The sequence below is a fragment of the Podarcis cretensis genome (assembly GCF_951804945.1).
Source record: "Podarcis cretensis genome assembly, chromosome: 10".
Classification (NCBI taxonomy): domain Eukaryota; kingdom Metazoa; phylum Chordata; class Lepidosauria; order Squamata; family Lacertidae; genus Podarcis; species Podarcis cretensis.
This window is the reverse complement of record NC_137179.1, coordinates 10325947-10470125: the sequence shown is the minus strand read 5'-3', so window position 1 is coordinate 10470125 and position 144179 is coordinate 10325947. Positions and strand designations below refer to the sequence as shown.

General features: G+C 45.0%; 2 long non-coding RNA genes across 2 annotated transcripts; one reads left to right on the top strand and one right to left on the bottom strand.

Moving 5' to 3' along the window:
• Nucleotides 1-66146: 66146 nt before the first annotated feature.
• Nucleotides 66147-77430, bottom strand: LOC307225361. Its single transcript, XR_013842931.1, has 4 exons — nt 77314-77430; nt 71309-71711; nt 67783-67917; nt 66147-66277 (listed from the first exon to the last, which is right to left on the bottom strand). It is a non-coding gene; the product is annotated as an uncharacterized lncRNA (long non-coding RNA).
• A 7381-nt stretch (nt 77431-84811) lies between these two features.
• LOC307225423 lies at nt 84812-131465 on the top strand. The gene is made up of 3 exons (XR_013842996.1): nt 84812-85013; nt 129678-130150; nt 130979-131465. It is a non-coding gene; the product is annotated as an uncharacterized lncRNA (long non-coding RNA).
• The last annotated feature ends 12714 nt before the right edge of the window (nt 131466-144179 follow it).

Sequence of the window (144179 nt, the reverse complement as noted above, 5' to 3'; positions counted from 1 at the left end):
ATAATATGCAAAGCAATAGCCTGGAAATGCTTTAGACATATTATTTGAATTCTCAGAAGTAGCTCCCCACCACCACCCCATTTAAAGTAAACTTTGGCATGCAAGCCTAACAGCCTATGTAATCCAGTCTTCAAGTGTATCTTCATTTGTTATGGGGATTTGCTTGGGGAAAAGGGAGGGGGGAATTGAAAAGAGGTTCGGGAGAACAGTAGTTTCTGCAACACTGCAAACATTATACAAGGTTAAGTCAGTGACACTGCCTCGAGTCGCATGCACTAGGAGACGGCTAACTAAGGGCTGATTTAATTGCTTTGCCGCTTGGCATTCCCTCAGCGGGCCAACCTGGCGTTCTCTGGCCCTCCAATTAAAACTGAGAGGGAAACGGGTGAAAAGAAAGGAGAGGAGGATCTCCAGCAAAACTCATTGCACTCCCTGTCTCTAAAAATGGAGAAGTGTTTTCTTGGATGTTTTCTGAGAGCTGGTGTGGTGTCGTGGTTAGAGTGTCTGACTCAGACCTGGAATATAATAATAATAATAATAATAATAATAATAATAATAATAATAATAATTTATTATTTGTACCCCAACATCCATCTGGCTGAGTTTCCCCAGCCACTCTGGGTGGCTTCCAACAAAGACCAAAAAGACACTAAAATGTCACACATTAAAAACTTCCCTGAACAGGGCTGCCTTCAGATGTCTTCTGAATGTTACGTAGTTTTTTATCTCTTTGACATCTGGTGGGAGGGCGTTCCGCAGGGCGGGTGCCACTACTGAGAAGGCCCTCTGCCTGGTTTCCTGGAACTTCGCTTCTCACAGTGAGGGAACTGCCAGAAGGCCCTCAGCACTGGACGTCAGCATCTGGGCAAAACAATGGGGGTGGAAGACCAGGGTTCAAATCCCCATGTGGCCAAGAAGGTCCCTCAGTCTAATCTACTTTACAGGATTGTTGTGGGCAGTGCTGGATTTATGTATAAGCTAAACAAGCTATAGCTTAGGGTCCCACTCTCTTGCCCTCCCCAAAAATATACTTCTTAATTGCATTTCACTATTAATATACTTCTTCTTATTTGCATTTCAGTTCAACAATTACTTTGATAAAATACATATTTTGTTATGTGAAAATGGATTTAGTAACCTGTTAGGTCCATAAATTACCATACAGCATATATGCAACACAAAAAACAGCGGCAATTTGGCAATTTGTTGTTGACAAAGGAGAGCTAGACATACAACGATGAGTTGAGGTAGGATAAGGCTATCAATGACTGCTAGCTTTGCCTTCACAGTCAAAGGCATAGAATCATAAAATTCAAGAGATGGAAGGGACCTCAAGAGTCATCAAGTCCAAACCCCTGCAATGCAGGAATCGTTTACCCAACATGGGGCTCAAACCCATAAACCTGAGATAGCTCAGGTTCTGAGCTATCAGGGGTTGCTGTAATCCTTCTGAACACCAGTTGCTGGAAGCCTCAGGAAGCAGGGATGCCAACTTGAATAAAATAGGAGGGGGGGAGGTAAGCCCCACACCATATAATCCATCACAAGACATGGTGCATGAACACCATTTGAATGCCAAAGCCCAGTGCCGGATCTACGTATAAGCTAAACAGCTTAGGGCCCCACTCTCTTGGGGCCCCCAAAAAAATTTAAGGAAAAAAACCTGGATGTACATTTCCAAAATATAAGATAAAAAAACAAGTAAAATAAAACCTACATACAGCAACAGTGTTTTGTGTTGTGTAGGCTCCTATGATGTAAGTAATGGGCCCTGCCTGTATTTCACCATTAACATGATACTTCTTAATTATATTTCAGTTCAACAATTACTTTGATAAAATACATATTTTGTTATGTGCAAATGGCTTTAGATACCTATTAGGTCCATAAATGACCATATAGCATATATTCAACACAAAAAACAGCAGCAATTTGTTGTTGACAAAGGACAGCTGGACATATCAAGGGCCCCATTACCTTCAGTAGCTTAGGGCCTCATCAAACCTAAATCTATAGGGACGCAGGTGGCGCTGTGGGTAAAAGCCTCAGCGCCTAGGGCTTGCCGATCGAAAGGTCGGCGGTTCGAATCCCTGCGGCGGGGTGCGCTCCCGCTGCTCGGTCCCAGCGCCTGCCAACCTAGCAGTTCGAAAGCACCTCCGGGTGCAAGTAGATAAATAGGGACCGCTTACCAGCGGGAAGGTAAACGGCGTTTCCGTGTGCGGCTCTGGCTCGCCAGAGCAGCGATGTCACGCTGGCCACGTGACCCGGAAGTGTCTCCGGACAGCGCTGGCCCCTGGCCTCTTAAGTGAGATGGGCGCACAACCCCAGAGTCTGTCAAGACTGGCCCGTACGGGCAGGGGTACCTTTACCTTTACCTTAAACCTAAATCCAGCCCTGGCTGTAGGATTAAATGAGGAGCTCCACTGAGCTCTTGGGAGAGAGAAGTGAAATATAGATGCAAAAAATAAATGCTTTTTTAAAAAAAGAAAAGCTTGATTTTATTTTGTACTTAACATTAAATGCTGGCTTTGTTCCCTCCACCTTTTGTAATCTCCATTATTTGGGGCTGACCTCCTTCTTTCTCTTTTTCTGCTCAGTTCCTTGAATTGAGGGGTGTTCAGATGAATTCCTGTCACACATCATGTCGGTTCGATCCTAAAACACTCCCACCCAAAAAAATAGGGGAGGCAGGGGAGAGTTAGAATGGAGCACAGTGCCTCTTGATCCTGGAAAGGAGTATTATGGATGGCTGGTGCCCATTGGCTGAGAGGCCAACAGTAGTAGAATGGAAGGGTTGAGTTGCCACCCTATTTTCTGGCAAGGCTCCTGTGCCTTCCAATGGCAGGAGTTCCACAGGTGTGTTAAGGTTCAAAAGGCAGAAAGGGGCATAAATAACAAGACGTTCAAAATATACAAGAGGAGAAACACCAGACAATAATTTGGCTTCGTCCCTGAATAATGGTGGAGAGACTTTGCTCTGGGATTTAGAAATATCCAGTTGAAGTGACGCATGATTAGGGTTGCCTAGTTAGTATTTGTCAGTCAGGATCAAGCACACGCCATTCTACGCTTGGTGCAGATTTTAATCTTTCTGGTGGATTGAACCGAGCCCCAACCCAGAGAGACGTGTCTTATAGGAATCTTAAACAAGGAGCTGACTGCTTATTTTCACCAGCTGTAATGAAGATTATGTCACAGTGGCGGCTTTCTGCTGAAGTGGGTCACTCTGCTTTTATGAGCAGAGAGCTTTTGCCAAGGAAGAAGGCGAGTGAAGGAGAATCACGGTGTCTCACTCTCTACAACCAGGGCCAGAGTTTACAAAGTTAGCCCCACACACAAAAAAAATGACAAAATAAACTATCTCAACGCAGGTTATTCATGTGTGAAGCCCCTGTGAATATGCTTTCTTATGTCAATGGGTGAATGACCACTGAGAACCCATCTGTCTTTCTGGATTTCAGACGGTCTCAATTGCCACTGTTATATATCCTTATATTTGCAAGTGTTATGGCTCAAGAAGTCTTTGTGCATATGTACTTAGATCACAGTCATGCTCAATCACAGGACTTTGAGTCTTCAAAATCAATGTACATGAAGCCTTTAGGACTACAAAATCCATGATGCAGTATGATTGAAGTCCTCTTGTGACGTTCAGGCTCTCTTTACCATGTTGCATTGCACACTCGTGCACCCGGCCTTTTCAAAACCATTTTGGCCAGGGAATCAAGCCACAACAATGCCAATTAATTTAAGGATATGTGCAGTTGCAGAACATTGTTCTCTGGTGCTGAATATCCCAGATTTCAGTTCATATGAGTTGAGATTCAATTTCAAGTCAGATGAAATAAATAAATATCTAAGCCAGCGCATGGAATTAAACATTTTTGATGTACAAGCCTTTAAACTGAGACATACGGATCTTTTGATCTGCAAACTCAGTATAGTGCATCATCGTTCAAGACTGCCAGCTTGGGTATCTGTGAATGCTTTCCCCTTGTTAGGTGCATGAGCATTTAAAATAATGCATGGCAACCTGTAATTCAACAGGTCAGGTTTCCTCCCTTATTGTCTTGCTATGACAGCATCTTAAAAAGCAGAGACATCACCTTGCCAACAAAGGTCCGTATAATTAAATCTATGGTTTTCCCAGTAGTGATGTATAGAAGTGAGAGCTGGACCATAAAGAAGGCTGGTGCTTTCGAATTATGGTGCTGGAGGAGAATCTTGAGAGTCCCATGGTCTGCAAGAAGATCAAACCTATCCATTCTGAAGGAAACCAGCCCTGGGTGCTCACTGGAAGAACAGATTGTGAAGCTGAGGCTCCAATACTTTGGCCCCCTCATGAGAAGAGAAGACTCCCTGGAAAAGACCCTGATGTTGACAAAGATGGAGGGCACAAGGAGAAGGGGACGAGAGAGGACGAGATGGTTGGACAGTGTTCTTGAAGCTACTAAATGAGTTTGACAAAGCTGCGGCAGTAGAAGACAGGAGTGTCTGGCGTGCTCTGGTCCAGGGGGTCACGAAAAGGCGGACACAACTAAACGACTAAACAACAACAACATCAAATGACAAAAGGTGCTATGTTTCTGTATGTCATGCAGAGAAGGATATAAAAACTCCCCCCTAAAAAACAAAACAAAAATGTATACCACTTCCTCTCTCAGTGTTGCTTTTTCCAGATTCTCCAAAAGTGGCCTATTTTGGTAACATCATAGCAGTGTGGTTTGGATCTGGTGTAACATCATGTCAGCTTAATTTACACCAGTTTACTTTATACCAACTCCTCATGCTCCCATAGACTTGGTGGTTTTTTGTTTGTAGAAGAAGAAGAAGAAGAAGAAGAAGAAGAAGAAGAAGAAGAAGAAGAAGAAGAAGAAGAGTTTGGATTTGATATCCCGCCTTTCACTCCCTTTTTTAAGGAGTCTCAAAGCGGCTAACATTCTCCTTTCCCTTCCTCCCCCACAACAAACACTCTGTGAGGTGAGTGGGGCTGAGAGACTTCAAAGAAGTGTGACTGGCCCAAGGTCACCCAGCAGCTGCAGGTGGAGGAGCGGAGACGCGAACCCGGTTCCCCAGATTACGAGACTACCGCTCTTAACCACTACACCACATTGGCTTGTAAGTGACTAGTTGTCTGCAGATGAACCATCAAAATCAAGCATTTAGTCTTCATTGTCTGGGCCTGTTAACTGCAGAAGTCCCTTGTACATTGATGGGACACTTGTAGACAACATTTCATAAAGGCTGTGTTCCAACAGGTTTTTAGTGATATCACACCAAACAGGTTGGAACAAATAGGTGTCATGTTTGCATATTTCACATCACGGTGTTTTCTGCACGCTCAAATGCGGATGCTATCCTTCAGTTATCACGGAGACTGTTTGCCTAGAATCCTGTGTTTACACTGTAAAAGCTTGGCGGGCATGTGCTGAGGAAATATTAAAGTTATGTTGCTTGTTTTAGTACTGTTGGCGTAAAGAAAATCTAGAAGCTATAAAAGGAGAAATCCCTGGATACCTGAATCCAGGTTTGGGGCAAGTACACTTTGGTGAGAGAACCGCAGCAGAGATTTAAAATCACAAAATATGCAGCAAGGTAAAGCATGGGAATATAGGTGGTTAGACCTTTAAAATATGCGCTTCCAAGTTCCTTCCAAAGTTTTGCTCTTCCCCTAACATAGAAAAAGACCACTCATTGCCAAGTTATAACATGGTTTACTTACCAACACTCCAAAGGTCAGATTCATGGGCTTTTGCATACAGCATTCAGAAAAAGTTGCACAGGCAGTAAAACTTGGCTTAGTTACAAAGTGGTGAAAGTTCCTAGATTATTGAGAGGCTTGTTAGAGCCATGTGCCTGGAGGGAGCAGCTCAGAGCTCCCTACACACCAAAGTTTACATGTAGACTAGGAGGGAACAAAGGCTTGATTGTCTAGTTCCTCCCAAGGTGAGAGGGAATGAACTTAGCTAAGCCTGGCAAGACAGCTTACTCCATGGTATTAACCCCTTAATGCATTAATTAGACCTATGCATGCTGGTTATATAAAGAAAAATGTGTGCATTAGGGAAAAACATGTATACCAATGCATATAATAGTGAGAATAGCATACACAGTGTACATGATTTTAGGGGGAAATGACATTGCAAAAATATGTATATTAGGCAAAATTGCATCCCAAAATGCAATTTTGATTCACATAAACATGCTGCTAAATTTTCTTGAACACTTGCTTTTAAAAAATAAATAAATCACCAACTGATGTGGAAATGTGAATAACTGTGCTTAGGAGTAGAAGAATGAGGAAGGGTGGGAAACTGAAATTGACAGATTTGCCTATTCCTCCTTGGCTGTCTATCTGAGTGCACGCAGGCTTGGGTTTAGCATTGAATTCAGCCTAAAAGAGAATGGCCTCATGAAATTTGAGGGAACAGTTTTCCAAAGCCATTTGTGGGGCACAGGTGCATTGCTTTTTTCAAAACCTGCCATCGCTGTTGTGTTGTGGGTCTTTGCTAGGTCCAGGGCCTGGCTCCAATGAGTCAGTCAATCATTTTATTAGTATCCCGCCTTTCTCAAGGCAGCTTGCAGCATATTTTAAAAATTACATAACAAGCTTGCAGCATATTTTAAAAATTACATAACAAAAGAAGTCGTTAACAACAAGCACAACAACACAAAGTATACAATGAAATTTAACAATTTCCACATAAATCATAAGATCCAAAATAAAGATACAAAAAATAACAGCAGCACAGCAACAACCTCGCCCCCTAACAACCCTGGCCCACAAAACCCCACCCAAGATTCTGCTCAGCAGCCTCAGCTTTTGCAGCTAAGTCAGTCAGGGCCCCTGACTGCTAATATGTTGCAATGCAAATGTGATTAGCCAAAGCCCCAGAGGGCATATGCCTTTCTCACAGACACCTCTTCATTCTGGATCATGAGCGCTGCTTTCAAGATGGATTTTTCTTCAGGTTGTTTTTGTGCATTCCTGTGGAGCAGGCTGGTGTTTTCGTAGTGGGATGAGAAATCTCACCAGGCTGCAATTGCGTAAAACAATGAAATGTCAGGAGCTATTAGGGCAAGAACTGGAACAAGGCAGGTGTTTATTAGAGGAGGAAGATCCCATAGCAGTAGTGGAGATTCACAGATCGCCCAAGATTGGAACCCAGGAAGATGCTCGACTTGGGACCTTGGCTGTGGATTTGAAAGACCTCTTCAGACTCTCTAAAAGCACCTCCACAGCAGAGTCAAAATAGGTCAAGTGGGGGCACAGACTAGACAGTACAGTCATACCTCGGCTCCTGAATGCCTTGGGAGTCGAACATTTCAGCTCCTGAATGCCGCAAACCTGGAAGTGCATATTCCAGTTTTTGAACGTTCTTTCGGAAGCCGAATGTCCAGCGGGGCTTCTGCAGCTTCGGATCGGCTGCAGGAGCTTCCTGCAGCCAATCAGAAGCCATGCTTTGGAAGTCGAACATTTTGGAAGTCTGTTCGACTTCTGAGGTACGACTGTACAGTGCTTCTGCATCAGCAGGAAGCTTTCTTTTCCAGAGCCCTATTTGAAATAAAGAAGTCAGAGCGCAGACATACTCTAGATCTGGGCCGCATTTATGCTTGGAGCAGAAAGCCATCAATGGCCATCAGCCAAGAAGGTTATGTTTTGCCATGACCATTGGAGAGAGTAGGCCTCTGAACACCAGTTGCTGGGAATCACAAGAGGCAAGGACTACTTACATCAGGGTCTTTCCCAGGGAGTCTTCTCATGAGGTGGCCAAAGTATTGGAGCCTCAGCTTTAGGATCTGTCCTTCCAGTGAGCACTCAGGGCTGATTTCCTTCAGAATGGAGAGGTTTGATCTCCTTGCAGTCCATGTCTTGCAGTCTCAAGAGTCTCCTCCAGCACCAGAATTCAAAAGCATCAATTCTTCGTTGATCAGCCTTCTTTATGGTCCAGCTCTCACTTCCATACATCACTACTGGGAAAACCATAGCTTTAACTATATGGACCTTTGTTGGCAAGGTGATGTCTCTGCTTTTGCTGCTAGCAAAAAAATTTAAAAAATGCTAACATTTCCACACCCTTGATTTTTATTTTATTTTTTGTTAAGAACCTCGTTCCTAGCAGCCATACCCCCCAACCGAAAGCAATCTTGCTGTCAGTTCTGCACGACATTCCATGATCCAAGCTTTAATTGGTTATGCATTGTTCCCAGAAGGTGAGATGAGATTGCACAGAGCCATACATTAGTCAGAATAATTATTCCACACTTGGCCCACTCAAAGTTTCCTTCCTAGTTAGTCAAACAAAATGGAGCGATCTTGATTAACTAATCTTCCCACATCAGCGTTTTAGGGTGTGTCTTTTCTTCTTCTTCTTCTTCTTCTTCTTTCCACTGAGTACTTCACAAATTCTTCTTTTAAAGAAAATCACTACAATTAAAAAAGCAATTAAAAAGGATTATCAGAATCAAAGTTGATCTTTAATTGCTATGCATATCTAGATCTTTCTTCCACGATACGCCAGATAAAATGCTCTTAAAAACTGCTTTCTTAATAGCTTTAATTATGGAGAACATAAGAAATGTCATCCTTTTGAGGTGCATCCCATTTCCAGTTGAGCCCATTTAGGGGCTGTCATCGAAAAAGTTTGTTTTACTCTATCTTTTCAGGCTGCAGCTGAGCAAGCAGTTTTATTATCCTCTCCGAGCACTGGAAATGGGACACCTTAGGATCATTCTGATTAGCTTGGATAAACCTGAAAGAATGCCTGAGCTAGAGAAAGATTACAGCTTTAAAAGGGATATTCTAAAGTAGTAAATGGTGGGGGGGGCTTTGCAGGATAACGGCTGCAGATATTGCTTCACAGGAAGAACACCGGCCATATTCCCAGAGTCTTTCTAGGAATCAAATTAGTGTGACCTGTCCTGTAAACACTAGCCAGCGTCTCGACTCCTCTCTGCTTATCCACACAGAGAATGGGCAGGGAAGGGCTATAGATCAGTGTTCGAAGATCTGCCTTGTGTGCAGAAGTTCCCAGGTCTCCTTCTCAAGATCTCTAGGTAGGGCTGGGAAAGACTCCTATTGGAAAACCTAGAGTTCTGCTAACAGACACCGTTGACAAACCTTTTCAGACACAGGACCTACTTTTTAGCCAAATGTGCACCTGGAGACCCGTTTCCTTGTTTTCTTTTTTAACATACATTTGAATGGCAGTAGTGGTGTTGGTGACCCACCTTAAACCAGACCCACAACCCAGCTGTGTGGTCCTAACTGTGTAGACAATACTGTTCTAGACTGTTTAGATGGTACTGTTCTAGACAAACCAAAAGCCAGCGGCCGAGCTAGCTGCTTGGGAACCCAGAGCGGCACACATGCCGTGCACTGGGGGGGTGAGCCGCCCAGAGGGGCAGGGTGATTGGCGCCCATTGAGGGCGATTGGCGGGTCAATGGCACCCAGGGGAGCCAGCGTGGTATAGTGGTTAAGAGCAGTGGACTCGTAATCTGGTGAACCAGGTTCGCTTCCCCGCTCCTCCACATGCAACTGCTGGGTGACCTTGGGCCAGTCACACTTCTTTGAAGTCTCTCAGCCCCACTCACCTCACAGAGTGTTTGTTGTGGGGGAGGAAGGGAAAGGAGAATGTTAGCCGCTTTGAGACTCCTTCAGGTAGTGATAAAGCGGGATATCAAATCCAAACTCTTCTTCTTCAGGGGGCGATTGGCGCGGCAATCCGCCCAGAGAGGATTTTGTCACCCCTCAGGGATGACACCCGGGGCAAGCTGTCCCCCCTGCCCCCCTTCCTATACCCCTGCCAATATCCCCTTTCCGTATATAAGGCACTTTCCTACTTTCCTGTGCCAGCGGCAATCCAATCTGCACATTTGGAGTGTTGTGCCGTCCCAAAAACCTGCCCTCCAATTCTCTTTCTCTGTGAAAGAGGCTTCCATTCTTATTTTTTTCTGCCATCCCTTCAGGGCATTTGAGAATTTCTTCCAAGTTTCTTTAAAATGTTGGTGGATGTGGGTTTTTAGTTTACCTACAATGTGGCCAAAGGTGGGACATGCAGTTTCTCTTCCCTGTCTCTCCAGAACCCTGCAACATAAGAACGTAATAAGAAGAGACTCCTGGATCAGGGCTAATGGTCTATCTAGTCCTCCATCTTGTTCTCAAAGTAGCCATCCAGATGCCTCCCTGGCTGGTTTTGAAAAAAGCCCCACAAGAGGGGTTCCCTTGTGATGTCTTCCCCTGGGCTTTCTTTGAAGCCAGGGCACCCAGGAAGGCTGCAGAGTGAAGGTGTCTGGTGAGATGAATCACAGAACAAAACAAAGGACACCTGTAAACACCCCCTGGCTTCCTCAATCCAATTACATTATTATCATCATTATTAGGTTTTGATTTGATTTCTTATATTTCTGCGCCACTTTTCATTCACACGAATCACAAAGTGGCTTACAAACAATAAACAACAGTCACATGGTGGAACATCACAAATACAACAGAAGTCACATGGAATAATTCACAAATCATCAGTAAATCAATTACGAAGCATCAATAAAACAGTTACAATCTATGAAACGCTTATTAACAAAACAACGGGAAGAAAGTAAGTTGAACAGCACAATGACAACAAAAGTTATGTTATAGGATTCACAAAGTACCACAGCATTATATACTTATTTATAGCCAATATTTTTCCCCTGACAGGGACTCAGATCAAATAGGAACAACTAAAAACATAGGGGAAACAATCATTAAAAACAATTAAACATTTGTAGAATTTAAAACTATACCTAAATATAAAAGATCTATTAAGAACATACAGATAATTACAATGGAACCACCAGCCCTTTCATTAAAGGTAGTCAGTTCCCTAAAGCCTGTTGTAACAAGAAGGTACAGTGGTGCCTCGCAAGACGAAATTAATCCGTTCCGTGAGGCTCTTCGTATAGCGGTTTTTTCGTCTTGCGAAGCAAGCCCATTGACAGCTTAGCGGATTAGCGCTATTAGCGGTTTAGCAGCTTTTAGCGATCAGCTGTTAAGTGGCTTATCAGCGGATCAGCTGATAAGCGGCTTAGGAAAAGGGGGGGGAGGGAAAAAAACCTGCAGGAACTCGCAAGACATTTTCGTCTTGCGAAGCAAGCCCATAGGGAAATTCGTTTTGCGAAGCACCTCCAAAACGGAAAACCCTTTCGTCTAGCGGGTTTTCCGTCTTGCGAGGCATTCGTCTTGCGGGGCACCACTGTATTTATTTACCTGCCAGAAAGGGGACCTCAAGCAGAGAGCCAGCCTAGCTTTTCCATGGACTGAGTTCCAAGGTCTGGGAGCAGCCACCAAGAAGGTGGTGGGCTTGCATCCCCAGCAAGCATGCTTTTGAGGGTGGTTGGGCCAAGAGAAGGGTCTCCCTCAAATCTCTCAGAACCTGGGCAGGTTCGTATGAGGGAATACAGCTTTTCCAATAGCTTGGACCAAACTTCTCCCCTCCTCCAAACCCAGTAAGCAGCAGTGCCCCACTGGCCAGGATGTTAGCATGGTGTTTCTGCCCCTAAGGACTCAAAGTAGGTACAGTGGTACCTCAGGTTAAGTACTTAATTCGTTCCGGAGGTCCGTACTTAACCTGAAACTGTTCTTAACCTGAAGACCATTTCAGCTAATGAGGCCTCCTGCTGCCACCACACTGCTGGAGCACGATTTCTGTTCTTATCCTGAAGCAAAGTTCTTAACCTGAAGCACTATTTCTGGGTTAGTGGAGTCTGTAACCTGAAGCGTATGTAACCTGAAGCGTATGTAACCTGAGGTACCACTGTAATCAGCTTTTGTGCTATTCAGTCAAAATAGTCTTGTTTTATTATTATTACATGAGAATCAACATTATGGGGTGAGCTTAAGAGAGAAAGTCTGAGCACGATCATTCCCCCAGAGTGGCCTGTTGATTTGGTTTCCCAGTGGCTGTTACATTTGCATGATTATGCCTCTATGAGCCTCCTCTCCATAACTGGAAAGAATGATGTTTTAAAAAGAAAAAAAAGCCAAGAATTTCCCAATACCCGGACTTCCCCTGACTAGATACGAATCAGATTAGGATAATCCTCTACTATGACACACAGTGACAGGTACTTGAGAGTTGGCATCACCAAGTAAAGGTAAACTGATGTCAACAGCGCCGATGGGAGATGGGAGCATCCGACAAGTGATGCTCAGTTAGTTATGCTGCTAATAAGCATAAGAATGTAAGGAGGGTCCTGATGAATCGAGACAAAGGCCCGTCTCGTCCAGCATCCTGTTCCCACAGTGCATGCCCTAGTTATCGCCCGCCTGGACTACTGCAATGCGCTCTACGTGGGGCTACCTTTGAAGGTGACTCGGAAACTGCAATTAATCCAGAATGTGGCAGCCAGACTGGTGACTGGGAGTGGCCGCTGAGACCATATAACACTGGTTCTGAAAGATCTTTATTGGCTCCCAGTAGGTTTCTGAGCACAATTCAAAGTGTTGATGCTGACCTTTAAAGCCCAAAATGGCCTGGGTCCAGTATACCCGAAGGAGTGTCTCCACCCCCATCGTTCATCTCGGACACTGAGGTCCAGTGCCAAGGGCCTTCTGGCGGTTCCCTCGCAGTGAGAAGTGAGGTTACAGGGAACCAGGCAGAGGGCCTTCTTGGTGATGTTGCCTGCCCTGTGGAACGCCCTCCCAGCAGAGGTCAAAGCAATAGCAACTTTTTTACTTTTAAAAGACAACTGAAAGCGGCCCTGTTTAGGGAAGTCTTTAATGTTTGGTGCTGTATTGTTTTTAATATTCAGTTGGAAGCCACCTGGAGTGGCTGAGGAAACCCAGCCAGATGGGCGGGGTATAAATAAATTATTATTATTATTATTATTATTATTATTATTATTATTATTATTATTCCCAGTCAGAAAGAATTATAGAATCGTAGAGCTGGAAGGGACCTGAGGGTCATCTAACTCACTCTCCCTACTTGTGATTCCCAGCAAGTTATTTTCAGAGGAACACTGCACCCAACAGCAGGGCTATCAATGGCCACTAGCCAAGATGTTGCAGGGTATTGTAGAGTTGGGAAAGGGCAACCCAAATGATCTGTGGGGGTGGCGCAACTGAGGAAAGGTTACATGCAGCATTTGGATCTTTGTAGCTTGGACAAAAGTTTGAAATGATGCATGGAGCAAAGGAAGGGACTAGGGAATTTTCCCCCTTCTCTCAAAACGCTGGAACCCGAGGACATTCAATGAAGATTCAGGACAGAAAAAGAGAAGGACTTCTTCATAAAGTGAAAAGCTAAGCCAAATTCATGGAGAAGAGGGCTATGAGTCATGACTAACCATGAACAGTACCAGAATTACATATAAGCTAAACAAGCTATAGCTTAGGGTCCCACTCTCTTAGGGCCCCCCCAAAAAAATTAAAGGGAGAAAAACTAGATGTACATTTCCAGAATATAAAATAAAAAACAAATAAAATAAAACCTGTGTTTGCATTATTAAGTTTGTTATGAATAAAAATCACTTTAAGTTAGAGCTTAATCATTATTTCACTATTAATGTACTTCTTCTTAATTGGATTTTACTATTAATATACTTCTTAATTGTATTTCAGTTCAACAATTACTTTGATAAAATACATATTTTTGTTATGTGCAAATGGCTTTAGCTACCTATTTGGTCCATAAATTACTATATATCATATATTCAACCCACCGACATCTCCCAAGATGCAGAAACTGAGGTCTGAGAGAAGGAGAGACCTGAGTACTCGCAGGAGGAGTGCTCGCCTTCGGGCAAAACAGGGAGGTGAGTCGCCAGGGGATCAAGACCAGCCGTTACCCCGACAGAGATAAAAGGCTGTCGGACCCCACCCCAGGTTGCGGGAGCAACGTTGCTGTTTGCTAGAACCTGCCTGAGACCCTGTGCCTGGTTTCCTGCCTCGTGTCCTGCCTTGGCCCTGTCGGACTGGCTCCTTGTGGAACCCTTTGGTTCAGGACCGGACCTGGACCGTGTTGCTTGGGTTAACCCCGGGCCCACCACACACTGTCATTTTACCCCACCTTTGATCTCTCACATTCTGCCACTGCCATGAACTCGGGATTCTCCAGCCAGCCGTCTCCATCACACAACTTCCCTTATGTTTCAATCATTAAAAGCTTGTTTCCCTCCCTGCTCCTCTTCCCCCATCCCCAGCCAAACCCTACTGATCGTTCTATCGTCATGGCAACCGTCTCCCGCTGGCAATGATCAAGGAAGAAAACCTGATTTGGGGTTTTAATTAATTGCTTGGAAATGGAAATGTAACAGTGACTGGCAGTTCAACTAAGCCTGTTTCACAAAGTGAATAAAACTGGAGTTGCTGAAACAAATTGTTTCATTGGCTTGAGCTCACATTTTTCTTTTCTTTGTCAGGGGGCTACCTTAATTTATACCACCACCACCCAAAAGAAAACCCCCCACACATTTGTGCCCATCTAAAATTATTTGGACAAATATTGTAAATATTTCTTAGCATAATGCATGTTCTCTTCTCACCAGACAACCAAAGCTAATATAAACCAATGGCTTTCAAACTTTCTTACTTCTGAAGACCCACTACGGAAGGAACTCCTAACTGGTTGAGATGCTGCAGGAAGATCAGTCGTCCAATGAAACTGATTGGCAGGGGGGATCTGGGCAGGCCAAAGGAAAGATTGCGTCACAAAATGCACAATTAATCGGTGGAGCTTACCACTGCAGGCTGAGAAGATGGCCAACAGCTTAGATGGCTTTAAAAGGGGATTAGACAAATTTGCGAAGGACAAGACTCAGCGGCTGCTGGTCATGATAGCTGTCACAACATATGACATGAGGACATTGCAGGATGTGGTTGAGGATTCAGGTGAAAGGAAGTATCAGGCTACTTCCTCAAGGGGAGAACCATCAGTACCTCATTCAGGGGGCTCCTGGTTAGAGAATGCAGCCCTGGCACCATTGAAGGTGACTTGGAAACTGCAATTAATCCAGAATGCGGCAGCTAGACTGGTGACTGGGACTAGCCGACAAGACCACATAACACCAGTCTTGAAAGACCTACATTGACTCCCAGTACGTTTCCGAGCACAATTCAAAGTGTTGGTGCTGACTGTTAAAGCCCTAAACGGCCTTGGTCCTGTATACCTGAAGGAGCGTCTCCACCTCCATCGTCCAGCCCAGACACTGAGGTCCAGTGCCAAGGGCCTTCTGGCGGTTCCGTCGCTGCGAGAAGTGAGGTTACAGGGAACCAGGCAGAGGGCCTTCTTGGTGGTGGTGCCTGCCCTGTGGAACACCCTCCCAGCAGATGTCAAATAAGCAACTATTTTATTTTTAAAAGTCAACTGAAGGCGGCCCTATTTAGGGAGGTTTTTAATGTCTGACGCTGTATTGTTTTTAATATTCTTTTGGAAGCTTCCCAGAGTGGCTGGGGAAGCCCAGCCAGATGGGTGGGGTGTAAATAATAATAATAATAATAATAATAATAATAATAATAATAATAATAATAATTTATTATTTATACCCCGCCCATCTGGCTGGGCTTCCCCAGCCACTCTGGGCAGCTTCCAAAAGAATATTAAAATACCGTAATACATGCCTTCAGATGTCCTCTAAAAGTCTGGTAGTTGTTCTCTTTGACATCTGGTGGGAGGATGTTCCACAGGGAGGGCGCCACTACCGAGAAGGCCCTCTGCCTGGTTCCCTGTAACTTGGCTATTATTATTATTATTATTATTATTATTATTATTAGACTCAGTCCTCTTCAGTACCACTGTTTCAGCCTTGCAGAAGCCACAAGACTACGAAATGAGACAAGGTCCCTTTAAACCAGCCAGGCATGCATCTCCTCTAGAGAGATGGAGCCTACCACATTCTGTGTACAATCTCAGTTGGTTTTACCTCCTTGCAGAGACAACATCTCCTAAAGATGCTTTAGCATGGCCTCTTGGAACTTCCTGAGGTGTTGTATTCTCTCTGCTTGGCTGAGACTTTATATAAATCCATAAATTTATACACAGGGCATGTCAGCAGCTGCCTGAGGGTGCTGGGTCCTGATTCCTCCCCCTGAGCCAATCTAGGGGACCACCTAAGTTGAATAGGAGGGGCCTTAGCTCTGTGATAGGTTTAGGAAAGTCTCCCTGCCAGAAACCTTGGAGAACCTTTGCCAGTCTGGTAGCCTATAGTGAGCTAGATAGACTAGTGGCCTGACTCAATAGAAGGCAGCTTCCTATGTCCCTAAGAACATCTGGTCATTCCTAGATTTGGCTCGTAGTTTGAGAAATGAAGTTCTAAAGAACGTCTCCCATGCCTCCCAGTCACAATGACATGATTTATTACGGAGAAAAACAACAAGTGTTTCTTTGTCTCAGGTAATTTTTTTTTTTAAAGAGGGAAAGTATTGAGGCAATCTCACCTGATTGGTGCAGCTGGGTTGCAGTGACTCAGTTTGTGAAATTGCTTAATTGACTTGGCTGCCTTCCGTTCAGGTGAATGACACTTTTTTTTCAGAGACAAAAATAATAAGCACTGGGAGTTTCTCCATCTTTGTAGAAAGGAGCTCCTGTGATGCTTGGTTGCCAGGTTTCCAGGTTCAACCTCAGCTAGGGATGGGAGAATCTGACCATTTTAGTTTCTCTCCGTTTCTGAGTATTCTAGTCTCAATTCAATTCTCCACTATTTTGCAACAATTTGCAATTAAAAAATATATTCATGAAAATCCATTGGAATTTTAGTGCAAAATTCTTCCAACATCCGCATGAAATTTTGCCTAATATACACTTTTGTTGCAGAGCAATTTTCCTAATATAATGCATTTTTGTATGATATTTATGCATTTTGTGTTAGTTTTTGTATTTGGTTGAAAGGAAATAAATGGTAGGTAAAATAAAAAGGAGAATTCCCTGGATGCCTAGATCCAGGTTTGGGGCAAGTGCTGGTTAAAAATGGTTTACTTGCAAACTCTTCAAAGGTCAGGTTCATGTGCTTTTCCATACAGCAGGAAGAAAAGGTAGGCAGCATAACTTTGGTCCTAAATGTGGGAAATGTTTCTGAATTATTTGTACAGGAGCACAAAGATGGCTTGTTTAAACCATGTGGTCTAAGCCTGGAAAATCCATCTTAGACCTCCTTACTGGTAGAGTTCACAAGTTGGAAGAGATTAGAAGAAAGAGTTTGGTAACCCTTCCTCCCAAGCTGAGGGTGTATGACCTTGCTAAGCCTGGCACGACAGCTTACTCTATGGTCTTAAACCCTTCATTAATTAATTAGAGTTAAGCATATTGGTTATATGAGGCTGATTTATCCAATGTTTCTTTACCCCACTACAGTGGAATCTCGGGTTACATATGCTTCAGGTTACATACGCTTCAGGTTACACACTCCGCTAACCAAGAAATAATACCTCAGGTTAAGAACTTTGCTTCAGGATAAGAACAGAAATCGTGCTCCGGCGGCGCGCCGCCAGCAGGAGGCCCCATTAACTAAAGTAGTGCTTTAGGTTAAGAACAGTTTCAGGTTAAGAACGGACCTCCAGAACGAATTAAGTACTTAACCAGAGGCACCACTGTATATGCATATTTCTAAACATTATTTAGTTGCTGAACTAAATTGCAAAATTCAGAGAAATGTGAATTTTGTAAGATGGCTGTTCTTTGGTTCTCATATTCCAAATGCAGATTTTGCTTAAAATGTGAACTGAATTGAATTTATCTCTCATCGCTAGCCTGGATTCTCCAGCAAGTAACCTTCTTGTCCGATTTCAGACATTGTTTTTCCTCACGAACATGCCATGTCTAGGAACTGTACAAACAAAGATCCGTATAGTAAAAGCTATGGTTTTCCCAGAAGTGATGTATGGAAGTGAGGGCTGGACCATAAAGAAGGCTGATCGCCGAAGAATTGAGGCTTTTGAATTATGATGCTGGAAGAGACTCTTGAGAGTCCCATGGACTACAAGAAGATAAAACCTCTCCATTCTGAAGGAAATCAGCCCTGAGTGCTCACTGGAAGGACAGATCCTGAAGCTGAGGCTCCAATACTTTGGCCACCTCATGAGAAGAGAAGACTCCCTGGGAAAGATCCTGACGTTAACTAATAACTCTCTTCATAGTCTTCATTGCAATATTTCGCACAGTCCTCCTTACAAAACTTCTTGCAGTCCTACTAGCGGAATCTGTTTATTACAATTGCTTTTCAAATACAGTGGTACCTCTGGTTGCGAACGGGATCCGTTCCAGTGGCCCGTTCGCAACATGAAAAGAGCCCAACCCACAGCGGTGCGTCTGCGTACACGCAGGTTGCAATTTGCCACTTCTGCACATGCGCGTAACGTCATTTTGCGCTTATGCGCATGTGCGAACAGCGAAACCTGGAAGTAACCTTTTCCAGTACTTCCGGGTCACCGTGGGATGTAACCTGAAAGAACGTAACATGAAGCGGACGTAACATGAGGTATGACTGTAGTTCAAATATTTACTCCAGTCCTCTAAGAATCTCTGGTCCTGCAGGTTTTGAATCCTTCCTGTCATCTTGTCTAATTCTGCATAGTCCATGAGTGTAAGGCAACATCTTGTGTTCCTGTGTGGAAAACAAACCGCCAAGCACTGGCAGGGATTGTCTCTGTTATGTACTGAAGTTCTCCCCCTGGGCCAGCAGGAGGATACTGTAGATCAGTGTTTCCCAAACTTGAGTCTCCAGCTATTTTCGGACTACAATTCCCATCATCCCTGACCACTGCTCATGCTAGCTAGGGATGATGGGAGTTGTAGTCCAAAAAGAGCTAGAGATCCAAGTTTGGGAAACACTGCTGTAGATAGTTTTTACTCAGGTCCCACATATGCAAATAAGGGATTGAAAGTGATGTTCAGTGATTGGATAGTTACAGAAAGATGTTACAGTTGCGTTGTAGTGGAGCTCTATATAAGCAGGCTGGCTGAACCCTTCAGTTCAGTTCTGCTCTGGCCTGTGAATAAACAAGAGCTGTTTGAAGAATCGCTGTGTCGTCTGCTATGTTCACCCACATCTTAACAGTCTCAAATGAAGGAGGCCTGTATGTTGTCTCTCAGCAACCTACATAGCATCACCTGAGCTTGCAGTCCAGCCTTCTCCTTCAGATCTTCCCACACGCTGGGAACACAGGGGGAAGGCAATGGCCTCTTGGATACGAGCGGCGCTTCTGACAGTGGTGACGCCTGCCAAGGAAAACATTGTGCAGCAGGGAAAGAAAACACATTTCAAATGTAGGTGGAAGAATCGTGTCCTCCAGCACCTGGGGAAGGTGTCTCTACAAAGCTCTTCCCTCTGACAAATGTGTTGCATTGCGCAGGACTCATTGCCTCACCTCTGCAGTTTTTTGTTTTAGGTTATCTTTATTGAATTTTTAGTTACATACTATACATACACATACATTATCTTCTAGGACTCAAACAAGGAACCTTCTAGGACTCAAACAAAACTTGGGAAACTAGCTGACACTGCTGTCCTAATATGCACGTCTACTCAGAAGTAAGCCCTGCTCAGGTCTATTATTATTAATATTATTATTATTATTTTACTTAAATTCTGTATCTCCCCCCCCAAAAAAAAACTGGGTCTCAAGGAGGCTTGCGTATACTAAAACAGCACAGATAAAATTCAAAAAGGTAAAAACATGCAATCATTAAAATGTAGTTAAACTCAAAACAATATAAAAATCAATGTGTTTAAAATACTGATGGGAGTTCAATTACTTACTTACTTACTAACTGAAACCCTCTCCTTTCCACCTTACTGGGACTCAGGGCAGTTTAGGAATATTAAAACGGCAGAGATAAAATGCAAAAAGCTAAAAACATCCTAAAGACAATCATTAAAAAGCAATTAAACTCAAATAAAACCATATTAAAAAGCAAGGCTTTTTAAACAGGACCCCAGTAATAAGGGCCTATAGTGGCATCTCTTAAGTGTATTTTAATTATTGTTTTGTGTCTGTGTTTCGGCTCACACCTGAATATCATCGCAATTGCCCAAACCCCATTGCGGTAAAAGGAGGCTGGGCTGCCAGAGCTGCTTTAGGATTTCAGCCAATGTGTAGGAACCAAATTTGCACAGCTGAGCCCCAGCAACCAAGTTTATTTGGAAATAAACAGCAGCACCGAGCCAATTTCTATAGGTATCTGTTTATCCTGGGAGCCATTTTACACAAGTTCTGATTCATAAGTGGCACAAAATGTCTCCACAGGGCTTGCATGGAAACCAAAGGTGGATAGCCAGTGGTAGGGACATCTTTATTCAGGGTAGATTCCGACTGTCAAAAAATAAATTAACAAATGGAGCCTGGTAACACAGTTAAATAATCTTACCTTCATTTTCTAATTATTATTATTATTATTATTATTAGATCAGGTCTGTAGTCCTCATGAACATGAGAGGAATATTGAAAGGAGTGCCTGCCAAAACAGGAAACCGCCAACTTACTTGGCACCAATTATTATGCTGAAATATACTTGTTGCTGTTGGATTCGTTATAGATGGGATAGATTACTGTTAACATCTGCATGTTTGATTGTGATTTTTTTTGCAACTGCTTACTGATATTGTGATATACTCACCTGTATTCTAGACATCCAACAGCAACAGGACATTAATAAATTTTCAAACCAACACTTCTCCCTTCTTTTTAAAAACAATCTATATGTTTTTAAATCTATATAGTAGTATTTTTTTTTCACACACAAAAAAAAGGTATCTTCCTTTCCTTCTTGTGACAATGGCATTGCAGGCAAGAATTCACCTGGTGAAGCTTTCTTTACTATTGTAATGAAATTTGCCACAGTTTTTACACAGTCTTTTAGTCATTCATTCATTATTTTAAAAAACATGCATCATTTCCATATTGTTAAGGATTTATTTCACAGTTTTGATATTTTCGCTCCATCTCGCTAACCCTCCAAAGCCAACCTTTCCCCATAACTGGGAATGCTGCTTAAAATGAGCGAATGAGGGAACTATTTCTTGCACTTAAAAGCTGGCCTGATTTTTATTGCTTGTGGTGAAGTACAAACCATTTTTAATAAATTATTTTATAAAAATATTTTAATTGGAAAATGGAAAACTATATTTTGCTCGTTACACCACAGAGGGCATCAGGCCCTTGGCCTAATCCTATCCAACCTTTGACGTACTTTAAAATATTCTATGCAAGTGATCTGTCCTTTTCCTAATAGCCTATTAGGGAGAGAGGAAGCGGTAGCTCCACCTATTTTTGACCTACCCAATAGGGAGCTTCATCCCTAGAGTTGCAGAAACAGGAAGCAAACTGCCTCAGGACCCCACATGGCTGGGGAGTGTCAAATTATTGAAGTCCTTATCTGTGTTCCCTCGCCAAGGGAGATGTAAAGGCTGGCAACATGAGAAAGGGCCTTTTCAGTGGTGGCACCGCACTTATGGAATGCTCTCTCCAGGCAGGCATGCCTGGTGCCACCTCAACAACTTTCAGCCACAAGCCAATCATGTTTCTTTCGAGCCAGATTTTTAGCCTTTACCTTGGAGAGTTTTAGATTTGGGGTCTATGCGGCAGGATGTGTTAGATCGCTTGGAAAACTTTGAAAGTTTTTAGCATTTGTTTTGTTTAGAAGAAGAAGAAGAAGAAGAAGAAGAAGAAGAAGAAGAAGAAGAAGAAGAAGAAGAAGAAGAAGAGTAGTAGTAGTAGTAGTAGTAGTTTGGACTTGATATCCCGCTTTATCACTACCCTAAGGTGTCTCAATCTCCTTTCCCTTCCTCCCCCACAAGAAACACTCTGTGTGGCGAGTGAGGCTGAGAGACTTCAGAGAAGTGTGACTGGTCCAAGGTCACCCAGCAGCTGCATGTGGAAGAGCGGGGAAGCGAACCCGGTTCACCAGATTACGAGTCCACCACTCTTAACCACTACACCACGCTGGTTCTCTGTTTGTTTTAATTTTGGATTCGCGTTGTAAGTTGCTTTGAGTTTACTTTTCGAGAAAAGCAATTAATAAATGCAATAATAATACATAATAAGAAAATAATAATAATAATAATAATAATAATAATAATAATAATAATAGCTATATATTGCCCTGCTCCTACAGCAGCGGAGCTGGGAATTGTGCTTGTGCAACTCATTCTATTTCGTCACCCTCTCCTCACATTTCCCCTTGAAAAGAAGCTTGCTTGCCAAATTCTCTCTTGATGATTTAATTGATAAGTTCTCCAAAATCAAGGAAAGGAAGAATACATTCAAGTAGGAAGAATTCATTCAAGTCGACCACCTGCTTAAAGATTAAACACTTCATTATTATAATAAAGGACTTTTCGTTTGACTAATGTTTGAAGATTTCAGATCTTAATTTCAGTAATTGTAAATAACGTTTAGAGAAACTGATGATGGTGTAATTTTCTGATGTTGCAAGATATTCCTTTTGCATTTCGTTAAAGTCAGTTTGCCTATCTAATGAACTGGCATTCATGGTTATTAATGAACGTTATCATCATCAAATACAAGTTACTAAACTTTATAATGCCTGGATTGTGATCACACTGCTCAGTATTCATGTTTTAATGTTTTGCTTAACATTTCCTTGGGTTCTTTTAATTGCACTTTGATATTGTGTATTTTATCTTTTCTTCCAATTTTTGGATGGTCATTTCTGTGAACCACTTAGATGTTGTGTTATATTAAGTGGTATATGAGCTCTAAAAAATATTTACTCTATTTCAGCAGGGAGGGCATTCCACAATATCATACCCTCCAACATTTCTCTGACGAAAATAGGAACGTCCCATTCCATAATGATAATTTTACTATTTATAACCCACACATCTGACTTGGTCCCCCCAGCCACTCTTGACGGCTTCCAGCGTATATAAAAACATAATAAAATATTAAACTTTTTTTAAAAAAAACTTCCCTATACAGGATTGCCTTCAGATGGCTTGGGGGATCGGATCCTAAGGAAAAGCGGGACATTCGCGAGTCAAATCAGAAACCAGGATGGCTTCTCTAAATCAGGGACGTCCCTGGAAAATAGGGACACTTGAGGGGTCTGCTATGTGAATGCCACCAGTGAAAACCCCATCTCCATGCAAGCATGTTGTTGTTGTTTAGTCATTTAGTCGTGTCTGACTCTTCGTGACCCCATGGACCAGAGCACGCCAGGCACCCCTGTCTTCCACTGCCTCCCGCAGCTTGGTCAGACTCATGTTTGTCGCTTCAAGAACACTGTCCAACCATCTCGTCCTCTGTTATCCCCTTCTCCTTGTGCCCTCCATCTTTCCCAACATCAGGGTCTTTTCCAGGGAGTCTTCTCTTCTCATGAGGTGGCCAAAGTATTGGAGCTTCAGCTTCAGGATCTGTCCTTCCAGTGAGCACTCAGGGCTGATTTCCTTCAGAATGGATCTTCTTGCAGTCCATGGAACTCTCAAGAGTCTCCTCCAGCACCATAATTCAAAAGCATCCATTCTTTGGCGATCAGCCTTCTTTATGTTCCAGCTCTCACTTCCATACATCACTACTGGGAAAACCATAGCTTTTACTATACGGACCTTTGTTGGCAAGGTGATGTCTCTGCTTTTTAAGATGCTGTCTAGGTTTGTCATTGCTTTTCTCCCAAGAAGCAGGAGTCCTTTAATTTCGTGGCTGCTGTTACCATCTGCAGTGATCATGGAGCCCAAGGAAGTAAAATCTCTCACTGCCTTGGGCTCCATGATCACTGCAGATGGTAAGCATAAGCCATTAATAATCATGTTATCTTTTGTCCTGCATCTTTTGAGAAATCGTTTGTTGTGATAAGTCAAGAGGAACATCTAGTTCAGAGATGGAGAACATGCAGCTCTCCAAATGTTGTTAGAGTGTGACTTCCATCTTCCCTGAGCATTGACTATGCTGGCTGGTGCAGATGGAAATCCAACAAAATCTAGAGGGGCACCGGTTCCTCATTCCTAATCTTGTATCTGTCTCATATAACACTAGGCTATTTTATTTAAAAGGCATTTTTCTGTACAAAGCTGCTCACAACGTTGAATACACGGTGCTTTGTGGATATCCGCCACAGTGACTTACACCTTAGTTACACCCCATTCAGATTATTATAATATGCTCTACAAAGGGTGGCTCTAAAAAGTGCTCAGAAACTTCAGCCAGCTCAAAGAGCTGCAGCCAGATCGTTGACCAGGGCAGGTTATAGGGAGCAGAGCTTTGCCACAACAGCTCCACTGGCTAACAGTCTGTTTCCAGGCACAATTTAAAGAGTTGGTTATCACCTATAAAGCCCGACATGGCTTAGGCCAAAGCTAACTGAACACCGTATGCCCTCATATGAACCTGCCTAGGTTCTGAGATGAGGCCCTTCTTTTGTTCCTGCCATCCTCAAAAGCAAGCTTCCTGAGGATGCAGGACGGGGCCTTCTGGGTGGCTGCTCCAAGACTCCCTCCCTAGGGAAGCTAGCCTGGATCCCTCCTTGTCATCCTTCTGCCAGCTGGTGAAGTCTTTCTTGTTCCAACAAGAAAGGGAACTGACTGCTTTAAAGGAAAGGGCTGGTGCCGTGCTGTTTTTATTGTAATTGTCTGTATGCATTTAATAGTTTATTACATGGGTAGAAGCAAACTAAGGCCTGGGGGCCAGATCCAGCCCAATCGCCTTCTAAATCCGGCCCATGGATGGTCCGAGAATTAGCGTGTTTTTACATGAGTAGAATGTGTCCTTTTATTTAAAATGCATCTTTGGGTTATTTATGGGGCCTGCCCAGTGGCATAGCGTGGGGGTGCAGGGGGGGGGCCCGCCGCACCGGGCGCAACATCTGTGGGTTAGGGTTAGGGGGCGCAAATCCACGGTTTAGGGGGCGCAAATCCATGGGTTAGGGGGCACAAATTACTTGCCTTGCCCCGGGTGCTGACAACCCACGCTATGCCACTGGGCCTGCCTGGTGTTTTTACATGAGTAGAATGTGTGCTTTTATTTCAAATGCATCTCAGGGTTATTTGTGGGGCATAGGAATTTGTTCATTTTTTCTCTCTTCAACATATAGTCTGGCCCCCCACAAGGTCTGAGGGACAGTGAACTGGCTCTCTGCTGAAAAAGTTTGCTGACCCCTGGTTTATTATATACAGGAGAGAGAGAGAGAGAGAGAGAGAGAGAGAGAGAGAGAGTTAATTCTATCAGTGTTAAATTGTTCTTTTCAGTGGAAAAGATAGGGTATAAAATTGTTGTTGTTGTTGTTGTTGTTGTTGTTGTTGTTGTTGTTGTCAGCCATGCATCTGAACCATTGTCTTCAGGCTGACTTTGGACCACTGCAAATTACTTCCTAACTTATTAGGTTCCTTCAGGATTTCCAGGGGAAGGAGCCCACTGGAAGACACAAGATCTACCCACCTTGGAAGAATGGCAGATGCAAGTAATGGACTACATGGAAATGGCGGAAATGACTGGCAGAATCCGAGATCAAGGAGAAGAGCAGGTGGAAGAAGAAGTTTAAAAATTATCTACAAAAACATTGTAAAATTTCTGAATTTTGAGGACATTGAAATGAAACGAAGAGGTTCTAGTAACTAAGATAAATAAGAGTATGAAAGAAGGGATAAATATTGGATGAAAATCTGAATAATATAAATTAATATTTGAAGGAATTTTAAAGGATAAAATTAATAAAAATGAACTTGTTGAATTAAATTTGAAGTGGAATACAAGAAAGGAGGGCGGGTGGAAGTCAGGAAAATAAGGTTATGAAGGATATTAATTTGAAAAGAGTTCTTTTTTATTCTTTTTATGTTAAACTTTTTGTTTAATTTTTTTTAGGTGTGTAATATTTTTCTTTTTTTTCCTTTTCTGATTATGTTTTGATTGTTTGTTTTTGTTGTTTGAATGTTGATATTTGTTGATGTTTTGATGTTTATTGTCTTCTTTTTCTTTTGTAAAATTAATAAAATATTATTAAAAAGAAAAGAAAAGAAAAGGACTTTTGCCATTCACTCTGTCCCCATGACCAGCAAGTCCTAGGAATCACCAAGCACAGCCAGGCTCTACCCCCTGACCCGCCCCAGATGCCACTAGACCCCGCCCCTTATCTTCTGCATGTCAGTCTCTGCATGTCAGTCTACCTATCAGTGGGTGGGCTGCTGCAACTCAGGTGAGAAAAACGGTCCATTGTGGAGGGTATACCTGAAGTAGGTTTTCTTCTCCACCTCTCCCCCCATTTTCTGTGTCTTCTCCCCCCCCCTCCCCGCCCCAGGGCTGTGTTCTTTTGGCGGGCATTACCTGTTGATCATACCTCTTTGCTGTAATTATCCCAGACAGCTTTTTGGCTCCAGTTGTGGTTTCATTGGTTACATAAATCTTGCAAATTATTACCGCAGTGCTAAACTATAATTACTCACAAACTCCAACATGCCAAGAGGTGTATTAATTTGATAATTTAATAAACACTTTGGAGCATATAGCTATAATTATTGCTTCCAAGTTGACACATATTCCATCTTGGGGTGTGTGTGTGTGTGTGTGTGTGTGTGTGATGGTAAGATAATATTTTGATGGAATTGGCATGTCAAATTAAGATCTGCTCAAGAGAATAAGGATTATTATCCTACTGGGATTAGATCAAACTCCCAATGTTGATAGGCTGTTCAGACAGATAAGGATATAACTCTTCGTCAGGTCGAAGAAAAGGTTACTTATTCTTAGCTTTGTAGTCAGCGAGATTGGTATAATAATTAGATATTTTACTCAAATATTAATATTTGAGACCTAGTACGGTGGGTACTGACACACACACACACACACACCAAATTCAAATTGCACTTCAATCTGCCACTCACCGACTGACACCTGCAATATAGGAATAATATTGCCTTATGATATTGTTGTATGGATTATTCAGGTGATGACTGTACAGCATTTGAAACACTTGTAAGTGCTATAGAATTCTATTCTTGTTGGCTATATAATGATGTGTGTACAGTGGTACCTCGGGTTAAGAACTTAATTCGTTCTGGAGGTCCGTTCTTAACCTGAAACTGCTCTTAACCTGAAGCACCACTTTAGCTACTGGGGCCTCCCGCTGCTGCTGCGCCGCTACTGCACGATTTCTGTTCTCATCCTAAAGCAAAGTTCCTAACCCGAGGTACTATTTCTGGGTTAGCAGAGTCTGTAACCCGAAGCATCTGTAACCTGAGGTACCACTGTGTGTGTGTGTGTGTGTGTGTGTGTGTGTGTACACACACACACAAATATAATCTGTGAGGGTAATCTTAATCAACAACAAATTTTGCAGCATAAATTCACATGTACTGATTAGTTTTTAAGAAAAAATCATAATGGAAGTGAATGAAAATTCAAAGGTCTGGGGCAATTTAAATAATAATATTTTTAATAATAATTTTATTATTTGTACCCCGCCCATCTGGCTGGGCTTCCCCAGCTACTCTCTTGTGGGTTTCCCCAGCCAGGTCTTTTTGCCTGGCCCAAGAATGACAGTAATCGAGGTGTGATCCTCCTTGCAGAGAATGTTCCGGGTTGGGCCACGACAGCTGTAAAAAAACCTTTTCTGTAGTAATCTCCCATGACATGTGGAAAGAGCAGGGTGGAAACAATACAAAAAGTATACCTGAATAGAAATATTATGCACAACTTCAGGCTGACTGGCATGCCCCAAGACGCCTGCCAACAGCGTCAATATTTTCCCACTCACTTCCCTTTCCTTCCCCTGTTCACCAGCATTTTTGTAGCTGCCCTGGCTCCATACACTATCCACTGCCCCTGGAATCATCTCTCCAGAGTCAAACAGCCTTTGAGTCTGCTAGGAGAGGGGAAATCTTAATACAGTAGACCCTCTCGATATGAATGTAATTTGTTCCAGAGGTCCATACGTACCCCGAAAAATCTGCAAGTAGAGGCGCCACTTCTGTGCACGCACGCGGCGAAACCCAGAAGAATACACTTCCGGGTTTGTTGCATACGCAACCCAAAAGTTACATTACCCGAAGGCAACGTAACCCAAGGGTCCACTGTACTTTGAATATAGGTAAAGGTAAAGGGACCCCTGACCATTAGGTCCAGTTGTGGCCGACTCTGGGGTTGCGGCGCTCATCTCGCTTTATTGGCCGAGGGAGCCGGCATACAGCTTCTGGGTCATGTGACCAGCATGACTAAGCCGCTTCTGGCGAACCAGAACAGTGCACGGAAACGCCGTTTACCTTCCCGCCGAAGTAGTACCTATTTATCTACTTGCACTTTGTCGAGCTTTCAAACTGCTAGGTTGGCAGGAGCAGGGACCGAGCAACGGGAGCTCACCCCGTCGTGGGGATTTGAACTGCCGACCTTCTGGTCAGCAAGTCCTAAGCTGTGTGGTTTAACCCACAGCGCCACCCATGTCCACTTTGAATATAATGCATGTTATTTATTTATTTATTTATTTATTTATTTATTTATTTATTTTAAATGCATATCAAAATTGGAATGTCAGAATTCAAAATGTCAGTGTTAAAATATTTTAGTTTTGAATTTGGAGTGAAGCTTTCAAAACGTACAGCATAATAGATGTTTAGGATTGCAGCCTTAGGGGATGAATTGCTTGTTTTGAGCTTATCGATGGTCAGATCTTGACAACAAGACAGCAAAAAGAAACGCTGCTCTTTTTGCTACTCACATTTCAGATGTGTTTGCTTTCCAGAACCAAATATTTTCAGGAAAAATATTTGCATAGTGCCACAGAATACAAACCCTGTTTTGAATGCATGTTTGTTTTTGTTTTTTTAAGTGATTATATACCAGGGGAGTGCATTGGCTCAGTGTGGGGGGGGGATGCCCAACAAGGCAAAATACTGTGGGTCTTTCCTTGCCCCTGAAATGAAGGGCAGTACCAGGAAACCCCCTACATTGAATCACTGGAGGCACAAAGTCTCACATTGCCCTGTCATGCTGCTTCTGTCCTTTTCTATCCCATTTAGCAGCTCTATGTTTTTCTGGGTCCATAGGCTTTGCAAGAAGTCAAGCTGTCCAAAGTACTGCTTGTGCAATAACTGAAGAGCTTTGGGCTGTTTTGCTACTGCTGCTGCTTCTGTTAATGCACAGCAACTGACTTCTTAAAAAAACTAAAATGCAAGCTTTGTTGTTGTTGCTTAGTCGTTTAGTCATGTCCGACTCTTCGTGACCCCATGGACCAGAGCACGCCAGGCACTCCTGTCTTCCACTGCCTCCTGCAGTTTGGTCAAACTCATGTTGGTAGCTTCGAGAACACTGTCCAACCATCTCGTCCTCTGTCGTCCCCTTCTCCTTGTGCCCTCCATCTTTCCCAACATCAGGGTCTTTTCCAGGGAGTCTTATCTTCTCATGAGGTGGCCAAAGTATTGGAGCCTCAGCTTCACGATCTGTCCTTCCAGTGAGCACTCAGGGCTGATTTCCTTAACTTTAATTGTTCACATTACTTAATTATTTTAAGAAAGGGCTGCGGGAACCTGTGGTGCCTTTCCCCCGATGTTGTTGAACTACGACTCCCATCACCCCCAGCTAGCAAAGCGAATGGCCAGGAATGATGGAAGTTGTAGTCCCAGCAATATCTGAAGGGCCGCACACCCTATTTTAATGTTAGCAAAAAAACAAACCCCTGCCCCCCCCCCCAATAATGGGTTATGAAGGACATTTAACCCCCTTTTCACATAGGCTGAGTTCATGTGCGATCCAATAATAACTGAGGATTTTTGGATACCCTAAATTCACGTGGCCCGAAACTATTAGTCATATGCTTCGGTGGGGCGGGGCTGCCCCACTCATCTGACCTCCTCCCCACTGAGTCACTGCAGCATTTCAGGAAGGAGAGGCAGAGACGCCCAGTGGCGGCAAGGCTGGCACGATGCAAACACGCCAGTAGAGCCAATCCATTGCCCCGGCAGTGTGTTTGCACCGCTCCAAACTCACTGCCTATGTGTCCCTCCCTCTCTCTCCGTCCCAACATGCTTCAGTGCAGAGGTCAGGTGAGTAGGACAGCCACACCACCCTGTCTACTGCTGACAATGTAAAACTGATACCTCGGGACTTAAGTGGTGCCCAGGACCTGTTCTTGAACCAATTGCGAACAGCGACCATAATGCGATCAGGTTCAATATATCTGTAAATGGACAATTGCCATGAATCAAGCATAGTCACATTGGGTTTCATAAGAGGAAACCCTCAGCAATCCTTTTGTTTGCTTGTTTAGTATCCTAAAAACACAAATACCTATATGAGCAAAGAATGAAGAATATATTGCACATCATTTGTCCTATCGCATAAGAGAAATCATGTTTGGGGTTTTTTTGGTTTTTTAAAAAGCCTATTCAATGTAAAAAAGGATTCTAGTATATAATTTCTGCAACAATGTGTACAACCCAAACGTATATCAGATGAAAGAATACATATTGCTGAATATTATCTTGAGATTGCATATTCCAGTGATTTATAAATACATGCTATTTTTCAATAAAGCTACTCAACGGAAACCTCTCCTCCAATATATCTTTTATTGTTTGCGTGACTTTCTGCCAAAATGGTTGTAGCTGAGGATTGGATCAGATTGACATAATAAATCTGCTCCTGAGGCTTGATACATCCAGTATCCTATTAGTAACATGCTTCCAATATCCCCCAAAATCAGTTCTGCTATATCAGGAAACGCAGAGTCTTGGTATCTGCTTAAGAGAAGGGTAAACAATCTGGTTCCCGCCAAATATTTTGGACTCCCAACAGTCCCTGCCAGCATGGCCAATTGTCAGGGCTAATGGGAGTTGTAGTCCATCAGCATCTGGGAGACTCTCATCCAGTCCATTGCCAAGGCAAGACAACAGTCCAGCACCTTCACTGCCACACCTGCAGATGTAAAGGAGAAGTAGAGCTGTGCATCATCAGCATATTGCTGACAGCATACTCCAAAACTCTGGATAACTTATCTCAGCAGTTTCATGTCGATAATAAACAGCAAAGGGGGTGAACTTGAACCCTAAGGAACTCTACATGGAAGGTTCCATAGGGCCAAAGAGCATTCCCTCTGGAAACAAGCATCCAAGTAGGACTAGAACCACCTTCAGGTGTGCGTGCAGGAGTCAGGCCCTGTGACCAATAGGACTTTGCAGGACTGGGGCCTTCCTAAGTTTGTTCTGAAGAGGCAAGGCGCGGTCTCACAGGTGAGGCCGATTGGTAACTCACAGCACCTGGTGGCAAGAGTTGGGAAGGGATATAAGGTCAGCATTTCCCTTCGGCTCTTTGCCACAGCAACATGCGTCCTGCCTTGCTGCGTTTGGCTTCTTGCTTCCTGATTCTTGCACCTTGGCTTCTTGACTCCTTGCTTCTTGATCCATGGACCCCTGACTTTGTGACTCTTTGCTTCCTGACCCTCGGACCCTTGACTTCGTGACTCCTGGCTTTTGGACTCCCGTTCCTGCTCCCACCCTGCCATCTTGCCCCGGTCCTGACGTCCCCTGCTGGGACTTCGATCACCCGTGAACCGGACCATGACACCACCACAAAACCATGTCACCCATCCCAACTCAAACAGCTGCTCCAAAAGGATACCATGGTCAATGGTCCTGAACACCACTGAGGGGTCAAGGTGCATTAATAATTTCCCGTCTCTCCAAACAGAGGTGATCCCACAGGTTGACCAAAATGGTTTCTGTGCCAAAACTGAGCCTAAACCCCAATTGAAATGGGTCTAGAAAATCAGTTTCTTTCAAGAGCACCTGGATCTGTCTTCAGTCTTTAGCTCCTAGAAACAAAATACAGTGGTACCTCAGGTTAAGTACTTAATTCGTTCCGGAGTTCCGAACTTAACCTGAAACTGTTCTTAACCTGAGGCACCACTTTAGTTAATGAGGCCTCTTGCTGCTACCTCACTGCCGGAGCCCGATTTCTGTTCTCATCCTGAAGCAAAGTTCTTAACCTGAAGAACTATTTCTGAGTTAGCGGAGTCTTTAACCTGAAGCGTATGTAACCTGAAGCGTATGTAACCTGAGGTACCACTGTAGTTAACTGTGCCACTTGACATTACATGTTTGCTCTCATAAAATTTCGATATAGCCAATTCTGTGGTTCTGCTGCTGTTTCATATAGGGCACGGTTCTGAAAGAAAGAGACAGAATTGCAATGATTTCTCTTCTCCTGGTGAGATTCCTCTGGTGGCAGGCGGGGGTTGGGGTGGGGAGGTGTGCATAACATCATCCTAAACTAAGAGTTTAGGCAAAGAGCTGAAGACTGGAAACATCATACCTACAAATCTCCAATACACCCACTGCTTAAGGCATCAATTGTTCCCCATTGGACACTTCTGCCAAACAGGCTAAGGGAAGCTGCTGCTATATAAGCATTTAAATCCACCAATGTCAAGGTAATTACTCACATATTTAAAGTTAACTATCTGCCTGTGTACTTTGCAAACCAAGGGATTAACTTTATCTGATGGATGTTGCCTATTCAAACAGTTTCCCCGAGTGGATAGTCATCTTCTGCAATATATTTAAGAGGTCTCAATCTAAAGAGTTGCTTTAGGCACAAATACGTCTTCCGAATTTCCTTTCCTCTGAGCAACAGACATCCATCCATGCTCAGTCCTCGGCTGCTTGTGAAAACCCCCACTCATTTTCAAAGCTTGCCTTTTTCTTGGGATGCACAATGCCAAATTCTCTTTGGGGCATAGCCAGAGGGGAGAAACGGTGTAGTTGTCTAGATTGCAAGAGGTAAGAACAGAGGTTGCTCCTTGTATCACCTCAGATCGACCCCCAGTGCCTGGAGTGATTTCATACGTTGAGGTGTGCCACTCATTCAGGACCAGTTGTGACGAGAGTCACCCCTAAAAATACAACACTGAATACATGGAGGGAAGTGTGATGGAAGCTGCTTCTTCTTTGGTGAACACTCATAGCCGAGTAAGATTGTCTTACTTACATGAACACGGTTTTAACAGTGAGTCCGTAAGTGACTGTGGAGGCCAATTCTGGATCCACACATCTTTCCACATAGGTTTCCGGGCAGGAGTTGATCATGGTGAGGGTTTGCCAAGCATGCCTTCCTCTTAGCACGTTTCTCCCTTTCTCCCTTTCGTCCTGAGTTTGAGTGTCTTCAAAGCCCATGACACCTTTGGTAAAGGCTGTTCTCCAACTGGAGCGCTCGCAGGCCAGCGTTTCCCAGTTGTCGGTGTTTATACAGTGGTACCTCTGATTGCAAACAGGATCCGTTCCGGAAGCCCGTTCTCAACATGAAAAGAGCGCAACCTGAAGCGCCGTATCTGCGCAGGTGTGCAGAGCAATTTGGAGCTTGTGCGCATGCGTGAAGCGCGATTTAGCTCTTCTGCGCATGCGCGAGTGGCGAAACCCAGAAGTAACCCTTTCCGGTACTTCCGGGTTGCTGCGGGAAGTAACCTGAAAGAACGTAACATGAAGCAAACGTAACATGAGGTATGACTGTACTACATTTTTAAAGATATGCCTTGAGAGGGTCTTTAAGCCTTTTTTGTTGACCACCAGCATTACGCTTTCCATTTATAAGCTCATAGTAGAGTAGTTGCTTTGGAAGACCATAATCAGGCATCTGAACAACACTAGCGCCTCTTAGCCTATGTACAGTAGAAGATCGCTGTGTGATGGAGCCAGGATGCATCTGAATACTGGTGGCTAAGAATCACTGGTGAATAGAGCAGTCTGGCACTCTAGGCTCTGCTTGCAGGCTTCCCAATGGCTTCTGGGGATAACAGCAAGAGGGGGTTTCTTTTACAGCCTGCCTGTGGACTTCCTGGAGGTATCTGATTGGCCACTGTGAGAACAGGATGTTGCACGAGATCAGTGTTTCCCAAAGTAGGCAATACCACCCCCTGGGGGTGCTGGAACAACCCTGGGGGCAGTAGGAGCTTTGGGTGCAATTGGGGGGGGGGCATAAGGGATCATATAGAAAGAAAAGAAGAGAAGAATATATTGAAAAACCACCAGATGTTATATAGATGGCATCACCCCCCCCCCGAAACTAGCAAAAATTTATAAAGGAGGGTCACCGATTTGTTGGAGATGTAAAACAGACGTGGGATGATACTACCACATGTGGTGGACTTGCGCAATTATTGGGGAATTCTGGGGCATCATCTATAATGAACCTAAGAGTTTTTCCTTCTAGGCATTTTACCATTAGAAATCAAAAAAGACATAAGACCACAGTTCATGTATGCCACCATAGCAGCAAGAATCCTTGTGGCAAGGAAGTGGAAAAATGAAAAAATACCGACAATTACAGACTGGCAGATACTAATGTTAGAATACTTACAATTAGCAAAACTGATGGGAAGAGTTTGAGTAGTGAATCAGAAAATATTTAGAGAATGGAGAATATTTAAAGAGTGTATAAGATCATATTGTACCAACCATACCATATCAGCAGAACTAGAGTGACACCTGTAAATAAAACACATAACAAATACCGTTTTTGGAGTAAATGGGAACAATATTAAAGAATATAAAACTGTGCAACAAAAAGGACAGTATAAACAGTATAATGAGAATGATTGGAAGACTTGTTTTGTCATAAGTATTTTTTATTTAAGTGTCTATTAAAATGTCAATAGGAAGATTATGCTGTTTTATGTATGTAAATTTGTTTCTTTTCTCTCTTCTTTTTCTGTATTTTCTTCTTTCTTTTCTTTCTTAATTGTTTTTCTCTCTTTAACATTTCTTTTTGTAATATGAGATTATAAATCCTTTGTAAATTTTCTGTATATGTGTGTAATTTAAATTAATAAATATTATTATATATATATAATAACCACCAGTTCGGGTGCCATTTCAGGACAGCAATAACACGTCCCTTGGATCCAGTGGTTATGATGGAGGGAAGAGGGTTTCCTGGTCCCAGGAAGTGGATTGCAGCATGCCTGCCTATTTGGCCAGTGGCAGGCATGCTGCAGTGCCAGTCTCACTCACCCCAGGGTAAGTCAAACTGAGCCAGCAAGCTTCGCTCCTGTCCAGCCTGTGGGTTTTTAATCCCTTTACTATGGGGGGACTTCCGGTTGGCGCCGGCGCTAATGGCGGCTCGCTCTCCGTTCTCCGGAGAGAGAGCTGCTCCGCGAGTTTGGGTCTGACCGCTACGGCGAAGCGGGGACCCCTAAAATCACAGGCGCGGAAGCCTGTGAACAAGGAGACTCGGTGGGCATCGTTTGCGCCCCCTTTTACTGCGAAAGAGCCTTTTTAAAGGCTCCGGAGGAGCATCGGGGGAGCGCTGAGCTGAGAGTCGCTACCCAGCTCGCGGAGTGAAGCCGCATCGCCATTAGCGGAGAGCGCTGACTTCTTCCTGTTATTTGGACTGAAAGAGATTCCCGTGAGTAGGATTGGCAACCCTTTCGGGACTTTAAATTCAACTTCTTTTAAAATTCGGCCGAAAGTGGGGACGGTAAACAAAGGAAGTCTGCCTTCCCCAGATTGCATGACTGCTAAAGCAACGGACTTGGTAAGCTGCAATTGATATCTTTTAAGGGAATTTTTTAAAAAAAAGGATTAACCCCAGCATTGATCTAAGTCCTCCCCCCTAGGGAGCAGGAACGGGGGGGGGGTGAAAAAGAAAGGAAACCTGCAGGGAAACTTTTTAAAGGGACAATCTACCGCAGACTCCATCCTTGGGAACGGACTGCCTGAGTGATACACTTTGACAGGGAGCTGTCAAAGACATTGCAAAGAGGAGACTTTACTTGCTACAATTTATTGAGACTTTGTAAAAATTATATGGTTGCAACTAAAAGGCTGAGAGAAGTTTTTAGTAACTTTTCCCTCTGAGGGCTTTTGGACTCATTGTTTCTCTGCTGTTTTGAAGGTCCCAGCTCCCTCTAGAGGGCTGGAAGTAACAGTTGCAACACGATTGTTAGTCACTGGCTTTTTCCATTCAAACCTGTTCCTGTGAGAACGACCTTGGGACATGAGCGGCCCTGTAGATGAGATAGCAACAAGATCCAAGGCTAAGGCAGCACAAAAGAAAAGGGGCTCTTTATCAGGACTATTGCCAACAGGCCCAGGTGGACAGGAAAAGGGAATAAGTGCATTCATGGAGTCAGTGACGCAGGCATTATTGAAGATAAATGAATCCTTAGAAAGACTGAATAAACAGAGTACAGAAAATACCAAGCAATTGGCAGATCTAACGGCAAAATTGGAATTAAACACGAAGAGCGTAACGTCTAATACACAGATTATACAACAGTTGGTAGAGGAGAACGCCACAATAAGGAAAATTGCAGAAGAGGCTAAATCTACTGCGGAATCTACACAGGAAAATTTAGTTCCTGTTTGTAGGAGGCTTGACCAGCATGAGGCGACCCTTTCTTTATGGGACATGCAGCGTAAGGAGAAGAACTTAAGACTTAGGTTGGTTCCTGAGAGTGAGGGGGACAACCTAGTGGACTTTCTCACAAAAGAAATTTCAGACTTTTGGCAGGAAAATCTAGAGGGAACAGAATTTGAGATTACAACCGCCTTCAGATTGGGTAGAAGGCAAGGCAGGAAGATTCCAAGAGACTGCCTGATCACATTGAGGTCGAAAGAGGAGAGAGACAAGATACTTAATTTGCATTACCAGAAAACACTTCAGATTCAAAACGTCTCTGTGCAAATCTACAGGGATATTCCAAAATACATTTTGGAGGTGAGAACTCAGTTCAAGACTCTGGTGGACCTGCTGAAAAAGAACAACGTACCCTTCAGGTGGGAATTTCCACAGGGTTTGTCTTTCAACTTCCAAGGAAAGAAAGTCAAGATAAAAACTATACAAGATAAAGAACAGTTCCTACATAAATACGGAGAAGACCTGGTGAAAGGGGTCCTCAATTCAACTGCAGATACAGACCTGGGGAACTTGACATTTGGACTCAAATCACCAACGGACGAAGAACAGCTGCAGGGTGCAGTTGGAGGTAACTAATTAACAATGTCTCTGAAAATCTTAACTTGGAATTGTAATGGACTGAACCTTCCCAGGAAAAGGCGTGAGGTTTTTCATATTTTGAAGAAAGAACAATTGGATCTGATTTGTTTACAAGAAACCCACGTGACAAGAGCACACAGAAGACTTCTTATAAATAAAAGATTGGGACAAGAATTTATTTCATCAGATAAAGTTAAGAAAAGAGGAGTGGTGATATACGCAAAAGAGAAATTGGCTCCAAGACAGATTTTTAAAGATGAACAGGGCAGAATCTTGGCAATTGAGATACAGATCCAAGGAGAAAAAAATTTGATATTTGGAATCTATGCACCAAATGAAGGGAAGGCAGAATTTTATAAGAAATTACATGAGACATTAACAAATTATCTGGACTACAAGGTGATTTTATTAGGCGATATGAACGGGGTTGTCTCTACAAACATGGACAAAGCGCAAAGACAGGTGATCTCCAAGGACGGGAGACTACCTAAGACTTTTTTTGAAATGACTGACAACTTGGACTTGATCGACATTTGGAGAATAAGAAATCCTCTCGAGAGGGAGGGAACATTCTTTTCAGAATCACAGATGACCTGGACAAGAATAGATCAAATATGGATTACTAGTGGGATGGCTCCTAAGATAAAGAAAGTGGAAATCTGCCCAAAGACATGCTCCGACCACAATGCAGTAAAGATGGAAATGAGAACAACAACAGCTGGCTCTTTTAGATGGAGAATGAATGACACCCTATTTAAAGATCCAGAGGTGTACCAAAAGGCCCAAAAGACTTTGAAGGACTATTTTGAGATAAATCTAAGGACAGAAGTCGAGAAACGAGTGATCTGGGACGCAAGCAAGGCCGTGATGAGGGGTTTCTTGATACAGCAGAACTCCTTGAAAAGGAGGAAACAACAGGAGAAGAAAGATAAAATTTTGGAAAGGATAAAAGACAGTGAAAAGAAACTGAGATCCAACCCAAAGTCACATGAGATCTTGAGACAAATCAAACTGTATCAGAAGCAATATATGGAATTGATGAACCAGGAGATTGAATGGAAAATTAAACGAATGAGACAAAAGACATTTGAATCGGCAGATAAATGTGGGAAACTCCTGTCATGGCAATTGAAGAAGAGATTGAAATTGAACACAGTTACAAGTTTGGAGGTAGATGGAAAGAATATTTCGAAACCAAATGAGATTAGCAACTGTTTTCAGAGCTATTTCAGAAGACTGTATGCACAAGGGCCGGAAAACGAAAGAGATATTGAAGAATTTCTTAAGAAATATGGATTACAAAAAATTTCGCAACAAAGTACAGCGTTTTTAAATGAGAAAATAACTGAACAAGAAATCGAGGGTGCCATTCAAAACATGCAATTGGGGAAATCTCCAGGGCCAGATGGACTAACCTCCAGATATTACAAAGCTTTGAAAGACTGGATAATTCAGCCACTTAAGGAGGTTTGCAACGAGATACTAGAGGGGAAAAGGGCACCTGAGACGTGGAAAGAAGCTTTCATCACACTTATACCAAAGACTGAGGTTGATAAAAAACAGATCAAGAACTACCGCCCTATATCATTACTTAATGTGGATTATAAAATTTTTGCAGACATTTTGGCAAGAAGACTAAAGAAGGTGTTGGTGGAGGAGATTCATAAAGATCAGGCAGGCTTTCTCCCGGGTAGGCATATATCTACCAATGTAAGGAATATAATTGACATTATAGAAATGCTGTCAGTGAACATTAATACAAAAGCAGTTTTAATTTTTGTGGACGCGGAGAAAGCCTTTGACAATATATCTTGGAAATTTATGAAAAAGAATCTCCATGGGATGGGGGTAGGCCAAAGGTTTGAAAATGGTATAAGTGCAATCTATTCTGAGCAAAAGGCGAAGTTAATTGTAAATAATGTGGTTATGGATGAATTACCTATAGAAAAAGGGACACGTCAGGGGTGCCCAATATCCCCATTACTTTTTATATCGGTCCTGGAGGTCCTGTTAAATATGATTAGGGGAGATCAGCTGGTAAAAGGGATTCAGGTCGGAGCCAGACATTACAAATTAAAGGCTTTTGCAGATGACTTAGTATTGACTTTGCAAGAGCCAGACACTAGTACCAAAAGAGCTTTGGAATTAATTCAAATATTTGGCCAGGTCGTAGGATTTAAGTTGAATAAACAAAAAACCAAGGTACTGGAAAAGAATTTAACAAATGTTGAAAGGGAAAGATTCCAAGAAGAAACTGGGCTAGTGGTGGCAAAGAGTGTAAAATACCTGGGGATTAACATGACATCTAAGAATGTGAACTTATTTAAGGACAACTATGACAAGTGCTGGACTGAGATAAAGAAAGATTTAGAAATATGGTCAAACCTGAAGCTTTCCTTGTTAGGTCGAATTGCTGTGATTAAAATGAATGTATTGCCTAGAATGTTATTTTTATTTCAGACATTACAAATTGTTGATAAATTGGACTGTTTCAAGAAGTGGCAGAAAGACATATCTAAATTTGTCTGGCAGGGCAAAAAGCCCAGAATCAAGTTTAAGATACTTACTGACTCTAAAGAAAGAGGGGGGTTTGCCCTGCCGGACCTAAGACTTTACTATGAATCGGCAGCTTTCTGCTGGTTAAAAGATTGGCTACTTCTTGAAAATGCAGACATTTTAGATTTGGAAGGATTTGATAACAATTTTGGGTGGCATGCATATATCTGGTATGACAAGGTTAAAGTGTATAAGGGTTTTAAAAATCACATTGTCAGGAAAGCACTATATAATGTATGGATACGGTATAAAGATTTATTGGAAAATAGAACTCCCAGGTGGCTTTCACCTATGGAGGCTAAGGAGGTAAAGAAACTTAATATGACAACCAATTGGCCAAAATATTCTGAGATTTTAGAACAAGAAGGTGGTGAATTCAAACTACAAAGCTATGAGAAAATAAAGTCCAAGGTACGAGATTGGCTCCATTATTTTCAAATAATGGAGGCTTTTAAACAAGACAGGAAAATTGGTTTCCAGGTGGAGAAATCGAAATTAGAGACAGAATTGTTAGAACCCAATACTAAGAACTTATCAAGAATGTACAACTTGCTGTTGAAGTGGAATACAATAGATGAGACAGTGAAGTCTGCTATGGTTAAATGGGCACAGGACATAGGTCATGACATTATGTTTGCTGACTGGGAGCAGTTATGGACCACAGGTATTAAATTTACGGCATGCAATGCCTTACGAGAAAACATAATGAAAATGATTTATAGGTGGTACATGACCCCAGTCAAGCTTGCGAAGATTTATCATTTGCCCAATAACAAATGTTGGAAATGTAAAGAGACTGAGGGTACCTTTTTCCACCTTTGGTGGACCTGCCCAAAGATTAAGGCCTTCTGGGAAATGATTTATAATGAAATTAAGAAAGTGCTTAAGTGCACCTTTAACAAGAAACCAGAGGCATTTCTCTTGGGTATGGTCGGCCAGTTGGTGCCGAAGAAGGATAAGAATTTCTTTTTGTACGCTACTACGGCAGCAAGGATTCTTCTAGCAAAGTATTGGAAGACACAAGAGCTACCCACGCTGGAGGAATGGCAGGCGAAAGTGATTGACTTTATGGGACTGGCAGAAATGACCGGCAGAATCCGCGACCAAGAGAAAGAGACTGTGGAAGAAGATTGGAAGAAATTTAAGATGTATCTTAAGAATTATTATAAAACTGAGGAGTGTTAAAATGCTGAGGGAAAAGAAGACGTAGAATTGCAGCGATAATTGGGTTTAAAATTTAGGGTGGAATAGAGAAAGAGGACGAATTTATATTTAATTGGGCAAGATAGGTTGCTGAATAATGGTACTAAACTAAGGATGCAAAAAGGGAAAGGTATGGGGAAGTCCGGGAAAAGAGGGTTATGAAAATAAGGTTATGAAAATATGAGTTTTTTGTTTGTCTGTTTATTGTTGTTTTTTTGTTTCTGTTAAAAAATTGGAAATTAATAAAAATATTTTTAAAAAAAATAATAATCCCTTTACTATGTTGTAGAACGTAGGTAGAAATATAGATACATAAAAGAATGCACATTTGTCGCTGCATACCGTATTGGCCCAAATATAAGGGAAAAAATACAATACCCAAATGTAAGCTGCTCCCTTAAAATTCCGCAGGCACTCACACCCGTAAATGGCAAATGTAGAAGACAATCCTACAAGTGCTAGAGAGACTCACAAGTGAAAGCAATGAATGACATTAGAACTAACTGCACAACGGTCTCAAGCTTGCAAATTGGCCAGAAAACCTTTTTTGTTGTTGTTGTTGTTCCGTTTTACCATATGTGTGTTTCAGCAGCGATGTCGCAAAAGCCAATTTTTGTAAGGTCGCAAATTTAAGCCGCGCTTTAACTTTTCACGATCGGAATTTGGAAAAAAAAAAGTGTGGCTTATATTCAGGCCAATACAGTACTGTTGTTTGTTATTGAAGGTAGATTTCCATGGGGCACTGAGTATTTTTTTCTTCCTGAAAATGGGGCGGTAGGCCAAATAATTTTGGGAACATCTGTACAAGATGCACCTCTGGCTTGATGCAGCGGATGTAGCTGTTTCCCACTCAGCCAGTATGTTGTCCTTGCCTGTACACACCGCCACGGATCGTTGGATTATCTCCTATGTAACTACTTCTGGCTCTTCTTGTGTTCTTAAAGAATCCTCCCCAAGGATCTTACAAAACACACAGGCATTATTTGAAAGCTGTCACCGCAGTATGAGACCTACATGGAAGAAGCACCTGGTCACATAACATGAATGCTTCCTTTTCTCATTTTTTTTTCTCCCACTCTAGGTTGAAGGGAGGGAAAGTAATTTAAAGGTGTGTGAGAGTTACCTATATCCTCCCTTTTAATAATGGAGTAGAAAGTTAATGGTGATGATGTGTCTCATTAGCTGCCTATAATGTTAATTACTGATTACTAGCTGGCAATCCGCGATATGATTCACCCAGCGCTATTGTTAAGCAAATCTGCAAATCTGTTTGATTTAGGTAAAACGAGAATATGAGTGGTTTTGCAAAATGAGGAGAAATAGTGCGGGCGGCGGAAATAGAGGGGAAGGAACAAGAAAAAGGAAAGAAATTGCACTGGCATGATTTGGAGCTCTGCTATTGAAGGAAAACGGAGGTTTACGGCAAGCCGCTTGGTGGATACAGTTTCAGAGAGTGAGGATTCTGCAGCGAGATTAGATCAGCTACAAATTGCTAAATCTGATGAGTTAGATAAAAACTTCACCAGAGGCTTTAAAAGAGGCAGAACGTGTTTGCTATTGCCCCATACCTGGTAAAACATGGGAGGGAATGATTTGGAGTGTCAAGCTACCTGCACTGAATTTTCAGAGTTCTGCACCCCAGTGCCCACCCCCTGTTACATGCCAAGAAAAAGAATGAAGTCTGCAGCTTGTGTGAAACATGCATACATCAAAACTGATCAAAACGCACACATGGTGGGGACTATACAAGGCACAATATTAACTCACTTGAGCACTGGAATGGCTTCTTGCTTTGCTTTGTATTTATGTGCTTAAGCCTATATTCTTTTTGAGATACTGAATTTATTCTGTGTGAAATTGTTGATGTTCGCCATTTTCTAATTTGCTGACATGCTCTGTATATTTGTATCTCGGTGTTTTGAATGTTTGTTATAAGCTGCTTTGCAAACAGCTCATTGTGGGAAAACGGCATATAAGTAAACTCAATTAATCAATCAACGGCTTTTCCAACTCTCTCTGCACCCAGCTTTCTGAAGTTGGACCCAGTCTTTCCTGCATGCTTTCAAGTTTATCTTCAAAGCATAGGGACTGGTGACTTGTTTTCCTGCATAATGAAACTGATGTTCTGAATTTAGAGAACCCTCCACCAAGGATTTATGTGTGCACTAAGGATGACTTTGCCAACAAAGGTCCATATAGTTAAAGCTATGGTTTTCTCAGTAGTGATGTATAGAAGTGAGAGCTGGACCATAAAGAAGGCTGATCGCCTAAGAATTAGTGCTTTTGAATTGTGGTGCTGGAGGAGACTCTTGAGAGTCCCATGGACTGCAAGAAGATCCATTCTGAAGGAAATCAGCCCTGAGTGCTCACTGGAAGGACAGATCCTGAAGCTGAGGCTCCAATACTTTGGCCAATACTTTGAGAAGAGAAGACTCCCTGGAAAAGACCCTGATGTTGGGAAAGATGGAGGGCACAAGGAGAAGGGGATGACAGAGGACGAGATGGTTGGACAGTGTTCTTGAAGCTACCAACATGAGTTTGACCAAACTGCAGGAGGCAGTAGAAGACAGGAGTGCCTGGCATGCTCTGGTCCATGAGGTCACGAAGAGTCAGACATGACTAAACGACTAAACAACAACAAAGGATGAACAGAACCATTTGGTTGCACTCTGAAAAGAAGTGTGGATGGGAAGTGGAGCAATCCTATCCCAAGCTTCAGAGTAGATGCCACCCATCCAGACTGGGCATGTAAAAATGGAAAGCTTTAGCATGCCTAATTCCTTCTAAGCAGGTCCTTCCGTCTGAGGTGCAAAGTTCACACACAGAGACACTGAAGGTCTCAGACATGCAAGAATGTGCCCCAGCATAGTTGATAGGCAGGTTCAAGTGGAAAGAGCTGATCTTTTAAGCCTCCTGGTGCTGAGCCATTTGATGGTTATGGAGCTCCAACTTTGATGGCTACATGATGCCAAACTCATTTCTGGGGCCAAACAACAAGGGATCCTTTTCTGTCCTGCTTGTGGGCTTCCTTCAGAAATCTATCCCCCTACCATTGGAATAGGGTACTGGACTAGACAGATTTTTGATCTGATCCAGCAAAGCACTTTTTTATGCTCTCACCCCTTGACAGAGCATGGCCATTGCTAAACTTAATCCCGTTCCTAATCGTAACATGGAGTGCATGTGCTCAAGCATTAACGATGTGCTCAAGCATTAACGATCCGAGTTAATTGTAGGCTTTGAAGATACAGAGATGGATGAGATTAGATAAAGGAGGACACTGTTTTCCCCCTGGCATCAGTTCCTACCCCTGCAACACTGCGGTGGGGGAGGCTGCATATAGCAACACCTTGCTTGTGCAAAGGTGTTGCGAGAATTAAGTGAAAAAAACAAAATGTACCACACTAAACAGCTTTGAAGTATTATACTTCTCAGATCTCTGAGAGCTGATCAGAAGGCAGTTATGAGGCTGAGAGGATGTTATTAAACAAAGCATATTGAACTGCCATGTGGTTGCATGTTCGTCAGTTGTTATGTCAGTATCACTCTTTCTTCTGCCATGATGGGCAGCTGTTGGCCTGTTGCCCAGATCCACAGACGTGTACCAAGCGTGAAATGGGGAAGAGAAGAAGAATGTGCCACATTGTGAAACCTCCATATATTCTGTATATTCTGTATATACAGAACCCAGTTGAGATCAGAAAGTGCTTCCAGAGGTACTTTAAACAACTATACACACAGGAGAAGCAGAAAGAAATGGACATTGATCGATTTCTGAAAATAAATGGACTACAGAAAATCTCTCAGGGAAATAAGTTAATGTTGAATTATAAAATAACGGATCAGGAAGTGGAAGGGGCCATACAGAACATGCAATTGGGTAAATCTCCAGGACAGGATGGTTTGACTTCAAGATACTACAGATCCTTGAAAGAATGGTTAATACAACCATTGAAGGAAGTCTGTAATGAAATATTGGAAGGGAAAAAGGCACCAGAGTCGTGGAAGGAAGCTTATATTACACTTATACTGAAAACAGAGTCTGAGAAGACGCAGCTTAAGAATTACCGCCCCATATCTTTGCTTAATGTGGATTATAAAATCTTTGCAGATATTTTGGCTAAAAGACTAAAAAAGGTGTTAGTAGGAGAAATTCATAAAGATCAAGCGGGCTTTCTCCCGGGCAGACATTTGTCTGACAATACAAGGAACATAATTAATATCTTAGAGAAATTACAAGTGAATATTAATACTAAAGCAGTTCTGATATTTGTGGACACGGAGAAAGCCTTCGACAATATTTCTTGGAGTTTCATGAAGAAAAACTTACAAGGGATGGGAGTTGGTCAAGGGTTTGGAAATGGTATAGGTGCAATTTATTCAGAACAAAAGGCTAAATTAATTGTGAATAATGTAGTGATGGAAGAATTTAAGATAGAGAAAGGAACACGACAAGGTTGCCCAATCTCTCCATTACTTTTTATATCCGTCCTGGAGGTTCTTTTAAACATGATTAGAAGGGACCAATTGGTTAAAGGTATACAAGTCGGAGCTAAACAGTACAAATTGAAAGCATTTGCTGATGATTTGGTATTGACATTACAGGAGCCAGAGTCTAGTACTAAAAGAGTACTGGAACTAATTCAAGAATTTGGTCAGGTAGCGGGTTTTAAGCTGAACAAAATGAAAACTAAGGTGTTAGAGAAAAACCTAACTGTGATTGAGAGAGAGAGGTTTCAGAAGGAGACAGGATTAACACTGGTTAAGAAAGTGAAATACCTAGGGGTTAATATGACTGCCAAGAATGCGAACTTATTTAAGGATAACTATGAAAAATGTTGAATGGAAGTGAAAAAGGACTTAGAAATATGGTCCAATCTGAAGCTATCATTGCTAGGCCGAATTGCTGCTATAAAAATGAATGTATTGCCTAGGATGCTGTTTTTGTTTCAAACATTGCAAATTTTGGATAAAATGGATTGTTTCAAGAAGTGGCAGAGAGATATTTCTAGATTTGTCTGGCAGGGCAAGAAACCACGAATAAAATTTAAGATACTAACTGATGCTAAAGAAGGAGGTTGATTTGCCCTGCCAGACCTTAAACTTTATTATGAATCAGCCACTTTTTGCTGGCTGAGAGAATGGCTGCTTCTTGAAAACACTGATGTGTTGGATCTAGAAGGTTTTAACAACGTATTTGGCTGGCATGCATATTTGTGGTATGATAAGGTCAAAGCACATAAAGCGTTTAAAAACCATATTGTTAGAAAAGCACTGTTTAATGTTTGGATGAGATACAAGGATCTGTTAGAAAGTAAAACCCCAAGATGGTTGTCACCAATGGAAGCGAAGGCTCAGAAAAAGCTCAATATAGAGGCCAAATGGCCAAAATATTGGGAAATTTTGGAACAAGATGGAGACAGAATAAAATTGCAGAGTTTTGAAAAATTAAAAAATAGAGTGCGAGATTGGCTCCATTACTACCAAATAATGGAGGTATATAACACAGATAAAAAACTGGGCTTCCAGGTGGAAAAATCAAAATTGGAAACAGAATTGTTAGATCCCAAAACTAAGAACTTGTCAAGAATGTATAATTTGCTGTTCAAATGGAACACTCAGGATGAAATGGTGAAATCTGCTATGATTAAATGGGCACAAGATGTTGGACATAACATTATGATGGCTGACTGGGAACAGTTATGGACCACAGGTATGAAATTTACGGCATGTAATTCCCTAAGAGAGAATTTAATGAAAATGATTTACAGGTGGTACATGACACCAGTCAAGCTTGCAAAAATTTACCATTTGCCCGATAATAAATGTTGGAAATGTAAAACCGAAGGCACATTCTTTCATCTTTGGTGGACATGCCCAAGGATTAAGACTTTCTGGGAAATGATTTATAATGAAATGAAAAAGGTATTTAAATATACTTTTTTGAAGAAACCAGAGGGCTTTCTCCTGGGCATGGTCGGCCAATTGGTGCCAAAGAAGGATAGAACTTTCTTTATGTATGCTACATCAGCAGCAAGAATACTTATTGCAAAGTACTGGAAGACACAAGATCTACCCACTCGGGAAGAATGGCAGATGAAGTTGATGGACTACATGGAATTGGCGGAAATGACTGGCAGAATCCAAGACCAGGGAGAAGAGATGGTGGAAGAAGATTGGAAGAAATTTAAAGATTATCTACAGAAATATTGTAAAATTAAGGAATGTTAGAAAGATGTTGGAATGAAGACACATGGCTTTAGCAGAAATGTTATAAAGAATTAAGTATAATAGATTGTAATTGGATTAAAGGAAAAAATAATGTTAGAATTTGCCAAGTTAAATGATAGGACAGAAGTTTGAGGAAGATGGAAAGGATTTGCTGAAACAATTAATCGAAGTGGAATACAAAAAAAGGGAGGTGCAAGGAGGTCGCTGAAACAAGTAAAAGAAAGTTAATAACATTGAAAGTATTGGATGTGTTTCTTTTTTCTTTTTTTAATTGTTTTTGTTTTATTTTTGTTATGTATATGTAATATTTTAGTTTTTGTATTGTATTGTATGGTTTTGTTATGATTAATTCTTTTTCTTTTTCCTTTCTGTAACTTTCAAAATTTTAATAGATATTATTAAAAAAGAAAAAAGAAACCTCCATCTGAGTTGCTGAGGTCAGTGAAAGTCTGGTTTACTGAAGTTGGCTTCAAACTCTGGGTACATGGGATTTGCAGCTTCCTGTGGCTCCCGACTTAGAGAACTCTGAGCTCCCCCAACCCCATGGTTCCCAATTCTTCTCCATCAGGAAGGCCAGAGATCAGCTTCTGAAAAGCACACACCCATCAAAATGTAGGGACATGGGATGCTGTCTTACACCATTGGTCCAGTCCTCTCCAGAGTGTCAGAGAGTCAATCTCTCCCAGCCCTACCTAGAGATTGAACCTGGAACCTTCTGTGTGCAAAGCAGATGTTCTGCCACTGAGCTACAGACCTTGTCCCATAGGCCAAACATATTGCCCCTCTCTGCACCATGCCTACCAAAATCTTTTGACTGGCGCCACCACTGAGGGGAAAAGCCACAGCTCAGTGTCAGAGTATCTGCTTTGCAAGTACTTATAGAAGGACCAGTAAGGTCCTGAAAAATATCTCGGAGCCCAATGGTCCTGAATAATAATAATAATAATAATAATAATATACACATATGCGCTCTTGCACTGCTAAAAATCAAGTAGTGCAAGGGCTGTTACGCAGTGGTATAGCATCTGCCTTGCACACAGAAGCTCCTGGGGTCGACATCCCTGGCATCTCTAGACAGAGTGGGGAGACAGCCCTGTCTGAAACCCTATACAGCCACTTCCAGAGAGTATAATCAATAGTGAGCTTGATGGAACATTTAACTCTTTATAAGACAGCTTCCTATGTCTCTAGTTGCAGCTTACCCCTTAGTCCCCTGGGAATTTAGGATCTTTATGTAATAATCTCTCACTCCTGGCCATCCATACAAATCTGCCCAATCCTTGAGATCATCTGCTGAGGTCCTGCTCCATGTCCCCCAGTGCCTGAAATAAAACTGGGATGCATAAGAGGCAGGGTCTTTTTGGTGGTGGCAAAATGACAGTAGAGCTCCCTGTTGAAAGAAGTTCACTTAGAGAGGGTGGATAAACCTACAACGACAGCAAGGAAGAGGAGAAGCAGGCTCAAAAGACTCCAGGAGCTGGTGGTGAGTCCCTTACTAGGGTGTGGTCTTGGCAGGTGCACAATACTGCCAACCTGTTTAGACTATTGGAGTGCGCTCCATGTGGGGCTACCCTTGAAAACTGTTCCATGGCTGAACAGAAGGAAAGTCCTGCTAGATTAAGCCCATCTAGTCCAGCATCCTGTTCTCACAGTGGTCAACTGGATGACCACGGGAAGCCACCAAACAGTGCCCTGAGCCCAATAACCCCATTTGTGAGTCACAGAAACTGGTAGTCAGAGGCACTGGTAGTCAGAGTGGAGGTGCAACTTAGCCACTTTGGCTTGTTGCAGGTACTGCAAAGTGCATTGTGGTTGCTGCTGGTGAATAACGCAGCTTCCAGGGTCTTGAACAGTGGCCATGGAACATGGAACTTCAAAGATCTTCACTGGCTGTCTATCTGCAACCAGGCAAATTCATGTCTTTGGTCTTGACACATGAAGTCCTTATTGGCTAGGGAACAAGTTCCCTGAGGCAGCGGCTTCTACCACACTGCCCCCTCCCGAAATTGAGATCTGCTGGGATTTTTCCAGTGAGAACAATCACTGGGTGGGCTTCTCAACCGTGGTGCCCCAGTTGGGTGTTTAACTGGCGCCAGTGTTGTCTAACTTACAGTGCTAATGAAGACTTGCCTTTGTTTTATCTAGGCCCTTTAACAATGGGAAACTTTCTTTCACATTAGAAAACAGGCAGCTTTCTGACATATTACTGTGTTTTATTATTTATCGTTAAATGTATTTATTGTTGTGACACCGCCAGATATAAGCTGCATAGAAGCCATATTGACATGAAGAAGAAGAAGAAGAAGAAGAAGAAGAAGAAGAAGAAGAAGAAGAAGAAGAAGAAGAAGAAGAAGAAGAAATAGCCCCTAATGGGAGATCTAAATTGAATGGACCAAACTGAAAACCTCAGCACAATTCTCCCTCCTCCAATTTTCAAATCATTTCAGACATTTTATAGCATGAAACAGAATCCAGAAAGCCCAGGTTAAATCGGTTATGATAAAGTGGGCACAGGACATTGGGCATAACATTATGTTTGAGGACTGGGAAAGGTTGTGGACCATTGGGTTGAACTTCACTGCATGTAATGCTTTGAAGGAAAATGTAATGAAAATGATATATAGATGGTACATGACCCCAGTTAAACTTGCCAAAATATACCATTTGTCTGATAATAAATGTTGGAAATGTAAAGAAAATGAAGGAACATTCTTTCACCTCTGGTGGACTTGCCCTAGAGTGAAGGCTTTCTGGGAAATGATATATAATGAGCTGAAAAAGGTATTTAAGTATACCTTCACCAAGAAACCAGAGGCCTTCCTTCTGGGTATTGTCGGCCAGAAGGTGTTAAGGAAGGACCAAACATTTTTTATGTATGCAACAACAGCAGCAAGGATACTTATTGCTAAGCATTGGAAAACCCAAGATCTACCCACACTGGAAGAATGGCAGATGCAGCTGATCGACTATATGGAATTAGCCGAGATGACTGGCAGAATCCGAGACCTGGGAGAAGAGAAGGTTGAAGCAGACTGGAAGAAATTTAAGATTTATTTAAAAAAGCACTGTAATTTGGCTGAATGTTAAGAAGGATGCTAGATCATAAATAATTGACCACCATTAAATTAGATGGAATTAGGATGATAAGCAGATCGAGGAAAATATAAACCTTTTAGAGAACGATTAGATTATGTTTAAAAGAATGGGACCTAGGAATACAAATAAGATGATAATTTGCTGGTTAAAATTTAAGAAGATGTAAGTGGGAGCGGGAGATGTGAGGGAGTCCAAAGAGGTTTTGAAAATTTGTCATGATACCTATATTGTTGATTATTTTTGCATTTGTATTCAAAATTTTTTTAATAAATATTAAAAAAAAAAAAAAAACCAGAAAGCCCAGTATGCAGAGCACACTGGAGGAATGATAACGACACCCAACAGGGGAATTCCCCTTATCTCTAAAACGGGGTCGTTCCAATTCATCTTGGCACACATGCAACAATATTATAAGATTGGCTATGTATTTAATTCACATAAATTTAGAGGGTATGGCCACAAAAGAAAAGAAGGAAGAGATTGACACTACTCCAAATTATATGAGACAAAAATCTTTAGGCAGCGCCTCTCCTCATTTATCTCTTGTAACTTAGCACGTTGTCAACACTTAATAAATAATGTTGAAAGACATGCTTGTTTTCACAAGTCCCTTTTGCAGTGCCGGCCAGGACTTGGAAGATGGTGGATCCTTTCCAAATGAAAGCAGAATGACGAATGCCAAGTCAACTCAACCGTGTTGCAGATCATGCAAGGCAGCCAACTTGAGTAACACCATGCAGGTGAGTTTCATAACTCGTAAGGTATCTGAAATAAGGCTTAGCTGTGGCATTTTCCACCGAGCACTATTGTTTGAACTTTGCTGGATAGAAAATGCCAAGAGTATCTCTGAACCCATGTCCACATACTAAACTGCAGGGATCAGGCTGTCCCTGCCCAGGAATGGCCACAGCTGGCAAAACAGATAGATTGATAGAATCCTAGAACTGTAGAGTTGGAAGGGACCCAAGGGTCATCTAGCCCAACCCCTGCAATGCAGGAATCTCAGCTAAAGCATCCATGACAGATGGACATCCAACCTCTGCTTATTTTATTTTTTTATTTTAAAAAAATATTAGTTTTTTAACATACCATTTTCAAATAATTAAACATACTTTTAGATCTCATACAATTATTTTTGGACTTCCATCAATCACATCTGAAAATTTTCCAATCTAATCACTTAGTATACATTTCTTACTCTCATTATAACCTTTAAATCTCATAACTAATCTCTCTTCTTTCTCTATTTTGCAATATTTCATATATTTCTCCTTACAAAAATTCTTGTAGTACTACTAGCGTAATTTGTTGATTACAGTCGCTCTTCAAATAGTTCATATATTTCTTCCAACCTTCTGTAAATCTCTGGTCCCACTGGTTTCGAATCCTTCAAGTCATTTTGTCTAATTCTACGTAGTCCATTAATTTTATCTGCCATTCTTCTTTCGTCAGCATTTCTTCTTGCTTCCATTTCTGGGTTAACAATACTCTTGCCGCTGTTGTTGCATATAGAAACAATTTAACATATTGTCACCTATAGTACTAAGTAAAAGTGCTTCTGGTTTCTTTAAGAATGTGTATTTCAACATCTTTTTCATCTCCTTATATATCATTTCCCATTTCCTGCTCCCACCCCGCCATCTTGCCCCCGGTCCCAACGTCCTCCACCAGGACTTTGACCGCCCATAAACCGGACTGTGACAGCCTCCTTCCTGTTACTCCCAAGAGCTCCCCCTCCCCCTGACAGCTCAGGGTATGCTTGGGAGTCGCGGGCAGGCGGCGTGCTGAATGTCACCCCCCTCAGGGATGACACCCGGGGTAGATCACCCCCACTGCACCCCCTTCACTCCACCCCTGGTCAGAATCTACTTTCTTGTAATGGGATCGCTTCTCCTGGTATGCCCCATGGAGGTCCTTAAGGTCCATAAATAGCAACACTCTAGAGGTCCCGGGCCCTAAGGAAGTCAGATTAGCCTCAACCAGAGCCAGGGCCTTTTCAACACTGGCTCCAGCCTGGTGGAACGCTCTGTCTCATGAGACCAGGGCCCTGCAGGATCTGATTTCTTTCACAGGGCCTGTAAGACAGAGTGGTTCCGCCTGGCCTTTGGCTTGGAATCAGCCTGATCCCCCCCCCCCTCTTTCCTTTTCCTTCTGTGATAGAACCCCTATTTGGGGACTTCCCTGGCTTTTTTCTGGCCCATGTGGGACCAATCTGGATAGTTGGCCTTGTTGAAGATTTGACATTTTATCTCCCCAACAATTTTTGATCTTGGCTTCCACTGAAATGAGCCTGCATTTTAATCCTGTTTTTAAGTTGTATTTTAATCAATTGTTTTTATACTTGATGTTAGCTGCACTGAGCCCAGTCTTGGCTGGGGAGGATGGGGTAAATAAATAAATAAGCCATTGGTTCGAGTCCTACCCTCCAGAGCAAGCTAAAACAAGCTTTTTCCCTCTTCCATGTGACAGCCCTTGAGATATTAGAAGAGGGCTATCACATCTCCTCTCCCTCTCCTCACTTCCAGGCTAAACATACCCAGCTCCTTCAACCATTCCTCATAAAGGTTGCTTTCCAGACTCGTGATCATCTTGGTTGCCCTCCTTTGCACACATCCCAGCTTGCCAACCAGATGAAGCTGGTAAAATGCAATTGTGGCCATGGAGGACTTTTGTGCCTTCTTAGTAGTGGTGCCTAAGGGATGCAGGTGGCGCTGTGGGTTAAAGCCTCAGCGCCTAGGGCTTGCCGATCGAAAGGTCGGCGGTTCGAATCCATGCGGCGGGGTGCGCTCCCGCTGCTCGGTCCCAGCGCCTGCCAACCTAGCAGTTCGAAAGCACCTCCGGGTGCAAGTAGATAAATAGGGACCGCTTACCAGCGGGAAGGTAAACGGCGTTTCCGTGTGCGGCTCTGGCTCGCCAGAGCAGCGATGTCACGCTGGCCACGTGACCCGGAAGTGTCTCCGGACAGCGCTGGCCCCTGGCCTCTTAAGTGAGATGGGCGCACAACCCCAGAGTCTGTCAAGACTGGCCCGTACGGGCAGGGGTACCTTTACCTTTACCTAGTAGTGGTGCCTGGCCTGTGGAATGCCCTCCCACCAGATGTAAAGGAAATAAACAACTACCTGACTTTTAGAAGATATCTGAAGGCAGCCCTCTTTAGGGAAGTTTTAAGTGTTTGATGTTTTATTGTGTTTCAACTATCCTGTTGGAAGCCACGCAGAGTGGCTGGGGAGGTCCATCCAGATGGGAGGGGTATAAGTAATAAATTATTATTATTATTATTATTATTATTATTATTATTATTATTATTATTTATTGATGATGATGTCTCCTCCTTCAGAAGTACAGAACAGGTAACTTGCCTATTTCCCAAGCATGGAAACCATCTACTCAATGAGCCTTCATCTTTCCAGGATTCAAGAAGTTTATTGGGCCTCATCCCATCCACCACTACATTCAGACATTGGTCCAGAGCTTTCACAGCCTCTCCTGATTCAGATGTTGTGGAGAAGGAGAGCTTCTCTTTTACTCGAGTATTTTTGAAAACACAACATGAATGGAGAACTGCCTTGCAAAATTCAAACAGTATGGATTGGGTAGGCATGCCTTCAAATGAGAACTAGATTTAAATTCTTCCCCCATCCATACTCACCAAGAGGGTGTTGCCTATAATTGAGATGCTTTTTAAATGAAAATTAAGAACAATTTAAGTTACCTCATCTCAACTGTAAAGGGCTCCTCCTCTGTTCCATTGTGAGAAAGACGGCAGAACCTGCGGGCATTTAATAAGGCATTCTAAAGAAAAATAATAATAATCTAAGAAAATACAGTAGCACTTGACATTTCAAAAGCATAGTACAAAGATTAACTAATTAATCCTCACAATATCTATTTGAGGTAGACAATTAAGTACTAGAGATGGAGAAAATGAGATAAAAGGAAAAGCTACAGGCAAATGTTCAGAAGCAGTCTCTCATTTGGGGTGGCTGAGTTGGTGGCTGAATGATGTAGATGGAAGAAACGCTTAATCTGGCAAAAAGGAACAAAAAGAGGGGAAAAATATTCTCAGGGAAAACTGAATTTTGGCTCTGAGTGACTTCAGGGAATCTCAGCTTAAGAACATTGCTGCCTTGAAACAACCTGAGGGAAGGGTGGGCAAGAAGTAGCTGTGCATCTCCTGGAAGATCTCTGCATGATTTGCAGAAGAACGCCAAGAAATTTCTGACTCCTGATTAACAACAGCGAGAAAATAACTTTCCCGCTGCCCTAAACTATGCTGCTGAAATGAAGGGAGGAAGAAAACTTAGGCTAAGCAGGAGTGGATATTTGCATACAAACGCTGTGAACTTGGTTCAGCTCTGGTACTTGAAATTCCTGGGCTCAGAAAACTTCAATTCAAGTCTTTCTCTTTTGCACCAGGCTGTGGCTGTTGGATTTCAGGGGCCTAGTATTTTTTTAAACAGCCAAAGTAGATTTGAAGTCTGTCCCCCATTGCCCTGGCTTTAGGAATTCACAGCAAGCTTCCAGTCTGACCTGCTGGCTTGTGTATCTTGTGTGTCCAGCGAGTGTTTATACTGAGTGATATAGTGCATGTCACTCAGTCACTCAGTATAAACTCTTGCTGGACACACAATAGTGCGTGTCGGACCCGGGTGGCGCTGTGGGTTAAACCACAGAGCCTAGGACTTGCCGATCAGAAGGTCGGTGATTCGAATCCCCGCGACGGGCTGAGCTCCCATTGCTCAGTCCCTGCTCCTGCCAACCTAGCAGTTCAAAAGCACGTCAAAGTACAAGTAGATAAATAGGTACCGCTCCGGCAGGAAGGTAAACGGTGTTTCCATGCGCTGCTCTGGTTCACCAGAAGCGGCTTAGTCATTCTGGCCACATGACCCAGAAGCTGTACATCGGCTCCCTTGGCCAATAAAGTGAGATGAGCGCCGCAACCCCAGAGTCGGCCACGACTGGACCTAATGGTCAGGGGCCCCTTTACCTTTAAGATGAATTAATATGGAATTGAGGAAGCAAATGAGTTTACTGATGTTCCTTTTTGGCTCTCTTCCAACAAACAATGGACCTTTCTACGTCGGCTCCCTTGGCCAATAAAGCGAGATGAGTGCCGCAACCCCAGAGTCGGCCATGGCTGGACCTAGTGGTCAGGGATCCCTTTACCTTTATAGTGCATGTCTGGATGAGCCCTTAGAATTGCCACCAAATTTTGCCTGAGGAAAATGTCTCAGGTTTGGAGAGAAGCTCAAAGCGGTTCAATATGACTAGCAAAATAGGAGTGGGCATTATCTGCTCCTTCTTGCCTCACATTTTGTTCACACCAGGACCAGGACTGAGGTGGTGCAAGGCAAAGTGATTTCCAGTGTTATGTACTAAGCTTGGATCCTAGAACAATAGGCAGGTAGGGTCCTAGAATGCCTGCAGGAGCAGCCCAATCAGACCCCAGGAGGAAGTTAATCAACCTATTGGGCCGGTAGGATCCTAGAATGCAACGACTGATTGGCCTGCAGGAGCAGCCCAATCAGGCTGCAGGAGGGAAGCAGAATCAGCCAATCAGACGGGACTCATTGTGTAAATAATGTATATAAAGCCTGAGGTTTTGGGGAAAATTCATTCACTGTTTTACGAGCTGCAATAAAGAGCATGAAATCACTACGCAACTACGAGTATATTTCATCCATCTTGGTGCACTCCCTCAGTAAGCTTGCCAGGCGTGGGCAGAGACATTCCACTATCAGCTGCTATGTGGCAACTGAGGGAGAAAGAAAAGTCCCAGCATGACCTTTGGGTGCTGGGTGGTGATGGAGGAGGGAGGAGAGAAGTCAATGTTGGTTTCTGCTCTCTTCACTGTGCAGCGAAGTGCTTGTCACGAGGCAATGTTTACATTCCAGTCAGAGTTGCTGTTGGAGTTTCTCACGGGAAAGGAGACTGGATGTGACGTACACTGGTTTCCTGTTTTTCACTGATTTTCTCGGTGCTTCTCTCCGTGCTCCAGAGAAGAGGATGCTTTCTCTGCTCCGGAAGAGGCAAGATGTTTTTCTGTAATCTACCAGCTTTGAAATGTAAATAAAGCAATATAGAGTATGTGCACGTATTCCTCATCATTCCGCTGTGCACGGGACACTGCAAATTCAACAGTCAAGGCTGAGGCAACCCATGACACAGTGGGGTCCACTGAGTCCACTTTTCAATGACTTACATTGAACTTCCCTATAGTATTACTATAGAGCCCTAAAGGAGCATTTGCTGTACATCGACAGATCCTGGAGCCAGCCATTTCTCCTCTCCACAATGTCCTGGAAATTTAACATCCATTCTGGGAAAACTGGTGCAAAACATCATTAAAGATAGACTTGCTAGACAGAGAGATTTGGTCTCTTTTTTTCTCTCTGATTGAAGAACGACAGGATATTTTAATGTCCCCATCATAGCAGAGGTGTCTGTGGAGAGGGGATATATTAACTGGAAATTAATCAGATCGGTACTGGGTTCCTATTGAGGGTACATGGTGAGCCAAAATGACAGTGATGAGGGATTGAGGATTGGAGTGATCAATCTGTGGTATTCTAGCAGTGGACAAAGCTGTATTGTAACTTTTGAATAAATGTATTTTAATAATAATAATAAATAATAATAAATAAAGACAGACAGACTTTCTAAGCCTATAGAGGACAAATCTTGCTCAAGAAGGGCCAGCAACAATCAGAGGGATTAGATGGTTCCCCCCCCCACCCCGGTTTCCCCCAGAAGTTGTAGACTATACTCAGGGCTGGTGCTATCATTAGGTTGGTGCTATCATCTAGGGCACCGATTCCTTTTTGTTATATCTTATAAATTTCTGATAAGAGTTTACTTCTATATTTTGAATGCAGATTCTCAAAGCTTAAACTTATAAGAGCTTACTTAAGCTCTGGAGATGCTGGACCTTTAATCTGGAGATCTGTACTTTGGACGTTCTGCATACATGGCAAGTTCCTTGATACTGAGCTCAATCCACTCAAAGTTCTGCTGCATCTCTCTTTTTTGGTGTGATTGAATTATTCCGCCACTTCTGCTGCAAAGAGGATGCCGCTTGTGTGTCTTTACACAAGTCTTCATCGCTGTGCTTCACTCCTTCCAGTCAGAAGGTTCAAAACAGTGACTCACGAGGAAAGGACCACAGGGTGTTGCTTGTCATAAAGTTTTTGATCCACCCTGAGCCCTCAGGGAATAGGACACGTAGTAAATAAAACAAAGCAAAGCAAAAGCCGACCAAAATCTATTTTAGGGATGCATCTTGGTTCCCAATTCAATGCAAATCTATCGACTGTACAATTCCCCAAAGGAAACTGAAATGCAGCCATCCTTCCAAGCCCACACTTGTCTGAACCTTGCAGGGCAGTTCTCCAACCCCAAAATATGTACAGTGGTACCTCTGGTTACGTACTTAATTTGTTCTGGAGGTCCGTACTTAACCTGAAACTGTTCTTAACCTGAAGCACCACTTTATCTAATGGGGCCTCCCGCTGCTGCCGCGCGATTTCTGTTCTCATCCTGAAGCAAAGTTCTTAACCCGAGGTACTATTTCTGGGTTAGCGGAGTCTGTAACCTGAAGTGTACAAAGATGCATGGGCTGGAGGGACAGTGCGAGTAAAAATGCACAGAGATTTCAACATCCAAAAATGCATTTATTTGGGGGGCATTTATTATTATTATTATTATTCTTATTCTTATTATTATTATTATTATTATTACTATTACTGAGTCATTTTTTCATTTTTTCAGACTGTGAAATCAAACACAAACACTAAAGCAAATATAAAAAAAAACAAGAATGAAACAACATAAAATATGTCTATCAGGCAAAATTGTGTAATGATGTGTATATATCAATATCAGTATGCCTATCTGTCTGACAGTCTCTCTATCTATTCATCCACATGCTAAAATGACGAGTGCTTTTGGAGAGGGCTTATTCGAACAAAAGAAAACATGAACACTGATGCAGAAATATGCCAAACCGAAATTATGCCTGGCAAAATGAGAAACTTAAACTCTGATGGAAGCCTCTACAACCCACTAACTCATACAGAGCATGCCAATTTAGTATAGGGGCCACCCCCCACCCCATACAACTTCCATGTGGACCCACCCCTGAAATAGCAGTGAGGCCCATGACTGGAGACTGGGAGGAAAGAAAGCAATAGGCTTCTCCCAGCCAGAGTCCTTGGACTTTTAGAGGGCAGGTTCCAGAGGCAGAAAATGCAAACATGACTAAAGAGCTGGGAATTCTGAGTTGACCATCCACAATGGGCTGCCTGCTATTGGGTCAGGAGGAGGCCATTCCTGGTGGAAGGATCTCAATGGCTGGCGAGCCACATCTACCTGGTTTGGTGGACCGCTTGCGTAGATCTGAACCCCTTTCTCCCTCCTAACTTGAGTTTCTAGTGTTGCTACACCTTTTCTTTTTTTGCAGAACCCGCTGCAAATGCCTCATGCTATTTCCAAATCTTAGTCATTCGTCACTGGGTGTGGGCATTTCCCAGTGAGTTCTGGAGAAGTTAGGAAGAGGGTTGGGGAGAGAAGAAAACGAGGGGGGAAGGAGGGGGAAGATGAGAAGCATACATAAAAGGATTGTTCTTACTAAAACAATGACGGTTTTGAGCCTAAATTGCACCAAGCGAGAGATGCAGCCCAAAGCAATGTAGAGAAAGTGTTTGTGTGTTGCAAAACACTACTGTACCCAGAATATGTGTGTTTTTTGGCAAAGGGGAGGCAGTAAATTTTGTAGCTGCGATAAGCCAGTAAGCAACATAAACCACGCATGCATTCTAGAGCAGAATCGTTCCTACATTAATCTTCTTCAGAATCTGGTTCATTTTATTATGGTACAGGTGGATGCTTAATCATAACCGGAGATAAGTATGTGATGTCATTATATGAAGATGTAGAGATAAATCCAGGTGGTTTATCCAATGTGGCGAATTGGTTAGAGTGTCGGACTAGGCGCCCCCCCCCCTTTGGTCATCCCTAATTGAAGCCGACTCTGAAAAAACTAAACGTGGGGGAGAAATGGGGCACATAAAGAGATTTATTATGCTTCAAGGGGGCTGGATGTAAAATGAAAAGTCAACAAGAGACACAAGAATAGACATCAGACTGGTTTCAATATCAAGTGTATGGTACAAAAAGGTGTGTGTGTTTTTCGGGGGGGTTCGGATTTTGAAAGGGAATTACTGAGTGGGAATGAGAAATTGATTCCTAAGGTCTATAAAATGTTGTGTAAGAAGGCGAAAGCTTACAGTGAAATGATGAATAATGAATTAATTAAGATGTTTAAAATGACAATAGATTTTAAAAACAACATTAGAAGCCTTTCTGCTAGGTTTGATTGGGACAGATGCCGAAAATAATGATAAAACTGTTTATGTAAGCAACAACAGCGGCAGGAATCTTATATGTGTAGAAGTGGAAGGAAACCCTCAAAAGAAGAATGGGTTAATAAATTAATGGACTAAGCTGAAATGGCAAAACTAACTGCCAGACAAAGAGACTCTAACGATGAGGTGTTTGTAGAAGAGTGGAAAGCTTTTCGGATTACTTAAGTAAATACTTTAATTCTTTTGCAATATGAGATGGGTTTATATCCTGAGCAACAGAAAAACAAGAAATTGCTATTCTTAGTTTTATATTTTATGTGTTGTTAGAAACAAACAGGCAGTAAAGAGTGATATGGGAAGTCAAGGAAAAAGGAAAATGATAAATTGTGACGTACAATAGTACCTTGGTTCTCAAACACCAAAAACCCGGAAGTAAGTGTTCCGGTTTTCAAACGTTTTTTGGAAGCCGAACATCCGATGCAGCTGTCAGCTATTGTTTCCGGGGGCCCTGCACCAATCAGAAGCCACGTCTTGGTTTTAAAACATTTCAGAAGTCAAACTGACTTCTGGGATGGATTAAGTTTGAGAACCAAGGTACCACGGTATTTGGCGTTTTGTTTGTGCTATTTGTTTTGCGTTTTTGTTTTTGAGGCTTTTTCGGTTAATTTGTTTTTGTGACTGTGTGGAACCCAGTTCAGCTACTGATTGATTGATTTTGTGACTGCGGAAATGGATAAAAAAAACCCATCCAAACAATGACTATCATCAGTGCTGGTAAGAAACAAAATTAATTTTAATTTTTATCATCTACAATACTGTCTTATTTATTTTATAGTACAGTGCATTGATTGTTGCTTACATTTTATGGATCAATGGTCTCGTTAGATAGTAAAAGTCATGTTAAATTGCTGTTTTATGGGTTGTTTTTAAAAGTCTGGAACGGATTAATTCATTTTGCATTACTTTCTATGGGAAAGCACGCCTTGGCTTTGGAACGCTTTGGCTTTGGAATGGACTTCTAGAATGGATTAAGTTTGAAAACCAAGGTACCACTGTACTTAAGATGGATTATGTGAAAAATTAATTAAAAAATATAAATGAATTTTGAAAAATAGAGTGTCACACTAGGACTTGGGGGAGCAGGGTTCAAATCCCCACTCAGCAATGAAGCTCACTGAGTGATCACTCGCTCTCAGCCTGATCTACCTCACTGGGTTGTTGTTGGTGATAAAATGGGGAGGGGGAGTATATGCCACCTTGAGTTTTGGGGACATTCATGTAAGATATAAAGGTAAAGGTACCCCTGCCCGTACGGGCCAGTCGTGTCCGACTCTAGGGTTGTGCGCCCATCTCACTTAAGAGGCCAGGGGCCAGCGCTGTCCAGAGACACTTCTGGGTCACGTGGCCAGTGTGACGAAGCTGCTCTGGCGAACCAGCACCAGCGCAGCACACGGAAACGCCGTTTACCTTCCTGCTATAAAGCGGTACCTATTTATCTACTTGCACTTAAGGGTGCTTTCGAACTGCTAGGTGGGCAGGAGCTGGGACCGAAAGATGGGAGCTCACCCCGCCACGGGGATTCGAACCGCCGACCATGCGATCGGCAAGCCCTAGGCACTGAGGTTTTACCCACAGCGCCACCCGCGTCCCTTATGTAAGATATATATTCGTGCAATATAGGCAGCGCAGGAGATACAGGGGTTGTCAGAGGCATGTGATGTGGTTGGTGGAGCTGTGAGCGATGGTTCCTGCTCCACTCACCTGGCTGGTGCCAGAATAAGGGAAAGATGACTCCCATAGCTTAGCTGTGACATCTGGGCAACTCCAGTAGTTACCCTAACTCAGTTTCTCATTCTTTGAGTCAAGTTCGGCTTCCACATTTCCTGTCAGCGTGCAATTTTTTTCTCAAAGTCGTCATGGAAATTTGCCAGCATTTTAGTGCAAATTTCTCCAGATGCACGCATTTTTGTACAAAGTTTCCCCTAACGTATGTTGCTGTTTGCCAAATATTCTTTTCACATTTCTTTGAATGAAAAAGAAAAACCAACCTTGAGCCGGCCTCCTGTAGAATGATGGCAGCAGGAGGACTCGAGAACCTAATAACTTGCCAGTTTGTTTACCTGGAGCTTAGTTCTGAGGTGCCAATGTGAATTCTTACCACATTGATAAGAAATACATTGGATAACAAAAAGAAGCCATTCCAAACAGTGATTTATAACACAGAACACAACTACTTTATAATATGATCATGAGACATAAAGCAATACAGCTACATAAGAGTACAAATCATCCCCAAACATGTTGTTGTTGTTGTTTAGTTGTTTAGTCGCGTCCGACTCTTCGTAACCCCATGGACCGCGGGCCAGATTGAGAAGGCGATTGGGCCAGATCCGGCCCCCAGGCCTTAGTTTGCCTACCCATTCTCTAAAGCGCCAAAGAGGAATAGTGAATACCAATGATGTGATTGTATATTATTAAATGGGAAACTTATAAAAATATTTTTTTAAAAAAAAAAAAACAAGTTTACAGTTCTGTGTCTATCCACAAGGCTGGACTAGAGACGAGCTCCTCAGCTGGGGCCTCCCTGCATTTCTTATGTTTTACTGGGCTTGGAAGCAACTAGTAGGATTTGCCTCACATGTGTTGAAGGTTTCATTTGCCTGCCAGCACCTTGCAGCAAGACTTTCACTCCGGTCTGGCTCTCGTTGTGCAATGCGCATCGTTATGCACGCCTGATTCATTGGCACAGAGTGGCAATGGAGCAATCTACCACTGAAGCAGCATCTGAAGGCACAGTCATTGCCTCAATTACTTTACTAAGCATGACCAGACCTGGGTAGGGGAGAATATTAGCAAGGAGGGCATTCCCCTGGCCTCCACCCTCTTGAGAACGGTTTCGAAGCATTTCACAAACGGGCGTGGAGCATAAATGAAAGGAAGGGTGCACAGTTTGAATAAGGATGGGGAAAGAATTCGACAGAAGCAAAGTATGATACGGAGTCGGTGAACGGACTGGGCTAGTGATAGATACAATACGATAATCTTTATTGTCATTGTCCCATACAGAACAACGAAATTGGAAAAAAAAAAATCTACATAAGACATTCAAAGACCAACAAGCCTGCTATCCCAGCCATCCCAACCTGGTTAGCCCCCTAAAAACTCTGATACCCCATTTTAAAAATGCAATACACTCCCATAGAGACTCCTTACACTGCATTTAAAACCAAAATCACATTTGGATAGAAACTGTTTCTCAGGCAGCTAGTCCTAGTCTTTATAACCGTGTACCTTCTTCCAGAAGGCAGAAGCTGAAAGAGATAATTTCCGGGGTGCGCACTATCCTGCGCTATCTCTGCAGCTTTCTTATGGCACCTGGAAGCATAGATTTGATCCAAGGTGGGAAGAGTGCACCCAGTTATTCTCTCTGCAGTCTTTACAACCCTGGACAGCATTGTTTTTTCCCTGACCGTGCAGCTCCCAAACCACACACTCAGCAACCTGCACATTGTCCGATCCCTTAGTTACTTTGCAAATGACTGCCTCTCTCCCGGGGAGACTTGGTGCTATTTTTTTTTATAAAAAAATGCTTTCTGTGGACAGTAGTTAGCAGCTGGCAGGTTCTTCTTCGTGAACCCTTTTCCGATGAAGATACAAAGGATGGCAATGCAGGAACATGCCATTTTGGTGGTGGCTCCATGTCTGAGGAACGCTCTCCCCAGGGAAGCATGCCTAGTACATTAGCTGTCCATTTTTAGGCTCCAGGCAAAAAGTTTCTAATTTACTGAGGCTTATGATTTCTAATTGGAAGGGTAGAAAGATGCGCTAGTGGTCTTTGTTGTGCTAGGGAAGGTAGAACTTGTTCCTTTTCGAACATAATGTCTGATCAGCATTTTCATTTTTGTGCATTGCCCCTTTTTATCTGATTTTAATGCCTCTGTTGTTTTATTTTACCGCATCAGTTGCTTTGAGGCACCTGAGTGCAAAAATGCAAAACAACAACAACAACAATAACAACAACAACATTTGTTGAGGGACAACTCCAGGAGACTTACAACTAAACAAACAAACAGAAAAACAAAACCCACACAGATACATTTAAAGCAAGAGGAAATGGGAAAACATTATTTAAAGGCCTGGTTATAGAGGAAAGCTTTTGTCTGGCACTTAAAGATATATATTGAGGCATCTAATCATAAGCCTGCATTTTTATCAAAGCTTATATTTTTGATTAAGGCCTGTATATTAAGATGAGCTTAAAGATTTTCAAATGTTTCATGCCAGGCAGAAGACCAGCTGCCTAAGAACCTTGGCAATGTTTATCCTCCTGGACAAGGGGGCCCCCTGATTTATAGCAGAAAACAATTCTCAAAGTCGTAAAAAGGGAATTACAGGCTGAGAGCGAGGACACTGACCTTGCATGTTGCAAAGTACAATTAAGCTGTAAGAGTGGTTAAATTAAGAGTTGGTAAATAGTAAAATAAAACCATGTGCCTCCCATTAAACTTGAGCCATATTTTCCTAAGGTTAAAAGGCCAAGAGCATCTGGCTGGCAGAAAGGAAGAGAGTATTTTGGGAAGTCTTTTTCTAAAGTTGTTTCTTTCTTAAACTGAGATCCTTTTAAGATTTCTTTTCCTTTTAAAAGGTTATTTATGTTGTGTATTAAATATATTGGCTTAAATGTAATTATGCAAAGGATTTAGAAACTAAGAAATGTTAAATCCTTATGCTAGATTCTTATTTCATATAGTTGAAAGAGATCACAGGGGCCATCAGCCCAGCCCCCCTGCCAAGCAGGAAACATCATTAGAGCACACATATGGTTGTCAGGCCTTTGTTTAAAGACCTCCAAAAGAAGGAGATCTTTCAATGTTGATGTGAACTCAAGATCCTTGACATCTGTTTAAGATAAAAATTTAAGATTAAACCATCTGTTTTGGAGGGCAATAGGGCAAGGAGGGCAAGAGGTGAGCTGGTAATTAAGGTTCCTTGTTGAGACACATGTAAGATATATTACTACTTATTTGTCATTTTTAGATAGAAGAATATATAGCTTTTTGTTTCCCATAAAAGGGCAAAAGGAAATGGGTGTATCTTTTGTGATTGGTTCTAGCAAACAGCCAATAGGAATTTCAACCAGGCTGATTGGACAGAGGCAGCCACAGGAGGAGCAAGGGGGCTGGGTTAAGGAAATATAAGTGCTGGCCATAACGGCAGGAGGCCAGGCCAGAGATTGGTAACCATATACCACTGTGCCTCTCATTTATTTGTCTGACAAATAAATTATTATTTTAATTTCTCTATTGCTGCATTGAATATTTCATTCCAGCTAAGCGTTAACCACAAGCAGGGTGCTACAATATAAAGATGGTGCCAGGTGAGGCTACCTGGGGACAGCCTTACACAAATGGGCCGCCACCACAGAAAGCAGGATATTATTATCAAAGTTTATTTACATTTTAAAAGCTAGCATGAGGTGACAGAGAGGCAGTGGACCAACTCATAAATGGCTAAAAAAAACACCCAGATAAATGCAGATTCCCTCATTTTTTCCCCCATTTTTTTTAAGCCACATAGAACAATGACATTATTCTAGTCCCATATCAAACATGGATTAGCTGGAATTTGCTCTTCGGCCCACCCCTGATTTCAAAGGGCTGAAAAGGTTTGGAAAATGCTTTCCTGTTTCCCCTCAGCCGTTCTGCTGTTGCGGCTTCTTTTTTCCATTTGTAGTTATTTTATTTAGCAAGATTTATATACAGCTTAATCAAAAAGAACTCTCTAAGTGGTTGACCTAAAATGTTCATTTAAAGGAGCAATAAAAAGTTGTTTTAAAAGAAACTTATAAGGATTTTAAAAAGTTTGTAAAAGTATGGGTAGGCTTGCCTGAATAAAACATCTCTAGCATGTGCTGAAAACTGGTATCAATAAGGCAGGGAGTTCTGGAGAATAAGTGCTGCCATACTAAAAGATCAATTTCTCATATTTGTGGAATAAACAATATCTCACACTGCTCTGACTCGTCCTGCATTTTTGTTTTAGCTCTCCTCCTCCTCCTCCTCCTCAGACAATGAGGACATATAACCTCATTGTCAGACCCGAAATTGCTGCGTTGTGAATTGGGTAATGTATTCCAATTGCCATTCTTATCGTTTTGTTTGGATTTCTGTACGCCAAAGGGGTTGGGTGTGAAGCACTTTCCTCTCTCTCTCTCTCTCTTGCTCTCTCCTTTTTCGCTTGCTTGTTTGATTCCTTAATTTATGCACCTTTTCCAGCACAGGTGCCGCCACCGGCATCAGAACAACCTGGCAGCTCTCCCGGGGCACCATCAATCCATCAAGAAGTTGTAATGAAATTGGACTCTAAAATGGTTCCTCACCACCTGCCTCGCACCCAGTGCCCAACTCCTTGCTATTACCGCTGCCGTCATTCCTGAGGCAGTCGGTCAGGTTTGCAAAGCACTATGGCCTTCCCATTCTTGCAACGTACTGTTTGAATTCAATCCCTCGAGGCAGCGGTTCCGACTCTTCACCCACTTGCAACCATTGCCTTGAAACAGTAGCTGAGCAAGGTGGGTGCGGTGGATACGGCCCAGTCTGGGTGCCTTCCCTGAGGGAGGTGAAATCACTGCAGCCGGCATCCCCCTGGGATGCTCCCCAGTGCTGGTGCACCCCCCTGGGACACGCACCTGCGGCAGCACACCCCCTGGGAAGCGCACTGCTGCCAGCGCACCCTGCGGGCAGCTAGCCCTGCCCCCACGGCCCGCTCTGGGCACCAGAACAGCTAGCTCCACCTCTGCCTTGAAAGAATCAATGCTCAAGCAGGATTATCTGAAGAACATAAGGTTTAAGAAGCTTTGGCTGCTGGATCAGGCCAATGGCAATGGACCATCAAGTCCTCTTCTCAAAGTGGCCAACCAGCTGCCTGTGGGAAATTCACATGCAGGATTTGAGCATAACAGCATTCTTCCCCCAACTGGGCTTCTAGCAGCTGATATTCAGAGGCATCCTGAAGGTAGAGCATAGCCAAGAATTTGTCCAATAGGCGTTGATGATCATCACTACATCTTATGGGAGAAAATTCTATAGTTAACCACATGAAGAAGAAGAGTTTGGATTTGATATCCCGCTTTATCACTACCCGAAGGAGTCTCAAAGTGGCTCACAATCTCCTTTCCCTTCCTCCCCCACAACAAACACTCTGTGAGGTGAGTGAGGCTGAGAGACTTCAGAGAAGTGTGACTAGCCCAAGGTCACCCAGCAGCTGCATGTGGAGGAGCGGAGACGTGAACCCAGTTCACCAGATTATGAGTCTACCGCTCTTAACCACTACACCACACTGGCTGTCCTTTCTTTTGTCTGTCCTGAACAGTCACCAGAGCTATACATTTAAAGCAATAAATGTCCTGGCTTCCTCCAAAGAATCTTGGCAACTGTTGTTTGCTAAGGGTGCTGAGAGTTGTTAAGAGGCACCTTTTCCCCAGAGTTCCCTGGGAACAGGCATTAAACTCGGATGATCCTGAGTTTTTAGAATTATGAGAGAGGAGGAAAACCTTCACTAGCCTGACCCACTGCTGTACAGCTTAGACTACAGCAGGTTTTCACACAGAGAGAGATAAGTTAACTCGGGATAATACCTCATGTGTCTGATGAGCAAGATCACAGTCAGTGAAATATCATACCATACTAAATTTGTTAGTCTTTAAGGTGCCCCAAGACTCTTTTGCTGCAAGAAGCTAAGATGGCTGCCCTTCTTGAAGATAGTCTGAAGTACCACAAATCTCTCACCTCACAGGGAAACGACTGACCCATTTCTAGCTTCCCAGGAACTTCCTCCCCATAAGGGAACTGCAGTGTGCAAAATAATATGTGACAACAATTTCCATTCAAACTCAAAAACTTCAGAAATGCTGTCAGACGCATCCAAAATTTCGTTTTACTTGTGTACGCTTGCAACTTTTCAACACAGACATCTTTTAGGAGACGTGTCTCCTATACACCCAAAGAGAACCTTCTGGAACCTTCTTCCCAACCGCCAATTGGGCCACAATGCCAAACTTTATCTCTGAGTATTTCAGCAGTGCTGAATGAGACAATAAAATAAAATAAATACTTCAATTCCTGTATTGAGCTCTAGTTTATGTTTCCCCAGAGATGGATTGGGGATAGGAGTGTTAACCTGGAGTTATCTGCACGCACTAGGTAGTATGAATTTAGCATTGCTCTACCTGCATTTTATCGCTAAATTAAACACACGTTCAACAAAATAATGTCACTGAAACCAGCGGGGAAAATGGGGGCTTCTTAAATTCCAGCAGCCTGTCACATTCTCTTGGGTTTGCATTTTCCACCCCCAATGTTTGTATTCCTTATCCCGCCTGGAGATGCAGTTTTACAGACCAGCATATTGATTTTAAAACTTTAGAATACCTTCGACACCAGACGTAGAGCACCTCATTTGTCATGTGGATGTCGAAAGGGAGATTGCGGGCCTCATTTTATTCCTGATTAATTTGGCCTTGCGCTGCATTTCCTCCTGAACTCGTAATAGGAAGTTCGGTATCTCTATATTCATTGCATTGTTTGTTGTTTGCAAAAAGAGAGAGAGAGAGAAAAGAGAGAGAGAGAAAGAGTGAGGAGAAAAGACACAGAATCACACGGCATTATTTAAATAGTTGGAAGCCTGGGCTTTCTTTTACTTTCCCCCCACTCCAACCCCCCAATAATCGGTTATCTTGTATAAACAGTTTGAAATAAATAAATGCACACAGGAGGGGGGAAATAAAACAAGATAAGAATTCATCAGGTTCTGTTCAAAAGAATCACGCTAGCACGATGCTCTTCATAAACAAGACGACAAACTCATCCTTGAGTTTTCTTTCTCTAATTTGCCTGGTAGTCTGAATCAATGGTGTTGCTGCTGCCCTATTTGCTCAAAGAAAGGATGGCAAACTGTCAAACCCAGATATATCAATATTTTGTTTAAAATATTAGGATACTTTTAGGGATTGTGGGGAAGGGGGTGGGTGAATCTGGGGTGGCTGTGTGGGGAGCGTGAGATACATAAAAACAAAGCAAAATACATCACACGGTTAAAAGAGTTATTAAAAATGGGCATTCTGTCAAATGGAAAATTGTTCCCCTGAAGAATTTGACATATCATCCTCCCAAACTTTCCACCTTAAAAGCACTGCTCTAAAGGGGAAATGTAAGGGGAACTGTCCCCTAAGTAAAAGCTAATCTAACCCAGTCAGTCTTTCACATGATAGATTTGAATCTTTGAACAAGGCTACTCTTAAGTCCTCATAAACTGGACAAAGAAGGGTAAATCTTCAGACTCCTCATCCCCGCTGTGTAACCAGCCGTACAAATGTTAAATGGAGGGGGGAAAGGCTTTTACAAATCTGCAATTCCAGTCTATGCACTCCGCTATAGTTGAAGGAGTTTTCTGCAAACCTGGACAGCATCTTAAAAAGCAGAGACATCACCTTGCCGACAAAGGTCCGTATACTTAAAGCTATGGTTTTCCCAGTGGTGATGTATGGAAGTGAGAGCTGGACCATAAAGAAGGCTGATCGCCAAAGAATGGATGCTTTTGAATTCTGGTGCCGGAGGAGACTCTTGAGAGTCACATGGACTGCAAGAAGATCACACCTCTCCATTCTGAAAAAAATCAGCCCTGAGTGCTCACTGGAAGGACAGATCCTGAAGCTGAGGCTCCAAGACTTTGGCCACCTCATGAGAAGAGAAGACTCCCTGGAAAAGACCCTGATGCTGGGAAAGATGGAGGGCGCAAGGAGAAGGGGATGACAGAGGACGAGATGGTTGGACAGTGTTCTTGAAGCTACTAACATGAGTTTGACCAAACTGCGGGAGGCAGTGGAAGACAGGAGTGCCTGGCGTACTCTGGTCCATGGGGTCATGAAGAGTCGGACACGACTAAATGACTAAACAACAACAATAGTTGAAGGATGTTATCGCCAGATTCTGTACAAAGAGAGATCCTGCCTACACGTCATAGATCACCGCCATCACTGTTTATTTCTATGCCTCCTTTCCATAGTTAAACAATGCTCAAGGCAGCTTATGAAAAGGTTTGCATATTTACAAAAATATAGCAGAAGTAGTCATAAGCAATGAATAAAAACGCATCAAAATGTGGCCAACAAAATTAAACAATCCCCATGTAAATAATAATAAGATCTAAAAATAAAGGCAGAAAAGTTAGTGTCAATAACAGCAAAACTGACGTCTCCAGTATTAAATCTTGACCTCAGTAGCAATAAAACCCTGGACAATACCCTACAGAAAGAATGTTGTTGGTCAAGGGAGCCATGGACTCGGAAAGGTTGAAAACTCTTCACTAAACCAAAGGTGGGTGTTGAAATCAGTGAGTGTCAGGGACAGGACTGAGGAGGGATGGTGGAGACACACACACACACACACACACACACACACACACACACACACACACACATCTCTTCTCCTGCACTTCCCAGAGAAGAAGGAGATAGTATAGATTTACAACAGTGGTTTGCAGAAGGTCATAATTCAGAGGCTGCAGAGGGGAAGAAGAAGAAGAAGAAGAAGAAGAAGAAGAAGAAGAAGAAGAAGAAGAAGAAGAAGAAGAAGAAGAAGAAGAAGCGGCAGCAGAGAGACAGATGACAGACTCAGTGTATTTAGAAAGCATTCCAGACCCACCCCCCTTCTCCCAGAACCAGGCAGGTAGGAGAACAGAAAGCTCAGAGGCCGAAAGAACAGATCTGCCAACGTAGGGATGGGAGAGACGGAGGGAGTGGGGCTTTACCTGGAGCAATGCCATTACTGCAAGAGAGGCATTTTCCAAAGCCTTTCTCTGTGAGTATTGAATAAAAGACTTGGTAAAAACTCCTCTTGTTTATCTAATTCTTGGGAACCCACCATGGGAGGGATCAGCTTCCCAGAAGCCTGACAGTGCAACTTCAACACACTTCCATTTGGCTTCTTCAGACCCATTCTTAAAGCTGTATGAGGACTGATGCCCCCGTTGTAGTCATCAGTTTGCACAGAAGGCCCTTACACTGGACATATGGTGAGGAATCACCATTTTTTTACAGTAAGCTCCATAACTTGAGTGTGAAACCAATCCTCAGTCCAAAAGATTGTGTTTGCCAAAGCCACTTCTGCCCTGCAGAGGAGGTGGAGTTGCGGGCTTCACGGCCCCACCACGCGCACCGCGGCTGGAGCCCAGTCCCCGCACGATTGGGGGAATCCCCAGCTGCATCACCCCCTGGCCAGCCAATCGCCTGGCTTTGGGGGCGTGACCTGCCCTATTTAACACAGACGCGGCCGGGGATCTCCCTCTTTCCCCTCCTACCAGCTGTTCATGTTTCGCACTCTCCTGCCCTTTAAGGTTTTCGTTCCTTGACCTTGCTATGGACCTTGGTTGGTTGCCGTTGAGGGGCCTGGTAGGAATTTTTCCCACTTGGCAAATTGGCACCAGCCATTGGTTTTCGCCTACCTCGTAGCAAATCGTCACAACTTCCTTGGTATTGGTGGTTAGGCATTGGTATTGGTATTGCTCTGTAGATGGAAGAGGGGAGGTAGCGCCATCACCTGCCCCGCATATTGAAGGGTAGTCCAATAATGGATTCTGGGGGGCGTGACCCTATCTGAAGCCTATAGAGGTGAGGGCCTAAGGCACACCCCCTAGAGGTGACCCCGAGATAGTTCCTAGTGGATGTGCATCAGCAGGACTCCCCCTACGGGTGGTTAACCCTTCTCGGACTTCAGAAGTCAGATATAGTCGGTTAGGACCAATGCCTAAGCCAATACCGCTCATCACCTGTAACCAATAAAGTTGTGGCCTTATTTAGCCCATTAACCTTAATAATTGTGTCATGTGTCTTTATTTCCACTGGGGGGTGGGGCGGGAACTTGCCACGCAAATGCCGATCGAGCTACAGCTCCTTCCTACCTTGACAGCATCTGGTCGCTCATTCAGAATCACAGGCGGATTTCTGCCAGAGGATCCGGTGCCCTGTCCCTCCCCTCCCCCCCTCAAGCACACAGACATCCTATGCCCAACTTGTGGCGGGGTGTAAAAAAGCAGTGTAAGACACACTGCAGAACAGTGTTGGTAAGTATGGAATGGGAAGCCCACGAGATAATTGCATTTTAAAAGAAGATGCTCCCACATTCCACAGGATGGCAGACAATCTTCTTCTCTTTATTGCCGCCCAAGCAGAATGTGTGTACTGCTTTCGATTGCTGCGTTCAATGCAGCCAGATAAGCGAACTCCTGTATTCTTCATGGAGTGATTTCAGAATAATGTGCTCTAGGGACATGGCCATTTACAAATGTGATGACAATCCATTTCCTATTGTAAAAAAAAAAAAGAAATCAAGTGACAAGGCAAAGTTTCTCTGAATGATAAAATAATGTTTTTAAAAAAAACTTTCAAAAAGAAAGACTTGTTAATTCAACAATGGCTCCCGATGCTTACATTCTTGTTATTAGTCTTATCCATCTAACCGGCGAAAGAAATGTAAACAATGTGTTGGAGTTTTCTCCTGCTCTCCCATTTTTCTTTTTCGAATATCTAAAGGCTTACATAGATTTGGTTGGCCCAAAGTGATCCTGGGATGTAGAGAGGGATGTTACATTTGAAAAGCAAGAGTACAAACCAGTCACCCAGAAGTCCTCTTGAATGAACCCATCGATATGGAGTAAGATCCCCCAGCCTGGAAACCTACCAATGTTGTTGGGCTCTAACTGCATTCTTCCTGGCCATTGGTCATGGTGCAAAAGTTCCAGAGAGCACCAGGTTTGGCTGATCTGGAGGTAAATCATGCTTTGCGCATGCACAGAAGCACCGAATCACAACCCGCACATGCGCAGACTTGCCACAGCGGGTTGCGAACGTGCATCCTGCACATATCACGTTCGCAACCCGAGCGTCCACTGTACATCTTTATTATGGCCATAGGCCAGCATAAGTACATATCTAAAGGTAAAGGTACCCCTGACCATTAGGTCCAGTCGCGGATGACTCTGGGGTTGCGGCGCTCATCTCGCTTTACTGGCCGAGGGAGCCAGCATTTGTCTGCAGACAGCTTCCGGGTCATGTGGCCAGCATGACTAAGCCGCTTCTGGTGAAACCAAAGCAGCACACGGAAACACCATTTACCTTCCCGCTGGAGCGGTACCTATTTATCTACTTGCACTTTGACGTGCTTTCGAACTGCTAGGCTGGCAGGAGCTGGGACTGAACAACGGGAGCTCACCCCATCGTGGGGATTCGAACCGCTGACCTTCTGATCGGCAAGCCCTAGGCTCTGTGGTTTAGACCACAGCGCCACCCGCATCCCAAGTACATATCTAGAGCATGCTAAATAGGCAATAGAGCAACTGTAGAAGTAGGAGATAATCTCCAATTCAAGTGTTGCCCATGAATTGAATGCAATTGCTGGCCTTGGCCAAATGGTTGTCTATCTGACTTGGCCCCAGTCCCCTGGGGCATCCAGACAGTCATACTGACCTACTCCACAAATGTTTGGCTTCACATGGAAGGGCAGTTTCAAACAAAGATGTGCTCTGCCAAGCCCACATTCCCAGCATTTTTGCATCCCTGTCTCAGCAACATCTAAGCTGACTTGGTCACGTCTGCAGAATGGAAGATGGCAGGATCCCCAAGGACGTGCTCTATGGGGAACTGGCTTCTTGCACCTGGCCCGTTGGCAGGCCAACTCTGTGTTACAAAGGTGCCTGCGAACGAGACATGAAGGCTGGCAGAATCAGCCTTGCCATGTGGGAAACCCTTGTAGAAGACCACAGGTGAGACAGACAGGTGACCAGAGGAGGAAACCCTTATAGAAGACCACAGGTGAGACAGAAAGGTGACCAGAGGAGGAAACCCTTGTAGAAGACCACAGGTGAGACAGACAGGTGACCAGAGGAGGAAACCCTTGTAGAAGACCACAGGTGAGACAGACAGGTGACCAGAGAAGGAAGCCCTTGTAGAAGACCACAGGTGAGACAGACAGGTGACCAGAGGAGGAAACCCTTGTAGAAGACCACAGGTGAGACAGACAGGTGACCAGAGGAGGAAACCCTTGTAGAAGACCACAGGTGAGACAGACAGGTGACCAGAGGAGGAAACCCCTGTAGAAGACCACAGGTACGACAGACAGGTGACCAGAGGAGGAGTGGCCGCTGGAAGGAGCACAGAGAGAAGAAACGCCCTGGTGCATCTTCTGCAACACAACCGGACACCTTCATCTGCCCCAGCTGTGACAAAACATGTCTCTCCTGTGTTGGTCTCTACAGCCTCAGCAGGCACTGTAACTCCCCAGCGCTTTGACTTCACCCCAAAGGCTCACTCCTCCATTGGATGCCAACAACTTCACAGAGCTGCTGTAAGGCTTACATAAGAGAAATGCTTCACACACATAGGGAGCAGTGTTCTAGCACATTGGGCGATTTGTCAATCTACACGCGTGGTGTTCCAGTATGTGATTATCTGTACACATTACTTTGCTGGAGAAACACATTGCATAACTTGCTGCTTTCACTGCACAGCGATCCCTCTTGCTGTTCTGGCTTCTGAGATTCACAATCTTTTTTCCCTTGTTTTCCTCCTCCAAAAACTAGGTGCGTCTTGTGGTCTGGTGTGTTTTATAGAGCGAAAAATACGGTATGTCAACCCTGTGTGTGGCAGTTGTGAAAAAGGATTAATTTGTGCTAGGGATCATTAGGAAAGGAATTGAAAATAACATTGCCAATATCTTAGGCCATTACACAAATCTATGGTGCAACCACATTTGGAATACTGTGTACCATTCTGATTGTTTCTCTATCCCCACCCCCAAAAATTGGTCCTCTTTGATCTATGAAGGTATTTTCATCTAAAAGGATTTTGCTACCGTTTGTGAAATCTCTTGATGATCATATTGGAAGGAGGAGAATTGCCTTGTGCTGCCCATCCACTTGTTTCAAGCCCCATGCCTTCAATAAAATCCCACTTCTTCCTATATAGCTTGGCTTCCTGCCCCACAAACCACACTGTTACGCGGATCATTCAAAAAATATAGATGGCAGAAAATCTCCGAGCATCCTCCGATACGATTTGCAAACTGACAGATCACTCTCCCTTTCACCTCTAAATCTGCCCAGTTTTTTTTTAGTTTTTTTATATAAATACCCTCTTGTTATAAATCTCAGAGTTTTAGCAGAATCTGCTTTGTCCATTTATCAAAAACACGGAGCTAAATGGTTTCAATGGGGGAAAGAGCAGACTGCCTCTTTTTATTTTCTTCCTCCCCCTCCCCACCCCCTGTAGTAATGTGATCTCCGAACTCCACAAATCAAAATTCTTATCTCATGTTGATGCCAGCACATAAAGCACAAGCCCTGCGGTAGATGAATGTCTACCAGCAGAAAGCATTATTAGTCTCTTTAGCTTGCTGGCTTCTGCTGACCTACTTTTAACTTGCTCGCAATAATGTACCGTACCTGAGTAATATTGACAGCCCATCTGCTGTGATGAATTAATAATATCACTACTTTTCCTCCTTCCCCCTCCCACCTTTGCATCACAAAGTGCTGAGATAGTTAATTCGAATAGACCTGGGTTTTACTTGAAACATGGATAGAATGTTCAGATTATTCCTTTAAAAAAAAAAAATGCATCAGAACCGATCTATTAAATCCACTTTCCTGCTACCCATGACACTGGCTAGGCTTGTGCTTGGGTATCCTACAAGGCACAAAGACTCTTCCTTCCTCTGATCATCATAGCATTCGGAACCCTTCCGCTCGCTCCACTAGAGTGGAATATGGGAAAGGCTGGGTCACAATGGACCAATGAGTGTTCCTGGGTCAGAACCCATTGTTTACCGTTAGAAGAAAGACAGATTTGTACTAGGGCAAACAGAATGTCTGGAGAGGGAAAATTTGAGGGACTTAGAGGGGTGATTCGGGGCTCAGACACACTTGTGTTGGGTTTGTGGTTTCTTCCATTTGTCCTGAGACTTCTGAGTGATAACCAGCCTCATATAACCAACATGCTTAAGTCTAATTCATGCATGAAGGGGTTAATGCCATAGAGTAAGCTGTCCTGCCAGGCTAAGTTAGGTCACTCTCCCTCACCTTGGGAGGGCTTAGGTAATCAACCCTTTATTCCCCAGCGTATCTGAGAAGGTCAATGCATGAAGAGCTTTTGAGCTAGTTGCTTGCAGCTCAGACCGCATGGCTCTTACAAGCCTTTCTTGTGTTCCTATACCCCTGATTTAGGGACTTTCACCACTGAAACTAAGCAAAGTTTTATTGCCCATGTTTTCTGAATGTTGTATGGAAAACATTGCACAAACAATAAAACTTAGCTTCGTTAAAATGCTGAAGGTAGTGGGGTGCCACAGGGTTCTGTCTTGGGCCCGGTCTTATTCAACATCTTTATCAACGACTTGGATGATGGACTCAAGGGCATCCTGATCAAATTTGCAGATGACACCAAACTGGGAGGGGTAGGTAACACCCCAGAGGACAGGATCACACTTCAAAACGATCTTGACAGATTAGAGAACTGGGCCAAAACAAACAAGATGAATTTTAACAGGGAGAAATGTAAAGTATTGCACTTGGGCAAAAAAAATGAGAGGCACAAATACAAGATGGGTGACACCTGGCTTGAGAGCAGTACATGTGAAAAGGATCTAGGAGTCTTGGTTGACCATAAACTTGACATGAGCCAACAGTGTGACGCGGCAGCTAAAAAAGCTAATGCAATTCTGGGCTGCATCAATAGGAGTATAGCATCTAGATCAAGGGAAGTAATAGTGCCACTGTATTCTGCTCTGGTCAGACCTCACCTGGAGTACTGTGTCCAGTTCTGGGCACCACAGTTCAAGAAGGACACTGACAAACTGGAACGTGTCCAGAGGAGGGCAACCAAAATGGTCAAAGGCCTGGAAACGATGCCTTATGAGGAACGGCTAAGGGAGCTGGGCATGTTTAGCCTGGAGAAGAGGAGGTTAAGGGGTGGTATGATAGCCATGTTCAAATATATAAAAGGATGTCACATAGAGGAGGGAGAAAGGTTGTTTTCTGCTGCTCCAGAGAAGCGGACATGGAGCAATGGTTCCAAACTACAAGAAAAAAGATTCCACCTAAACATTAGGAAGAACTTCCTGACAGTAAGAGCTGTTCGACAGTGGAATTTGCTGCCAGGGAGTATGGTGGAGTCTCCTTCTTTGGAGGTCTTTAAGCAGAGGCTTGACAACCATATGTCAGGAGTGCTCTGATGGTGTTTCCTGCTTGGCAGGGGGTTGGACTCGATGGCCCTTGTGGTCTCTTCCAACTCTATGATTCTATGATTCTATGAAATTATTGGTATGGTAACACAAGAAAGGCTTGTAAGAGTCATGTGGTCAGAGATCCAGCACACACTGAGCTTCTCGGCTAGCCGCTTATATGACTCTGGTAATCCCAAAAATCTAGGCATGGGTCTGAGAAGCATTTCTTTAATCCTGCCACATTCCCTGGGAAAAACTGTGGTTTACCATTGAATAGGAACAAACATCAACCAGACTGGGAAGGAAGCACACTGGAAAGCTTGGACGTCTCCTCCTGTGGTGACAAGGACCCAAGCAGCTGCATTTAACCCTTTAATGAAGTGCAGGAGAGCTGATCAGACATCTCCAGCCATCAGATCTAGTTTTCATTTCCTTTTGCTACTAAGGAGTGGCAACAGCGCCTCTCACTTTTCAGATTTCCCTGGGAAAGAGGGTTTGATTGCTAAACCACTCTGGGAATTGTAGCTCTGGGGGTGGGGGAACAGGGCAAACAACTCTCAGCACCTTTAACAAACCACAGCTCCCCAGAATCTTTTGGGGGTAAGCATGGTTGTTGAAAGTGGTAACATAACCATTCAAATGTGGCCTTAGCTAAACCAGATTTCAGGAAAAACAAAACATAGGACTGACCTACTGGCCAGTCAAGGAAAGGATCCATTCATCCCTCTTTGCAGGAAGGCCAGGCCAAAGGGAATCAATGGAGGATTCAGTCATGTTGCAGCCTGGAAGGAAAATACTGTGGCTTCTTCTTCCACTCCAGAGTCTTCAGAAACTCATCAAAATGGACCCCATTAGACAAGATCTCATTCCAGCTTTAGCCAAGCCTGGTAGAAGGGCCCTTCAAAGACAACTGTTCATAAAACTTTGTAAACTGCTTTGAAGCCTTTTTTTGCATTAAGCCATAATGTATATTTCCTGCCAACCTAGCAGTTCGAAAGCACATCAAGTACAAGTAGATAAATAGGTACCTCTCTGGCGGGAAGGTAAACAGCGTTTCTGTGCGCTGCTCTGGTTCGCCAGAAGTGGCTTAGTCATGCTGGCCACATGACCCAGAAGCTGTACGCCGGCTACCTCGGCCAATAAAGCGAGATGAGCGCCGCAACCCCAGAGTCGGTCACGACTGGACCTAATGGTCAGGGGTCCCTTTACCTTATACTGTATATTAATTCACAATTTATTTAATAATATCAACAAAAACAACAACACAGTCTCTTGGATGTGGAATATCCAGATGGCCACTTGCACGCTGCCCTCGCCTCTTTAAAAATCAGTATGTTTTGACCCTGTGTACAAGGCCACGTGACGGATTGCCTCATAGACCCTTGAGATCAGACACCGTGACCCACTTTTCTTGAGTGTTCTTGAAGATGGGAGGATAGTTCAGCTTCTTGCCTCCTACAGACATACGCCATACCATCCAGGTGCTTGGTACAGCCACCTACTCTGTGGTATTTGTTTAATTACATTCCCCATTTGCCAGAGGGTGGTGTAAGGTAGTTAAAAAAAAGTGTCTCATTCTGTATTCTGCAGGGTTTTTTTTAATTAACACGGGTTGAAGCATCCACCCACATCTAAGGCTGGGAAAAGAACATCTATTTCTCAGGATTACCTCACGAGTTCCGCTCCCATGACCATTAAGGATGGATTTCCTCTCCACACAGTTTGTTTATGCAATAATAATGACTCAAAGGCGTGTGAGAGCAGCACTGTGTTGTGGTCAGCAGACTGACCTGCAAACTTAGGTGTCCCAGAGAAACTCCCTGCTCAGAGCAGGACATCTTCCAACCTCCTCAACCCTTGTCTGTCGCTGTGGTTGTTCTTCCTGAGTGTTCCCACAGGAGATACTGAGGCAGGAGATACTGAGGCACCATAAATCTGCCCAGACCCTTCATGAGTTCTTCCAGTTCAACCATCTTGCTTGATCAGATCCAGGATACTTGCTTACTGGAAGGTTGTGTTCAGACATAACAACTTATATGAGGTATAAAATCATGCACGGTGGAGAGAAAGTGGAACAGGACTTATTCATGCAGTACAGTGGTACCTTGGTTCTCAAATGCCTTGGTACTCAAACAACTTGGAACCCAAACACTGCAAACCCAGAAGTAAGTGTTCTGGTTTTTGCGAACCTTTTTTGGATGCCGAATGTGCTCCATTTTGAGTGTTACACTTCCGATTTGAGCGCCACACTTCCGTTTTGAGTGTCACAATTCTGTTTTGAGTGTTACACTGAGGTCTGTCTGTTTTTGCTCTTTATTTTGCGTTTTTGTGGATCTTTTTGTTTTGTTTTTGTGATTGTGTGGAACCCAGTTCAGCTACCGATTGATTGTTTGTGTGACTGCAGTACATGGTTTATTGCTTTCATTTTATGCATCAATGGTCTCGTTAGATAGTAAGATTCATGTTAAATTGCTGTTTTACGGGTTGTTTTTGAAAGCCTGGAATGGATTAATCCGTTTTGCATTGCTTTCTATGGGAAAGCGTGCCTTGGTTTTGGAACGCTTTTGGTTTTGGAATGGACTTCTGGAACGGATTAAGTTTGAGAACCAAGGTACCACTGTACATAGTTAAACAATGGAACTCTTGAGTCCCCTGCTCTATACTCTCTATACGTATGATTGTACAGCCATCTATCCCAGCAACAAAATCATCAAGTTTGCTGATGACACTACGGTGGTGGGGCTCATTTCAGGAGGGGATGAGTCCGCCTATCGGGACGAGGTGGAGCGGCTTTGTGTTTGGTGTGGAGAGAACAATCTGGCTCTTAATACGGCTAAGACCAAGGAATTGGTGGTGGATTACAGGAAAAAAAAGGCGGACATTCAGCCCTTGTATATCAAAGGGGAACGGGTGGAGAGGGTGGCGGAATTCAGGTTTTTGGGAGTGACTATCGATCAGGGCATGACTTGGAGCGCAAATACCACTGCTCTGGTGAAGAAGGCCCAGCAGAGAATTTATTTCCTCAGACTTTTAAAGAAGAACAATCTGAGTGAGAGACTGCTGGTGTCCTTCTACCGAGGCTCCATAGAGAGCATTCTCACATACTGTATTTGTGCCTGGTTCTCCAGTTGTACAGCTAGGAAGAGGAAGGTGCTCCAGAAGGTCATAACCACAGCCCAAAGGATTATTGGTCATCCTCTCCCATCTTTGGAAGAACTGTACGGTTCCCGTTGTCTTAGGAAAGCAAACAACATCCTGCAGGATGCATCTCACCCGGGATACAGTCTGTTTGCACTACTGCCTTCTGGCAGGAGATATAGAAACATCAAGTCAAGGACAAATAGACTGAAAAATAGTTTCTATCCAAGAGCTGTGGCCTTTTTAAATGCTGTAACTCGATAGTGTGACCTGGGAGTTTGATGGGTGTGGGTGTGGGTGTGGCTGGAATGTGGTTTGTTTGGTTGTTGTTGTTGTTTTGCTTTTGTTGTTTTTAAGGGATGGCATCCAATTTCGTTGCACTTGTGCAATGTTGCACTTGTGTAATGACAATAAAGAATCTATCTACAAGATGCAGTGATGGCCACCAACTTGGATGGCTTTAAAAGGAGGTTAGACAGATGCTTGGAGGGTAAGACTAACACTGTCTACCAGCATCACTGGCTATGTGATACCTCTACTTTAAGAAGCTGTATGCCTTTGAATGCCAGGGTCATCTTACCATCAGCCTGGCAGGGAGCAGTGATTGAGGTTCAGCACGACTGTGGCCAAGCCAGGGTGGTCTTCTGCTCCCTGCACGGCCGGAGGATGATGTCATACCCTCCTCCACCAACCACACAGGTTGCTGGAGCTTTTCCGTGGGGGAGATGAGGGTGTGGCTTGGGTAGTGGACCAAAGGGAAAACTTTCCCCCTCCGTTCAGCTCTCTGGCTATAAAGCCAGCCATGCCCAGGTCTCTGTGTCCCAGTCAGTGTTGGATTCCCCCCTCCCCTGCCCCCCCTATACTGCATGTTATGTGGTAAACTTGCTATGGAAATATTTGGTCACTTTATGTGGGGCCAGGAACAAATTCTCCTTCAGACAAATTGCCTACCTCACAGCAATTGTCACAACTTGTTGGCAGCTAAGGTGTTGGGTTGGATCCTTAGTCAAGACGGATGGGTGGGAAATTGGGGCACCTCCAAGAAATTGGAGCACCTCCTTAAAGGGGCAAGGGAGAGATGCTTCTGTCCTGAGGCCCAGATGGGGGCTGATGGGCCACAGCATGCACACACACACAAAATGGCAATCTTGCAGGGATTTCCCAATTTGAGGTACATCAAAGGGTGATCATTAACCCAGGATTGACCCTGCCAAATAATCAACCAGCAGATGGGCTGGATGATTCAGTACAGTATACACACCCAATTCCTACGCCCAAACCTACTCCCATCTGTAATCAATAAAGTTATGGCCTGTTTAACCCCAATGTGTTTGTCCTGTAGTTTTTCGCATCTTCCATGCCTTAGCCTCCACTGGCTGTGGGCTCAGTGGGCCTGGGCCTTCAATACTGTTGTAGTCAGATCCTGCTTAAGCATTTCCCAGAGCTATCTGGCTGATCACTATGAGAACAGCATGCTGGACTAGGTGGTCTTTGGGCCTTATCCAGCAGGCCCTTCTTGTGTAGATACAGTGGTACCTTGGTTCTTGAACCTAATCTGTTCCAGAAGTCCATATGACTTCCGAAACATTAGAAAACCAAGGCGCGGCTTCCGATTGGCGCAGGTGTCCCGGAAACAATAGCTGACAGCCACATCGGATGTTCGGCTTCCAAAAAAAGTTCAAAAACCGGAACACTTACTTCTGGATTTTTGGTGTTCAGGAGCTGAAATGTTCGAGTACCAAGGTGTTTGAGAACCAAGGTTCCACTGTATATGGTTCTGGGTAGCCCTAAGAGTATTATGGGATTCCAAGTACCTTGCATCTTACCTTTTTCACACATTTTGGCTACTAGTGTAGAGCGCATTGCAGGTATTGTGGCACTATTCACACAGCAAGATCTATTGTGACGATATTGACATTTTCGAAAGTAGGGGGTCCATGGCTTGGCTTTTGAAAAACGGGGTACGCAGCACTTAGCTAATTGCGAACCACTGTCTTAAGCTAGTATTTGAATCTATGGTGCAACCTCTTTGGAAATACAGTGCACCATTCTGATTGGCTCAACTCAACAATGGTATTATTAGAGCTGGAGAAGTTTCAGAAACGGGCGACCAAAATGATTAAAGGGGTGGAGAAACTCCCCTATGAACCATGGTTACAACATCTGGTGCTATCCCATTTAGAGAAAAGTTGAGTAAGAGGCGTATAAATGATTGATGGAGTGGTGACAGTGGGTGAAGAGATGATTGCAGGCTTCCCACAGGCATCTGGTCAGCCACTGTGAGAACAAGATGGTGGACTTGATGGTCTGTTGACCTGAGTCAACCGACTCATCTTACATCCTTGAGCTTTCTCCCTCACCCATAATACTAGCACTCAGGGGCATCCAACGAAATTGGATGTTGGAAGAGTCAGGACATGCAAAATTTAAAGCATTCTCACCAGGTACAGAGTTAAACCATGGAATTTGTTCCCACAAGACGGCTCCAACTTGGAGGGCTTTGAAAGAGGATTAGACTGATTCAGGAAGACTATAGCTATCAATGGCTATGTTTAGTCTTGCCTGTTGGAGGTGTCATTCCTCTAAATGAGAAAGAGGAAACATGGTACAGGTATATAAAATGATGTGTGGTCCTGATCTTGCGCTTCCCAGAGCCATTTGGCTGGTCAGACCTCACCTGGAGTACTGTGTCCAGTTCTGGGCACCACAGTTCAAGAAGGACACTGACAAACTGGAACGTGTCCAGAGGAGGGCAACCAAAATGGTCAAAGGCCTGGAAACGATGCCTTATGAAGAACGGCTAAGGGAGCTGGGCATGTTTAGCCTGGAGAAGAGGAGGTTAAGGGGTGATATTATAGCCATGTTCAAATATATAAAAGGATGTCACATAGAGGAGGGAGAAAGGTTGTTTTCTGCTGCTCCAGAGAAGCGGACACGGAGCAATGGTTCCAAAATACAAGAAAAAAGATTCCACCTAAACATTAGGAAGAACTTCCTGACAGTAAGAGCTGTTTGACAGTGGAATTTGCTGCCAAGGAGTGTGGTGGAGTCTCCTTCTTTGGAGGTCTTTAAGCAGAGGCTTGACAACCATATGTCAGGAGTGCTCTGATGGTGTTTCCTGCTTGGCAGGGGGTTGGACTCGATGGCCCTTGTGGTCTCTTCCAACTCTATGATTCTATGATTCTATGCTTAGCAGTGCCTTGCCTTGCACTCATAGAGCAGTCATGACATGACATGAAATTTATTACGGTCAGAGACCAGCTTGAGAAACACAAATGGAACTACAATCCCAATAGCAAAACAAACATTTAAAACAATATACAACAATGGATTTTAAGTTTAAAAGTGTGACAGACATGTTGTTGTTTAGTCGTTTAGTCGTGACCGACTCTTCGTGACCCCATGGACCAGAGCATGCCAGGCACTCCTGTCTTCCACTGCCTCCCACAGTTTGGTCAAACTCATGCTGGTAGCTTCGAGAACACTGTCCAACCATCTTGTCCTCTGTCGTCCCCTTCTCCTTGTGCCCTCCATCTTTCCCAACATCAGGGTCTTTTCCAGGGAGTCTTCTCTTCTCATGAGGTGGCCAAAGTATTGGAGCCTCAGCTTCAGGATCTGTCCTTCCAGTGAGCACTCAGGGCTGGTTTCCTTCAGAATGGATCGCTTTGATCTTCTTGCAGTCCATGGGACTCTCAAGAGTCTCCTCCAGCACCATAATTCAAAAGCATCAATTCTTCGGTGATGCTTTTGAATTATGGTGCTGGAGGAGACTCTTGAGAGTCCCATGGACTGCAAGAAGTGATAGGCATATAAACACATAAAAACTTTAAAATAGATTACCTTAGAGAAATGATCCAAAGTCGCCCGTGGATCCAGGTTTGGGAATTTTCTTAACAAACTAGATTGAGTCGGGGAATGGTCTGTGCCTACGGATCTGTGCGCAGAATCTGGCGACAATCCAGGTCATCTTGTGGTCTTTTCCTAACAGGAGAAGATCGAATTTTTGCTTTACCGGGAGGTCAGCAAGCCTCACCAGCAGAGTGTCAATTGTTTCTCTACATGCTTCATTGTAAAAGGGACATCTAAAAAATATGTGTTCAGGGCTTCCTATATCCCCCAAAGGACAGGCACAAATTCTGCGGTCATATGGGACTTTTTTAAAGGATACTTCCAAGACCGGCGAGGGCAGAGCCGAGCTTCTGGCGAGTGTAAAAGCCCTTCTTGTATTTTTGGATACAAGAAAAAAGAGATATGCTGCTGGTGCAGCTATGTATCTCTCAATTTCTACAATTTTGTAATCGGGGCACCTTAAGAAGTCCTGTTGTCTCTCGGTGTCTATAATTCTTTGCCTAACCATTGCTTTTGCTTGGCCCGAGCCCAGCCTTAGAAGGGCTTGAGGGGCAAAACCCAGTTTCTGAAGAGTGTTCGTGACTGCTGTCTGCCTCCCTGCATAAAGCAGTCACTCCTTGCCCTTTTCTGAACCTTTGCCAACTCTACAATAGCCTATTTGCCGTGAGACCTACTTAGGCTGGTGGGCCAGACAGTCCCTGCCTCTGCTGTTGTAAGCCTGAGACTGTGCCCTGGGGAAATTCAGTGCCCCTCCTAGAACATGACCCACAATTCTCTGTTGATGTCAGGCTTCAGTTGTAGATGTTGCCTCGTTGCTTGCTTATTCAACTTGGATACTGCCCAGAGGCCACAGGGCAGTCCACAACATAAAAATACAATATGAGAACACAAAATACATAATAAACAGAAACAAACCAATAATCCCTGCTCCTACAAACAAAAGGCCATAGATTGTTTAATCAGCCAAAGGCCTGGTTTTAGAGAAACGTTTTCGCCTGGCACCTAAAGACGTGTAACGAAGGTGCCAGACAAACCTCCCTGGGGGGAGAGCATTCCACAAATGGGGAGCCAACACAGAAAAGGCCTGTTCTCATGTTGCAACCCTCTGGACCTCTCACGGAGGAGGCACATGAAGAAGCGCCTCTGGTGATTATCGCAAGGTCTGAATCAGTTCAGATGGGGAGATGTGTGCCTTGAGGTATTGCGGTGTTCTGAGTTCCTTGACAGAAAATTCAGTGTGATAAGGGCTTTCTAAAAACAAAACAAAAAAAAGATGTGGGGACTCCCATCAGCCCCAGTCAGCAAGGACCATGCTCAGGGATGATGGAAGGTGGAGTCCATTGTCTTTGGGGGGGGGCTGCAGATTCCCTACCCATGCTCTAAACAAGCAGGCCCTGTACCAGGTAAGGCTTAGTATATTCCTTTTTAAATTTTATTTTTTGTAATGAGAGGTGGGTGTGACTTCTGATGAACGGACCGGGACGCTGGCTTCTCTCTGACAAAATTTCACGGCTTTACGTCAGAACCTCTTAAAAAAATTAAAAGGCAGCTTTCTCAGCTCTGCGTCGCTTCATTCCTTGTGCCTCTGATCTCCCATAGAGGGCGCCAGAGTTCCACTTCCTTGATATGGCGAAGACTACACATGTTGCCTATTCATGAGTGAGTACGCATAATGTACGGCGCGCAACATACTATGTGTGAGGCCCGGGACTTGTTAGTGACACTGACAGATCATTTCTTATCTATGAGATGTGAAGACTGGCCAAATATCAGCATCCATTTGTGTCGGCTGCATGTGCTGGTACACGATCAAATTAGATTGTGGAATGTAAAGGTCATTAAAGGTTCAGCCAATACAGCAAGGTTTAGCAAGCCGGCAAATGACTATCGGTAGCAAGTAAACAGGCAAATAAATTAGATCCCTTTTGGGGAGCAAAGAAGTAGGCTAGTGGTGCAGCTGAAAGGCTTCTCTATCCTCTGTCCCAGAGCATGTTTGTGTCTAGGTTGTGGCTTGGAACCAAAGGTACGCCATCTTGGCTTCTATGATGGAAGACTGCTGGGGTACAAATGTAAGAAAATGCAATGACAAAACAAATAAAGGAAGCAAATAAAGTTCGGAGATCACTGAGAGCCAGTGTGGTGTGGTGGTTAAGAGCGGTAGACTCGTAATCTGGGGAACTGGGTTCGCTTCCCCGCTCCTCCACATGCAGCTGCTGGGTGACCTTGGGCCAGTCACACTTCTCTGAAGTCTCTCAGCCTCACTCACCTCACAGAGTGTTTGTTGTGGGGGAGGAAGGGAAAGGAGAATGTTAGCCTCTTTGAGACTCCTTAGGGTAATGATAAAGCGGGCTATCAAATCCAAACTCTTCTTCTTCTTCTTCACTGTTGTTCAGGGATGGGGTCTCCCAAGCTCAGGGGTCAAAGCCCTCTCTTCCTGGCCCTGGGGACTTCCCCCAGATTGTCCTACCTCAGAAGAAATTTCTTCAGGGTCTGGGTCATGTAAGATGCTGAGAGTAGCAGCGGCCAATTGTATAAAGCAAAGGAGTGGCTACTATGGCCGCCTGGCCCAGCCAACTGCAAAGGATCATGGGAGCAAATCCAGCTTTTGAAGGATTCACTTGGCTTGAGGCTCTGCACACACAAAGTGCAATTTTGTATATGGTTCCTACATTAGTTTCCAGGTTCAGTATTCTGGTTGTTTGTGAGTTGTTTTGGGCTGCCCTGGGCAAGATCTTGCTGTTGGCTTCCACCTGTCTTGGGAGACAATGGAGTGCTTCTCCCAAGGTGAAGTCAAATGGCTGTGTTGTTGTTGTTGTTTAGTCGTGTCCGACTCTTCGTGACCCCATGGACTAGAGCATGCCAGGCACTCCTGTCTTCCACTGCCTCCCGCAGTTTGGTCAAACTCATGCTACTAGCTTCGAGAACACTGTCCAACCATCTTTTCCTCTGTCGTCCCCTTCTCCTTGTGCCCTCCATCTTTCCCAGCATCAGGGTCTTTTCCAGGGAGTCTTCTCTTCTCATGAGGTGGCCAAAGTATTGGAGCCTCAGCTTCAAGATCTGTCCTGTTTGGAGGTCCTGGGATGCCCAGATAATAATAATAATAATTTATTATTTGTACCCCGCCCATCTGGCTGGGTCTCCCCAGCCACTCTGGGCGGCTTCCATAAAAACCAAAAATACACTAAAATATCACAGATTAAAAACTTCCCTGAATAATAATGACAAGACCCTCTTCTTGGCTTTCCTGATGTGGTCCAAAGGAAAGCAGAGCAAGACGTTTGGCCCCAGCTTGGCTGCAGGAGTTGCTGGAAGGAGGCATACAAAGAACAATCCGGTTGTATTAGGGACTCAATTCTGGATTTGTGTAGGGTTTACTCCTGAAGATATCCCACAAGGCAGTGAAGCTTTTGGATCAAAGTTCTCCTTCTCCGAGATGGGCTACCTTCCCAGGTTGACAAGACCCAGCTGCCCCTCATTTCCCTCTACAGCACATGCAGAAACAGTTTAATAATAATAATAATAATAATAATAATAATAATAATAATAATTTATTTGTACCCCGCCCATCTGGCTGGGCCTCCCCAGCCACTCTGTGCGGCTTCCAACAAAGATTAAAAATACATTAAAATGTCACACATTAAAAACTTCCCTAAAAACTTGCCTTCAGATGTCTTCTAAATGATGTCAGGCAGTTGTTTATCTGTTTGACATCTGATGGGAGGACGTTCCACAGGGTGGGCGCCACTACTGAGAAGGCCCTCTGCCTGGTTCCCTGTACCTTTGCTTCTCACAATGAAGGAACGATGAGGGTGGAGACACTCCTTCAGGTATACTGGGCCGAGGCTGTTTAGGGCTTTAAAAGTCAACACCAACCCTTTGAATTGTGCTCGGAAACATACTGGGAGCCAATGTAGGTCTTTCAAGACTGGTGTTATGCGATCTCGACAGCCACTCCCAGTCACCAGTCTAACTGCCGCATTCTGGATTAGTTGTAGTTTCCGGGTCACCTTCAAAGGTAGCCCCACATAGAGCGCATTGCAGTAGTCCAAGCGGGAGATAACTAGAGCATGTACAACTTTGGTGAGACAGTGCACAGGCAGGTAGGGTCTCATCCTGCATACCAGAGGGAGCTGGTAGACAGCTGTCCTGGACGTAGAATTGACCTGCACCTCCATGGACAGCTGTGAGTCCAAAATGACTCCCAGGCTGCGCACCTGGTCCTTCAGGGGCACAGTTACCCCATTCAGGACCAGGGAGTCCTCCACAGCCGCCCGCCTCCTGTCCCCCTAAAACAGTATACTTCTGTCTTGTCAGGATTCAACCACTAAAGCAACTAACATTCTAATAATAATCAGGGTGGGGGTTTTTTTTCCAGATGGAACTCTGAATTGCAGAGGGTTGGTCTAGACGACCCTTGGTATCCCTTCCTACTCTACGATTCTGTGATTCAATGATTACCACTTAAAGGTCTGGCTAGGCATAAGGCAGCCTCCTATGTCATGTAAGCTTCAGTTTCAGGCAGGCAAGCTCAGCTTGCCTGAGACAGAAGAAGAAGAAGAAGAAGAAGAAGAAGAAGAAGAAGAAGAAGAAGAAGAAGAAGAAGAAGAAGAAGAAGAAGAAGCAGCAGCAGCAGCTGGGGGCCCTTTGTCACAAGTTGGACAAACCCCAATGTATGGGTGGTTTGCTGTGCCAGCCTGTTGAGTCACTGGTCACACAAGCCTGACGTGAAGCTCCGAGAGAGAAGCTCTGCTGCTTTCTCCCGCGCAGCTCTGCAGCTCCACAAAGGCCTGGGGAGGGAGGCAATATTACACACGGAGGTTATTCAGTAACACGTGGAATGCAAATCTACCTTGTATCTCCTTGAATCAGGAACATTAATTAGTCATGACGAGAATGCATAATTCTATTTACAGTGCGAGGCGGAAACAGCTGCCGAGGACATTTCTGCCTCCGATAGCTGCACCTGCTGTTTGGCAGCAAAAAAGGAGCAAGGAAGAGGAGCAGTTTCATTATTCATTTGGCCTTCCTTGTTCTTGTTTCCCACGTGAACAAACCAGAAGAAGAAGAAGAAGAAGAAGAAGAAGAAGAAGAAGAAGAGTTTGGATTTGATATCCAGCTTAGTCACTACCCGAAGGAGTCTCAAAGCGGCTCACAATCTCCTTTCCCTTCCTCCCCCACAACAAACACTCTGTGAGGTGAGTGGGGCTGAGAGACTTCAAAGAAGTGTGACTGGCCCAAGGTCACCCAGCAGCTGCATGTGGAGGAGCAGGGAAGCGAACCCAGTTCACCAGATTATGAGTCTATCGCTCTTAACCACTACACCAAACTGGATCTCCCTTATGCAGGGGCCAGAACGTGGGCAAGCCAGTCTTGCATAAGAACATAAGAAGAAGTGTTTGCCTTGCTGGGTCAGGCCAATGACCTATCTAGTCCAGCATCCTGTTCTCACAACAGCCAACCAAGTGACTATAGGAAACTCGCAAGCAGGATTTGAGCGCAAGAGCAGCTCTCTTCTCCTGTGATTTCCAACAAGTGGTATTCAGAAACATTGATGCCTCCAACTGAAGAACCAGAACATAGCCATTATGTCTGGCAGCCATCAATATCCCTCTCCTCCATGAATGTATCTGATCCTCTTTTCAAGCCATCTAGTTTGGTGGCCCATCACTCCATCCTGTGGGAGGGAGTTCTGTAGTCTAACTAGGAAGATTTTCTTTGATCTGAATCTTCCAGCATTGGCAGGCCTCAAATGACTTCTGTGGTATGATGGATCATTATAAGAGAATATGTTACTCATGAAAATTAACAAAAGAAAATGAAAACAAACAGTGCGCTAGGTAGATTAAGAGGTAGATGCATGATGGGGTGACAGGAAGTCATTAGAAATGCAAGAAGAACTTATTGTGATTGGATGTAACAAATATTGCCATTTCCTTTTCCTTTTCCTGGACAAACCTTTTGTTTGTTGTTTCCTTTTCATTTCAATAAAGCATTAATATATATATATATGAATCTTCCAGCATTCGGCTTCAGCAAATGTCCACAGTTTCTAATGTTATGAGAGAGGGAAGAGAAAGAGAGAAAAAAACCCTCTATCTTTCTTCTCCATACCATGCCTAATTTTTATAAACTTTTATTAAGCACTGAACTGATTTTATAATGAATTGATTTTAGAATGCTGTATTATTTTACTGTTGTTAGCCGCTCTGAGCCCGGCTTTGGCTGGGGAGGGCAGGATATAAATAAAATTTTATTATTATTATTTATTATTGTTAAGAAGAACATGTAGCCTACCATCGGAAAGGCTTCATCAAAGTTGTGGGTCCCAGAATATGGTCTGAAAGCACATGGAGTCAGTGCCTGGATGCTTTGGCTTCTGTGACGGAAGAAAGGTGTGACAGAAGTAAAAGAAAATACTTTCCCCCTCAAAACACATCTATGAGGGCACTAAGCTTAAGTTCCTGGGCTGCTCTAGATATTTTGAACCAGTCTGAGCAAGGATAGCTGTGCTGGCCAAGGTTATTGGGTGCTGCATTTTGAAGCACCTGAAAGGCACCTGCTTGAGAAAGTTGCCATTCACATTTCCGTAAGCGAAATGCAGATTGCCGTTCACGAAACTAAACCAAGACTGTCCCAATTTAAGTAAGTAATACAAAACCATTGTGGCTACGGTGTTTGAATAATTCAGGTCTTCTTGGAACAGGGGTGGGGAAGACACATCTATTTTTTCTGGTAGTCTAAACATATATGGGATGAGCTGGGGGGTTTGGTGCCATTTTCGCCTCCCCCCAATAGTCTTTGGTACCATCAGTCTTGGAGTATTGAGGGTCAGGCGAGTATTAAACTGTGCTTGATTTATAATATTTCCAAGAGCAGAAGTACTAAACATTCCTATCAGAAAATGGCATACTGTTGTTGTTTAGTCGTTTAGTCATGTCTGACTCTTCATGACCCCATGGACCAGAGCATGCCAGGCACTCCTGTCTTCTACTGCCTCCCACAGTTTGGTCAAACTCATGTTAGTTGCTTCAAGAACACTGTCCAACCATCTCGTCCTCTGTCGTCCCCTTCTCCTTCTGCCCTCCATCTTTCCCAACATCAGGGTCTTTTCTAGGGAGTCTTCTCTTCTCATGAGGTGGCCAAAGTATTGGAGCCTCAGCTTCACAATCTGTACTTCCAGTGAGCACTCAGGGCTGATTTCCTTAAGAATGCATGCGTTTGATCTTCTTGCAGTCCATGGGACTCTGAAGAGTCTCCTCCAGCACCATAATTCAAAAGCATCAATTCTTCGACGAACAGCCTTCTTTATGGTCCAGCTCTCACTTCCATACATCACTACTGGGAACACCATAGCTTGAACTATACGGACCTTTGTTGGCAAGGTGATGTCTCTGCTTTTTAAGATGCTGTCTAGGTTTGTCATCACTTTTCTCCCAAGAAGCAGGCGTCTTTTAATTTCGTGACTGCTGTCACCATCTGCAGTGATCATGGAGCCCAAGAAAGTAAAATCTCTCACTGCCTCCATTTCTTCCCCTTCTATTTGCCAGGAGGTGGTGGGACCAGTGGCCATGATCTTAGTTTTTTTGATGTTGAGCTTCAGACCATATTTTGCGCTCTCTCTTTCACCTTCATTAAGAGGTTCTTTAATTCCTCCTCACTTTCTGCCATCAAAGTTGAAATATACTCAGAGTCGCAAAGTGATTTCATGCTCTTTATTCAGCTCATAGTGGTGAGGAGGAATGAAAGTCCCCTCAAGGTATCTGCTTTATATACATTATTTACACAATGGGCTGCACATGATTGGCTAATTCCGGAATTCTACTGTCAGCCAATCAGGTTGTGGATTCACTTCTATCTGGAGCATGATTGGGTAGTTCCTGCCAACCAATCATACTGCTGCATTGTTCTAGGACCAATCAGACTGCTGCATTCTGAATCCTATTGTTCTAGGACCAATCAGGCTGCTGCCTTTTGGATCCTATTGTTCTAGGGCCAATCAGACTGCTGCAGTTTGGATCCTATTCAACCCAGTACATAACACCCCTCCCCTCTAAGTTCCAGTCCTGCCCGGGAGGTCGCATTCATAGTCCTCGAGGTACGCCGGCGGCCTACGTGTGCGTTGCGGCCTGGGGTGTTCCCTGGTCCGGGGTTCAGGTTCTGGCTCGTGTTCCAAGGATACTGGCTGTGATGGGGCTGTTTGGTCTGGCGCAACTGGCTCACTCAGTCGTGGTTCTGGTTCCAGTGTCCTTTCGGCCTCGCAGGTCCTCTCTGTATTTACTGATTCTGCCTCTCCTGCTGGCCCCTCGTGCTCTATGGGCCTCACTGCCCCTCTGTTCCCTTGGGACTCCTCTGCCCTTTCCTCCTCCTGGTTTTCTCCTGGGAATCGTCGCCGTATCTGGTCGCAGTGGCGGCGCCAGCATTGCCCCCCATCCGTTAGCACCTCATACGACACGGGGCCAGTGACCCTGGTGACTGTGGCGGGTACCCATGCTGGGCCTGCCCCAAAATTCTTTGCGTACACTGGGTCCTGAGCCTCGAAGGTCCGGGGGTTCTTGCCTTCCCCCACCACTGCCTCATCCTGAGCTCTATCGGGGTGAAGGCGGTCCAATCTGATTGCAAGGCGCCGACCCATTAGTAGTTCAGCGGGGCTCCGGCCAGTCGTTGAGCTGGGGGTGCTGTGCTGTGCTAGAAGGAATGTGGCAAGGCGGTACTCCCAATCCCCTTGTGTCATACGGCGAAGGGTGTCCTTGGTGGTCCGCACCATGCGTTCTGCTTGGCCATTGGTGGCAGGGTGGAATGGCGCCGAACGGATGTGGCGGATGGCGTTCTGCATTGTGAAGGTTTGGAATTCTCCTGACGTAAATGCAGTCCCGTTGTCTGAGACGAGAGTGTCAGGGAGCCCGTGGGTTGCAAACAGCCTGCGTAGTACCCGGATGGCTGCGGACGTAGAAGTGGACGGTACCAGTGCGACTTCCAGCCATTTGGTGTAGGAGTCCACCACTATGAAGAATGTTTTCCCCTGAAAGGGGCCAGCGAAGTCCACATGCAGGCGTGACCATGGTGCTCGGGCGGACTCCCAGGACTGGACTGGGGCCCTTGGGGGATCTGGGCGGGATTCTTGGCAGGCCTGGCAGTGTTTGACCCAGGCCTCTATCTCTCCGTCGATCCCTGGCCACCACACATAACTCCTGGCAAGGGCCTTCATTCTTACTACTCCTGGGTGTGTCTCGTGTAGGGCTGTGAGGACCCTTTTGCGGAGGGGCTGGGGAACAACGACCCTGCTTCCCCATAACAGGCACCCCTTGTGGGCTGACAGTTCATGTTTGCGGGTTGTGTAGCCGGCGAACTCTGGCCCGGGGCTGCTGCTGGGCCATCCCCTCCACACCCAGTCCAGGACCCGGGAGATGACCCTATCTTTCTTGGAATGGTGTGCAACTTCTTGTGCCTGAATGGGGCGGTCAGGAAGCAGCTCCAGGCTCATAACCTCTTGTGCAGGTGCTGGGTCGGGGCCTGTTTCCGGTAGTGGTAGCCTGCTGAGGGCGTCCGCATGGCCCATCGCCTTCCCCGGACGGTGAATCAGTGCATACTGGTAGCTGGCAAGGAAAATTGACCACCTGAGGACGCGAGGAGACAGCACTTGGGGGGTCTGCTTTTCAGGGGCAAACAAGCCAAGCAACGGCTTGTGGTCAGTCACCACGGTGAAGGGCCGCCCGTACAAGAAATCATGGAATTTTTTTACTCCCTTCACGATTGCCAGACCCTCCTTGTCGATTTGCGAGTAGTTCCGCTCGGTTGCGTTGAGTGTCTGGGAAAAGTATGCCACTGGTACCTCTCTTCCATCCGGGAGTTGGTGTCCCAGGACAGCGCCAATTCCATAGGGCGAGGCGTCGCATGCTAGCACCACCGGCAGCCTCTCGTCGAAGTGTGCCAAGACCGAGTTTGAGACAAGCAAGTCCTTGACTGCCTGGAATGCGGCCTCCTGGCGCTGGCCCCACACCCAAGGGGCCCGCTTGTCCAGGAGTCTGTGTAGGGGCTCCGCTACCGCCGCCTTGTGGGGAAGGAAGGAATGGTAAAAGTTCAATAGTCCCAAGAAGGCCTGAAGTTCAGTCTTGTTCTTGGGCGCTGGGGCATCACAAATGGCCCGTACCTTGTCCCCAGTCGGGTGGACCCCTTCTGCGTCCACCATAAATCCCAGAAAGTCCACCTGAGGCACTCCTAGAAGACATTTTTCCCGCTTCACCTTGAGACCCGCCATCTGGAAACGGTGCAGAACGGTGCGGAGGCGGTCCTCAAACTCCTCTGGTGTGGGCCCGGCAATCAACACATCATCGAAGAAGGGGGTGACGCCAGGAATCCCTTTAAGTAGAGAGTCCATTAGATTCTGGAATATGCCTGGTGCCACGCTGATACCGAATTGCAGCCGCTTTACCCTGAATGCTCCTCTGTGCGTCACAATCGTCTGTGCCTCTGCTGTGGCCTCATCTACTGGCAGCTGTTGATATGCTTGGGCCAAGTCCAGCTTGCCAAAAATTTTCGACCCAGCCAGGGTGGCAAGAACATGGCTGACCACTGGCACTGGGTATGCATGGGCCGTAAGGGCCTTGTTTATGGTACATTTGTAGTCTGCGCAGATGCGGACTGAACCATTAGGCTTGACGGGTGTGACAATTGGGGTTTCCCAGGGGGCATTAGGCACCGGCTCCAGCACTCCTTGCTCCACAAGCCGGTCCAATTCCTCGTCTATACGGGGTTTCAGGGCGAACGGGACCCGGCGGGCCTTGAGCCTGACCGGTCGTACTGCGGGGTCAAGCTGTAGGGCAATGGGGGGCCCCGTATACTGTCCCAATTTCCCATCAAAAACCCCCGGAAATTCCTTGCATATGGCGTCCACGTCCACTTGTAAGCTAGTGTGGTTCACCCCGGTGACGGCTAGCCCCAGTGGTCCAAACCATGCCAATCCCAGTAAGCTAATGTAGGGGCCCTTGACCACCAGCAATTCCAGTTGCCGTGTCCGCCCTCGGTATTGCACCCTGAAGGTCCCCACCCCCATTGTGGGGACCTTACGTTTCTGGAAGTCCCGGAGGGTGAATGGGGCCGGCCTGAGTTTGGGACCCCCAGTAGGACACAGTTTCCTTAAGGTCATTGCCGAGATTATGGATAGAGTTGAACCCGTGTCAAGCTCCATGCGGCATGGGGCCCCCTCTATCTGTACGTCAACATAAATTTTCTCTACGTTGGGGTGGGGCAACTGGTATACCTGGAAGTCCGTGAGCTCAGTCGAGTTGCCTTGGTGCGTTGGGCCCCGGGACCTGGGGCTCTTGGATTGGTCATCTGATGCCTGGCGTTGGGTGGGCCGAGCCCGACACACCCGGGCGATGTGTCCCGATTTTCTGCACTGCCTGCACTCTGCGTTGCGGAAACGGCAGGTCCTCCTCTCGTGACTTTCTCCGCAGCTTGCGCAGTTCCCTCCTTCTCGTCGAGGCAGCTGTGGTATGTGGGCTGCTTGAGTGCGCTGCTGTACTCGGTGCACCTCCTCCCTGTTGGATCCTGAGTCGTCGGTGAGGTCTTCATGGTGGACCCTCGGTTGGGATGGCTGGCTCGGCCGTGCCTCTTGCGTCGACCTCTCGGCAGCTTCCGTTGCCAGGGCCTCCTCCAGAGCGACCTGGAACGTTAGGTCCTTCTTAGCGTAGAGGCGTCGTTGCAGCTTCTCATCCCTCAGGCCACCGACGAGGCGGTCACGAAGCATGTTCTCCAGCTCTGAGAAGTTGCAGAACCGGGCGGCTTGGCGGAGAGAGGTCACAAACCTAGTTATGGTTTCCCCAGGGGCTTGCCGCTTTGCGTAGAAGGCATTTCGACGAGCCACCACTGAGGGCTGCGGCGAAAAGTGCCCCTTCAGCTGTTCCATTATTGTTTTGTATGGAACAGTAGCGACGTCTTCAGGCGCAAGGAGAGCCCGGGCGATTTCAAACGTCTCCTCTCCGCAGACGCTGAAGAATATTGCCCTCTTCTTGGCGTCTTCTTCATCAGTGACCCCTTTGGCTTCTAGGAGGAAGGTGAAACGGGAGGCGTATGCTTCCCAGTCTCCAGATGCTGGGTTGAACGGTGAAAAGCTGCTGTTGGTTGCCATTCTGAGTTCCTTGTGTCCCGGAGCTGAAGCCTGGATACACGGTGCGAGGCAGCGATGCGGCAGGTGGCGGTGCTGCGGTGCTGTGTGTGGCAGTCAGCTCAGCGGGATCCCACCTTCGTCGCCAGTGAAATATACTCAGAGTCGCAAAGTGATTTCATGCTCTTTATTCAGCTCATAGTGGTGAGGAGGAATGAAAGTCCCCTCAAGGTATCTGCTTTATATACATTATTTACACAATGGGCTGCACATGATTGGCTAATTCCGGAATTCTACTGTCAGCCAATCAGGTTGTGGATTCACTTCTATCTGGAGCATGATTGGGTAGTTCCTGCCAACCAATCATACTGCTGCATTGTTCTAGGACCAATCAGACTGCTGCATTCTGAATCCTATTGTTCTAGGACCAATCAGGCTGCTGCCTTTTGGATCCTATTGTTCTAGGGCCAATCAGACTGCTGCAGTTTGGATCCTATTCAACCCAGTACATAACAAAAGTTGTGTCATCTGCATATCTGAGGTTGTCGATATTTCTTCCGGCAATCTTAATTCCAGCTAGGGATTCATCCAGCCCAGCCTTTTGCATGATGAATTCTGCATATAAGTTAAATAAGCAGGGAGGCAATATACAGCCTTGCCGTACTCCTTTCCCAATTTTGAACCAATCAGTTGTTCCATATCCAGTTGTAACTGTAGCTTCTTGTCCCACATAGAGATTTCTCAGGCATATATTTCTCTCAAAACGGCATATATTTCTCTCAAATCTCACAGAATTGGAGAACTGTAGAGTTGGAAGGGACCCAAACAGTATTCTAGCCCAACCCCCTGTGACACAGGAATTGTTTATTCTTCTTTAGGAAAATTCCTGGACAGAGCTGGCCTGGCTGCAGAAGCAACTGAAGTGATCCCTCAGAGGTAGTAATATTTTCAGTGGTGCCAATGAAGCACTCTGCAATCCGAGCACTCTAACCCAGAATCTACTGGGATTCTGGATGGAGAGCCAGTGTGGTATAGTGGTTAAGAGCGGTAGACTCGTAATCTGGGGGACCGGTTTCGCGTCTCCACTCCTCCACATGCAGCTGCTGGGTGACCTTGGGCCAGTCACACTTCTTTGAAGTCTCTCAGCCCCACTCACCTCACAGAGTGTTTGTTGTGGGGGAGGAAGGGAAAGGAGAATGTTAGCCGCTTTGAGACACCTTCGGGTAGTGATAAAGCGGGATATCAAATCCAAACTACTACTACTACTATTCTTCTTCTTCTTCTTCTTCTTCTTCTTCTTCTTCTTCTTCTTCTTCTTCTTCAACTTGTCCCTTGCATCATGAGATGCTGCCACGTTTGCCTGGCAAAATCCCTGAACAGTGTAGTTTTCAGTCACTATTCTTAAGCTGCCTCAAGGACCTGTTTCTGAACATTAGCCAGGCCTGGGTATTTGAATTCTGCACCAAGACGAGCTCATTTCTGAGAGTTAAATAAATCAGGCAAATTCCCCCCACCTGAATGCTCCCACAGTGGCTTCGAGAGAGGAAAAATCCATTTGCAAATAACACAGAAATGAGACTAAATCTGCACCACACTCCTTTATAAAGTGGCTTTTACGCAGTGCAAAAGCGCAAATATAATGTGGAAATTAAGAATTGAGAAAATGGAATAAACTGCTGTGTGAGTGCAGACCCTCCAAATGTCCTTATTTTCCAGGGACATTCCTGGATTTACAGAAGACATCCTGGTTTCTGATTTGATCCCAGAATGTCCCGCTTTTCCTTAGAATGCCCCTATTTTCATCAGAGAAATGTTGGAGAGTCTGGAGTTATCCAACCCCCAAGCTATCTGAAGGCAGCCCTGAATGGGGAAGCTTTTTTTTTTTTCATGTTTAATGTTTTGTTCTTATATATGTTGGAAGTAGCCCAGAGAGGGCAACCCATTCAGATGGATAGGTTATAAATACTAACATTATTATTATTGCAGAACAGCTCTGTTTTCATCAGAGAAATGTTGGAGGGTTTGTGAGTGCAGCCGCAGTCTGTTGAACAGTTCTTACCGCTAGGACATTTCTCCTAGAAGAGGAGTGAGCAGCCACGATTCAATGTCCCCTCTCCTAGGGAAGGGCCAGGGGTCCTTCACAGCAAGGCATTCTGGGCAAGGCTGCCCAAGTAAACACTGTTGCAGTTTTGCCGCCGTAGCGATACAGTGGTACCTCGGGTTACAGACGCTTCAGGTTACAGACTCCGCTAACCCAGAAATAGTACCTCGGGTTAAGAATGTTGCTTCAGGATGAGAACAGAAATCATGCGGCGGCAGCGAGAGGCCCCATTAGCTAAAGTGGTACCTCAGGTTAAGAACAGCTTCAGGTTAAGAACGGACTTCCAGAACGAATTAAGTTTTTAACCTGAGGTACCACTGTACTGAATGGTTTAACTTATGTAAAATATGCAGGGATTTATGATAAGCAAAATGAACCATGCAAAGAGAAGAATGGAAGTCATTGACATTTTAAGGTTGTTCAAATGAATATTCTAAAGTGTAAAACAGTAAATTTAATAAAAATGACCGTATTGGCCTGAATATAAGCCTCACTTTTTCCTCAAATTCTGACTGTGAAAAGTTAAAGTATGGCTTAAATTCATGACATTATTATTATTATTATTATTATTATTATTATTACATCCTGTAGGAATGAATCTCATAGTTTAATTGTGTGCTGCATTATGTACTTCTGTCTGTCTGTTCTGATTCTTTCCACATTCAACTTCCTGGGATGTCCACAAGGTCTAGAAAGGGGGCAGAACTCTTCACTATCCATTTTCTTTACACCATGCATCATTTTAAACATCTCTTTTGTACCTGCCCGTGTGTCTTGTCCTCTGCCTCAGGCAGCAGAATGCCTTGGACCGGCTCTGGATATTGACACCTGCTTTGATTTATATCCTCACGTCTTAATTTACTGCTAACCCTGCTGACATTTTACGCTGTGCAATTATACTTTGCTTTACAGGAAAGGCAGCAACGACAAAAACTCGTTAGTGATATAAGACAAACAAAAAAACCATATCTATCTCCCTCTCTTGCAGGTCCCCCTCACTTCAATTAGTACAGCCAGGCAGTGAAGCCATCATTCTGTCACAACAAAAGAATGAATTATTTTGTCTTTCAGAGTACAGCCCGGCCAACTATGGTTATTACTGATATTGCGGGTCTGCCATGACATTCAGAGGGCATTTCTTTCGGAACGGCTGTTGCTTTGAGTCACTAATTCACCTTTGGATCACGGAGGAATTGCAGCTCAGTATGAGATCACCTTCTTTGCGTGCAGAAGGTCTTGGGTTTGATTCTCGGCACCTCCAGGCTGCACTGAGAGAGATCCCTGCCTGAAGCCTTGAAGGGCTGCTGCTAGTCAATTTAGGCTGCCCTGAGCTAGGTGAGCCAATGGTCTGGCCTGGTAGAAAACATCCAGAACATAAAAGTATGATTAAGGGAAAAGGTTTGGCCAATGGACATGAAGGTCTCTGTCCAGGGCTGGCTCACTCATGAGGTGAGCTGAAGCAGCTGCCTCAGGCAGCCCCTGAGGTGGTGTCCCTGCAGACAGTGGCGTAGCGTGGGTTGTCAGCACCCGGGGCAAGGCAAGTAATTTGCGCCCCCTAACCCGTGGATTTGCGCCCCCTAACCCATGGATTTGCCCTAATCCCAGATGTTGCGCCCGGTGCAGCCGGGCCCCCCCTGCACCCCCCCACGCTACGCCACTGCCTGCAGAGGCCCCACCTGCCCATCTCTGCCAAAGAAGCAGTGCTGGCACCAGCGATGATTTCCAACAAGATCTCACCAAAATCTCACAAAATCTTGCTGAAATCCTATGAGATCTCGCCAGAAGCTGCCATCAGAGTGGCTGGGGAAACCCAGCCACATTGGGGGGGGGGGGTATAAATAGTAGTAGTAGTAGTAGTATGTTGTTGTTGCTGCTGGTGTTGTTGTTGTTGTTGTTATATGCAGGAAGGTTTTTAGTTTGCAAGTCTTTGATAATGAACTGGTTTGGAAGTCATGATTAAACCAAGTTTGTCTGCTTCCCTTGTCCTGCAGCCTCAAGGAACAGATTGGAAGCTTTCACGTCTGTTTTTCAGTAATCTTACTTTGTTACCAACATACTGACCAGTACACTGGAGTTAAGCTCAACTATGGCTTGTTTGAACTGAGCTAAATTCAAACCATGGTTTGTGAAGTTGGGTTTGAACATGGGTTCACTGTGCCTTCTCTTCAAAGCATTGTGACAGCCCACAGACATAATTTCCATATTTTCTGTTTTAATGTTTTGCATAATGTTTTTCTGGATTTTTTTATATTTTTTTTTGTATTTTGATACTATATATATAGATATATAGATATATAATTGCTTGTGGTTTTTTGGTTGTCCTTTGTGTGAACTGCTTAGAGATTGTGTTATGTTAAGTAGTATAAAGGTAAAGGTAAAGGTACCCCTGCCCGTACGGGCCAGTCTTGACAGACTCTGGGGTTGTGCGCCCATCTCACTTAAGAGGCCAGGGGCCAGCGGTGTCCGGAGACGCTTCCGGGTCACGTGGCCAGCGTGACATCGCTGCTCTGGCGAGCCAGAGCCGCACACGGAAACGCCGTTTACCTTCCCGCTGGTAAGCGGTCCCTATTTATCTACTTGCACCCGGAGGTGCTTTCGAACTGCTAGGTTGGCAGGCGCTGGGACCGAGCAGCGGGAGCGCACCCCGCCGCAGGGATTCGAACTGCCGACCTTTCGATCGGCAAGCCCTAGGCGCTGAGGCTTTAACCCACAGCGCCACCTGTGTCCCACTTGTAGTATACAAGTTATTAAAATGGAATCGTTGCCGCTGCTTGGCGCTGCCATCACCCAACCTAGGTAAGGGATGCTTCGGCAGGGTGGCAAAATGGCACTTCCCATTTTGCCTCCAGTGGGGAGACAGGAGGTACCGCCCCTGTCTCTGTGGGCTATGAATTTCACACACATAGACATAGAAAAACAGCAAGATGTCTTATACTGTCAGGAGTCCAGGTCCCCAGCTTGATAACATAGTAAGCATATGTAATTAAAAAGGAGGATTTATTGCAAAAACAGATAGCTCCAGACGGCTGTAACAAAGCCTCCGGCATCATTACTCAAGATGACCCTTCTGAAGACTGCTTCCAGTGTTGACAGAAGATATTGAACTTACGACCCTTACGTCTCTTGTTCCAATCTATCAGCCCTCCCATTTGCCGACTCTTCGGACTTAGTGGATCAGCTCCAACCTCTTCTTGTTCCAAGAGGCTATCTCTGAGTCTGTTTGTGCCTGTTTGTGTTTCCTGCAAGCTTTGGCTGTGTTCTAGCCTGCTCTCAGCTGCTGCCTTACCAGCCTGCCCGTCAAGGTCAAGAAAAGCCGAAATCTGCAGCTGCCGGCTCTCCCCTACCTGACTAACATCTAAGTCTCTCTGTTCCTGGCTGCTTTCTGCTGTTCGCTATAAACCTTCGCTTGGAGCTGGCTCATTCCTGATATATATCAAGTCAGTCCATTGGGATCCATCTAGTTTAATATTGCCCACAGTGACTGGCAGACACAACATCTTCCCTAGCCAACCTGGAGATGCCATGGATCAGGGGTCAGCAAACTTTTTCAGCAGGGGGCGGGTTCACTGTCCCTCAGACCTTGTGGGGGGGGTGGACTATATTTTTTTGGGGGAGGGAATGAACAAATTCCTATGCCCCACAAATATCCCAGAGATGCATTTTAAATAAAAGCACACATTCTACTCATTTAAAAACACACTGATTCCCGGACCATCCGCGGGCCGGATTTAGAAGGCAATTGGGCCGGATCCAGCCCCTGGGCCTTAGTTTGCCTACCCATGCCATGGATTGAACCCTGCACCTTCTGCATGAAAAGCCACTTTGTCTGCCACTTGGGGGAGAATAGCCTTGCTATGAAGCAACAGGAAGTAGCTGACGTCTGCCACAGATTCCGAAGGGAGTGCTACGTTTTTGCCTCTGACATGTGGAGATGGAGGAGAGAAGCACCCTTTCGGTTGTTCCCCTTGAGTGTGAAAATGGCTCCTGTTAATATGCAAGTGTCTGTGCTCCTGGAAAGGTACTTCCCCTGCCAGGCATGATTAATTCACCATTTCTTCCACTGTCTCACTTTGATTATTAACGATAATGATTTGATTTATGAGGGTTGCCGGCTGAATATTCCGCACTTACCAAAAAAGAAGAACGCATCGTCTCCCTCCCCGAGAGAAAGAGACAACGCGATTCACTGAAAGTAGACTTCAATTCTGAGTGGATCTTTGAACAGACATCTGATCAGAGAAAGCCTAAAGTTACTGAAATTGTCATGCGGGTTATTGAGAACAGTTGGCTGTTGAGCCAGTGTGGTGTAATGGTTAGAGTGTTGGATTAGGATCTGGAAGACAAGGGTTCAAATCCCCCATTCAGCCATGAGATTCCAAACACTCCAACATTTCTCCCATGAAAAGAGGCATGTCCTATTCAATAATAATAATAATAATAATAATAATAATAATAATAATAATATCCTGTCCATCTGACTGCATTGGCCCCGCCACTCTGGGTGGCTTCCAACATATATAAAAACATAATAAAACATTAAACATTGAAAAATGTCCCTATACAGAGCTGCCTTCAGATGTCTTCTAAAGGTTACTTACCTCCTTGGCTTGTGGATTGCATAACTCCATAGCCTCCAACATTTATCTGATGGAAACAGGGACATCCTAAGGAGCAACAGGACATTCTGGGATCCAATCAGAAACTGGGATGGCTTCTGTAAATCTGGGACTGTCCCTGGAAAATGTCCTCCAAGGGTTTGAGATTCACTGAGTGATCTTTATATATATATATATATATATATATATATATATTACCTTTTCCAACAATTTAAACACGACAAAAAAGAAAAACCATACAATACAATACAATACAAAAAACACTACACTACACTAACAAAACACTAACATTAGACTAACAAAACAAAACAAACACAATTTAAAACACATCAAATAATTTCAATATCTTTCATTCACTTATTTCCGCGACCTCCTCACACCTCCCTTTTTGTATTCCACTTCTGTTAACTGTTTCAGCAATTCCTTTCCATCTTTCTCTGTTTTCTATCCTATAATTATCTTAACACATTCTACCCTCATTTTTTTCCTTTAATACTCTATTAATCTATTTATACTTAATTCCTTATAACATTTCTACTAAAGCCATATAACTTCATTCCAACATTTTTCTAGCATTCATTAATTTTACAGTATTTCCGTAAATAATCTTTAAACTTTTTCCAGTCTTCTTCCACCGACTCTTCTCCCTGGTCTCGGATTCTGCCAGTCATTTCCGCCAGTTCCATGTAGTCCATCAACTTCATCTGCCATTCTTCCCGGGTGGGTAAATCTTGTGTCTTCCAATACTTCGCGATGAGTATTCTTGCTGCTGTTGTTGCATACATAAAAAATGTTCTATCCTTCTTTGGCACCAATTGGCCGACCATGCCCAGGAGAAAGGCCTCTGGTTTCTTCAGGAAGGTATATTTAAATATATTTTTCATTTCGTTATAAATCATCTCCCAGAATGTCTTAATCCTTGGGCATGTCCACCAAAGGTGAAAGAATGTACCTTCAATCTTATTACATTTCCAACATTTATTATCGGGCAAATGGTAAATTTTTGCAAGCTTGACTAGTGTCATGTACCACCTATAAATCATTTTCATTAAGTTTTCTCTTAGAGCATTACATGCTGTAAATTTCATACCTGTGGTCCATAACTGTTCCCAGTCAGCCATCATTATCTTGTGTCCAACATCTTGTGCCCATTTAATCATAACTGATTTCACCATTTCATCCTGAGTGTTCCATTTCAACAGCAAGTTATACATTTTGGACAAATTCTTGATATTTGAGTCTAACAATTCTGTTTCCAATTTTGATTTTTCCACCTGGAAGCCAACTTTTTTGTCCAAATTGAATGCCTCCATTATTTGATAATAATGGAGCCAATCTTGCACTGAGTGATCTTAGACCAGCCATCGTCTCTCAGTCTAAGCTGCCTCGCAGGGTTGTTACGAGGGACCCAGAGGATCATTTAGTCCAACCCCCTGCAATGCAGAAATCTCAGCTGAGGCATCAGTGACAGGTGGCCATCACTTAGAAACCTCCCAGGAAGGGGAGTCCAGCACCTTCTCAGGGAGTCCGCTACACCTTGAGCTCTGTGGAGGAAAAGTGGGCTATTGCTTAGAAGCATTTTGTTTTTGGTTTTTTTTTAATAATAATATTTATTAATTTTATAAAACAAAAATCCACATAGATAACAACAAGATCTTTCTCATTAACCACGTTTCATTCACATCTTTGGACTTCCTCACATCTCTTGTTCCTGCTTTCTAAACACATAGATTTTTCTAGCAAATTATTCACTTGATTCAATTTATATCATTTAATTATCCAATATTAAATCTCAAATCTTATAGTTTAAAACACTCTAGTTCTAACATATTGTTCATCCAAAATTTATCTTTTCTTTCAATCACATTTAAATTTATGTTCTTTGTAACTAATTTGTTGGAACCATCTTATTGCGGATCTTACATCTTTCTTAACATTCATACAGTTTACAATATTTTTGTAGATAGTCCTTAAAATTCTTCCAATCCTCCTCTACCAATTCTTCTCCCTGGTCTCGGATTCTGCCAGTCATCTCTGCCAATTCCATATAGTCCATCAGTTGCATCTGCCATTCTTCCAATGTGGGCAAATCTTGAGTTTTCCAGCTTTTAGCGATGAGTATCCTTGCTGCTGTTGTGGCATACATAAAAAAGGTTCGGTCCTTCTTTTGCACACTCTGGTCCACAATGCCCAAAAGGAAGGCCTCTGGTTTCTTAAGAAAGGTATACTTAAATACCTTTTTCAGCTCATTATATATCATTTCCCAGAAGGCCTTAACCCTGGGGCAAGTCCACCAGAGGTGAAAGAATGTTCCTTCAGCTTCTTTACACTTCCAACATTTATTATCAGGCAAATGGTATATCTTTGCAAGCTTGACTGGGGTCATGTACCACCTATATATCATTTTCAAAATATTTTCCTTCAAGGCGTTATATGCGGTAAATCTCAGACCTGTAGTCCATAACTTTTCCCAGTCAGCAAACATAATGTTGTGCCCTATGTCCTGTGCCCATTTTATCATAGCTGATTTGACCGTTTCATCCTGTGTATTCCATTTTAACAGCAAGTTATACATTCTTGAGAGTATCTTAGAGCTGGGTTCTAACAGTTCTGTTTCTAACTTTGATTTTTCCACCTGGAATCCTATCTTTTTATCCAACTTAAAAACTTCTTTAATCTGAGCATAATGTAGCCAATCTCGCACTTTATCTTTTATTTTCTCCATACTCTGCAACCTCCAATTATCTCCGTCTTTTTCTATTATTTCCCAATATTTCGGCCATTTGGCCTCCATACTGAGTCTTTTCGGGACCTTAGCCTCCATTGGTGATAGCCACCTTGGGGTATTGTTTTCCAGTAAGTCTTTATATTTTATCCAGACATTGAATACTGCTTTTCTGACAACATGGTTCTTAAAAGCCTTATGTATTTTAACCTTGTCATACCACAAATATGCATGCCATCCAAAAGCATTGTTGAATCCTTCCAGATCTAAAACATCCGTGTTTTCAAGAAGTAGCCAGTCCTTCAACCAGCAGCAAGCTGCTGATTCATAGTACAACCTTAAGTCTGGCAGGGCAAACCCCCCTCTTTCTTTAGCATCAGTTAATATCTTAAACTTAATTCTGGGCTTTTTGCCCTGCCAGACAAATTTAGAAATATCTCTCTGCCACTTCTCAAAACACCCCATTTTGTCCACAATCTGTAGAGTTTGAAACAAAAACAACATTCTTGGCAATACATTCATCTTAATAGTAGCAATACGTCCTGACAAGGAAAGTTTCAATCTTGACCAGATTTCTAGATCCCTTTTAATTTCAGACCAACATTTTTCATAATTATCTTTGAATAAGTTCCTGTTTTTGTCTGTTGTGCTTACCCCTAGGTATTTAACTTTTTTAACCACATTTAATTCTGTCTCTTTCTGAAACCTTTCTGATTCTGAAGGGGTCATATTTTTTTCCAAAACCTTGGTTTTTTGCTTGTTAAGTTTAAATCCCGCCACCCGACCAAACTCATAAATCAATTGCAGTGCCCTTTTGGTGCTGGGCTCTGGCTCCTGTAAGGTCAATACTAGGTCATCTGCAAATGCTTTAAGTTTATATTGTTTCGCTCCGACCTGAATACCCTCCACCAACCGGTCTCCTCTGATCATATTTAAGAGCACTTCCAGGACCGATATAAATAACAAAGGGGAGATAGGACAACCTTGTCGTGTTCCTTTTTCAATATTAAACTCTTCCGTCACCACATTGTTCACTATCAGTTTTGCCTTCTGCTCTGAATAGATTGCCTCTATCCCATTCTCAAACCCCCGCCCCACTCCCATTCCTTCCAAGTTTTTCTTCATAAACTTCCAAGAAATGTTATCAAAGGCTTTCTCCGCGTCTATAAATATCAAAACTGCTTTTCTGTTAATGTTTGTCTGCAAGAGTTCCAAGATATCAATAATATTTCTTGTGTTTGCAAACAAATGTCTACCTGGGAGAAAGCCTGCTTGGTCCTTGTGGATCACTTCATTTAGGACTTTTTTAAATCTGCTTGCTAAAATGTCTGCAAATATTTTGTAATCCACATTCAGGAGGGAGATGGGGTGGTAATTCTTAAGTTGTGTCTTTTCGGTTTCTAGTTTAGGTATCAATGTGATGAAGGCCTCTTTCCACGACTCTGGTGCCTTCTTCCCTTCCATAATTTCGTTACAAACCTCCATTAGTGGGTGCATCAAATAATCTTTCAATGTCTTATAATATTGCTTAGAAGCATTTTGGACCCCAAAGGGCTCCCAGAATGGCTTAGATACAATCAGGTAAAACAAAAAAAGTCCCTGCCTTCAAGCTTACAATCCAAAAAAATATGAAACATAAGGGGAATTGGGGGGGGGTGTCAAAATCAGTCGTCAATCACTAAGATGATTTTATTTATTTTTTCATTTTTATGTCCTGCCTTTCTCTCACTGCAGGACCTAAATCATAGCTTAAAATGGAAACAAATGCAACTAAAAAGACACAATAAATGTAAATATTTAAAAGCACACAAATAAATAAGTGACCCACTTAAAAACACACACAAAGCACCCTTTGACACCCACCCTTGGAAGACCCCACCATAACAGCCAGTTAGTGGCCAAAGGCCTGTTGGATGGCAATGATGATGATTTGAAATTAATGCTACTGGTTGACAAATACGTCCCAGAATGAATCAGCTATGAATTTTAGAAATGGCTTTATCTATAGAGTGAAACACAAATGAGGAGGTCTCTGGGAATGTCCAGTGGAATGAAATAAAAACCGCCCTGAATTCCTCCGAAAAGGCCTTTCGAAAGCAAGATGGCAAATACTGCAATTTTTCACATTCTGCAAAACTGTAGTAGGAAACAATCTGCGTCATCGAAATGAAGTGGCAAAGTACAGGCCCCCCCCCAAAAAAAATAGGGGGGGTAGTGAGATTTGTAGATAAAATCTGCAGCATACATCCTTTGAAACTCGCCCACGTGTTCGACTCAGGCAGATATTCAAATTTTATCTGCAATCTTGCTGGGTGAAGATCTTTGCTTGTGAGCTTCGAAGAACGATAGCAATCTCTTTCTGGGCTGCGTTGCACGGGGCTTAATCTCAGCTTGCCATCTGCAAGCCAACTCTCATGGTCTCACAATCAATTTGTCCCATAAGCAAGGTCTTCCACGCCGATCCGGAACACTAATGCCATGGGCTGGTGGGTTATTTTCTTCCTCCAAACTTTCTTAACTTCAGCAAACACTTTCAAAGGATACCACTTTAAACAGTCATGGCTTCCCCCAAATAAATCTGGGAGCTGTAGTTTGTTGAGGGCACTGAGATTTCATAGAGGTTATTCCCCTTTACAGAGCAAGAGTTCTCAGAGTGCTTTAACAACCAGTCCCTCTTCCCAGGGGACTCTGGGAATTGTAGTTCTTGGATGGGAATAGAGCCATGATGCTCGCTAGGTGATGTTGTGAAAGTTGTGCTCTCTCTCAGCCACACCTAACTCATGGGGTTGTTGTGTCAAGTGTGTGGGGGAAACCATGTACAAAGGGAGGGGATAAAACTCCCCCCCTGCAACTTCATATACAGTGGTACCTTGGTTCTCAAACGCCTTAGTACTCAAACAACTTGGAAGCCAAACACTGCAAACCCAGAAGTAAGTGTTCCGGTGTGTGAACCTTTTTCAGAAGCCAAACATGCTCTGTTTTGTTTGTTACACTTCCGATTTGAGTATTACGCTGAGGTCTGCCTGTTTCTTCTCTTTATTTTGCGTTTTTGTGGCTTTTTTGTTTTGTTTTTGTGACTGTGTGGAACCCAGTTCAGCTACTGATTTATTGATTGATTGTGTAACTACAGTACATTGTTTATTGCTTTCATTTTAAGAATCAATGGTCTCATTAGATAGTAAAATTGCTGTTTTAGGGGTTGTTTTTAAAAGTCTAGAACGGATTAATCCATTTTGCATTACTTTCTATGGAAAAGTGCACCTTGGTTTTGGAATGCTTTGGTTTTGGAAAGGACTTCCAGAACTGATTAAGTTTGAGAACCAAGGTACCACTGTATCTCAAAGCAACCTGTGATCAGATATCTGCACTGGTTGCCACTTGCAATCGCACTGAGTTCGAGGTGTTAATATTCTTCCTTAGCAGCTTTGGACCAGTTTTCTTGTCAGATCACCTTGCTATAAAACACCTGTTCTGTATTTGTAAGAAAGTGAAGGCGTGTACATTTGCTGTATCCTCTTTGGTGCCTTCTCAAAACACCTTTGAATAGGCCAGCAGATCCAGAAATGCAGAATGTCATTGTGCATTTTAATCCAGTTTTTAGCTTATCGTTCATTTTGATTACTTTTTTTGAATGTTGTAAATAGTTGCATTTAGCTATTTTTGACTTTTTTAAGGAAAGAGCTTTTAACAGTGCTGCACTGTTTTTGTTATCTGCATCTCATAGATTGGTTGGTTGGTTTTCAGATTATTTCAATTCTGTTAGAAAACGAATTGCTTTTCAACAGTTATCTTTGAGGTGGTTTTAGCTTTTTGCCATTTATTTCTTGTTGCTTCAAATTGTGTAAAGTCCCAGTCTGGGAAAAGGAAGGCTTAGAAATATAACAACAACAACTTCAGGAATTTTTGCAAATCACTTTGTTTGTTTGTTTTCCAAACTAGAGGTGTATTAATTTTATGAACTGAACAAATAAATACGAAATAAACAAGGTGCTTTTTATTGGTGATTTTACTGCAAACTGCTTTGAGGTTTTATTACAACCCAGCGGCATGTATGTCTTGTTAAGTGAAAGAAAGGAAAACGCTAACCCCTGTGTATCGAGAGAGTTTCACGGCTGAGCAGGGATTTGAATTTGACCGGAAAGCCAACACTCTTTCTGCTATCTCATGCAGCCTCTGTCTTCATAGAGCCGATGAAGTTATAAGTATGTAATGTGACCACAAACTATTTAGGATAGTTTAACGTGGAACTGGAAGGCTTCCAAGCAGTGCCGATGGATTTAATGGCCTAACCTTCATTTTATGCTTAATGCAATGTACCATTAATTGAAGGTAATTGTCGCGAGGAGACTGTGTTTCAAACACAGCACAGCCCTTGACTGTAGATCCCCTTTCTCCAGTGTCCAACACTGTGTTCGTCTTGTCACACAATTCCCTGATTGTGTCCCAATAAATAGTCGCTCTGTCCTCTTGCGGCAGATTTCTTAACCAGTCGGTAAAAACCAAGCAACCGTGAGGAGGGAAGGAAATGAACGGTCAACACTTTGCTTGGCTAGACTGAGCTATTTAAGGGTGGTTAGAAATCCGCTGGTGAATTTCACTGGCGTTATCAGACATCTTTGAGACTTCCTCAAGATTCCTTCAGTGTTCCGTGCCTTGATGTTTTGCTGAAATTTGATGGCCCACTCCAGCCCCAGGCCTTCTTAAAAATTACCTGTGGTGATGGAGAATTTATTCACTACTCCCTGGACATTCCAAGAGGACCCCCAGCAGCCCCTCCAAGTGTTCCTATTTTCCAGGGACAGTCCTAGATTTACAGAAGCCACCTCGGTTTCTGATTTGATCCCAGAATGTCCCACTTTTCCCTATTTTCATCAGAGAAATGTTGGAGGATATGGAGTTATGTGACCCCCGAGCCAAGGACATAAATAACTATACAACCTTTAGAAGACATCTGAAGGCAGCCCTGCATATGGAAGGTTTTTAAATGTTTCATTTTTTATTATGTTTTTATATATGTTGGAAGCTGCCCAGAGTGGCTGGGCCAACCCAGTCAGATGGGCGGGGTGTAAATACAAAATGGAATAAAAAAAAAAAGGTAAAGGGACCCCTGACCATTAAGTCCAGTCATGGCCGACTCTGGGGTTGCGGCGCTCATCTCGCTTTATTGGCTGAGGGAGCCGGCGTACAGCTTCTGGGTCATGTGTCCAGCATGACTAAGCTGCTTCTGGTGAACCAGAGCAGCACACGGAAACGCTGTTTACCTTCCCGGCGGAGCGGTACCTATTTATCTACTTGTACTTTGACTTGCTTTCGAACTGCTAGGTTGGCAGGAGCAGGGACCAAACAACAGGAGCTCACCCCCTTGTGGGGATTCAAACAGCCGACCTTCTGATCGGCAAGACCTAGGCTCTGTGGTTTGACCCAGGAGGAGGAACATAGGAGGCTCTCTTACACCAAGATCATTGGTCCATCTATTTCAGTATTCTCTACACTGACTGGCAGCTACTCTCCAGGGTTTCAAGCAGGGGACATTCCCAGTCCAGCTTGTAGATGCTGGAGACTGAATCTGGGACCTAATGCATGCAAAAGTAATGTTTTGCCTCTGAGCTACCCCATCCCAAGTATTAAACGGCCTCGGCCCAGTATACCTGAAGGAGCGCCTCTACCCCCATAGTTCAGCCTGGACACTGAGGTCCAGTGCTGAGGGCCTTCTGGTGGTTCCCTCATTGTGAGAAGTGAGGTTACAAGGAACCAGGCAGAAGGCCTTCTTGGTAGTGGCACCCGCCCTGTGGAACGCCCTCCCATCAGATGTCAAGGAAATAACTATCTGATTTTTAGAAGACATCTAAAGGCAACCCTGTTTAGGGAAGTTTTTAATGGCTGATGTTTTATTCTGTTTTTAATCTGTTGGGAGTTGCCCAGAGTGGCTGGGGTATAAATAAAGGATGATGATGATGATGATGATGATGATGATGTCGCTGTACATTACGTTGTGAGCCAGGATTAGACTGGGAGATGACTTGCAGCAGATTGGAACAAGTTCCTGACTCAATAATAGCAATGAAGACTTTTTGGGATAGTGTGTATAATGAGTTTAAAAAGATATTTAGGTACACCTTTTATAAAAAAAAAAAAAACACCTGGAGGCATTTTTGCTAGGAATGGTTGGAGAGGACATTAAAAAGGAAGATCAGAAATTCTTTCTGTATGCCACAACAGCAGAAAGACTACTCCTTGCACAGAAATGGAAACAACAGGATATTCCGACAATAGAAGAATGGCAACAGAAAGTATCGGCGTATGCGGACATGGCAAGGCTAGCTGGAAGAATCCGACAGCAGGACGATGAGAAATTCCAAAAAGAATGGTCCAAATTTATGGTATACTTAGAGAAAACTGTACATAAATAAAGACACTCACAGAACTGAAATAAAACTCATAACGTTTATTATAAACATTTGGTTAGACCACAAGATGTAATGCTGTAATATAATAAGGAATATATGTCTAAAGTATAATACAAAAATTTATTAAGGAATTATAGACATTTATATTTAAAATGTATATATAGTAATCATGCTTAAGTAAGAGCAATGTGGAGAAGCCAGAAGAGGGGTGGAGGGAAGTTAATTCAGATAAGATATAGATTGAAAGGAGAACAATATTGTTAAGCTGTATTGTGTTTAAGATATTTGGATGGGAGGAAACAATAAGAGCAACTAAACACCTTTCCCAGGTGTAAGAAAGCATTTGTAAGAAAACAATATTTGAGTGTGGCAGCATCAACACCCTGTCTATATTATATCTTATTTCATGCAATAAATAAATAAATTTAAATTAAAGAAATAAATGGATCGAAGCACATTCTCTTTTTTTTGGTGACGGGCTTTTTTGTGGTGATGTCTTCCTTTGAGAGACGCAGGTGGCACTGTGGGTTAAAGCCTCAGCGCCTAGGGCTTGCCGATCGAAAGGTCGGCGGTTCGAATCCCTGCGGCGGGGTGCGCTCCCGCTGCTCGGTCCCAGCGCTTGCCAACCTAGCAGTTCGAAAGCACCTCCGGGTGCAAGTAGATAAATAGGGACCGCTTACCAGCAGGAAGGTAAACGGCGTTTCCATGTGCGGCTCTGGCTCTGGCTCTGGCTCTGGCCAGAGCAGCGATGTCACGCTGGCCACGTGACCCGGAAGTGTCTCCGGACAGCGCTGGCCCCTGGCCTCTTAAGTGAGATGGGCGCACAACCCCAGAGTCTGTCAAGACTGGCCCGTACGGGCAGGGGTACCTTTACCTTTACCTTTACCTTCCTTTGAGAAAAGTAACCCAGTATGGAAGCCAGTCTTTCTGTTTAGGTGTCGCTCCAAAGAATTCACACCATTTCCAGCAGCAGCTTTTAGTGCTGTTTAGAGTTGGCTCTCAGCCTGATTAATGGGCAGTCCAAAAGTAGGTAAACGGCACGGTATTAGCTTGATTCCTCTACAGTAAAACACAAACTTCGTCCAATATAAACCTTTCCAAGGCTGCTGTTCCAAGTATTTCATTAGTTGGGGAAAGTAATGGGGCTAATGAATTTTGCTTTGTTGGCGTCACTGGAACAGAAGAGCAGAAAATCAAAGCAGGAAGGAAACAGGCATGAATGAGAGAAAATATTTGAGTGCCTTAGCAAGAATAATTGTTCGTTCTGCATCCTCCCCTCCCCACCAGATTGTCGAGTTCATAGCGCCTTTCTAATAAGTTGAGAAAACGCATAAATCGCTGCATTCAAATAGCGCCTGGTAGCTGAAATACCTATGTAATTATGATAAATATAGGTTATTAAATAGGCGTGCAATAAGTGCCTGCTTTCGTATTATCTTCCTACTGTACTTATTTAGAGATTTGCATTGTGTGGTGGTGGTGGGAGCTGTGGCAAAGTTGAGCATATATGAAACCCTAAGAAGGAATGTAATATCACTTCCAAAGGTGAAATCCCAGGAATGCAGTCAGGATCCTGCCCAAACAATGGGCAGTGAAGCCTCAGCCTGAGCAGCAACTTTCGTATATTCACCAAGTTAATTTTCTTCCCGTAGATATGTCCCAGGAAAAAAGCTGGTGCAGTTCCTGTATTGCAGGGGATTGGAATACATGACCCTTTGGGTGTCTTGCATCTCTACAATTCTACGATTTGCATCATAAGAAGAGCCATGCAGAATCACACAATCACGAAATCCCTGCTGGATCTGTCCAGCACATGCAGCACATCAAAATAATGAAAGCTGAGACCTGTTGGGTCAGACCGATGTATCCAGTGAATCTAGCACAGGGGTCAGCAACCTTTTTCAGCTGTGGGCTGGTCCACTGTCCCTCAGACCTTGTGGGGGGCTGGACTGTATTTTGAAAAAGAGAAAGAAGAACGAATTCCTATGCCCCACAAATAACCCAGAGATGCATTTTAAATAAAAGCACACATTCTACTCATGTGAAAACACCAGGCAGGACCCACAAATAACCCAGAGATGCATTTTAAATAAAAGGACACATTCTACTCTTGTAAAAAACACTGATTCTCATACCATCCGCAGGCGCTGAGAAGGCGATTGGGCCGGATCCAGCTCCCGGGCCTTAGTTTGCCTACCTAGCACATCATAAGAATAAAAACTGTCCTCTGTAAAGTCAGACACATTGAGATATGAAGCTGCCTTGTGCTGCCAGAACATTTGATCTGCTAGGCCAGTAGGATCTCTTCTGGCCAATAGTGGGGCCCTCAGGAAGTCTTGCTCTCTCCCACCATCTCAGCTCTTGTTACATTTAAAAATATCTGTTATGTCAACTTTGTGTGGATGCCTATCTTGGATGGCAGAGGTCAGGGCTGTCTTTAACATATGCGCCGCTGGGGTGCAGAGATCTGCCCAAATTTAGTTCAGCCCCCAAATTAACTTTTATTATGCTTAGGTCACTATTATCATTTGATAAATAGCTCTCACGCCTGTGCAGCTCCCAAAGGAGTTTGTGTGTGTGTGTGTGTGTGTGTGTGTGTGTGTGTGTGTGTGTGTTTATTTAACACCAGCTTTTCTAAAGAAGACAAAGAACACATTGGGAGTCGGTACAAAGACTCCACGCATGCGCTTACGGTTTAAGGGAGGTGTCTGAAAGATGAGACGGGCGGGCATTGTGCGCATGCGTGGGAAAGCCATCTTGGGCAGCCTTTCATTGTGAGAGCAACCTTATTTCTAGAGGACCTGGGAGGGCCTTTGCAAGCGCACATATACGAGTTCTTCTTGGGAAGGTTCTGGAGCCTGTGTGCGCTCCCATTGCTAGATAGGCATGTTTTCTTTCTGTCTGTCTCTCCCACTTTCCTATCACTCCTCCTCCTCCCGGCTTTGCAGAGCGAGACTTTCCAGAGAGCTCTCCCTGAAGCAGCATTAGCTTAGGCAGTGGCTTCAGCAGCGGGACCTGGTGCCCTCCAGAATTCGGCACCCAGTGCCCCGCACCCTTTGCACCCCCGGGTAAAGATGGCCCTGGCTAAGATGGATATGTCCATGATTATTTTATTTTAATGTGAGCTGATGGGTTTTGTCCCCCCCTTCCTCTCTTTCTTTCTTTTTCTTCATTGAACTGAAATTTTGAACAATCAATTTATAAAAGCAACCACTGTGGGTGCTCCTGCTGGAGCATTTGCACCATGTTTACCTCTCCAACACCTCCACCTTCTCCCTCTCATATAAACTCTCTCAGATGTGCAGGTGGTTGCTCGTGAGTAACCAGGCAGGACTCCAACCTGTCTTTTACAGGTTTTATTTAGTGCAAATTATTTACAGCGCAGAAACTCAAAGTTCATGTCCGTCTCAGTCACTTGCAGATTCCGGGAGTGGCCCCTTCTGGTTTTTTCCCCAACATAAAAACTTAGACACCCCAAATCTCCGCCTCCCCTCCTTACATTTCACCACTCTGCGCAAGCTGGGTGACAGAAGCGGCATGTCTGTTTCCTGGCCAGCCGGGCTAGGTGAGGCGGTTGGGCTCTCAGTAGCATCTTCGAGCCCTCCCCTCGCCCAGCCATCCCCTTTCTCCTCTGCTCCACTGGAGGTGTAGCTTTCCCCACCCCTGGATGAGACACTGCTCCAAGCAGCGTCGGAGGCTCTCTGTATTCCCCTGCCCCCCTCCCCTGTTCCGATGGCAGTCCCCTGACACACTCCAACATTTATCCAACGAAAACAGGGACATCCTATTCCATCCCCTTCAACATTTCTCCAACAAAAAGAGTGCCAACCCCTCCAGCATTTCCCTGATGAAAATAGGGATGTCCTACCATACTCTCCAACATTTCTCCAGTGAAAATAGGGTCGTCCTAAGGAAAAGTGGGACATTCTGGGATCAAACCAGATACCAGCATGGCTTCTGTAAATCTGAGACTTGGAGGGTCTGCTTACCTTGCGAGCAGCCTAAGAGCATAAGAACATAAAGGCTTAAGAGGAGCCTGCTGGATCAGGCCAATGGCCCATCTAGTCCAACATCCTGTTCTCACAGTGGCCAACCAAGGGCCTGTGGGAAACCAGCAGGCAGGATCCGAGCACGAGAACACTCTCCCTTCCTGTGGTTTCCAGCAATTGGTATGAACTGAATGAACTCAGAACCTTCATGCTGCTTGGGGATGGAGCTTTTCCAACCACATTCCAAAGGGGTCTAGAAAAACAGCTCCCTTTGAAAAATACAGAACCAAGGCTCCAGGATTCTGGGTTCCGGATTTTGTAGGAGCACACGGAAAGTCGCACGCAATCTCTCCTGTTCAGGCTAGCTCTCCAAACCAGGAAGGTTGGCAGTGTTCCCCTGCCTGTGACCTTCTCGTGCTATAATTACAAAAGTCACAATGGGTATAATTACCATATAAAACTTTAACATACCTTGGCCAAGTACATAATCATTGGGAGAAAGATTGACGGGGCCTGCACTGTCAATTATCTTTTTGTTCCTCCATTGGGTTTTTGTGTGTGTGCATGTTCCCACCTTCTGTTTTGGGACAGGAAGGCTCCAAGTCGGAAAATAGGGCTATGGCAGGTCTTTTTAGCGAAATGATTGAAGGGCGAACAGTCCCCACTTCCAATCCCGGTCATTTATAGGTGAACCGCCATGTTATTCACACCACTCAATTGCCAGTGAAAGAAACAGGCCTCTAAGTCAATACAGAGTTTATCTATAGTTAAATATACTGTCAGTTTGATATATGAACTCGCCGTGTGAACTGCAGGGATTGCCAGTGCTTGCCAATTTCCTTCTTTCTCAGTGGGCCCTCAAAGTTCTCTCCTTCCTTGTGGCTCAAATCTCCTCTCTCTCTCTCTCTCTCTCTCTCTCTCTCTCTCTGGGTTTTCAGATCTCCTGAGGGTCGAACCCTGAGATACACAGGGCAATGGATGGGTCAGGGGGTGTAGCCTGGTTGGATAGGACTGAGACTATTGCAAACCCTCCAAGTGTCCCTATTTTCCAGGGGCAGTCCCGGATTTACAGAATCCATCCCAGTTTCTGATTTGATCCTGGAATGCCCTGCTTTTCCTTAGGACGGATTAGAGGGCAGTTTCCAATATAAAAACACAAAAATCCATAGCATAGTAACAAATAAAAATAACGCCACCGGTCCATCGATTGTATAATCATTCAAGGGCCTAGGACAAGAGGAATGGTTTCACCTGTTGCCTAAGGCCTGGGTCAAGCATCCCACAAATGGGGAGCTCCCACAGAAAAGGCCCATTCTCATGTTGCCACCCTCCGAACCTCTCACAGAGGAGGCACATCAAATGATGTTCTCAGGATCTGGGTCGGTTCATATGGAAAGAGATGTTCCTTGAGCAACTGGTATTCAGAGCCATTGCTGCCATTGACCATGAATGCAAAGCATAGCCATCACGGCTTGTGGTCCTCAATAGTCATATCCTCCATGATATTAATATATCCCATCAGCAATATGTCCTTTTCTGTACCAACCTTCCATTCCTTGAATTTATTATTTCAGCTGAGTAATAACCTTCTCTCTCTTTTTCTAATTTCCTGCCACTATCTGTCCCCTCATCATGGTTCTCACGCTTGTGATAAGCTTTAGTGCATTTTTTTTATATGAAAGTACAAAGGGGGCAAGGGAATAAAATTCTACAAAATGAAAGCATTCTTATCAAGAGAGCTAGTTGAACAGAGCTGAATGGCACATTAAAAAAAATAATAAAACACCCCAAAACATTGACTGGTAAAATATAGTTGCTCCCAATTCAACCAGAGGTTAATAACAGAGTGAGATTCATGGTAAGACACATAAGTGTGACACAGGCAGATCTGTTCATATGATCCTTGGGCATGCAGGCAGAACATCTGATTTCTATGCAGGTGTGAGTCCTGGTGTCTGCTTGGTTAGAAATTTCAACTCGGTGTCCCTGTTGAATCTATATATATATACTTGGGCTCCATAATCACTGCAGATGGTGACAGCAGTCACAAAATTAAAAGACGCCTGCTTCTTGGGAGAAAAGCGATGACAAACCTAGACAGCATCTTAAAAAGCAGAGACATCACCTTGCCGACAAAGGTCCATATAGTTCAAGCTACGGTTTTCCCAGTAGTGATGTAAGGAAGTGAGAGCTGGACCACAAAGAAGGCTGATCACTGAAAAATTGATGCTTTTGAATTATGGTGTTGGAGGAGACTCTTGAGAGTCCCATGGACTGCAAGAAGATCAAACCGATCCATTCTGAAGGAAATCAGCCCTGAGTGCTCACTGGAAGGACAGATCCTGAAGAGAAGACGCCCTGGAAAAGACCCTGGTGTTGGGAAACAATGAGGGCACAAGGAGAAGCTGGGGCCAAACGTCTTGCTCTGCTTTCCTTTGGACCACATCAGGGAAGCCAAGAAGAGGGTCTTGTCATCTGGGCATCCCAGGACCTCCATACAGGACAGATTCTGAAGCTGAGGCTCCAAGACTTTGGCCACCTCATGAGAAGAGAAGACTCCCTGGAAAAGACCCTGATGCTGGGAAAGATTGAGGGCACAAGGGGAAAGGGACGACAGAGGACGAGGTGGTTGGACAGTGTTCTCAAAGCTACTAACATGAGTTTGACCAAACTGTGGGATGCAGTGGAAGGCAGGAGTGCCTGGCGTGCTCTGGTCCATGGGGTCATGAAGAGTCAGACACGACTAGACGTGTGGCATAGCATAGGTTGCCAGCATCCGGAACCACACACAGGGGGTGCAAGAAAGGGAAAGGGATGGAGGATGGATGCACATTCAACTGCCTAATGGCGTCCATGTCACCTAGGAGGTAGAGATAGGAACTTGATCCAGTAGTGCTAGTTTCTCAAAGTCTGGTAGTCATTTACATTTACAGCTATCCTGCTATCCCCCTTGACTCTAGTTAATCCTAATGCCCCCACCCAGAAGGCAAGGCCACCCTCTTTGGTAACCACTGCTCTAGGCACTGTAAAATAAAAAAAGGCCATTCCCTCCTTTTAGCATGAATGCTACAGCCAAGAGCGTTGATCCCTTGCTCAACATCTTCCTAGTTGCAGCTGGAGAAAGGCCTCCAAAAGAGGATCTCAAGGCATGGGCAGGTACGGATGGGAAAACAGCCTACCTCAAATGATCCAGGATAAACACCAGCACTTTGTATTGTGCCAGAAAGCAGAGCAGCAGCCCATCAGCATGGCTTGCAGCCTGCAATGAACTTATCCCCCATGAATTTCTAAGGTAAAGGTAAAGGGACCCCTGACCATTAGGTCCAGTTGTGGCCGACTCTGGTGTTGCGATGCTCATCTCGCTTTATTTGCTGAGGGAGCCGGCATACAGCTCATGTGGCCAGCATGACTAAGCTGCTTCTGGCGAACCAGAGCAGCACATGGAAATGCCGTTTACTTTCCCGCCAGAGTGATACCTATTTATCTACTTGCACTTTGACGTGCTTTCGAACTGCTAGGTTGGCAGGAGCAGGGACCGAGCAACGGGAGCTCACCCCATCGGGGGGATTCGAACCGCCAACCTTCTGATTGGCAACTCCTAGGCTCTGTGGTTTAACCCACAGTGCCACCCTCATCCCTTCCATGAATTTCTAAATCAATATAAATATATGTTCTAGTGGCAATAACGTCCGAAATGGTAACAATTATGGTCACTCCAACAATTCCATCTATTCCTGATGCTCAGGTGTGAGTGTCATCCTTTATATAGCCAAGACGCACAAGAAGAGAGTATTGGCAAAGTTTGAGGGAGGTCAAACATTTCCAGAAGTCGGGGCGGGGGAACCTCTTAAGAAAAAAATACTTGGGGAAGGAGCCCAAAACAGACTTAGGAGCAGTGATCATGCTCAGTGGCCATGAGATCGAATGGAGAGGGGATGGGTTGGAGGACTGCTGCAAAGGTCATGGCTGGCTGGCTGGAACGGTCAACCGAAGTATTCTATGCTGCAACATTTAGTGGCAGGAATAATAATAGTAGTAGCCTTTCACTTGCATACAATTTAACATCGAATAGGTAAAAAGGTAAAGGTAAAGGACCCCTTAGGGACGCGGGTGGCGCTGTGGGTAAAACCTCAGCGCCTAGAACTTGCCGATCGCATGGTCGGCAGTTCGAATCCCCGCAGCGGGGTGCGCTCCTGTCGTTCGGTCCCAGCGCCTGCCAACCTAGCAGTTCGAAAGCACCTCCGGGTGCAAGTAGATAAATAGGTACCACTCTGGTGGGAAGGTAAACGGCGTTCCGTGTGCTGCGCTGGCTCACCAGATGCAGCTTGTCACGCTGACCACGTGACCCGGAAGTGTCTGCGGACAGCGCTGGCTCCCGGCCTATAGAGTGAGATCAGCGCACAACCCTAGAGTCTGGCAAGACTGGCCCTTATGGGCAGGGGTACCTTTACCTTTACCTTTAAAGGACCCCTGGACAGTTACGTCCAGTCAAAGGTGACTATGGGGTTGCAGCACTCATCTCGCTTTCAGGCCGAGGGAGCTGTCGTTTGTCCATAGACAGCTTTCCGGGTCATGTGGCCAGCATGACTAAACCACTTCTGGCGCAACGAGACAGCGTGACGGAAACCAGAGTGCCCGGAAACACTGTTTACCTTCCCACTGCAGTGGTACCTATTTATCTACTTGCACTGGGGTGCTTTCGAACTGCTAGGTTGGCAGGAGCTGGGACAGAGCAATGGGAGCTCACTCTGTCGTGGGGATTTGAACCGCTGACCTTCCAATGGGCAAACCCAAGAGGCTCAGTGATTTAGTCCACAGCGCCACCCGAGTCCCAACTTAACATTGAATAGGATGAAATGACGCTGATTTCCCTTAGAGTGAATCTCAAAGCAAAACCCCTTCATTCTTCTGCAACACTGCAGCTTATCTAATTCTGACTCTGTAACAATTAATGTGTAGGAACTGAATTCGTTTTCTGTGTTGCTGTTTTAATCTCTCGATGACTGAAACTTTTGCCAGAAAACCAGTGATGAGTTCTTGGCGGTGGGGGTGGGGTGTAGTTTTCTTTGTAATAGGCACAACACCCACAGTCTTTCTTGTGCCCTGAACATATGCAAATTAATAATCAAGAAAGATGAGAGCAAAATAAAACCGTGATGATTTAATGACGCCTATAGCTGATCCCCGGATGCTGCTGATAACAAGTTATGGGCGGAGGGATGGAGGAAAGGGTTAGGAACTCCCCGCAAATGTTATCTGCAGCGTACGTCAATTTCCATGCTCATTGCATGACGACCTGCATCTGTGCAAAACCATCTGTCATGCTAATCAGAAGCTGAAACACCCCATCGGTTTCGTGAGCTCGCAATGCCGCGCTCGGCTCTGCATGGGCATCTGCTAGCTGTACATCTGAGTAACTCTGCTGACTTCGACAGCGCCATTTCTGATTAGCGCCAATGAAAAGGGAAAGGGAAATAATTGGCTTTCATTTCGGTCGCAAGTTACTTGTGTCATCAATTTGTCTGGCTGCTCTTTTTGACCGCTGTGGATAGCTCTGCGCCCAGAAAGAAGCGATTTTTAAAAACACATTTAGATTGAAAGCCTCCGTAAAAGGCACTTGCGTTTCCTTTATACTATCGCTCTTCATCTCTGCAGAGCAGGCGGAGCCAACAGGGTGCCTTTCGGATAGTGATGGACTACAACTCCCATCAGCCATATCCAGCATGGCCAGGGGGAAGTCATGATAGGAACTGTAGTCCAAGAACATCTGGAGGGCACAACATTGCTACCCTTGTATGGATGATCCATTTGAGATAAAGCAAACATTCCCAGTGCTCAGGGATGGGGATAAAATTATTATTTTTAACTGGCTCCCACATGAGGGCCACCAACCTAGATGGCTTTAAAAGAGGATTAGACCAATTCAGAGTTCTTAACTTATAGCTCTCCAGATGTTGTTGACCAACAATCAGGAATGATGGGGGATGGAAGATGTCTCCACACCAAAGGCGTTTTTCCCAGAAGGGATTCAAACACTTACCAGAACTTCAAGTTTGCACAATTAAAGTGGATTAAAGTGCTCTGTCGATCCTAGCACAACAAATCCACTTAAACCACTTGTGGTTTGGAAATTGATGGGGAAATGCATCAAAAAGTGTGGCATGAATGACTGACTAATGGGAAGACAGACATGTAAAAACATGGCAGGCAAATCAAAACGAATGTTCATTGTCATATGACTGCCCCATAAACTAATCTGAACAAATGCGCAGTGAAGACTGGACACAGTTTAATCACCATATAAATAATAAATAAATAAATAAATTTTTATTTATACTCCGCCCTTCAGAAAACCAGGCTCAGGGCAGCTAACAACAAATTTAAAACACTTAATTGATTCAACAAATACAGCATAAAATACAGTATAAAATGTGAATAACAATAAATTATAATTCAAAAATCAATATAGGGGGGAAATCCATCCAATAACATTAGATGATCACCAGGGCTAGCTGGCTAAATTAGTCCTATTTGGGCCAGCGAGGAGACCAGGGGAGAATTAGCTGTGGGATCCAGAGCAGGTAATCTTCATAAAAAGGGGAGGCGGAAGGAAGGAAAGGGGAATAAAAGATCAGGCTAAGCTCAAATTGAAAGCCAGGCAGAATAGCTCTGTCATACAGGCCCTGCGGAAGGAATTTAAATCCTGCAGGGCCCTGGTCTCATAATGCAAATCAGCGTGCATGTTGAATATGTACTTTAGAAGTATCCAGAAAGCCACAGATTAATTAGCCAGCCCTGCTTTACCTGAGGCGGAATTTTCGTGTGTCCTTTTATATTAGAGGCATGGATATCAGAGAATTTCAACAAAAACAGAAGTGGATTTTGCTGGTGTTAAAGCATTCCTCCAATGTTTGTAATGGAAATCGATTTGGGAAATGTGCTTGTTACTCGCCATCGTCATTGCTTTCAGTCCGTAAATGATTCGCAATTGATTACATCTCCCCACACACCAGTTTTCATGGAGTTTCCTTTGCATTGAAATGTGAAATGTGCATTACCTAAAGGCTGTGCACTGCAAGACAATTAACACAGCTTTGGGCAGAGGACAAACTGCAGCAGAAGAGAAGCAACGCCGCATGCAGAAGAAAAAATATAGAGCAAAGCAGGAAAAAACATGCCTTCTTGCATCCCTAATTAGAGGGGAGCTCAAGCTGTTTGGATTCAATGAGTTCAGTCCCAAACTGGTGCAGTTTTGGCAGCTGAAAAAGAACCTCATTAGTTACCAGGCTGTGAGATGATGGCTTCGCTGTCGTGCATCCCTTTTAATATTTCCAAAGGAGAAGCAGCTTATAACTTCCATATGAAAATCTACCATCAAAAGTATGCTATGTGACAAATATGGCAAGCATTTGGGTTTTTTTAAACAGCAGGTCTGTCCTCCTTTTTTGCCCTGCTGCTAAGGTTAGCCAAGATTTATCTGTTCCTTGGGTCTTTCATTTTTGGAATTAATTTGTTTTAAGGCTGGTGTGTGAAGGAGAAGAATCAGCCCGATCTGGTTTTATTGATTTTTTTGATGTAGGTGAATGGCCAACAGAACGTGGAGCTATGAAGGTGGTGGAAAGTTTAGCTGACAGTCATTTCCAAGTGGGGAAGTGCGTTTTGCTTCCTCTTTGAAAGCGTGAGTTTTTACAGCTGCCTTATTTGATGTGATTCGTCAGATTAGCAGGAATTTAGCCATCTTGATAAAAGTGTTTTCTGTGCCTTGTTGAAGCTTACAGCAAATCTGCTGGTTGACAGTTTATGGGGAAAGCCTCCTTATATAGGCATTGTCACATGTTTGTTTGTTAGCCCTTCCATCCATCCATCCCTCTATATATATCTGTATCTATAATTTTCAGGATAGCTCTGGCATGGCCCAGCCCAGACTTTGCACACTTACAAAGCCACTCCCGACATAAGGAGGGGGGCTTGCGAGCTCATGCCCACCATCACCCGCACGACCTGGGGAATCCTCGGGCCGCGTCATTCCCTGGGCCAGCCAATCGGCTCGCTGCAGGGGCAGAGCTAGGATCACTTAAGGACGGCACGGCCCGAGATCGCCCCTTTCCTTCCTCATTCCAGCTGCGGTTTCCCACCCACCCACCCTCTAGGTTTGCATTTGGACTTTGCTATGGGCTTCGGCTGGTTGCCGCAAGGGGCCTGGTAGGAGTTTTTCCACTTGGCTAATTGGCATTGTTTTAAAGCCATTTGGTTTTTTCGCCTGCCTCGTAGCAAAACGTCACAACACATTTGGTTTTGGCAGTTAGAAGAAGAAGAAGAAGAGTTTGGATTTGATATCCCACCTTTCACTCCCTTTAAGGAGTCTCAAAGCGGCTAACATTCTCCTTTCCCTTCCTCCCCCACAACAAACACTCTGTGAGGTGAGTGGGGCTGAGAGACTTCAGAGAAGTGTGACTAGCCCAAGGTCACCCAGCAGCTGCATATGGAGGAGCGGGGAAGTAAACCCGGTTCACCAGATTACGAGACTACCGCTCTTAACCACTACACCACACTGGCTCCCCACTGGTTAGGCATGGGTAGGGGTATTATTATGCAGATGAGTCGGGGGGAGGAGCGCCATCACCTCCCCCAAATATTTAAGGGTAGTCCGATAAAGGATTCCACGGGGCGTTGCCTTGTCCGAAACCTATGGAGGCTAGGGCCTAAAGCGCGCTCCCGAGCGGTGACCCCTCAGGGAGCGCCTAGGGATGTGCATCTCAGGGGGCTCCCCCTGTTGGTGTCAACCCTTTCTGGTTCTATGCCGGATAGTCTGATAGGACCAATGCCTAAAGCCAATACCGCTCTTACCTGTAACTAATAAAGTTGTGGCCATTTTTCGCCCATTAACCTAAAATTCTGGTGTCCTGTGTCTTTATTTCATTCCAACTGGGGGAGGGGGGCGGGAATCGCCACGCAATGTAGCTGGACTACAACTCCCATCATCCCTCACCCTTGGCCATACTTCCAATTCCAACTTGACCTTTTTGCGTGGCAGAGCCTAAACTTTGGAACTCCCTGCCTGTTCATATCAGACAGGCTCCTTTGCTGTTCTCTTTTTGGCATCCACTAAAAACATAATTGTTTAGACAAGCCTACCCAGATGTTAAGGGACGCAGGTGGCGCTGTGGGTTAAAGCCTCAGCGCCTAGGACTTGCCGATCGAAAGGTCAGCGGTTCGAATCCCTGCGGCGGGGTGCGCTCCCGCTGCTCGGTCCCAGCGCCTGCCAACCTAGCAGTTCGAAAGCACCTCCGGGTGCAAGTAGATAAATAGGGACCGCTTACCAGCGGGAAGGTAAACGGCGTTTCCGTGTGCGGCTCTGGCTCGCCAGAGCAGCGATGTCACGCTGGCCACGTGACCCGGAAGTGTCTCTGGACAGCGCTGGCCCCTGGCCTCTTAAGTGAGATGGGCGCACAACCCCAGAGTCTGTCAAGACTGGCCCGTACGGGCAGGGGTACCTTTACCTTTACCTTTACCCAGATGTTTAGAAACCTGACATGAGCTTTACTCCATTTTAGGCCTGTTGTCATTTTAACCTTTCGAACGTCATAAATTATTGTTCTTAATTTTTCCTGTTGATAATTTTATCGTTTCAACTTTTTTGTAAACTGCTTGGGGATGCTGTTGCTTTGTCATCAAGTGGTGTATACATTTTATGAAATGGTTTTTTTTAAAAAAAAGTGCAGTGTCCCGCCTTCTTTCAGGTAAATAGTATTACTATTTTTTTAAAAAATCAAAAATTCCACCTATAATTCCAATACGTTTTTAAAAAACCAAACACTTTTATATTGCCAACTTCCCATCCCATTTTCCACAATGTTTTTCTTATACCCCGTTGCTGCACCCTGTCTTCCCTCTTTTTTAACATAGTCACAACACAATAATCTTTAATTCTTTTGGTTGCTCATAGTTCGAAACCTGCTCGCAGATTTTTCATGCTGTAGTATTTCTTTGAATAATCCAATAATAATAATAGTAATAATAATAATAATAATATTTATACCCCACCCATCTGGCTGGGTTTCCCCAGCCACTCTGGGAGGCTTCCAACAGAAGACTAAAAACAGAATAAAACTTCAAACATTAAAAACCTCCCTAAACAGGGTTGCCTTCAGATGTCTTCTAAAAGTCAGATAGTTGTTTATTTCCTTGACATCTGATGGGAGGGCGTTCTACTGGGCGGGCGCCACTACTGAGAAGGCCCTCTGCCTGGTTCCCTGCAACCTCACTTCTCACAGTGAGGGAACCACCAGAAGGCCCTTGGAGCTGGACCTCAGCGTCCGGGCAGAACAATGGGGGTGGGGACGCTCCTTCAGGTATACGGGACCGAGGCCATTTAGGGCTTTCAAGGTCAGCACCAACACTTTGAATTGTGCTCGGAAACGTACTGTGAGCCAATGTAGGTCTTTCAGGACCAGTGTTATATGGTCTAAAAGGCTTCCATTCTTTTTTTTTAAAAAAAAATAGTTTCTCTTACTTTAGCTGTAAACTTTGCTGATTCAACATTCCTTTGCTTACTTCTTCTTTAGTAGGAACTTCTTCGCCTTTCCATTTCTGCTTTCAGGTAAAGATTATGTCACATGGAAACAAACAAACGCCCTCAAGCTTACGTGATTTGTGCAGGCTGGCACTGAGTACGGCCAGATCTAAATGTAATAACTGCCCCTTCTGGATGGAACAAAATACAATATTGAGAGCTGAGACATCCCTGACAGTTACCCCCCTCCCCTTTCCCCCCAAAACCTCCTGCCCATACCTGCCGCCACGATCTCCTTTGCCTTCGCTTTCTGCTCCAGGCTAGTTGCGGAGAAAGTAACTGGGATATTTGAGATCATAAGGGGTTTTGGATGAGTGAACCTGGAGTGACTAAAGCTTTTAGCAAAGAATGGGATGGATCGCCAAGGCCTGCCGTCACATTACATAAACATATGCTTAACGGTACGCACCGTATGTGGGGGCCTGGCGCCACCGTTGCATTAAGTGAAATTTTAGACTGAAATTGGAAGGTGCTCGGCTCTTGGCTCTGGGTACCTGCTTCTCTGTTCCCTTTCAGAGTTCAAGTAAGAAAAGCCAAAGTAGCATCGGAGAATGTGGATGGTGCCGAGCAGGTCTTGACCTAAAGTGAGCTAAGGGGAGAGAGGAGTTTGGGGGCCTCTCTTCTCCCCCCATACATGCAAGCATCCAAGTTTCGATTTCATCCAAAGAGCTCAAAGCTCTTTTTTGTTTTTGTTTTAAATATACATTAATGGGGACTGAGATTTCTGCACGCTGCTGACATCCCATTCATTATCACGGTTGGGACGAAGGCATCCTGCTTAATATTCCTTGGATGCCCTGTTTTTATACCTCTTTACTAGATTGTCAGATGTATGCTATTTGAGATGTATGCTGTGGTCTAAACCACTGAGCCTCTTGGGCTTGCCAATCAGAAGGTTGGCGGTTTGAATCCCTGTGACGGGATGAGCTCCCGTTGCTCTGTCCCAGCTCCTGCCAACCTAGCAGTTCGAAAGCATGCCAGTGCAAGTAGATAAATAGGTACCACTGCGGCGGGAAGATAAACAGTGTTTCTGTGCACTCTGGTTTCTGTCATGGTGTCTCATTGCACCAGAAGCGGTTTAGTCATGCTGGCCACAAGACCCGGAAAGCTCCCTCGGCCTGAAAGTAAGATGAGCGCCACAACCCTGTATTGGATTTAACCTTTGATTGGACTTAACCGTCCAGGGGTCCTTTACCTTTATATATCACTTAATCATCAAAAACTCTGGGCTAGAGGTTCCCAAGCCCTGCACTAAAGGAAGGTCAGAGACTATGATTTCCAAGCAGGCTTTAGCACTGACATCTCTCAGTTAAGCACTGCCTAAAATAAAATAAAGGTAAAGGGGCCCCCTGACCATTAGGTCCAGTCGCAGACAACTCTGGGGTTGCGTGCTCATCTCGCTCTATAGGCCAAGGGAGCTGGCGTTTGTCTGCAGACAGCTTCTGGGTCATGTGACCAGCAAGACTTTATGGTATGCAAAATGAACCATGGAAGGAGAAGAAGGGAAGTCATTGGTTATTAAATGAATATTTTGAAATGTAATTTAGAAAATTTAATAAAAACTATTAAAAAATAAAGGTGGAGTTCCCATTCTTCCTGAAAATGCCTTGCTCAAAGCTCCATCTCTCCTTCTCTTCCTGCCGGCTCCAAGAAGATCACACTGGCTCCTAAGTTTTGATGAAAATGCTTTGCACCCCTGGATTCCATCCGAGTTAATCAACTTGCATTGGGATGAAGCAGTCTTTCCCCCCCACCACTCCGTCCCCGCTGTGACACCGAATTTAACAGATAGGCAGCTGAAGGAAACATTGCATTACTCTCGGAGGAGGGAGGGAATAAATGGAAAGCACACGAGGAAATAAAACGGTTGGCGTTCTGCTTGGAATTGAAAAGCGCTCAAGGTTGAAGCCTTTAATGTAGGGAGTTTATCAACAGAAGCAACATCTTGGTTTTTTATCTGAAGTCTGGGCAAGGTACTTCCTATTGAGGAAATTTATAGAGTTGGGAGATTTGGGGAGCAGATTTCGGGGCCAGAAAGCCCTTCGGGGGAGAAAACCATTTGCTGCTTTCAGAATCTGCATGCAACAGCAAAGACCATGTAGCTGCAAGAGGAATGGGGAGAGGCAGAAAATCTTCCATTTCCCGCCATGGGGACAGGGTGAGAATGCTTGGTTTAGTTAGAATCAACGAATTGAAGAGTTGGAAGGGACCCCAAGCATCATCTAGTCCAGCCCCCTGAAATTCAGGAATCACAACTAAAGAATCCCAGACAGATGGCCACCCAACCTCTTCTTTAAAAAACTTCCACAGTCCATCACTCTCTGAGGTAGTCCGTTCTATTGTCAAACAGCTCTAACTATGCCAGGAAGGAGTTTAGGGTTGTAAGAAGCAACTGAGAAACAAAGGTGGGGGTTGCCATATTTCAAAAGGCAAAAATCCGGACACAAAAGTTGTTGAGCTTTTTCAGTTTTGCTCAAAAAAAAAAAACCACACACACCAATTTTGAGCTATTTTTAAAGCGAAAACTACACTGCTGACATGGATTGCCATATATCTGATTTTCCCTGACATTTCCACCCAATTTCCACCCAGACACTGCTTCTGACTGCAATATTCTGGGTATGTCAACCCTACGCAAGGTCTTCAGAAGGGCAACAACATTGTCAATGCAGAAACTAATGGAGCAAGCTTGAAAAAACAGCCCAATGAGGAACGAGTGGATTTGGTGACACCAGAACAATTAACGGGGGGGGGGGGACCAACTGGAGTGAAGGGAATGGTATGTGGCTTGCTGGAACTCTGAAAATAAGCACTCCACGCTGCAATATTTTGTTGCAGATACCCACCCACCCCCTGTGTGTGTGTGTCTCCTAAAACCATGGTGATTGGATCAGTCAATGGGAGTGGAATGAAGGGGCATTTGGAACATGGTCATTTGGGGTAGGTTAATTCTGGTTAATAGCTGGAGTTTGTTCAAAATGTTAACTCTTGAAATCAGCTGTGTGTGATAGCCAATCTGCTTTTCGAGGTCTCCTATCCATGGGTCAGCAAACATTTTCAGCAGGGGGTCAGTCCACTGTCCCTCAGACCTTGTGGGGGGCTGGACTATATTTTGAAAAAAATAATAATGAATGAATTCCCATGCCCCGCAAATAACCCAGAGATGCATTTTAAATAAAAGCACACATTCTACTCATGTCAAAACACCAGGCAGGCCCCACAAATAACCCAGAGATGCATTTTAAATAAAAGGACACATTCTACTCATGTAAATACACGCCAATTCCCGGACCATCCGCGGGCCGGATCGAGAAGACGATTGGGCCGGATCCAGCCCCCGGGCCTTAGTTTGCCTACCCATGGCCTATGTTCTTCCCCCAGAAATTACCCAAGAGGTTCCTAAGAAACAGACCAGCAACCAAATACTGAATGGTGACGTGCTCTTTTCATTATAATTATTTGTATCTGTTAAACATATTTTCATATATGCATATGGTTTTGATTCTATCAGTGTTAAATTGTTTTTTAATGATGGCTTTTTCTTTGTTTTTAGCAGTCCTTTTATCCGTAAGCTATCTTGAGTCTCATCAGAGGAAAAGGCGGGATATAAATAAATATAGAAGAAGAAGAAGAAGAAGAAGAAGAAGAAGAAGAAGAAGAAGAAGAAGCAGCAGCAGCAATTGGTGTCAGCGTATTTCAGAAAAATTGCCAAGCATCTGTGATGCTGCTCTTTTTTGAAATAAGTAGCTGAAGGGCATAGAATTTGATGGGAGGTAGAAAGATATTGAATTCCAGCCCTTTCCCCCATCCTTTGCCCTGCCATCCATCACTGAGGACATTGCCTCAGGCGGAGCACACCTGCCCCCAGCCCCTAGTTACCCAGCTAAGAACAGCTTCCAAATCTTGAAGTGAATGTTGCTTTCCTTTGCTATCCAGTAATTGTATTTGCAATTGGAATTAACCCAGCCAACCTCATCTGTATAGCCTTGTCAACTGTTTCTGTTTCTTGGTGATGCTCAAAATAGGGTGGTGTCAGGGCTGCCCGAGGTCCCAGCTCACAAAGGACCAACGCCAGTCCGTTGTTATATACAAAAGTCTTTATTGAAACGCAGTTTCGATTTCAAAGCCGCGGCATGCAGCCCTACGTCTTAAACCCTAGACCGCTGAAGCTCCGTCTGAATCTCCACCCCCCAGACACCAGTTTAAGACTCTAGCCTTGCTCCACCTCTTCCTTTGCTCTTTCCTCCTCTGGGTCTGCCTGTCCGCTGGGGTCTTGTCCTTTCTAGACTCTTCTGACGCTGAGTCCCCTGAGTCTTCCCCCTCCCTCCGGCGGGCTTTAGGACCTGGTTCCCAATCCGGGTTACCTGCTGTGCCGCGCGCCTGTACATTCGAACTTGGCGCGCGCGCCCAGCCGGCAACCTTCCTCCTGACCGTTACACTGCTCCTGTCACTGCTTCCCCCTTCGGAGAGGCTAGCTGGACCTGACCTCCCCTCCGTTCCCTCACTCTGCGATGGAGGCGTGGCCAGCCCTGATTCATCTTCTCTCCCTGCTGGAGGAGAAGCTGGTCCTGATACATGGGATTCTTCCCCCCCACTACGCTCTGGTGGAGGAGCTGGTCCTGATCTCCAACTGCTGCTTTGGGAGTCCCCGCTGGCCCCTTGCTTCTGGTGCGTCCCCCCTGGGACCCCCCTTGCCCTGGCCCTCGGCGCCCCCCTCTGGGAATCTTGATTCGCTGGAGAAGCTTATGGAATCTCTCGGGCCACTCTCATACTCCCCTACGCTGCCCTCAGATTCTTCCCCTTCGCTCTCCATTTCCTCTCTCCCCTGTGCCTCTGCTCCTGAGCCCCTGACAGGTGGTCATGCACTCTTCTTCTTCTACTTCTTTTTTTAAAAAAGTTACCCGCCCCCCCCCCCAACCCTGCAATTGGGCACACTGATGCTTTATACATAACTAAGGTCCCATCTGAAGTATACATTTAAAGCAGTATTATACAACTTTAATCCACCAGAGAATCCTGGGAAATGTAGTTTTGTGGAGGGTACTGAAAGGCGTTAGGAGACCCCTATTCCCCTCACGGGACTACAAATCCCAGAGCTCCCTGGGAAGAAGGATAGGCTGAGAATTGTAGCTCCGGAATCTCCTAACAACTCTCAGCACCCTGAACTAGACTTCTCGGGATTCTCTGGGAGAAGTTTCAAATGGTGTGGTAACTGGTCTAAATGTATAGCATGGATCAGGCCTCCAGTGTTGTAGGGATGCCATATTTCAAAAAGTGAACATTCGGACACAAAAGTTGTTGAGCATTTTTTGGCAACGTTGTTGAGCTTTTCGTGCAAAACCTCCAACATAATAGTACTAATACAGTCATACCTCATGTTACGTTTGCTTCAGGTTAGCGTTTTCAGGTTGCATCCCGCGGAGACCCAGAAGTACCGGAAAGGGTTACTTCCAGATTTCGCTGCTCGCGCATGCACAGACGTGCAAAATGACATCACGCACATGCGCAGAAGCGACAAATCGCAACCCGCAGGTGCGGGTTGCATTCTGCTCATGTTGCGAACGGGCCTCCGGAACGGATCACGTTTGCAACCAGAGGTACCACTGTATGTTTTTTAGCTTTTATTTTTTGAAATTTTGAAGAAGAAAAAATGAAATTTTGAAATTTGATATGGACTGGTCACCCCCAGCATCTCCAGCTAGAGCTAGGAATACAGTGGTACCTCGGGTTAAGTACTTAATTCATTCTGGAGGTCCATACTTAACCTGAAACTGTTCTTAACCTGAAGCACCACTTTAGCTAATGGGGCCTCCTGCTGATGCCACGCTGCCGGAGCATGATTTCTGTTCTCATCCTGAAGCAAAGTTCTTAACCTGAAGCACTATTTCTGGGTTAGCGGAGTCTGTAACCTGAAGCGTATGTAACCTGAAGCGTATGTAACCTGAGGTACCACTGTATCTGCTGTCTGAAATCTTAGAGAGCTCCTGGCCGTCAGTGTAGTTAGTACTGAACTAAATGGACCAACAGTCTGGCTCACTGCAAGGCGCACCCCACCCCCCATGTTCCTATATGTGCCATCCTTTTTGTGTGTAAGAACATCAGAACTGCCTTCCTGCAATTCAGATCCACCATCTAGTCCAGCAGCAAGCAAGTGAAGGCAAGCCATCAGAAACGTGCCAGCATCCCATCACGGAGCCACCGCCCACCTGAGTTAGACAAACCAACTTGCATCCAGGGCTGGCCCCACCCTTATGCAACCTGAGCAGATGCTGGGGGGCAGGCAGTGGATGAGGCATTTAAGGACAGAGTTGTGTGTGCCCTTGACTCCCTAACCTAGCCTGCTGCTCTCAGATGCGCTGGAAGACGCTGTCCAATCTCCCCAAATGAAATAACATCGAACTGCCAGTACATGGAACTGGGACAGGACAACATCTTGTTCTTTGCCTCGGGCGGCAAAATATTTTGGGCTGTTCCTGCTTCTGTAACATGATGGGTCTCTTTTGGCAGATGGATCTTCTTTTCCTAGCTGGATGGTGTCCACCATAGTCTATCTTCTGGCCGTGCGCTGCATCATAGTTGGAAGTTGGGTGGGTGGCATGGAATGTTGGCATGGAAGGAACATAACTTTTTCAACGTGAAGGAACAGCCAGTCCGCAACGTTGGTAGTAGAAAGGAACTCCAACGGGACATGCTGGCTGGGGCTGATGGAATTTATAGCCCAAAACTTCTGGAGGGCATCAAGTTGGTCATGAACAACCACACGGTTAAAGAACTATGACTCCACTTTAAATGCCCATGGCTTCCCCCAAAGCATTCTGGGAGCTGTAGTTTGTTAAGGGTGCTGAGAGTGGTTAGGAGACCCACATGCACTTCACAGATCTACAGTTCTCAGAGTTCCAACAGGTTATATAAAGAGTGGAATAATCACAGTATTTTTCAAGGGTAAAGCTGAGCTATTCGCTTGTTTTCCGACATTCGCATCTGGTTTTGTAACCACATCTTAACAATGCATCAAGGGGTTAATTTGGAGTGGAACATTTGAGGATGATCTGTGCCAAATTTGGGGAAAGAGGTGGCTTAACTGGAGTTATTTCAACCGTGTGATGAGCCCTTCTGGTATTTTGCTGAGAGTTGTGAGGAGACCCCTTGTTCCAGAGCTACAGTTAATAATAATAATAATAATAATAATTTTATATCCCGCCCTCTCCAGCTAAAGCCGGGCTCAGAGTGGCTAACAACAATAAAAGTGTTAGGTTGTGGGCGAACATAGCAGACGACACAGCGATTTCTCCAGAGCAGCTCTTTATTTGTAAGCTGGACAGAACTGAACAGCAAACAGCTCAGCCGGTCTGCTTTTATAGGCAGCTGGCTGTCAACATTGTAGCAACAACAACCCAGGGTTTCCCACCTAAAATAACTGACGTGGACCTGAGTGACAACTATCTACAGTATCCCCCTGCTGGCCCAGGGTGAGAACTTCAGTACATAACACCCCTCCCCACCGAGATAAGGCGTTAGTTACAATCATAACGGTTTCCTTATATACAGCACTACACGTAATGGTTCAATTAGGCACAAAAGCATATCGGTTACATTTCCCATACTTAGACCAACAGTGATACATGTCCAACAACATAGTCCTTTAAATAAGTTGGGCGCTTGGAAACTCTGCCAGACCGCCGGGGACTGGTAGCCAAGTCCGGGGGGGCCACACAATTCTTGCTGACGCTGTGGTGCGACCCTAGGTGGCATTGCAACCAAATCCCCTGGATCCGCTGGTGTGGGTGGAACCTCCACAAGTGGAGTGGTCTGAGTCTGTGGTAAGTCTGGCAGACCCTCTGAAGCGGCTTGGTTCGGCTCCATGCTGGCAGTTTGTGAGGGAGGTGTAGGTGGAGCCTCGCCATCTGTAAGTGTCTCTTCTGGAGCCACAAGCGCAGTTGGGGGCCCCACGGTAGTGTCCAAGTCCCCAACCCTGCGCCTAAGCTGGTCTATGTGCCCGCGCCACAAGTGTCCGTCTTCGAGTGCCACCTGGTACGAGCGAGGTCCAGTGACTCCCACTACTGTGGCTGGCACCCAAGGAATGTCCCCCACATAGTTCCGGGCAAAGACCTGGCTTCCTGGAACAAATGACCGTGGCGCGTTGGCACAGCCTGGGGGTTTGGCCACGGCAAAGTCCGGGTGCAGCCGGTCGAGCGGTGACCTGAGGCGGCGGCCCATAAGCAGTTCAGCAGGACTCCGCCCTGTGGCCGCATGAGGGGTGATGTGTTGCACGAACAAGTATTCGGCGACCCGCTCATGCCAGTCTTCCCAGTCCAGGCGCGCCAGTGCCTCTTTTGCCGAGTGCACCATTCTCTCCGATTGCCCGTTGCTGGATGGATGAAAGGGTGCCATTAAGGCATGGCGGATGCCCAGTCCCAAAAGATACCGCTCAAACGTGCCTGATGTGAACTGCGGTCCGTTGTCGGAGACAAGGACATCAGGACACCCATGCATCGCAAACAGGCCTCGCAGCACCCGGATGACGGCCTCGGTAGTGGTGGAGGGCATCAGGGCCACCTCCAGCCATTTGGAATAGGCGTCCACCACTACCATAAAGGTCTGGCCGTGAAAGGGGCCAGCCAGATCGATGTGCACCCTCGACCAGGGTGTCTCTGGTGTCTCCCAGGTGTGTCCCTTAGCTGCCGGTGATGCAGGCCTCAACTCTTGGCACGCTTGACAGGCAGACACCCAGGCAGTGATGGCATCGTCCATGTTAGGCCACCAGACGTAACACCGAGCCAACGCCTTCATTTTGACAATTCCCGGGTGGCCAATGTGCAGAGCCTCCAGGACGCACTGACGGAGTCCCTGGGGAATCACGACGCGGTCTCCCCACAGCAGACAGCCGCGATGAGCCGAGAGTTCATGTTGTCTGGTTGCGAAGGGCTGGAACTCTGATGCAAAAGGCCCTTGTGGCCAGCCCCTCCACACCCAGTTGAGCACCTGGCTGATGGTGCGATCCTGGGCAGATGCGGAGGCCACAGTGGCAGCCGATACAGGCGCTGCCGGAAGATCCTCAATCAGGAGGAGCAATGTAGCTGGAGCCGGGTCTTCCACAAACGCTGGAAGAGGGCAACGGCTGAGGGCGTCAGCATGGCCCATCGATTTCCCCAGGCGATGGACGAGCTGGTAGTGGTAGGCAGCCAGGAAAACAGTCCATCGCAGCATGCGTGGCGAGAGGACCGGTGGAGTTGGACAATCACTGGCGAGGAGGCCCAGGAGCGGCTTGTGGTCAGTGATGAGGTCAAAAGTCCTGCCATAGAGGTATTCATGGAACCTGTTCACTCCAGCCACAAGTGCCAGTGCCTCCTTGTCGAGCTGGCTATAATTCCGTTCCATCGGAGATAGCGTCCTGGAAAAGTAGGCGAGCGGTGCTTCTCTTCCGTCTGGAAAACGGTGACTAAGAACAGCGCCGATGCCAAAAGGTGAGGCGTCGCAGGCAAGGACCAGCAGCCTGGATTCACTGTACTGTACCAGCACACAGTCCGATGAAAGGAGAGCCTTGACCGTATTGAAGACTGCCGTCTCCCGATGACCCCAGGACCAAGGCATCTTTGTGCTGAGGAGTCGGTGAAGAGGCTCAGCCACTGTGGCTTTGTGGGGCAGGAACATGTTGTAAAAGTTCAGCAACCCCAGGAATGCCTGCAACTCTATCTTGTTCTTTGGGATGGGGGCCTGCTGGATAGCGCGGATCTTGGATGTGGTCGGGTGAAGGCCGGAGGTGTCGATAAGATAGCCCAGGAACTGTACCTGTGGAACAGCGATCTGGCACTTCTCCCTCTTTACCTTGAGAGCCAGTGTGGTGTAGTGGTTAAGAGCGGTAGTCTTGTAATCTGGGGAACCGGGTTTGAGTCTCCGCTCCTCCACATGCAGCTGCTGGGTGACCTTGGGCCAGTCACACTTCTCTGAAGTCTCTCAGCCCCACTTACCTCACAGAGTGTTTGTTGTGGGGGAGGAAGGGAAAGGAGAATGTTAGCCGCTTTGAGACTCCTGAAGGGGAGTGAAAGGCGGGATATCAAATCCAAACTCTTCTTCTTCTTCTTCTTCTTGAGCCCGGCCTTTTGGAACCTGGTCAGCACAGCACAGAGGCGCTCGAACAGCTGCTGGTGTGAGTCTGCGGACACCAAGACGTCATCAAAATATGGTACCATGCCTGGAAGCCCTTGCAGGAGATGCTCCATAAGGCTTTGGAAGATGCCAGGAGCCACACTCACCCCGAACTGCAACCGGCGGCAATGGAATGCCCCTCGGTGGGTGACGATCGTCTGGGCTTCAGCAGTGGCATCGTCGACAGGCAGTTGTTGATAGGTTTGGGCAAGGTCCAGCTTAGCGAAGACCTTACCCTCACCCAGGGAATGCAGCAGGTGTTGGACAACAGGAACCGGATAAGCGTGCTGCTGAAGTGCCTTGTTGATCGGGCACTTGTAGTCAGTGCAGATTCTCACCGACCCGTCTGGCTTGACGATGGGGGTTTCCCACTTGGCGTGGTCAACCGACTCCAAAACTCCTTGGGCGATCAGCTTGTCCAGTTGTTTGTCCACCTTAGCCTTAAGAGCAAAGGGAACCTGGCGTGGCTTTAGCTTGATGGGGGCGACTTGTGGATCAAGGCTAAAGGAGATGGGCGTACCTGTATATTGCCCCAAAGTGCCGTCAAAAACCTCGGCAAAGTCTTTGACCAGACTCTCAGTCTCTGCATTAGAGATGCAGTTGATACCGGTGACTTCCAGGCCGAGGGCATCAAACCAGTCCAGCCCTAGGAGGCTTGGCCGCTGACCTTCGACCACCACCAACCAGAGCAGGCCCGAAAAATCCTTGAAGGCAATCCGGAACCGGCCAACGCCTACCACGGGAATGTCGTTTCCCTGGTAGTCTCTCAGGTGTACGTGGTGAGAGTCAAGTTGCCTTTTGGACACTCTGGGTACCAGTCTTTTGATGGTGCTCCAAGACACGATGGACAGGGCAGACCCTGTGTCGATCTCCATATCACATGGAGCTCCTTCAATGAGCACCGTGACGTTCAGCTTGCGTCACGTAGGTAAGTCGGTTTGGCCAATCGTGGTTCCAGATGGGCAGCGGCAGTTGGTGAGAGCGAAACAGCTTTGCTTGGCAGACTGGAGTGAAGACTTGGACTTGCGAGTCGGTGAAGGGGGGGTGTCAGAGGGAGCCGATCGGCAGACCTTAGCGATATGGCCCCTTTTGGAACACTTCCTACAGATGGCATCTCTGAATCGACACTTGGCACGGGAATGGTTGCCTCCGCAGCCGGCACATTCCGGTTGGCCCTTGGACTTCTGTTGGAACTTCCTGCACTCCCGCTTTGTCTGGTGCACGTCATCGTCTTCACTGGAGGATGCCTCATCACTGCTGGCCTCTTCATGATGCACTGGAACTGGCTTCCTAGCAAGACGCGGGCTGCTGGACTTGCGGATCTCCTGGGCAGCTTCTGGGGCCACAGCCTCTTCAATGGCTTTCTGTAGCGTGAAGTCTGGCTTGGCGAGGAGACGCCATTGCAGATGGATGTCCCGGACCCCGCAGACGATTCAATCCATCAGGGCATCATCTAAGTCTCGGAACTCGCAGTGCATTGCAGCCTGTCACAGGGCGGTGGTGTAGTTGTTGATTGACTCCCCATCTGCCTGGTTCTGGTGGTAGAACGCATGGCGGGCAGCAATCTTGGATGGCTTTGGTGCGTAGTGGTTGCGGAGCTTCTCTTGGATCGTGTCCCACGGTGTTGCCTGGACTCCTTCAGGCACAACCAATGCTCAGGCCGTCTCAAACACCTCAGGCCCACAGAGGCTGAGGAATAGGCCCCGCTTACGTTCCTGTGATACTTGCGTCAGCTCGTTGGCTTGGAGGTAGCAGTCGAACCGAGCGAGGTAGGAGTCCCATGATTCAGAGGCTTGCGCAAAAGGCGGTAGAGGCACAAGTGAAGCCATGATTCTGATGCCGGCGTGAAGGGCGATGGATGGAACACCGTGCTCTAGCCAGAACAGTCAGCTCTGAATTGGTTCTGTTCAGTGATTTCGCTCAGTGATTCAGCTCTGCTCAGAGGTGGCTGCATCTGGCTGTGCTCTGATGTCCATCGATCCCATCCTCGTCGCCAGCGTTAAGTTGTGGGTTGACATAGCAGACGACACAGCGATTTCTCCAGAGCAGCTCTTTATTTGTAAGCTGGACAGAACTGAACAGCAAACAGCTCAGCCGGCCTGCTTTTATACGCAGCCGGCTGTCAACATTGTTGCAACAACAACCCAGGGTTTCCCGCCTAAAATAACTGACGTGGACCTGAGTGAAAACTATCTACAGTATCCCCCTGCTGGCCCAGGGTGAGAAATTCAGTACATAACAAAAAGTAACACAGCATTCTAATCAATTCATTCTAAAATCAAGTCAAAATCGAATTAATGGCAACCATTGGGCTAGAGTTGTGTGAGGATCACCAAAGGAGGGGGTCAGACTGCGCCTTGGCCAAAGGCCTGGTGGAACAGCTCTGTCTTGCAGGCCCTGCAGAAAGATGTCAAGTCCCGCAGGGCCCTAGTCTCTTGTGACAGAGCATTCCACCAGATCGGGGCCACAGCTGAAAAAGCCCTGGCTCTGGTTGAGGCCAGCCTAACCTCCCTGTGGCCCGGGACCTCCAAGATGCTTTTGTTTGAAGGTCCTCCGTGGGACATACCAGGAGAATTCCCTAGGAAGAGGGATTGGTGGTTAAACTACTTTGGAAACTGTAGCTCTGGGGTGGAAACTGGGGCTTCCTGGCCCCTCTCCTTACTTTTGACAAACAACAGGTACCGGGATTCTTTGGGGGAAGTCAGGACTGCTTAAAGCGCACCACAGCATTTTAAATGAATAGTGTGAATCACAGAATCTCAGGATTGTAGAGTTGGAAGGGATGCCAAGGGTCATCTGGTCCAACCCCATGCCATGCAGCAATCACAGCTAAAGCATCCATTATAGATGGCCACCCAACCTCTGCTTAAAAGCCTCCAAGGAAGGAGAAGGTGCCCTAGCTCTGTCCCTTTGTTTGTTCAATAAGGAGCTAGAGAGAAGCGAGTGTCAATAAATCCGGGGCGAGGGGAAAGTCAGCCAAGAGCATTCTCATTCAGAAACCTTTCCTATTTTGAAAGCCGTTCATTCAGCAGCCTGCATGTTATCATCCCCTCCATTGCATTCCACCTCCCTGCCTCCCCTCCCCCCACTTCAGCCAGCCTTGCCGGTTGTCAACTTGCCGCGGTCTCTGTTTTGATTAGGTCATCACCGGAGCGAAAGAAAAGCCCTCGCCAACAAAGCCAGGCCTGCCTCTCGTCTCCGGGCAGGACTTAATTGCAAACCTCACTCCTTGAAGGGCCGCCACAGTCCCTCGCTCCGCTGCGAAGACTTTGAAATCCATCTAATGCACGGGGAAGATTACAAGTTGTGCACTTGGCTACTTCTGGCCAGCTGCGTGCACAGCGGAACGGGGGAGATGGGAAATTGCTTGCCACACCGCAGAGGAGAGGAAGCCAGTGAACGTCTCGATTGCCACATTAGCTAGGCTTTCGGAAAAGCAACAAACGAGGGGACACCGTCTGGTGCAGGAAGGAAGAGGTGCAGCCTGGGTAAAGGCAAAGAGTATTTGAATACAAGTTGTGGGGAGAGGGTTGTTGTTGTTGTTTAGTCGTTTAGTCGTGTCTGACTCTTCGTGACCCCATGGACCAGAGGACGCCAGGCACTCCTGTCTTCCACTGCCTCCCGCAGTTTGGTCAAACTCATGCTGGTAGCTTTGAGAACACTGTCCAACCATCTCGTCCTCTGTCATCCCCTTCTCCTTGTGCCCTCCATTTTTCCCAACATCAGGGGCTTTTCCAGGGAGTCTTCTCTTCTCATGAGGTGGCCAAAGTCTTGGAGCCTCAGCTTCAGGATCTGTCCTTCCAGTGAGCACTCAGTGGGGAGAGGGTTGTTGCACTCAAGTCCTGCTTGCAAGCTTCTGAGAAGAGGGTGCTGGACTAGATGGACCTAGCAGTAGTGGCGTAGCATGGGGGGGCCCCACAAGGGCAGTTGTCCCAGGCACAAAATTGTTATGGGCACAAAATTTCAACAGCCAGTGCTGCCTCAATACAGTGGTATCTCGAGTTACATACACTTCAGGTTACATACTGTCAGGGGCTCAGGAGCAGAAGCCCAGGGAAGAGGGGAGATGGAGAGCGAAGGGGAAGAATCTGAGGGCAGCGTAGGAGAAGATGACAGTGGCCCGAGAGATTCCATGAGCCTCTCCAGCGAATCGGAAGATTCACAGAAGGGGGCGCCGGTGGCCAGGGCAAGGGGGGTCCCAAGGGGGACACCCCAGAAGCAAGGGGCCAGCGGGGACTCCCAGAGCAGCAGTTGGAGATCAGGACCAGCTTCCCCACCTGAGCATAGTGGGGGGGAAGAGTCCCAGGTATCGGGGGTAGCGTCTCCCCCAGCAGGGAGAGAAGAGGAGTCAGGGCTGACCACGCCTCCATCGGAGAGTCAGGCAATGGAGGGGAGGTCAGGTCCAGCTAGCATCCCGGAAGAGGGAAGCAGTGACAGAAGCAGTGTAACGGTCAGGAGGAAGGTCACTGGGTTGGCGCGAGAGCCAAGTTCAAAAGTACAGGCGCGCAGGGCAGCAGAGAACGAGGATTGGGAACCGGGTCCTAAAGCCCGCCGGAGGCAGGGGGAGGAGTCAGGGGACTCAGCGTCAGAAGAATCCAGAAAGGGGAATGTCCCAGCGGACAGGAGGACCCAGAGGAGAAGAGAGCAGAGGAAGAGGTGGAGCAGGGCTAGAATCTTAAACTGGTGTCAGGGGGGAGGAGATTCAGACGGAACTTCGGCAGTCTAGGGTTTAAGACGTAGAGCTGCGCGCTACGGCTTTGGAATGGAAACTGAACTTCAATAAAGACTTTTGTATATAACCACGACCTGGCGTTGGTCCTCTGTGAGCTGGGACCTTGGGCAGCTCTGACACATACGCTTCAGGTTACAGACTCCACTAACCCAGAAATAGTACCTCGGGTTAAGAACTTTGCTTCAGGATGAGAACAGAAATCGTGCTCCGGCAACATGGCGGCAACAGGAGGCCCCATTAGCTAAAGTGGTGCTTCTGGTTAAGAACAGTTTCAGGTTAAGAACAGACCTCCGGAACGAATTAAGTACTTAACCCGAGATACCACTGTACGCTAGCAGGTTTGCAAGAAGCTTTGTAAGGTGGATTATTTGAAATATTACAAGAAAGACTATGAAAAGAGTTGTTAGTTAAGGACATTTAAATGCAATATAGAAATTTAAAAATGCAGAATAAGTGATAAAGAACGGAAAAATCATCAGAGGTGTTGACGGAAGTCTAAAATAGTGCATAAAATGAGAAGATATGTTGTATGACTGTTGGAACTTATATGTTAAAAAAAATCAATAAGAATGTATATAAAGCAAAAAACAAAATATGGCAACAGTGAGGAGATCTCATGGGGCGTGGGACAGGGAAACACCCCTCTTTGTGCCTGAGACCGAGAAGAACCTGCAGGATCAGGCCAGTGTCCGGTGGCGCGGCAGCAGCAGGAGGCCCCATTAGCTAAAGTGGTGCTTCAGGTTAAGAACAGACCTCCAGAACGAATTAAGTTCTTAACCCGAGGTACCACTGTACAGCTGGGGCTCTGTTGAAAACTGCTTCTGCAAATCAGACAATTGAATGACTCTTCTTTTCTCCTGGATGATGCGGACGCTGCTAGTCAGTTGAATGTGCCTGCTTACTCCATCTGTTTCCGACCCATCCACCTCTCTGCAGGGCCCTGGACACTGGCAACCCATGTTACACCACTTCCTAGCAGGGCTCTTCTGAAGTTATTGTGCTAAGAGGGAACAGGTTGTCATTTGCAGGACCAGTTCCAGAGATGGATAGGGTTGGGCTTTTCTCCAAGGTCCCAAAGACTTCCTGAAAAGGCACCTGCCATGCTCAATTTGCAGGGCATGCCATACAAGTCGCTGCCCTCAGGTGTGGCAAGGGATGCAGACTCATTGCAAGGGTGGTCATTCACCCACGGTCAGCTTGTGAACTGTCCTGCGATCTTCGGATGAAGGGTGGCATATCAATTTAATAAATTCATAAAATTAAAATGAAACAGAGAGAGGATGTAGATCACCACTTCATTGGCCGCTGTGAGAACCTGACATTGGGCTAGATAGGCCTTTGGCATCATCCAGAATATCTCTTCAGATGTTCTTTAGATGTTCTTCTGTCTAGATATGCACATAATAATCACACGTGGTAACTTATATTGAGAGATGCAAGTTTGGAAATGACGACTAGGATATTACAGCTCACCATACTGGGGAATACAAGGTGACCTGTGGGCCATCTCTGTCTGAGGACGCTTGATGGGCAGCTCCAAGGCTCTTCCATTTTATCTTTGTACTGGCCTTGGACTGCACATTTCTTCAAGCAGAGGACACGTGGCTCCTTTGTGCATTGAAAGTGTCAAAGTAAGATTCTGGCTGGCCTCCCTACACAGAATGGGTGGTGGCTGAGATCTTCTCTTTCTGGCATGGAGCACCCAAGAAAGAGGGGAAATGAGAAGTTCCTGCCTCTTCCAACTTAACAGAATATTTCCCCTCTCTTGGCCAAGAAAATGAAAGCTGCTACTAAAAGGTAAAGGGACCCCTGACCATTAGGTCCAGTTGTGCCCGACTCTGGGGTTGCGGCGCTCATCTCGCTTTATTGGCCGAGGGAGCCAGCATACAGCTTCCGGGTCATGTGGCCAGCATGACTAAACCGCTTCTGGCGAACCAGAGCAGCGCACGGAAACGCCATTTACCTTCCCGCCGGTGCTGTACCTATTTATCTACTTGCACTTTGACGTGCTTTAGAACTGCTAGGTTGGCAGGAGCTGGGACTGAGCAATGGGAGCTCACCCCATCACAGGGATTTGAACCACCAACTTTCTGATCAGCAAGTCCTAGGCTCTGTGGTTTAACCCACAGCGTCACCCGTGTCCCTGAAAGCTGCTACTACCCTGCCATATTTATATGTTCTGCATTTAAGCTTAATCTCTGGGCTTCATGGAAGCATGGAAGCACTGACAGATGGATCTGATGGAACCTCAATGATCAGAGGCGATGTACCTCTGATTACTGGATACAAACAGCAGGGCAAAGAGCTATGAGCTAAGAAGCTGCCTGATACAGTCAGACTGTTGACTCATCTGTCTCAGTATGGGTGGATCCCTTCCTTAGGAAATAGGCAAGTTATCTGTTCTGGATGGGGTTACACTCCCACTGGAGCAACGAGTGCGTAGCTTGGAGATATTCCTGGATATATCTTGGTCACTAGAGGCCCAAGTGTCCTCTGTGACCCTTTCCCCAACTTCATCTGGTTCACCAACTAGGGCTGTTCCTGGACAGGAATAGCCTGACCCCTCTAGTCCATGCATTGGTAATCTTGAGGCTGGATTATTGCAATGCACTATATGTGGGGCTGCCCTTGGGTCTGGTTCAGAAGCTCCAGCTCCAGCCAGATTGCTGACGGGAGCTTCAGGTCAAGAACACGGGACCATTGTTAAAACAGCTGTGCTGGTAGTCCACTTACTACTGAGCCAGGTATTCATTCACAAAATTCATTCATTCACAACTTGGGTCCAGGGTACCACAGGGAACGCCTGAACCCTTATGTACCATATTCCAACTCCATCACTGAGATCATCCGCAGGAGCATCGTTGGTCGTTCCCCATGTAGGTGAGGTTCATTTGACAACAACAGGAAACAGAGCCTGTCATCTACCCAATCCTGTGGAACTCTCTGCCACTACAGATTCAGCAGGCACCTTCCCTACCAACTTTTAAAAGCTTGCTGAAAACTTTTCTATTCTGCCAGGCCCATGCGGGCAAATACATTGTTTCCTTGCCACAGACTGCTTTGGTAGATATTTCTTTCCTATGTAAAAGGTAAAGGTAAAGGGACTCCTGACCATTAGGTCCAGTCGTGACCGACTCTGGGGTTGCGGTGCTCATCTCGCTTTATTGGCTTAGGGAG